Below are 144179 nucleotides of genomic sequence, written 5' to 3' on the forward strand. Positions count from 1 at the left end.
GGGAATAGGGAGAAAGGTAGGGAATGGGATGATAATGAAAATGAAACTACATAATCACAAGGCAAAGAAGAAGAAAGTTCAGGACTTTTTTAATTAGAAATTTTATATCTTGGAAATTAGACTTGTTTACTTATAGTAATGCACACGCTTGACCATTGAATGACCACATGAGCTCCAAAATGTTTATTTCAGAGATGAGCCTACCATGTTTTTAGGGTGAGATTTTTCTTTGTTCAGGGATGGAATATATAGTAGATCCTCATATAAGGATTTCTGAGTATAGGATGCTTGGGAATCACAGGACTTATCTTGACAATGTGTTTGAGAAGTGATGACTTCTTAATGTATCATGGATATTTATTGTTTTATTGTTTTGTTGTTTTATTGTTGGTAAGTCCTGGTGATGAAACTTAGTAATGAAAAATGTTTTCTATCTTAGTCAACTTGGATCACAATTACAAAATGCTGTAGATGCTGATTTAAAAGAAATGTTTTCAAGGAAAAAAGAGAGAGAAAGATAAAGGAAGAGAATGAGAGAGAGAAGAAAACATTTCTCATGGTACAGTAAACTGGGTTTCTAAGAGTAGTGTGCCACCCTCGGTGTATTTTTTTTGGTGAAGAACCTTTTCCTGAATTATTTACATATTAGGAACTTTTTGAGTATCTAATGGTGGAGAGAAAAACACCAATATCTCTCAAGAAAGGTTCTAGTTTTAAAGAATCATTGTTTCATCCCTTATTTAACCTAAATCACCTCCTAAAAGGTCTTGCATTCAGTCTACACACATTAAGTAGGGTTAGGGTTTCAGCATTTGAATATGGAGGGGACACAGTTCAATCCATAACATTCCTAAGTCACTTTTTTGGTCAAACTGGTTATTCATATTATTGTCAGGAAAAAACTAAGGTTACTAGCCTAGCAAGCATGATAGTTATAGGTTTTTAATTCTAGTAGTAATGTGTTATCGGGTAAATAAAAATGTTCAATTTTATATTTTGTTCATTTCTTTAAATCATTGAGTTTCTATTATATATAAAGAGCTATTCTAGAAAATGAATATACATCCATGAAAATTACAGGTGAACTCTATGCTCTCAGTGGGATACTTATGAAAAATATTAGAAGTTAGTGGACACTATAAGTAGATCTTTGCAATTTTCCTTTGAGCTGAGGTTCAGTCAGATGAAACTACTGCCTTCATGAAATTAGTTTAAGTGTATCACTGGAAATCTCGTGACTAGCTCAACTACTCATAATAAGTGCACTCACCTTTCCAAAGATGATGGTGAGAAGATTTAATCTTGTCATGTCAAGGTGTCATGTCAATCCGTCTGGTTTACCTCAGCATCCATTTTGGGAAGAACAATAAACCCCCAAACTATACTACCTGTCTTTCTTTCAAAGCCTGATCACAGTGGGTGCTGGGTTTATATTTTTTTCTGATTGGGAGAGAATATATATGTCTGACTGGCTCCCTAAGATCACCATATGTCTATTCTTGGACCATCCTCAGCTTGTTCTCATGATCTTCCCTGAAGAGTTTGTGCTCATCCTTGGAGAACCTTGCTCTTTTCTCAGTTCCCATGATTGCCTTTGGAGCTGCTTGGCTACTGAGACCTACTGAGACTCAGTTACATTCTCCAGCTCACCATGCTGCTGTTTTTTAGAATCCCCTTTTATTCTGGGAGTTAAGCCCAGACAGGGAGTAGTGGTGTGTGTGTGTGTGTGTGTGTGTGTGTGTGTGTGTGTGTGTGTGTGTATGTGTGTGTGGTGTGTGGTGTGTATGTGGTGTGTGTGTGGTGTGTGTGTGTATGTGTGTGTGGTGTGTGGTGTGTATGTGGTGTGTGTGTGGTGTGTGTGTGGTGGTGTGTGTGTGTGTGTGTGTGTGTGTGTTACTGCCCATTAAGCATTTTCTGCCCAGATTTGGGGCCATTTTCTTTTTTGTTGGGTGAAGGGCCCTGAAGTCCTAGAATAATACTTTCTTACTATGTGACTTCTGGGGAATAAATCCTAAATTCTTTGGTTAGTGGTTTGAGGCTTGTTGTTATTTCAAATAATTATCATTATTTTGGATTATTATAATTTTTTTGTTTGTTTTGGGATCACCTTGGTTGTACTTAGGCATTATTTAAGCCTCTGTGGCCAGGGATAACTCCTGGCAGTACTCAGGTGACCATAGTGTTGATTTGGATGGAACCCAGCCTACTTCACGCAAGGCAAGTACTTGAACCCTTGCATTATCTCTGTCATCTATGATTTTGGATTTTGAAAATATTTTTTCTTTTCTAAAAATCCTAGATTCCTACAATTTCTAATACTTACAAATATTGTAAGCACTCTTTGGAAGTCACATTTGCACTTCATCCCTGCTGCTTGAGATTGGCCTCTGCCCTGTTCTCAGAGGCAAGGATGCCTCCTGCAGTGGGAAAAGGACTTAAGGACAGCACAAATTACTAGTAACAATCACCAGATAGCATTTGAAAACATTGTACCCTTCATAATAGCTTCAAAAGACACAAAAGTGTAATCCTCACCAACACAGTGATTAGGAAAAATAATTCAGTTGTTAGAGGCAATAACCAACCACATTTTTTTTTTATAGAATTAAGTAACTAAACTCCTGAGATAAAGTTAGACCATTTTTGTGTATGTGTTATCTCAAATAAGTAACATACTTTTGGCCAGCAATCAAATTTTGAATATCCTGTTTTCAAAGATATTAGAGCCAATTTCAGGTTGGCCAGAATGGGTAGGCTTTGAAAAATAAAAGCATCAATTTTTGGAAAAGATGCCAGTGATTGATGTAAGCATTACCAATAAGCAGAACAGTCTAGTGATAATATCTTTAAGAATAGGTGGTAACAGATTAATCAACAAATCATAATGGGAATGATTTTTAAAATCATTTTAAAATACCACATATATGGTGATATATATTCACTATTCATCAAGAAGTAAGAAAATCACCCAAGTCATGTTGGCAGTGTAAATTTCAGAGATGGTCAATTTCCAAGAAAATCCCCCTTGTACCTCTGCCTCAATATTTCCTGCCTGCCATTTCTTTTCAGAATTGTCCTAGACTGTATGATTAGCTTTTACCTCTCCAATTTTCCCATTAAACTGGCTGATCAGCAGAGTGGTGGCCCTCTGTCTGTCTGGCTATTCTCCCACTGGAAATCAGAGTCTTGTTAGGTACTTGAACTTCCTGGACAAATGGATTATGAGCAGTTTGGACTGTTCACATGCAAAACTGATCTCATTCACCTCCTCTCTTCTTCTCTAAGGAATAGTCACGTTGCAAGTTTGGAGTAGTTTAGTTTGTGGTGACACAGATATCAGTAAGGCAACTCTTACTTTAGAGAAAAATCAAACTACGAATAAATCTATTTGAGGGCCTTTTAAAAAGACACTTCCCTCTTTTCCCAAGGGCTTTTGATAGGCTTCTCCTTACAAATATGGGATATTTTCTGGGAAATACCCAGTGCAAATGCAGACCCAGTAGCTCCTGGTTTAATTTGACTAATACGATGATAGCTCACTAACTTTCTTACACAGTAACATGAAGGATCTCCACCACCCCCCAACTCTCAAAGTGCCAGCAATAATAGAAATCATTCTCTACTTAGGAATGATCAGATTTTACTTAATCACTGCTCTGGCAGATAATCCTTAGTCTGAATCTAAAATTTATTGTCCCTTTTTTTCTTTTCTCTTTGGCTGGTGCATTGAGAATCAATGGTCTCATATTGCAATATTTTTTCAGATTTGTGATTAAATTTGATGATTCATCAGACTTATAAACATATAACCTTAACATAATTTTATTTAACAAATATGGGGAGTTAAAGCCTTTGAAATAAAATCTATAAACCTGTCAGAATTTTACCTAGTCATTGGCCATTATGACAGACAGTAAAGATGATAAAGGTGAGAAATTCACCTTATGTGTTTTCTTTGTTTTGTCTAGTTTGCACATTGTCTTCTACATAGTTTTCTCCTTTCCCCCTCATCTTCTTGTCACTTTAACTTAGTGTCTCCCTAATTTCAGAGGCAGTATATCATCAAAGGAAAGGATTGAACGGATAGCAAGCATGAAAAAAGTGATAGCTTGATGTAAAATAAAATTTCTCACCACAAATGACAGTTTTAGAAATTTTATGTCTGCAAAGCAGTGGAGACCAAAGTTACAGTGGAATATCAGTTAGGCTTTAGTTTGATGCCAAATGTTGAATTATATTTTGACTCTTAGACATATTTATTTAACTCAAAATTCAGCCATTTTGTAAATTAGTAGATACAGCAAGTAGTATGTTATTTGGATTCAAATACATTTTCCCCCTCTCTATTTTTAGGGTATAAAAAGATATGGTGAAAAGGAAAGACTTTTTTTTTGCCTGAAAATAGAAGAATGGAATTATTGGAATGGAATAAGGGGAAAGAATACCAGCCAATTCCTTTTATATGTATTTAAAGGGACACATTAGAACCCAGCAGTACTGAACAACAGAGTACAAAATTCATTGACATGTAATTATACCTCATTAAACACTGGAAGATATTAGAGATATATTCAAAGTTGGTTTTCACTTGTTGTTTTGTTTTATTTTGTTTTATTTTATGTTTTAGGTTTCCCAGTTTAAAAAAAAAACAATTCTAGCTGACAACTAAGTATAGCTGTGAGGGGCTGAAAAGATAGTAAACGGATAAAGTGTTTGTCTTGTTTGCAGCAGGTAAAGATTTGATTCTCAGCAAACCATATGGTCCTTGATGACTCACCAGGAACATTCCTGAATGCAATGCCAGCCAGGAGTAACCATTGAGCACCCTAAAACCAAACAAAAATGTCATAGATAATCAGACAAAATTAGAGTAAGTCCCCATTGCACTGCAAAAAAAGAGACCACATTTGCTATATCTGAATAACAAATACCAAAGAACAAAAAATCAGTGACATAAAACTCAATGCATTTATCTCTCACTAAAAAGTGCACAGAGTGTCTGGATACTGGTCATTCTAGACCTGGCTTTCTGGGTTTTATTTGGTTTGTTTTTAGTTTGCTGCAGTTTCTTATGTATTTGTGATACATATACACAAAGGGATTTTGGTACAGGAAAAGACAAAATTATGCAAGTTGCTGCTACTTGGCTGGACTAAAGAGTATTATGCTAAGTGAAATTAGTCAGAAGGAAAGGGACAGGTACAGAATGATCATATTTGGGATATAAAAAGGCATTATAAAGAAAACAAAAAATACCCAAAGGCAACAGAAACTAATAATTTGTCTTTAGTAGAAAGCATATCACTGTAAGGGGATGGAAGGATAAGATGGCAGAGAATTGTAATAAACGGAAGTTGGGGGGAAAGGTAATAGAGAAAGAGGGGAGATATTGGGATGATGGTAGAGGGTATGGAAAGGTTTTATACTTGAAATTCTGCTATCAATATTGTAAATAATATGCCAAAAATAAAATAAAAATATACTTAATATGAAATACAAAATAGAAGGCAAAAAGTATAATAGGGCAAGACTGAGTTTTCCCTTTTTTACTTAATTTCAATTCTTTATCTAATATAGATCACATTGTTTGAAAAAATATAATCCACTTGTAGGCAAGTATATGGTCATATAAACCCAGTCGAAAAAAATGAAAAATTTAGACTAATATTCAAATGCCCTTTATAATACATAAATTAACTTTAATCTAGAATAAATGAGGTTTTTAATATAAAATATAATGGGTTCTTAAAAGGAGCATGTACGGAACCTGTAGTTATTCCCATGACAGTATGCTTCAGGGGCGGAGAAATCCTGTATCTTTTAGGCCAAGGGATTTCCCTTTCTAGTTGCCCCAATATTTACAGTGCCTATGCAAAAACAAAAACAAAAACAAAAAAACCTTGCCACACCAGCCCTCTTTCCTTTTTTACTTTTTTATTTTTTTCTTTCCTTTGGTTTCCTGGTTATTGTTTTGTTGTTGTATTTGTTTCTGTGGTGGATTTTTGTAGTCACTGGTTTTGGTCTTTTGTTTAATTTTTGTTTATTTTTGTGTTTTGTCTATTTGGTTGTTGTTGTTGTTGATTTTTGTTTTTTTTTGTGGGGGGGTTTTGGTATGACTTCCTTCATTTTTTCCCTTTCTTCTTTTTAAATTGATATTTATATTCTGTAGACTGACTCCTCCCAGTTTTTTGTTGTTGTTGGATTTGTTATTTATAATTTGTTTTTTTTTCTATTTTCATTTTCTTCTTTTAATTTTTTTTAAACAGAACCACATAAATTGAATCATCTTGTTCTATCTCATAAATTGAGGAGAAAAATAATATATGGTACCAGAATCAAACAGTCATATGAACATTGAGTAGAAAAATATCAGACTTAAACACCAAATCCAAAGTTGACAACAACAAAATCGATACCCAATCTTTAATAAGCTATACACAGAGGGGACCAGTTATATTAGCAGCCTGGAGTGCAAAGGAGGGGGGATGCTGGGAACAGGGTTGGAGGGAGGACAACACTGGTGGTGGGAATACCCCTGAATCAATGTCACAATATACGTTAAATATTACTGTGAAAGACTTGTAATTCACGTTAATCACAATAAAAATTATTTAAAAAAAACACTGGGAAAAAAGTATAATGGGTTCTTTTTTAGGATAGCAGTTAATTTTAGTATTAGGAAAATGAGAGCTGTAAATATGATTATTTTATATCAAATCCAAGAATCTTAAGCCATGATTTTTAGGTTAATTTAGTGAAAAGAAATAAGATGTAAAGTCCAAAAATCTATATTTTAGAATTGCTTAATCCTTTACTAGATATTGATCAAAGGCAAAGTGTTTTATATCTGAACAAGTCTTAGCTATTTTAAATCTAAAAATAGGACGATGGCATACCTATCTCAAAGGGTAATTTTGAGGATCAGAAAACTTTATGTACAGAAAATTCTTGTGGGCCGGAGAGATAGCACAGGGGAAGGGTGTTTGCCTTGCTAGTGGCATGCCCAGGATGGACACTGGTTCGAATCCTGAATCCTGGCATCCCATATGATCCCCCAATCCTGCCAGGAATGATTTCTGAACTCAGAGCCAGAGGTAACCCCTGAGGGCTACCAGGTGTAACCCACACCCTCCATCCCAAAATAAAAGTTCTTGGTATGATATAAAGTATAAATATAAATTACTCTATATTATTATTTTTAGACAATTTTCAAATTTCTCTAAAAGGTCTCAGTGAGTTTTAGCAAACTCTAGGACAATTAGGAATTACTGGCTAACTTGGACAGGAATTATATTTATTTAGAGATTTCAAATTTTAGAAAGAATTTATCTAATTCTTTAACCTCACTATTTAGCAAATGTTTACTGAATGCCTACCTTGCACAAAGCAAAATATAAAATTGACATGTATCACCATTTTACCAACTGCCAAGAGGTACTAAGTAACCAAGTGACCTTTTTCTTTAGTGATTAGTTTTGTTTGGGGAAAGAGTAATCAAATATCATTCCACAAGATAATAATATAGCTTTTGACAGGTAGAGAGGTCCTGTATTTAATAATATCTGTGGAAAGGATTATGAAAGAAGAATATATAATACAAGGTGGCCTAAATTATACATTTATATGAAAAAGGAAAAAAAATCAACATTTTGGTACATAATACATTATAATTTCTGATGCTTTCTATGTAATATTGCTTCAAGTTGAACCTGGTGTGCTGTCTGATGATAGAGCTCAGTTGCAGATGATTCTTTTTTATATTTATATTATATTTATATTCTTTTATATATTGCTTTTATATGATAAAATATACAAACTAATTAAAACTAACTGAAATAGTAGCTTTGGTGAACAAGGTATATTGCTAAATTCAGTCTGTCTCCTATTCAAATCAATTTCAATTCTGCTTAGCTTTGGAAACCAAGCACATTTAGGGTAACATGGCCTTAGACTGAAGCCCTCAATTTGTTACAAGGGATGAGTGTTCTGGGAATAGAGTCCTGTTGATTCAGACAATTCAGTTATGGAGAAGGCCTTATCAAGGATGAAACACCATTGGTCAAGCAAGTGGAACCAAAGATAAACAAATGGGACTACCTAACTGAGAATCTTCGGAACTTCAAAGGAAATAGTGACTAGGATACAAAGACTATCCATGAAATGGGAGAAACTTTTCACCCAATACCCAACAAATAAGGGATTAATTCTAAGATGTACAAAGCACTCATTATACTTTAAAGAAAAAAACTTCTAACCCCATCAAAAAATAAAGAGAAGAAATAAACAGACATTTCCTAAAAGAAGAAATACAGATGGCCAAAAGACACACGAACAATGCTCCACGTAATAATCATCAGGGAGATGAAAATCAAAACAACAATGAGATTTCTTCTCACACCACAGAAACTAGCACACATCATAAAACAAACAAACAAAAAAATACCCCCCCCCCAAGAACAAACAGTGCTGGTGTGGATGGGATTTGTCCAGCCTTTTTGGAAAACAATATAGACATTCCTCAAAAAGCTTGAAATTGAGCTTCCATATGTCCCAGCAATAGCATTTGTACGGATATACCCCAGGAACACAAAAACACAATACAAAACGCCCTCTGGATTCCTATGTTCAGTGCAGCATTATTTACAATAGCCAGAATCAAGAAACATCCCAGGTGCCCAACCGATGAGTGGCTAAAGAAACTGCGGTACATCTACACAATGGAACACATTGCAGCTATTAGGAAATAATGAAGTAATGAAATTTGCTTAAACACAGATGGACATGGAGACTATTATGCTGAATGAAATGAGCCAGAAGGAAAGGGATAGACATAAAATAACCTCACTCATTTGTGGATGATAAGAAAAACAAGAGGTAGTATGATTAAAATACCAAGGAACAATAAAGATAAAGGTCAGGAGGTCCAGCCCATGGTAGACAGCTCTCTATAGTGATGCAGTGAGTGTAGCTAGAGTAGAGAATATTCTACTCTGATAATTATAGTTGGAATTGATGCGGGGAGGGAGAGAGAGAGAGAGAGAGAGAGAGAGAGAGAGAGAGAGAGAGAGAGAGAGAGAGAGAGAGAGAGAGAGAGAGAGAGAGAGAGAGAGAGAGAAATTGCCATAGAGCAAGGCAAGTGTGGATGGTGGAAAAGAAAAGAGACATTGGTGATAGGAAGAGTGCACTGGTGAAGTATAGCATACATTGAATGTCTGAAAGCTAACAATGAACAATTTTGTAACCACAGTGCTGAGATAAAGCAATTAAAAAAAGATATAGCCTCTAAAAGAACTCCTCTCATTTTTTGCTTGTTTTATTTTTGCCCCATTTTATTTTATTCTTTTTTTTTCTCTTTCTTTCAATCAGAACCACAAAGCTTGAACAATCTTGCTCCACTTCACAAATGGAGTGTTAATAATGGAGGTTACCAAGACCAAACAGTCATATGAACATTAAGTAGAAATAAAAAAAAAAAGGTTCAAACTTAAGTACCAAATCCAAAGCCAAAGACAACAGAATCGATACCCAATTCACAACATACTAAACACAGAGAGGACCACCTATATTAGCAACCTGGGGGTTAAAAGAGAGAGATATGGGATGCATGCTGGGAACAGGGGTGGAGGGAGTACAACATTGGTGGTTGGAGCGGCCTGTTTCACTATTACTATGTACCTAAAATAATCCTGTGAAAGATTTATAATCCACTTTGATTAAAATAAAAAAATTCTAAATACAAAAATAAAAAAAAAGGTGTTGACTAACCATCAACCTGAGTGCAATTTTTAAAGAAAGGTAGGATTTGTGTTGTTTCTGAATTCTCAGGAGTTTGTGTGTGAGTGTGTGAGTGTGTGTGTGTGTGTGTGTGTGTGTGTGTGTGTTCCATGCTTGTCTGTGTATTAAACCACACCTGAAAGTCCTCATGTATTATTACTGATTCTGTGCTCAAAGACCAGTCCTGGCATGAATCACAGAACTATCATATGATATTAAAACAGGTATTATGAACTAGAGAAAGAGTACAGCAAATGGGGTACTTGCCTTGCGTGCAGCCGCATCTTGGCGCCACATATGGCTCTCTAATCCTCAACATGAGTGATCCCTGAATGCACAGCCAGGAGTATGCTTTGAGCACTATTGGGTATGGCCTCCTACAATAAAGCAAAAAACAAAAACAAAACCAAACCCATGTTTCTTGTACCTTTGGCTAGTACAGCAAATGGTTAGAAGTGGAGAGGCCAGTAGTATCATTTTGAGTTTACTTCAGTACACAACTGTGGTAGTTTGGGGTTTTCTAGAAGGATATAAGAATGTTTTTAAAGCTTGGGCAATTTTTCTCTGGAATGTTTGAGTGAACACACTAATTAATTGTAAGTGACCGATCTTTTCCGTCCAGTATTCCTGGCTTCTAATGGGCTTAATGATGTCTAGTGCATATATATGACTTTTTTTTCTATTTAAAACAGAAACATATTTTAAAACTTTATTGAGTGATTTCACATTCTTGTCTAATTGTGTTTTCATTTTTAAAAAAAGAGAAAAAATAACCAAAGGCTGTTTAAAAGCAAACAAATAAAATTAATTTCTCTTTCTCAACTTAACTTTTACCTTATAAAGATTAAACACAAATTAAGCAAATGTCTTCTTTACCCATCCTCCAACTGTCTTTATTTGTAACCCTAGGTTCTCATAATCAGAAAAATGAAACAGTCCAACATATAGCAGTTTTAACATTTTTTGCAATTCTTTTTATTTATTTAGTATATAATAAGGGAAAAGTGTAGCATACAAACAGTGAGCCATTGGTGAGAGGGTCCGTGAATATATCTCTCATTCCTAGAGAGGAAGACACCTGTAAAAAAGTGTTGCTTTAATGTTAAATACTCTAAATTAAAAAACAAAACCCAAAACCTTAAGATTGTTAATCTGTTCCATTTCAGAGTCCAGTCAACACATTCCAACTTGCATTAGTTGATTGAAAATTGCAAGGAGGCTGAAGCTAATGAATGTATAAAACCTCTAATTTCTCTTTTCTTTTGCAGGAAAAGAGACAAAGTTCCTATAAAATCTCAAATTATTATGTTTCTGTTATTATTAACACAGGGTAAGCTCACCAGCTTCTCATTTTATTACTTCTGCTTTCTTTAATTTTGCCTTTCTCTTACCTTCTTTCAAATGAGCTATTCATATTGAGATTTCTCTAACTACAGGAAAGAGTGACCTCTAATGAAAGTCAGGACAAATAAGGACCCACTGTTTTCTTAACCTTTCTAAATAACATTCTGCTAAAATTTCATGTTTCTCATTTAAGTTGTTTCTTTGGTAGTTAAAGGTGTTAAATGATTTAAAGAAAAGATGTATATAATAAAAATGTATTAAATTTTAATTTATTATTATTTTCCTTTATGGTTTGGTTTCCATACTCAGTTTTGTGTTTATTATCTTGCTTTTGGTGCCATGTATTGGCATATATTTATATGTAATTTTGTCACCTCTAAAAGATGCCACTGGGGCCCAAAGCGATAGCACAGTGATAGGGCATTTGCCTTGCACAAGGCTAACCCCTGGACAAATCCCGCTTCAATTCCTGGTATCCCTTATGGCTCCCCAAGTTTGCCAGGAGTTATTTCTGAGCATAAAGCCAGGAGTAACCCCTGAGAGCTGCCAGGAGTGAGCCCCCAGAAAAAAAAAAGATGCCACTATGCACCAAGCACTTTCAAAATGTTCTGCATTAAACCTGGTACTTGAGCACCAGAAGCCCTAGTAGTACTTGTGAGTGTAAAGAGGGTATTAGGATGGAGAGATAGATTTGAGGACACTGAATTTAAATTTTCATTATATTTTGACTTTTAGAATCTCATTTTATTTAGTCATTTTTAAGTTTATAAAGTTTAATACCAATACAAAAATATAAAATACAGTCTTTCTTCATCAAAGATTAAGCGACTGAATGCTTCATCCTTTGATTTCCGGTTCATACAATGCACTCATATGACATTATATATTTAGCATTAAGGCAGAAATGCTGTACATCTGTGAGAGGGGGAGAATCAAGAGGGGTCATGGGAATCTAAAAGCATGACAACTTGATGTCATTTTTAGTCATACTTTAAAATTTTGTCTTGTATCTAGAAGTTAATTATTTGAATAATCTTATTAACTTCTTGGTGATGTAAAGAATGTGACTATTTTGATTCTTATTTGCCAAAATGTCCCAAATTTTAATTCCTACTAAGCCTACTCTAAGGTTCCAGATAACAGTGTAAGTATATTCTCATTATTTTATTTTCTCCCTATGCCACAGTTTGAAACCATAATACAATTTCATTTGAGCTAAATTTTTTAAAAGTTGGCTTTAGTAAAAAAGCAAGTCTGTATTCAGAAGGTTCAGAGGAAAAAAATAATTCCAATCCAGATGTGAGCCAAACCACATTTATTTTCCTTTAGCCCAATGAAATTAATTATTTTTCTTCGTTTACATTTAAAAGTGCAAAGATCACTTGGGTTTTGAAGAAACATTTTCCATAAGGCCATCTTATAAAAAACCATTTGGAAACATTTATATTTTTAAAGACATTGATCAAGCAGCAATGGTCTGACCAGGCAGAAAATATGGCTCTGGAAAAAAATTTCAAGTTTACTCATAGAAATTAGAGTTGTGGTTTAATTCATGGGTGGCTTGTTTTGCTTCTGTCACCAAGTGTTTGGAGTACGTTCATTGGAGGCCAGTAGCAATTCTCCTGGGACTATTAAGAGCACGTGATCTTCAAAATTCCCAGGCTGAGTTTTAAAGAGTCACATGACTTGCTGTTTGCTCAGCCAGACTTATTCACCACTTTATCCTATGCCCGGCTAACCAAGATGGTCAGATTAGGAACTGCTGTTAAAGAGAATAGTGCTTAATGGACCATTGAATTTACTTTTGGGTAACTTAAGGGGAAACTGAGAATTTTGTCTCAGAACATGCTTTATATTTGAATCAGAATATATCAAGATAAAAAAAAGTTGCTTTTTAAGTCCTTAATTATTCATGCAAAACCAGTATCATTCTTGTCTGTGTAGCTGAGAAAAAGGATCAGAAAAGAATAAATAGGTTGTTCAAGTTCACGCAACCAGTAAATATTCCAGCTCAGGCTTGCTTTGAAATACGGCACTAACTATAAAGCCCTTTAAAGACATTTAGAAAAAAAAATTTTTAAATCGCCTTTGGAGACACACTGGTGGATTGAAAAACTTCACACTTCTGCTTGATGGGGTGTGGAATTATCCAGGAATCTACTCTCTGGTTTATCAAAAATCAGGACATTTTTATCGTGTTCAGTTTCCAACTTGGGAAGAAACTTTATGAATTTAATTTTACATGTGATTGAATACAGCGGAGAGTGTTTAAAATTATAGCATCTTTTACAATATTATAATTAATCCAGGATAATTTTCCTATAAACAACTCCATAAAAATACAAATAGCTTTTTTACATTCTTCTTTATTTTTATTTTTCTTTAAAATGCTCACAATTTTACTTTCAACCAGTGGATGTTTTGAGAGCAACCATTTAGAGTAATAATGGAACTGAAAATGAGTGGTGTCAAACACTGTTAAACCAGTATTCTGTTATAAATATGCTAACGTACAATTGCTGGCAGGAGTTCAAATTTTCAGCTGAGGCATAGAGTATGTGATATAGTTATTCCATAGTTTCCTGTAGATTTGGGCACACTTGTGTTGGATTTGCAATGATTTGAAAGCCTTTGTACTTTTCTCTTTTATATAGTGGCACCCTATTTGGATTTGAATTGTTTATTGGTGGCCATGGATCAGACGCCTGGGTGTTTATAAAGAGTAAATGAAGGGTCAGAGGTCAGCCACCTGTGGGAAGTGCTAATTGCCTGTGTGTGTCTGGCCTGTGCAATATCTGATTGCTCTGCTGGCCACATTCGGCAAAGCTTCTGAGAACCTGATGGAGTTTGCTTTCTATCCCTAATGCTAAAAATGTCCAGCAAAGACCTCTCTGCTCATCTCAGGATAGATTTTATCTTGGTCTCTTTGATCAGGAAGAAAAGAAGTTTTATTGTGTGGTTCTCAAATACTCCTTCTCATGTTGGTAAACAAACTGATAAACTGAAAATTAATAGGGTGTATCCTTGAAATAAATCTAGGGTCAGGACTTGGTCACTCATTTTGAAAGAAACTTGGAGGTGATATGTAATATATAAAGTATTACTAATTCTTTTCTAAAATTTTCAGGAAAAAAATTGAATTATTTGGTTGAATTTTGAAATGGTCTAACTAAAGATTTCCACAAAATCTCTTGAAAGGCACTTAAAATTGCTGGCCTGGTGAAATAGAGAGACAAAGAATCACTGTGGACTCTAGGAGAGAAGAGACCTTGGCCCTTTGCATAGGTCCTTTGTGGAGTTAAGTTCTTATCAAGTGCTCCTTATCTTGAGTCATAGAGAAGTCAACATAGAACAGAATAACAGAGTCTTCCATGGAAGCAAGGATTCACATTTCAGAGCCTTGAAGTGTTTTTGCCGGAACCATCTTAAAGAATCTAGGTTCCCTTCTTAAAGATGTGAAATGTGAGGACTAGAGTGATAGCATAGTGGAAAGGAATTTGCCTTGTACATGCTAACCTCAGTTTGATCCCTGGCATCTAGTAAAGTCCTTAGAGCCTGCCAGTAGGATCATTGAGTATAAAGCACCAAGCATTGCTGGTGTGGCTAATTTCAACTCTTCATAACATAGGTGTGGAATAAACAATGGCTGGTGATAATAGCCTCTGAAAGTTGGTCTATGAAGCACAGAGAAGGGACAGGAGAAAGAGGCTGTGATGGAGGGATGCTGAAACTTGGCTGATGTGCAGTGATGACACTGTATTCCTGAAGCATCATTATGGATAGTGCTGTAAATCACAGCACCATAAATTAAAATACTGTAAATTACGGTGCCAAAGAAGTAAAGAGACATGAAATGTATCACCCTAATTCATAGTCCTGCGCTTAAAACTCGTATTTAGTTCTTTGTTCTCATTTGGTTCAATAATATTCACTTAATATTAAATTACATACTATAGATTATATTTATATTTGATACTTAGGTCTACTTATGTTTGTGTCAACTTATGAAATATACTTATGTTTGTTGAAAATATCCTGTGGAAAAGTCATTTCAAACTAGGTCCATTCCAGCTACCTACCTTCTCATAACACCCACCTCTCAATGCTAACCTTCCTGCCTGCACCACAGACTTCCCCCAAAATGGTCTACAATTATTTCTTCATAATATTGTTGTCATTCAAGTTTTGGGAGTATTAATGGATTTAAAAAGTCAAGATAAAATTCTCAATATTAACATGTTGATTGAATATAAAATATAATGTCTAATGTCCAAATGTCTGGGTGAGGCCTTTCTCGGCACAGTACTGCCCTGTACCTTTAGCCCCTTTGGCAGATAGGTCTGAAGACTCAGGATAACTGTTGAGTAATTAACTTACAGCTAAAGTTTTATCGAAGTCATTTTGTTTCATTCCAAGGCCCTATCCACCATATGCTTTTCCTCACATGGCTTCTATGCTAAGCTTATTCTAAGCAGCCTCCTCTCTGCTGCTTCTCCTCTGGCTCTCTGCCTCTTTTTCTTTCTCCCCTCCTAGCAAGATCCATTTCTTTATTTTCTAGATCCCCCCACCAGGGTGGGGGGCAATCCAATAATCCAGGTGTGATTAGCAATTTAACAGAAACCTTAGGGTATTGGAGGAGGACACCTTACATTAACATACCTTACTTTTGCTCAAAATTTAAATGTTGTACTGGTGAAGGGGGGTGTATTTTTAATGACTAAAACCCAACTACAATCATATTTCTAATCACAGTGCTTAAATAAAGAGATTATTAAAAAAAAAAAGAACAAAATTTAAACTTCCCAGTAAGTGTGTTCATTATACATAAGCAAAGTCACTAATACACTTTATGTGTGAAAAGTGATAATGGTTAAGGGACTGAGTGTTGAATACACAAATAAACGAACATTGAATCAAGATTTTTCTTAATAACAATTTTGCTCATAAATATAAGGGATAAATATTCCAATGGAAGGTATGTTTCCCCACTTTTATTCTTATTTTTATAATGATGAATTCTTTTGTGTATTTCTATGATCTCAATGAGATTAGTTTTGGGCATATTCATGCATCATTGTCTTTAACTTGTTTTCAGCAAGCTAAATTATACTCATGCCTTTTTTCAAGCACAGATTTTAATAGTATTTACTTGAAATTCATAGAGAAAAATTCTATGCTATCAACACATATTAAAATATAGAAATTATCTTGCATACCAGTCATCATCCTATAATCTTATATTTTTTCTTTTTTTTTGTTTGTTTTTTTTTTGGGACACACCCAGTGACACTCAGACACCCTAGCTCTGCACTCAGAAGTCGCTTGTGGCTTGGGTGACTATATGGGATGCTGGAACTTGAACCCAGGCCCATCCTGGGTCAGTCACATGCAAGGTAAGCACCCTACTGCTTTGCTATTGCTCTGCTCCCATCATCCTATTTTCAATGGATCTACCAAAAACGGAATTGTTCTCCACTTCTGCCAAGCAAAAACAATGATTGACATTTTAAAAGTGGCAAACTTAGAGTTTTTTTTAAACATTGCTTTTATACTTTATATTAAATGGAATGTCACAAAATTATATTCAAATCAAATGTTTTAAAAAGCAATTGTATTCACTGAGATGCTCTGAAAGTTTCACTTGCTTTCCACTTACTATTGTAATATCTACTTGTGCTTTCTAGTCTTTACAAATATGATCTAACCAATTGGGCAATCTTAGTGCTTGCATTCAATAAAGTAAAATAGATTGTTAAACTATTTTCTATTTTGTTTTGTTTTGTGGCCACACACAATAGTGTTCAAGCTTATTCCTGCTTCTAAGCTCAGAGATCACTGCTGGTGAGCTGAGACCATCAGGATGTCCAGGGATCAAATCTAATTACTACATACTAGGCAAGCACCCTACACACTGTACTATCAGTCTAACCCCAGGTCTCTTGATGAACAAAAGAGAAAAATCAGGATTACATCTTTGTTTAGTTGATTTCTTCTATTAACATTGACTTTTTTTTGCTTCTAATAGCTGTTTGATTATGAATATAGTATCATAAAAGTAAATTCAAGAATTTAGTTTAACCTAAACTATCAGTTTATATCCGATTAACTAGAAAATTTTGAGGCTAAAGACAATCCATGTGTTTAATCATTTTCTAAAAATATTTTCAAAGACTCAGACACAAATTTATTTAACTTGTATCTCTGTTCCTAGGTGAACAAGTGTGATTTTTAGAATCACTGCAATCTTTATGGGAAAAAAAAAACACACCTAATAGAAATTTTGATCTTTAAAATGTCATGAATACTAACTATTGAGCAAATAAGATTGTTTATTCTTGGTATAAACACTCTCCTGTATAATAGGCATGTTTGAAAAAGTTGAAAAAGTTACTCCACACAAATTCTCACCCCCACAAGGACATTTGAGAGACTTGGTGTGGTAAGACAGGCAATGTGGGGCAGGACACAATTAAGGTCCTTTTGAGGTCCTAATCTTGTTTGTTATTCTTATTGCTGTTTATTTGTTTGGGGGTTATGCCTGGAGTTTACTTCCAACTTGATGCTCAGGAGTTGTCAGCAGTGCTTGGGGGGGAACCCTGTCCTTCCAAGGATCAAATCTGAGTTGAAGCAAATAGAGCTTAGATTCTGTCCTTTGAACTCTCCCTTGGTTCCTCACACTTATTTTCAGGCTACATTCAATTCCTTTATTGGAAACAGGAGATGACTTTAGTTAAGTTCAAAAAAAAAAAAAAAAGAAAAAGAAAAAGGACAGGATCAAAGCATTGAAGGAGAAAAGGTAAATTTCATAGGATTTCTAATTTTGCAAGCAGCTTTGAAAACTATTTCTTAGCATTTACTTTAGAAATATTAATATGTGTCAAGCCATATCTCTAAAATAGAAGCTCAAAAACTCTTGGATATTCCTTTCAGTGTGATGAACAAATGAAGTTTAATATTTCTTGAGCTAATGACACTGTAGTTTTGAAAGAAGCAGCATCTATTGACTCTGTGTATTGATGGTTTCAATTTAGACTATTTGGGAATTGGCTGCCCCAAGTTTATTTATCCATTTTATTTCCTCAAAGACTCTCCTACTGGAAATCATTTACGGGCTACTCTTCTTGAAAGAGTTCTGTGGGTTATGCATGTCCTCTTCTTGTTTCAATTAAGGGTCCTCAGTTGTTTTTCCCACAATGAAGTGAAAAATAAAGAATTAATTTGTTCTTTTCTGTTAAAGGTCTGTTTTGCAAAGGCCAGGCATTTTGTATATTAACTTGGAAAGATGGGAAGTTTATGTGAAAATACCATATTCTTGCCTAAGGAAATGTGCAGAATGTATTTAATTCTGGTGTTTATAAGAAATTCTTTTGACACTTAAATAAAAAAGAGAGCCTGGTTTATGGTATATATTATGTATGGATCTGTTAATATTTAAGGAAAGGCCCATAGTAGTTAATCTATGCACTGACCATTTGTTTTAGCCATCTGAGAAAGAAGAATCAATCATTTTTGAGGGCACTTTTATGCTACTAAATAATAAACAGACAGTAAGAAGTATATCAACATAGAGTGAACATATAAGAAAATGCAAAGGGCATTTTCCCCACTAATTCATATTTTCCAAAAAATACAGCACAGAAAAATAAAATACATTTTTCATAGCTGACCTATACTATGTTGTTTCTCTACTTGGAGGCTTTACAACATAAAAGGAAACATGGCCTCTTGTCATTGATAGGAAACTTTACCTTTTTTAGTACCTTATATTAGATTAAATGTAAAGTTGAAAATATAGCTAAAATAAAGGATAGACAATCAATGCATAATGATGAAGTAGACATTATTTGATAGGCCTTTACTCTGTGTTAGGAAAAGGATGTTTTACATATATTTTATCAACTCCTGATGATAATCCTCTAAGAATTATTTTTATTCTTTTTGTTTGTGAGGAAACAGGTATTGGGAGATATTAAATGAGTTCTCAAAGGTCACACAACTGAAGCATTGTTTTATTAGTCCACATGGCACTGTCAGTCATTTTTTCTAGCATATCAGCTTATTTCCTTTAAGGAGACAAGTTCCAGTACTAAACACAGCTTGTAAGATCCTTGAGACAAGTTTTGTAAAATCTTTAATAAAACCAAGGTTCAAGGTCTTACCAAAAGTTCACATAAGAAAAGAAAGATACACTCAAAAAGTTTATTTGTTTGACTTGGTTTAATTTTTAAATTTTTTTGCTATAGTTTAGGTCACAAGGATGTAATAATGTTAAAGACCATTTATAGTTTTGGTGCAAACAGTTGCCATACCTCACCAATCCCAAGTGCTTAAAGCCCTCCTTTGTTTTTTTACCTCAGTCCCACCTTACACACACACACACACACACACACACACACACACACACACACACACACACACACACACACACACACATTTTCTTTCACTGCTTAATAACCTCAAATTTGTAATCCAAGGTCAAGGATTTGTCATGGTTTAATCCTGACTATTTCCTGGTTTTGTTTCTCTCTATTCCATAAGTGATGCTCAAAGTTTTTAAGCAATAGCAAAACAGTCAGACATTCTTAGCCATGCTTGTAGGTCTCTATAAGAATGCAGAGCATGCTTCTGAATTCTTAGTGCTCCAAAGAAAACTTCCTCATACATCATATTTTTCCTCCAGTGCCACTAACTCCCAACCAGCTTCTCCACTTCACCCTACTGTGACAGAATATAAAAAGGCCTCCCATGCTGCCTATTTGGAAGTCACCACAAAATTCCTACTGATCCAATTCCTCCTATTTTGGAGCCAGAACATCCAGTTCAAGGTCTCAGCACTAGATTTTAGTGGTCTTTCTTATTCTTGGTGGTGCCATATCTCAAAGCCTAGAGGTTCACGTATATGCTCTCAGTACATTCAAAAGAGCACAGACTCACATCCTGATATGGATCTTGTATTTCACTAGAATTTAGGAATTTGATTTGTACTTTGCTTCCTATATAATTACCAGGAGCATGAAACATTGGTTAAGTTTCTAAACTTGCATGAGATAGCGTGGCCTGGATGATTCAATGGGTGCTTTATACTTAGTGGTTGGTAACATATTTTGAGTTTGTTTGCTTTTAAATGAGTGTTTTAAAAGCATTGAAGAAGGCCTTGAAGGATATTTTTTTTCATGGGGAAGAAAATGGAGATTATATACTTTATTCCAGGGTCTCTAACAGCCATGTCCTACCTAAAGGAAATGCAGGTGACAGTAGGAAAGATTTAATTTACCTGGAAAAGGGCAAATATGACCACACTGGTGAGATTCTTCCCAATAGTTTTTTTGTTTGCTTGTTTTTGGACCACATCTGGTGACACTTAGGAGTTACTCCTGGCTATGCACTCAGAAATCTCTCCTGGCTTGGAGGACCACATGGGACACTGGGAATCAAACCACAGCCCTTCCTTGGTTAGCACATGAAAGGCAAATACCCTATCATTTGTGCCACCACTCCGGCCCCCCAATAATTATTTTTGTTTTCACTCATTATACAGACAAATGTAACTATCTGTGTCTTTAATTGGATGGACTAAAAAAGCAATTTATGATCAGATAAAGCAAAATTACTTGTTGGAACCTTAGGGATGTTCTTGCATAATATAGAAAAAACTTAAAATATTAGTTACCTTTAGCCATTCCTATAGAATTAGAAACATTTGAAGTTCTTAACCCTGTGTTTCTTTTTGACATCCTTTGAATTCTGAAGGAATCAAAGCACTGATATTACTAAAACTCGAAGAGTCAACAGCTACCCTCCCAAATTCTACATTCGAGCATTAATAGTAAGCATGTGATGCCAGTATTTTACTTCAGGGATAGGAGTATCTCTCACAAAAATGATTAGTGATGACTGGAAGATGTTTTATAAGTGATCCTTTGCATCATCAATATTACAAAATAAACCATTCAAGTTAAATCAAAATTAAACTTTAATTGTAGCTATTGTTTACCCATGTTAATACTACAAAAGATGAAGTTAGAATGGCAGGACACTTTTCAATAATGTGTTACCTATAAAATAAATACATGTTTTTCCCCGAGTCTGAGACTATAAATGAAGGCATTGTGCCTTTGTCTTTGGAATGTTTTAAAACATTATGGAAATATTCATCTTTGAACTACATCATTGTATATTAAGAAATTAATCAGATAATTCTAGATTTTATGGTATATAACTTACAGTTCAAGAAGGTTTCTTTTCAATAATCTGTCTCTCATTCAAGTACCAGTATGTCATTCTGCTGGATAGAACTTGAATATTGCACTTTACATACGGATTTTTATGTACCTACAATATGCATGGATTTTTGGAAAACAAACACTGAAATTGAAATAAAGACAAAAATCATAGAAAGTCTTAACAATTGGTCATTATCTTTAGCAATCTGCCTCTTTAGAAGCAGGTTGGAGTGATAAGACTGTAGATAGGACATTTTCCTTGTAAATGGCCAAACTTAATTTTATCCCCTATATCTCATATGGTCCCCCACATACCACCATGAACAACTCCTGAGCATCACTAAGTTTCAAACCAAAGAAAAGTAAGGAACTTGGTGTGAGATGCTACTTCATTGTTGTTTTGATTTGCATCTTCCTGATGATTAGTATTGTGGAGCATTTTTTTCGTGTGTCTTTTTTGTCATTTGTATTTATTCTTTGAGGAAGTGTCTGTTCATTTCTTCTCATTTTTGATGGGGTTTGATGTTTTTTTCTTGTTAAGTTCTGCCAGTACCTTGTATATTTTCAATATTGCCCTGTTATTAGGTGAATAGTTTCTCCCATTTTGTGGGTGGCTTTTGTATCCTATGCACTATTTCTTTTGAGGCGCAGAAGCTTCTCAGCTTAATATAGTCCCATCAGTTTATCTCTGCTTCCACTTGTTTAGAGAATGCTGTTTCCTCCTTGAAAATACCTTTAGTTTCAATGCCATGGAATGTTTTACTTACATGCTGTTCTATATACCTTATGGTTTCAGGCCTGATATCAAGGTCTTTAATCTATTTGGATTTGACCTTTGTGCATGGTGTTAATGGGGGTCTGGGTTCTCTTTTTTGCAAGTGGCTAGCCAGTTGTAAAGACCAAGAACAATCAGTGCTGGTGGGGATGTGGAGAGAAAGGAACTCTCATTCACTACTGGTGGAAGTGCTGTCTAGTACAGCCCTTATGGAAACTCCTAGGGATATACCCTAGGAACACAAAAATACAATTCAAAAGTACCTTCCTCATATCTATATTTACTGCAGTGCTATTTACAATAGCCAGACTCTGGAAACAACCAAGATGCCCTTCAACAGGTGAATGGCTAAAGAAATGTGGTACATATATGAGATGGAATATTATGCAGCCGTCAGGAGGGATGAAGTCATGGATATTTCCTATATGTGATGTACATGGAATCTATTATGCTGAGTGAAATAAGTCAGAGGGAGAGAGATAGACATAGAGTAGTCTTACTTATCTATGGGTTTTAAGAAAAATTCAACTCGAATTATGCTTTCTTTGAGCTCTGTGAACATCCTCCATATTTCTTCTTAAACTCCATATCTGAGAGACTAAATAGGTGGTTGACTGTTTTCAGGTCATCAGAGTTGTCATCTTCATTCTTTATGCCTGGTGCTGGCCTGCGTTGATTCCCCATTGTCATGCTTGTATTGTGAGTTTTTCTATGTGTTGTGGTGGTATTCATTGGCTAAATGATGTGCGGAGCCATGTAGCAAAGCGGAGCCACACAGGATCAAGCCTTAGGCCTGAGAGGGCAGAGAAGACAGACAGTCGAGAGAGGTCTGCTGAACTTCAGAGACCCAGCATAGTTCAGCTGGCTTCACCCTTTGTAGGCAGTTCGACTCACCTCCAAGGAAGGGGAGCCCTCCGGGGATGAAACCACACAGGATCAAGTCTTAGGGCCAAGCAGGCAGAGAAGACAGTCAAGAGAGGTCTGCTGAGCTTCAGAGACCCAGCACGGGTTTTAAGAAAAATTAAGGACATTATTGTAATAATCCCCAGAGACAATAGAGATGAGGGCCGGAAGGACTGGCTCACAATATGAAGCTCACCACAAAAGTAGTGGTGAAGTTAGGGAAATAACTACATTAACAACTATCATGACAAAATTAATTAGTGAGATAAATAGAATGCCTGTCTTTAATAAAGCCAAGGGTTGGGAAGGGGGGCATTGGTGGTGGGAATGCTGCACTGGTGAAGGGGTGTGTTATGTTTATGACTGAAATCCAACTACAATCATACTTGTAATTATGGTGCTTAAAGATTTTCTATAGGAAAAAAGAAATTTATTAAGTAAAAATAAATATATAAAGTAATGTGGTGATTGTTCTGAGTTATCAAATTAAAGCACTGTGCAACAAAATGAGGGAATCAATGCATTTGGATAGAACCCTGTAACTTACAAAGGGGTAATAAACACATTATATGTTCTTTCCAAGGTACAGTTGCACAAAAGACATTCTGAAATTTATTCATAAGCATGAGTCAGTAAGATAAGAATGAGTTGAATCAGGTTTCCTAGCTATATGGTAATATCTTGGATTATGTCTTATGAGGATGGTACACAAACTTTTATACAGATAATCATATGCCTGGCTCTACAAATAATGTATGTTTGTTCTTTCAGCTTAGCAAATTACAACATGGCATTTGGGAGCAGGATATGGTTTGGATGCCGTTGTAACTGGCAGTCGACCTTAATCTCTTCTGGTTTTGATTACATAAAAATTATTTTGACTGCAGAGAAGCCCAGATTTAAAATTTAACTTTGGTATGGCTTTCAAAAAGACTTAATAGGGGGAGACGCCATCTCGGTGCCTTGGTTTCTACAGCTCTCAGGAGAGGGTGAGTACGGGAACCAGGCAACAGACAGAAACCAAACTTGCCCGGGAAGGCAGGGAGGAATCACACAGGAGACACCATCTTGGTTCCTTTGTCCATACAGCTCTGGGGAGAGGGTGAGTGCGGAGACCAAGCAACAGACAGGAGAAATCCGATCTTGCTAGGACATGCACAAGAAGGAGCACTCAGACTATGCCATCACTGCACCTCCACCACTGGTGGGCTGTACATACATACTCTGGTCATAACGTTGCTGTCCTACAAACTCTGCTGATACTTAAGAAAACAGCAGATAGTCCTAGACAGAGGAGGCCCAACATTTTTCTCCCTTTGAAAATATATAGCCACCAAATCTAACTAACTAGACTGTAGCACCTCTACCATACTTGGGTAAATGCGTGTGCCACGAAAAAATAAGCCCTAAAATAGAACTACCTATAACCAACTCCTACACAACCAAACAGACCACTTTAAGAAAAGCCTGAAAACCCAGTACCTTAACCTACCTGATGCAAAGAACAGTGGGTAAATTAAGGAAGACGCCAGCAGCTGGAGATAGAGAGAGAAATACTAATAGAGTCCCAATTCTTCCAAAACCTATGATCTTTATAGAGGAGCACATAAAATCAGCATTTAATGTCCTAGCAATGGAATTCAAAGAATCACTAACTAAAGAATTACATAGACAAACAGTTCATCCAAATCACAGTAGAACTCTATCATAAAATGAGAGAGTCCATACAAATGGAACTGAGGGAACTAAAAAACTTGCTATCAAGCCACAGTAGCAAAAGTATGCACATAGAGAATTGCATGGATTAACCTGATGAAAAAAATACAATCCAGCAGCAACAAAGAAGTCAATAAAAAAATAAGAGACAAAACATTGGAAGATAATGTGAGATACTTAATGAACAAAGACAAAAGAAATAATTTACAACTTTTAGGAATACAAGAACTAGAGGAAAAGGGATAGGGGAAAAACAAGTATTGAGGGGAATGACTGCAGAAAATTTCCCAACCCTCTGGAAAAAGACGCCTGTACAAATCCAGAAGGTTAAAAGAGTTCACAATAAAATAGACCCTAACAGACATATAGTGCCAAGACATATAGTAATTCGAATGGCTAAAATCAAAGAGAAAGATGAATTCTTTAAAGCAATAAAGGAGAAAAAAGGACCTAAAGAACAAAGGAAGGAACATAAGCATCAAACCAGATTTCCCATTTGAAATGATTCAAGCAAGAAGACAGTGGAATGACATATTTAACTACTGAATAAAAGAAATTTCCAACCTAGAGTCTACTATCTGGCAAAACTCATTCTTTTTTTCTCTTTTTTCTTTTTCTTCTTCCATCCTCTTCTTTCTCCTTCTTTTTAAACTATATTACTATGATATCATAAAGCCCATGCTCTCAGATATTTTTTTAGGAAAGGAACCTCAATGCACAAGACATGGCAGATAAACACTACATAGGCAGACACTTCTTATAGTGCTCACTGTCATATTTCTTAGTAAAAAAGATGAGAAAATTATGCTTATCCTAAAATAATCCAGCCACAAACTAGCACTAGGTTGATACAACATTCTGATGATGAGGAAACAGCAAGAACTAGATCTAAAAGCAGGTTGCCTTACCTCATTACCTAATGGTAAGATAAAATTAGAAGACACTAAGTTCTTGAAATGTGCAAATATCAAGATCACTAGTTACAGACTTACTTTGACAATTGCAACTGGGCAGAACTTTTCCTGGGTCCAATAAGAAAGACCTTGCCTAGGTTTTAGCCTAGAATTTGAAAAGATCTCTAATTTCAGAGGTCTGATTTTGACAACTATGACTGAGCAGAACTTCTGGAACCATAAGGAAAAACTCTATTCTAGGTTTCATCCTAGGATCTGTGCTAAAACCAAGACCACTAATTATAGATGATTGTCTACAGCAACGTGAGAGCAGAACTTCTAGAACCATATGGAAAGACTCTATCCTAGACTTTGTCCTATGACCTGTGAAAATACCAAGATTTCTAATTACAGAGGACTGATTTTTGTCAGCTACAACTGAGCAGAATATTTCCTGGCATCATAATCCTGACTGATTATTTAAAAAACTTTATTTTCTGTGTTAAATTTTTTTTCTAGGGCCTGCACAAATTTAATCATTGTTTTATCATTTCTCTAAGGTAAGACAACATTATTTTTAGAAGTTTTTATTTTTATTTTTTTGAGAAGAGAATATCCAGCCAGTGGTACTGGCTCTCTGCTTAGGGACTACTCCTGTTGGTACTTATGGCTTCATTTTTAGAGCTAGGGATGACATTTGGGTTGGCTACATGCAACGTAAGTGCCTTAACTCACTGTACTGTTTCTTTTGCCCTGACCTTAGGATTCTTTCAGTGGTATATAAAAAGATCTCCAGCAGAAGTAGGACAATCAAATCAGGATAATAAATTATACATAAAGAAACTCTAAATACACAAAAGTACAAAAATAGAATAAGATAATGAGGGCTGGAGAGGTAGACAGTACAGCAGGTAGGTTGCCTGCTTTGCATGCAGCTGACTCAAGTTAAATTCCCAGCATTCAGCCCCTTGTGCACCACCAGGAGTGATTCCTGAGTGCAAAACCACAAGAAACCCCTGCCAGGTGTGGCAATAAAAACAAACAAACAAATACATTCAACCAATGAATACATCATTACATGCCTAATATTGTGAGTATTGAGAATGTTTGGCCAAGCCATGAAGAACTTTCTATTCCAAATGAGTTGACCTTCTCTAGGTGAGCAGTTTGAGGAAAGAGTGGTGGTAAAGAAGAAAATATTAATTGCATATATTGCACTAAATATCTATATCACATGACATTTCCTTTCTAATACAGAGGGGATAAAGAACAGTTTACTGCCTAATTCATTGATAGATCATCCTCAGGGGTCAAGTCCCTAAAAGCAGAATATTCTGGTATCCCAGGTTATTTTTCAACTCAGAATATGGCCCTAAGGGAAAAACATCTAAAACATCTGTATCATCTGGACGTACTTAGCAAATCAGAGCCTTAGTCTGGGTATCCCGACACACTGAGTCCAATGTCATGTAGCAAGAAAGTACTAGTACCCTGAAAGTGGATGTAGAGTGAAATCTAGCAGGTGAAAATTGAGAATCTTATTTCAGAGCACATAATCAGGTGTTATATTTTGATAATGCTATTATATCTTTGAAATATAAGATATAATTATAAACTTATATTTTGAATAATGTGCTCCAGCTCAATTATGTTTACCGTTAGAATCATACATTTCAAAAGGCTCCTATGTTCATTTTTCTGCCAGTGACTTCACATACCCAGGGCCTGAATTCTTTTATTAGCTTCATGGCTGCATATTTCTTTTTCACACAAAGAAAACAGAATAATATGACATTTATAAGAACCATCATGAATTCACATTTTACAACTACAAAAGGATTTTTTTAAATTTTATTTTAATTATGACAACAAAGATGCAAAGAAAGAGGACAGGGTAAAGTTACAGTGGAAGCCCAATCACCCATAAACAGAATTCTCGGTAGTCCCATCGATGATATCCCAGCCTTGAACTTTCAGCCAAAGAGCATTAAGAAAAACAAAACTGAACCCATGTACAATACAATTTCTTGTCCCTCAAATCCCCAGTTGTAATACATATTATTTCTTAGCAGCACACAATATAATCTAAAGACATTATACTTATGTAGCTCCTTAAACATTGAGGACAAAGTACATTTCTCTAGTTTCATGTACATACTAACTAGTTTAAGTTAACCTCAAAAGTTTTAGTGGCTTGTTTTTCTTAAGAATTGGAGTCAAGGGAACATAGTAAAAAATGGTATTAAAGTGGCATTTGTTTGCATAGGCCCATCAAAACATAAGGGACATGGAAAGACAAATTATGGTCTAAATACAAGGAGACCTTAACCCTGAAGTTTCCTGGCACAGGACTGACTCTAGGCTCCAGGCAAATTAGTTTGTCCAATTCAAGTCATCGTCTGTAGTGGCAATACACCTCCATTCCTCACATAGTCTCTGTTGTTGGTATTATGCTTCTGTATTAAAGATCCTGGAGTCTGCATATCCCATCTTGCAGTCAGGATGGTGCAGAGCATCCTCTCGTTTCACCTCACACTTAAGGGGCACTAGAGAGAACCATGTCCTGTAGAGCAGGTCATTGATGTTGTCAAGTCTTCTCAGTGTAAACGGAAGTCTCTTTTTAGAGGGTCGATGTCAGACCCTTGGTAGTGTCTTTCCTGGTAGAGGACTGCTTCCAGCTGTTGCTATAAAAGACCTTGGATGTTTCGTAGATAGCTTGCCTGGTTCCGGTGTGAATGGAGGATGCCCATTCTTCTGAGGCCTGTGCCAGGTCATTATATCAATGTTCAGGGTGTAAGGTACATTGTACTGATATTTATTAGATAAGAACTTATCTGTATGTATGGTGTTTTCCCATTTTAATGTGTCTATGCAAACAAGGATCAATGCCATGAAGCGTTATTGGTGCATCTGGAAGCAATAGGAACAAGACCAGCAATTTCCATGACATAGTTCAATCATAGGCATCAAACTGAGGGACAGTTCCAACAACAATCCTTACTGAACAGCTTACAAAGAAAAGACAAGATGAAAAGTGGATAGAAACATCATGGTAGATGAATATATAGAGAGTACAGAGCATGAAAACCGGCAAGGCTTTGCAAAAGCCAGCTCCCTGTGTGTAACACCAGGCGGGGAAAATCCGCGAAAGTACACCGGCCCAGTGGGGCCCAACTGTGAAAAACTGTGAGTGTGACCTGTCTATGTCTGTCTACTGTCCTCTTGCGTGAAACTCTTGCGAGTGGGGCAAAAAGAGGCTCCAGAAACCTCGCTCGCCCAGACGCCATTTTCAGGGAGGGACTACAGAGCATGAAAACCGGCAAGGCTTTGCAAAAGCCGGCTCCCTGTGTGTGACACCAGGCGGGGAAAATCCGCGAAAGTACACTGGCCCAGTGGGGCCCAACTGTGAAAAACTGTGAGTGTGACCTGTCTATGCCTGTCTACTGTCCTCTTGCGTGAAACTCTTGCGAGTGGGGCAAAAAGAGGCTCCAGAAACCTCGCTCGCCCAGACGCCATTTTCAGGGAGGGACTACAGAGCATGAAAACCGGCAAGGCTTTGCAAAAGCCAGCTCCCTGTGTGTGACACCAGGCGGGGAAAATCTGCGAAAGTACACCGGCCCAGTGGGGCCCAACTGTGAAAAACTGTGAGTGTGACCTGTCTATGTCTGTGTACTGTCCTCTTGCATGAAAATCTTGCGAGTGGGGCAAAAAGAGGCTCCAGAAACCTCGCTCACCCAGACGCCATTTTCAGGGAGGGACTACAGAGCATGAAAACCGGCAAGGCTTTGCAAAAGCTGGCTCCCTGTGTGTGACACCATGGGGGGGAAAATCCGCGAAAGTACACCGGCCCAGTGGGGCCCAACTGTGAAAAACTGTGAGTGTGACCTGTCTATGTCTGTCTACTGTCCTCTTGCGTGAAACTCTTGCGAGTGGGGCAAAAAGAGGCTCCAGCGGAGCACTCTTTCTAAGGAAAGAACTCCATTGCAACAAGAAGGAAAAATCACACTAAGAACGGCGCTATATCACAGAAGCAAACATTTCTCTCCGGACTGTCTTCTCTGTTGCATGCTCGGGCCTAAGATTTGACCCAGTGTGAGGCTTCAGCCACAGAGGACTCCCCTCCCTTAGAAGCAAGTCAGCCTATCCAGAAAGGGAGGAGCCAGAGGAGTTTGCTGCCTGCATCATATATACAATAAATACCACCACAACACGTAGAAAAACCCACAATACAAGTGTGACAATGGGGAAACAATGCAGGCCAGCATCAGACATAGAGAATGAAGATGACAATTCTGAGGACCAGATAATGACCAACCAACTAATCAACCTCTCAGATGAGGAGTTTAGACTAGCAATATGGAAGATGCTCAACAATCTCCAAGAAACCATGGATCAAGTTGAACAGAACACTAATAAGAACCAAGAAAATATGAAGAGAGAAATCACAAAACTCCAAACTGAAATAACATGTCAACTAACAGGACTGAAAAAGTCAATAAACAAAGTGAATGACAAAATGGATAAGCTCTGGGACAGGGTATCAGAAGCTGAGAATAGACTTGGTGCTGTGGAAGATGAGATACATAACAATTCCATACAGCAGGAGAGATTGGACAAAAAACTTAAAGCAAATGAGCAGACAATGGAAAAATTAGTCAAAGAATGGGAACAGATGAAAATAGAAGTCTATGATAAGATCAACAGAAACAACTTAAGAATCATTGGAGTCCCAGAGACCCAGGAAGAAAATTTCCAGGAAGAATCAATGGTCAAGAACATCATTAAAGAGAAACTTCCAGAGCTAAAGAATATATGTGATCAAATCCTGAATGCCCGAAGAGTACCAACCAAAAGAGACCCCAGAAAAACCACCCCAAGACACATCCTAGTCACAATGACAAATCCCACAGATAGAGACAGAATTCTGAAAACAGCAAGATCAAAAGGGGAAATCACGTTCAAGCAAGCTTCTCTGAGATTTACAGCAGACCTGTCACCAGAAACACTCAATGCCAGAAAGCAGTGGTGGGATATTGTGACAAGACTGAATGAAATGAATGCTTCACCCAGAATACTATACCTATCAAAACTCACTTTCCGGTTTGACGGAAGAATACATGGTTTCACAGACAAAAAACAGCTCAGAAACTTCACAGACACAAAACCAGTCTTAAGAGAAAAACTGAAAGACCTAATCTAAGACAAGACTACCCAAAAGACACACCAAATTTTGAAATAAAGATGGCGTTAAATCCCAGGACAATTCTTTCTCTCAACGTCAATGGACTAAATGCACCAGTTAAGAGACACAGAGTGGCTAAATGGATCAAAAAACTCAATGCAACCTTCTGCTGCCTACAAGAAACGCACCTGAATAGTCAGAACAAACATAGACTCATAATAAAAGGCTGGAGAAAAATTATCCAAACAACACCCATAAAAAAGCTGGAGTGGCCATACTAATATCAGATAATGCAAACTTTATACTCAGGAAGGTTGTAAGGGACAAAGATGGACATTTTATATTAATCAAGGGGTACGTAGAGCAGGAAGAATTCACTCTCCTAAACATATATGCACCGAATGAGGGGCCAGCAAAATATTTAATACAACTGTTGACAAATCTGAAAAATAATATCAACAACAACACAATAATTGTGGGGGACCTTAACACGGCTTTGTCAACACTGGATAGGTCAACCATACTGAAACCCAACAAGAATATACTAGACCTGAGGAGAGAAATGGAAGAAAGAGGCCTAGTGGATATATATAGGACACTCCATCCCCAGAAACCTGGGTACACATTCTTCTCCAATGTACATGGGACATTCTCCAGGATAGACTACATGCTGGCACATAAAACATACCTCCATAAGATCAAGAGGATAGAAATTTTGCAGACTACCTTCACTGACCACAAGGCTCTGAAATTATTTGTGCATTCCAAAGGGACTCAGAAGAAACAATTTAACACCTGGAAGTTAAACAGCCTCATGCTCAATAACCAGTGGGTCCGAGATGAAATCAAGGAGGAAATCAAAAGGTTCCTGGAAACAAATGACAATAAAGACACAAACTATCAGAACTTATGGGACACAGCAAAAGCAGTACTGAGAGGAAAATTTATAGCTTTGCAAGCACACATCAGGAAGGAAGAAGGAGCTTACCTGAGTAGCTTAATGACACAGCTAAAAGAACTGGAAAATGCTCAAAAAAAGTACCCAAGAATAGGAAGACAGAAGGAAATAACAAAGCTGAGAGCAGAAATCAATGAGGTGGAAACCCAAAAAACAATCCGAAAGATCAACAAAAGCAGAAGTTGGTTCTTTGAAAAAATAAACAAGATTGATAGACCACTGGCAAACCTAACAAAGAAAGAGAGAGAAACTTGATAACTCGTATCAGGAATGAAAAAGGAGAGATCACTACTGATATGACAGAGATTCAAAGGGTAATCAGAAACTACTTTGAAAAACTCTACGCCACTAAAAATGAGAACCTGGAAGAAATGGATAAATTCTTGGACTCTTATAATCTTCCACGGTTGAAGGAAGAGGATGTAGCATATCTAAACACCCCCATCACCATTGATGAAATTAAAACAGTAATCAAATATCTGCCGAAAAACAAAAGCCCAGGTCCAGATGGATTCACTAATGAATTCTATCAAACTTTCCAAGAGGAACTACTGCCAATCTTGGCAAGACTCTTTCATGAAATTGAACAAACAGAAACACTTCCAAATAGCTTTTATGAAGCCAACATCAACTTGATACCTAAAGCAGACAGAGATGCTACCAAAAAAGAAAATTACAGACCAATATCACTGATGAATGCAGATGCAAATATCCTCAACAAAATTCTGGCAAATAGGATTCAATGCCTCGTTAAGAAGATCATCCACTACGATCAAGTAGGTTTCATCCCAGGAATGCAAGGCTGGTTTAACATCCGTAAATCTATCAACATAATACACAACATCAATTACAAGAAAAATAAAAACCACATGATTATATCAATAGATGCAGAGAAAGCATTTGATAAGGTCCAACACCCATTTTTGATCAAAACTCTCAGCAAGATGGGAATGGAGGGAACCTTTCTTAATACAGTGAAGGCCATCTACCACAAGCCAGTGGCAAATATTATCCTCAATGGAGAAAAACTGAAAGCCTTCCCTCTAAATTCTGGCACAAGACAAGGCTGTCCTCTCTCACCACTCCTATTCAACATAGCACTGGAAGTACTTGCTATAGCGATTAGGCAAGAAAAGGATATCAAGGGAATCCAGATAGAAAAGGAAGAAATCAAGCTCTCACTGTTTGCAGATGACATGGTACTCTAATTAGAAAACCCTAAAGACTCTATCAAAAAGCTTCTAGAAACAATAGACTCATATAGCAAGGTGGCAGGCTACAAAATTAACACACAAAAATCAATGGCCTTTCTATACACCAATAGTAACAAGGATGAAATGGACATTAAGAAAACAACCCCATTCACAATAGTGCCACACAAACTCAAATATCTTGGAATCAACTTGACTAAATATGTGAAGGACCTATACAAGGAAAACTATAAAACTCTGCTCCAAGAAATAAGAGAGGACACACGGAAATGGAAACACACACCCTGCTCATGGATTGGCAGGATCAACATCATCAAAATGGCAATAATCCCCAAGGCATTATACAGATTTAATGCCATCCCTCTAAAGATACCCATGACATTCTTCAAAGAAGTGGATCAGACACTTTTGAAATTCATTTGGAACAATAAACACCCTCGAATAGCTAAAGCAATCATTGGGAAAAAGAATATGGGAGGAATTACTTTCCCCAACTTTAAACTGTACTACAAAGCAACAGTTATCAAAACAGCATGGTATTGGAATAAGGATAGGTCCTCAGATCAGTGGAATAGGCTTGAATACTCAGAAAATGTTCCCCAGACATGCAACCACCTAATTTTTGATAAAGGAGCAGGAAATCCTAAATGGAGCAGGGAAAGCCTCTTCAACAAGTGGTGTTGGCACAATTGGATAGCCACTTGCAAAAAATTGAACTTAGACCCCCAGCTAACATCATGTATGAAGGTAAAATCCAAATGGATTAAAGACCTTGATATCAGCCCCCAAAGCATAAGATATATAGAACAGCACATAGGCAAAACACTCCAGGACATTACAGGCATCTTCAAGGAGGAAACTGCACTCTCCAAGCAAGTGAAAGCAGAGATAAACAGATGGGAATATATTAAGCTGAGAAGCTTCTGCACCTCAAAGGAAATAGTGCCCAGGATACAAGAGCCACCCACTGAGTGGGAGAAACTATTCACCCAATACCCATCAGATAAGGGGCTAATCTCCAAAATATACAAGGCACTGACAGAACTTTACAAGAAAAAAACATCTAACCCCATCAAAAAATGGGGAGAAGAAATGAACAGACACTTTGACAAAGAAGAAATACACATGGCCAAAAGACACATGAAAAAATGTGCCACATCACTAATCATCAGGGAGATGCAAATCAAAACAACGATGAGATACCACCTCACACCCCAGAGAATGGCACACATCACAAAGAACGAGAATAAACAGTTTTGGCGGGGATGTGGAGAGAAAGGAACTCTTATCCATTGCTGGTGGGAATGCCGTCTAGTTCAACCTTTATGGAAAGCGATATGGAGATTCCTCCAAAAACTGGAAATTGAGCTCCCATCTGATCCAGCTATACCACTCTTAGGAATATACCCTAGGAACACAAAAATACAATACAAAACCCCCTTCCTTACACCTATATTCATTGCAGCACTATTTACCATAGCAAGACTCTGGAAACAACCAAGATGCCCTTCAACAGACGAATGGCTAAAGAAACTGTGGTACATATACACAATAGAATATTATGCAGCTGTCAGGAGAGATGAAGTCGTGAAATTTTCCTATACATGGATGTACACGAAATCTATTATGCTGAGTGAAATAAGTCAGAGAGAGAGAGAAAAACGCAGAATGGTCTCACTCATCTATGCGTTTTAAGAAAAATGAAAGACACCCTTGTAATAATAATTTTCAGACACAAAAGAGAAAAGAGCTGGAAGTTCCAGCTCACCTCAGGAAGCTCACCACAAAGAGTGATGAGTTTAGTTAGGGAAATAACTACATTTTGAACTGTCCTAATAACGAGAATGTATGAGGAAATTGGAGAGCCTGTCTAGAGTACAGGCGGGGGTCGGGTGGGGCGAAGGGAGACTTGGGACATTGGTGATGGGAATGTTGCACTGGTGATGGGTGGTGTTCTTTACATGACTGAAACCCAAACACAATCATGTATGTAATTAACGTGTTTAAATAAATTAAAAAAAAAGATAATCCAAAAAAAAAGAAAAAAAATATATAGAGAGTTATATCAGTTAAAGAAAATACCCATAAAATATACAAAAGATATATGAGTTCAATATGTGTTCAATTTGTGTCCTTCTAAATAGTTCTAGGATTTGTTAGATCTACTGTATGTCTTAGGTCAGAGATTAGAACTGTGTGTTACTGAAGTTAAGAAGGGTAAATCTGGGGTACTGATGGTTGGGAGGAGGATATGTTCGCGGGGGGCGCTAGCCCCCGCGTGGTTTGCAAAATGTAGACTGGTATGAAATTGCCAGTGACAGCCTGAGTTTAGCTGAGCAGCTATCTGCCACCCACCAGATCAAAGTCCACCCCCTCAGCCCCACCCTAGGCCAGTCTCCGGACAGACCCAGCCTGGGAGTGGGGAAAACCCAGGGTGCCCCGTCAACTCCTTCCAGGAACCCACCTGGAGATCCTGAGGAATGGGGGAGAGGGGGGTCGGGTGACCCAGGTCCAGGCCCCCCTACCCTGGGCCGGGCCAACAGGCTGCTGGCACATGCAGAGGCCTGCCAGCTGCCAACCCATGCCGGCTAAAAATCCTGCTCCAGGAAGCTACAAAAGGATTTTTATAGATTCTCTTACCTTCCCACCTTCCCCCTATAACTGCAACAAAACTACCCGGACCTGAATTCTAATTATGGATGAAATGTCTTTGTATGAAGCAGACAAAAAGAACTAATGCAATCTCTTAACTCTAGGTTTTATCCTATTTACACATAAAGAGAGACTTGTAATTCTAGTTGATATGTGCACACAGACTTCAATAGTAATGAAGCAAAAGATAAGAAACATTAGAATAAAATGTTTGCATCCAAGGAAAGGATTAATTTGAACCCCACAGCTTGAGCATAAGGGCCAACCCCATCCTGAGGCAGAAAACAGACCCAGGGCATTGAAAGAGGAAATTCCCCAACAGGAAAATTAGCAAAGTTTGCTTATAGTCAGTCCTGAGAATTCTACCTGCTTAATATATATAAAATTGTCAGAAAACACATTTGAGTCCCCCGAGTGACTCTCTTCTGAGGCAAATATTGCTCAAAGTCTTCCAGCCTGAATTCTCAATGAATTAAACAAAGTATCAGCTTTCAGAAAATTCTTTAATCAAAATGGAATATCTAAAAAAACTTTTTTAAAAATTTAGATTTTGGTCCTATATAAAAAGTTTTAAAATTATTATAAATAGGGTCTGGAGCAGTGGCACAGTGGTAAGGTGTTTGCCTTGCATGAATATGACCTAGGATGGACCACAGTTCAATCCCGAGTGTCCCATATGGTCCCCCAAGTTAGGAGTGACTTCTGAGCACATAGCCTGGAGTAACTCCTGAGCATCACCGGGTGTGGCCCATAATTAAAAATAAAAAGATTACTATTTAAATAAACACACTGAAGGTACATGTCTGTGACAAATCTGACTGGACCTATTCCTTTCAAATTTTGAATTGAACCAAACTATATATTCACATTTAGACAGTCAGAGGTGTTAAAGCATCTGCATTATGATCCTGCTTGACATAAAAGATTTTTTTAGACTTTTTATTTTCTCCCCTACAAGAGATGACAATTTTATTTAAATGCTTTTCTTTTTCTGGGTTTGGAAATGAATAATACTGCCATCCCCGTGTTTGCTATGTGCCAGCTCTGGCACTAGGATGCTTCAGATGAACACTTTTGGAGGAAGAGGAACGATTTTAGAGCATTTTTCACATGAACATTATTATAAACAAAAATGTGACCAGTAATATTAGGACAAATCTCCAGCCCAACTTCTTCTCTTCCCCTCACCTCACTTGTATATACAGCATAAAAAAGAGTTGAAACCTAAAACTATGTCTGTCTTTTGCCATTCCTTCTTTTATTTTTTGGAGGTGGATGCATATCCACTGGTGCTAAGGGCTTACTCTTAGCTCTGTATTCAGGGATCACTCTTGGTGGGATTTGGGGGCCATATGGGGTGTTGGGGATACAACCTGGGTTAACTGTGTGCAAGGTAAACCCCTACTCACTGTCATATTGCTTAAGCACTATATGCCTCTATGCCTTCCTTTCTATGAAGACTGAGCAATGTTCAGACACTGATTTTTGTATTCCTAATAGCATAGCCTGAAAATAACTGTCTGATGCAGGAATCTAATAGGTATCTTGAAAAGTATAGATCTACATCAACAATTGATGAGTGGTGAAAATTGGGAAGAGTGGGTATTTTTTAACTGACATAATATTTTCATTCAAAAATTTATTCAAAACTTTAGATGAAAATGAGAATGAGATCATGAGAATTATCTTCATTATTTTGTTTTCTGCTTAACTGTATATAAGAACTCAGATATGAACTGGGATTGGTTATATATTTTTGTTCTTGTATAGTATAAATTTGTATAAATATATATGTATATATGTATATATATGCATTTGTATGAGTATATATGTATATATTTAATCTTCATAAAGATGTTGAATTGTCTCTGGATATATATGCATATATATATTAAGGATATTTTATGCTGGAAATATTATAAACACTACTCAAGAATTACTAGATATATGATTGTATATATTTTATATTTATTACTTATGAAATTTAAATTTTTTGTATGTTTCTTGGCTATTTGAAGTATTATTTTTAAAGTTACAATGATTATTTTTGGCTTGGTTGTCACACATGGTAGTGTTCAGAGACTGTTCCTGGTTCTTTAGTCAGGAGCAACCTTATTGGATACTGGGTTCTATATGTGATAGTTGTGGTAGAACTCGGATTGGCTGCATGCAAGACAAATACATTCCCTTTTGTACTATCTCTATTTCTGCCCCTTATTATTTTTTAAAGTATTTGCTAGTTTATATTCTCCATATACTTATTCTAAAAAACTGTGACATATTATACAGATGTAAGTGTATTTTCTTCTTCTTTTTTATTTTTTACTTTTTGGTTTTTGGGTCACACCTGGTGATGCTCAGGGGTTACTCCTGGCTATGCACTCAGAAATCATTCCTGGCTTGGGGGACCATATGGGACTCTGGGGGATTGAACCAGAGTTTTGCTAGCCCGAGCAAAGCAGATGCCTTACCACTTGCGCCAACACTCCGTCCCCTAAGTGTATTTTCATTACATATTAGGAGCATCACTTCAAAAATCATACTGTCTTTAACAATGTCCCCAGGCTTCAATCTATTTTAGCATTGTGGTTATTTTGTTTTGATTTGAATTTTTTAATTTTTGAAGGGTTATGCATCTAAAAGTCTTTAGTTGACCTAAACTAAGAATTATTCTTAAGCAATTTACTTTGAAGTGGTCATTCAAATTGAAATGAGTTGAAATATGATAGCAGATATCAATCAGGAGACTCTTTGGAGGTTCAAAACTCTCCCACTTGGGTTCAGAAGAGAGACATTTAAAATAAATAAATAAACAAACATAATGTTTTCTTTCCAAAGCATACAGTTCATTTGGATATCTCAAAATAAACCTCTTATCATTTTCATGCATTATTCAAACACAGAAAGAGAAGTGTCTGCATACATAATAAAAAAGTCTGCACTGGATGCAATATAAATTCATTTGATAAACTTGTAAAGAGTGATCTTGATAGCTTTTCACTCATTTTCTCTAACTGAAGAGAAACATATACAATTCGTTTTTGCATGAGCTAGGGAAATTATTTTACTTACATAATATCTTATTTTGAGAACCATCATTATGGATTTAAATTACCTGCATTTCTTTAATTGACAATTTTAGAGATTAAAACTACTCATCCTAATATATTATTCTATATGCTATTCAAACTCTGTATTACATTCTATGACATATATCCCATATACTTATCTTTTTGTTGCTACATTTTCTTGTGGAACTAAAATCTTTTCTTAATATAACTGTGACTTTGGGTTATGTTTTGAGATTATTTGTATATTAAGATTTTGAAAATCAAATAACGTGTGTTAGATAAACACTTTTAACTTAAAAGTTTAGTTTAGTTGGATTAAACTCAACAGTGACAGATTAATACTGGCTTGTTTTCTTATAATAAAAAACTTATTTGAAACTAGGGCTTTTTAAAATTTATTACAGGAAACACTTATTTCCTAAACTTTTTTGTTTTGTTTTATTTGGGTATACACCTGGCTATGCTCAGGGCTTACTCCTACCTCTGTGTACTTAATCACTCCTGGCAGAACTTGGGTTATAAGTGTTTCTAGTGATAGAACTAGTATTGACTTTATGCATAGTAACTCCTATGCTATATCTCTAGCCTTGCTTTCTTAGCTTTTATTGGATGAATCTTAGAGCATAGAAAGCACTCTCTCATAATCTTGCTTCCTGTATCACATTATTATGCTTATTTTAATACCTGACTTTCTCCAGAAATGAGGACCTGAAGTTGTGAAATTTTCAGGGTAGGCAGTGCAGGCCATGCCTTTTAGTCCCAGTTCTTTGAACAGCTACACGTGCAAATGGTTAGGAGCTCAATGCTTAATGTGTGCATGGAGCACTAGATAATGTGAATGCTATTTAAATATCCAAGAACTTGGTTCTTCCTCCTTTCCTCAAATTAGATGAAGTTATTGAAATTTGTGTACCAGAGTTTATTGTAAGTGCTGAAAAGTGAATAATAGCAGCCTCCGAAGGAAGCACATATACTCCTAACACATATACTATAAGCAAAACTTACACATCCTTCTAATCACAAGCAGCATGATTGCTCCAAGGCAGGACTTTATTTCAGTCCTAGAACATTTCACTATCTAATATTCCTAATTAATGGAATATCTACTTGAAGGAATTCTCAAATTATAGTTAAAATTCCAAGATGCACTTAGAAGCTCAGAATGAGAAACACCAGAAGAATTCCAGTGTTATTTCTTATTTAAAAAAGGTGCCCAAAATCTCTGAGCTAATATTTATAACTCTGAATGGACTTTTCTGTCATCCCAATAGAACATTATCATTTTATTCTAAACTATCATAATTATTTTAGGTTTACTACTACTATTATCTCTTAAAAGTCATCTTTAAGAGTATAGAATCATAAATAGAACATTAGTAGACCTAATTTGCAGAAAGATTTATAATAAGAGGAAATAAATTTAAAAATTCTTCTGTGTAATGAATATAGTAACTATTCCTGCTTAAATATGTTAAATCAGTTTCTATAAATGACAGCTAAAAGGATGTAATTTTTGCAATCTGGGGAAAGTGGTACATAAATAAAGAGGGTGTGTTAAATGACATGTTGGCAGAAAAAATCAAGTTTAGTTTTTCAAAGATGTTTAATTTTTTTCAGTCTTCAGAGTGTATATTTTGAAGTGATTTGTAATGTATATATTATAACACATTTCCTCTTCTCTTTGCATATTTAATATTTCTTCTTTATTTTTCTCAAGTTTCTTGGTTCTTCACAAACCTCATTTACTCCTTCAAATAAAGAAAAACACTTGTGTCCTCTGTGAAAATCTGTCCAAAGTTTTGGTAATCAGAGCAAAGATTGGCTTATATTTAGTGAGCTGGGGAAAAGTCAGAAATGTTTCATCATTTTACCATTTAAAAACATTTTTTTATTTAAAGCCCTAGTAGACAGACAAGCTATATATTTTCTTATTTTCATCTGAGTAAATGAAGTGGAAAGGCATTATATCAAAATTTACTACTTTTCATTTGTTTTATTTTTGTGCCAAACCCAATGGTGCTTAGGGCCTGTTCCTCCTGGCTATATACTCTGGGGTCACTTCTGGCAGAGTTCAGATGACCTTCTGCAGTACTGAGGTTTGAACCAGGGTCAGGGTCAGCCTTAAGCAAGATAAATGCCTTAACCAATGGACTTTTAAAAGTTTTAAATAAATATCTTTATTTAAGAACTATGATTACAAACATGTTTGTAGTTAGATATTAGTCATAAAATAGTACACCCTTCTTCACCAGTGCAACCTTCCCACCACCAATGACCCCCATCTTTATCCTCCCCACCCCTTGCCTATATTTGAGACAGGCATTTTATTTCTCTTACTCACTACCATGGTCATGATAGTTGCTAGTGAGGTTATCTTTCTAACTAAGCTTACCACTCTCTGTGGTAAGCTTCATATCATCCTTCCAGCCCTCATTTCTATTGTCTCTGGGCATTATTAAAATAATAGATTTTTATTATTTATTATTTATTACAGACATGATATATTTTATGGATATGTATAGGAAAATTTCATGACTTAATTTTTCTTGATGGCTATATAGTATTTCATGTGTATCTATACCTCAATTTCTTTAGCCACCCATTTGTTGTCAGGCATCTGGGTTGTTTCCAGAATCTGGCTAATGTAAATAGCACTGTAATGAATATGGGTGTGCAGAAGACATTTTTGTATTGTGTTTTTGTGTTCCTAGGGTATATACCTAGGGATGGTATAACTGGGTCATATGGGAGCTCAATTTCCAGTTTTTTGAGGAATCTCCATATTGCTTTCCATAAAGGCTGAACTTGACGGCATTTCCACGAGCAGTATTTCTTTAAATCCAAAATTTGCCTTTTGATAAGCAAAGTAGATTTGCTCATCTCTCTTACAGTAGATTACAAAGTCAATCTTCTTTGTAAGTGACTTAGGGTATTGAAAATGGCATGCTGATGTTTGTTTTCAGGTCAATTTTTTAATACATAATATGTAACTTTAATTTAGACATAGAAGCAGCAGGTTTACTATAAAGATGTTCTTCATGTAGACAGCAATATAGGAGTAACTCATTAGAATACTAATGTTTGAGAATCCTCAGAGTGTTAGCAAAGTTAATGGCTGCCCTCAAAACAGAGCCTGCTGGGATGATGGCTTGTTGACAGATGGTTTCACATTGTTAAACTGATAAAGTCAATGATATCATATACATACACACATTTACATACACACATAAACCACGGAGATCCAGCAAGCACCTAAGTTTATTTCATTGCTCAGGAATTGCACATACTCAGGGATGTTAAAGTCTAAGAACATTTGTGTTAACTTTGCCTGTATTTTGTTTTCTAATGCAAATTCACATAAAATCTATCTTTTAATTAATGTACATGTACATAGGGTGCAAAGAAAGTAACTTTTGAAAATTATTTCTAATCTCATACATATTATAAAGAACCTAATAGTTTAGAAAAAAGGAAAACTGACTTAATTTCCTAGGGTCAGGTTTCTCAGTATTGAGACTTAGCATTGAATAGCCAAATCCTTCCCAGGCCTGGCCTCTTGGCTTTAGTTAAAGCAACAACAGTTTCTTTCTCTGTGTTTTGTCAGACTATCAAGTGGTAGCACTTTTTTTTTTCTGGTATTGAATAGTATCGTTTTTAAGCTTTTGTAAAACAAAATCTCGTTTTTTTATGAAGCTGAATTGGCAAAATGCAACTTCAAATAGAATGTCAATGCCCTAAAGCTTTTTCTTATTGATCATTTTCTATCTATAAGTCTGTCTATAGGTATGAATTTAATATCGACATGTACACCTAACTACAAATTGAACATCTTGAATATGAGTGGTAGAAGTGTCACATTTGATTATGAATAAAAACTAACAGCAGAATAGTAGAAAGTGACAAGTTTACTTTCATACCTCTATCCTTCAGGAAGGATCTAATAAAGACAATGAGATTTAGGGAACGTACTCTACAGAAACTCAAGTCCAGGTTTTGTTTCGGGAGAAGTCTGGAGAAACTGAGGCAAAAACTGTGCTGCCGATGTAGCTACGCCCACCTAGTGGTTCCCAACTGTGAGAAACTGTGAGTGTTGCCTGTGCATGTTTTTCCACTGTCCTGTCTCCTGAACTTTTTGGGAGTGGGCCGAAAAGGGCCCAGAAATATAGCTCTCTCAGAGGCTCATTCAAGGGCTGGAACACCAAGGAACTGTGTCCAACCATGAAAACCTGCTCTCTGCAGTATTCTGCAGAAAGGCAAGTCCCCTGTTTGTGACATCAGGCAGGGAATATCTACGCCCGCCCAGTGGTTCCTGACTGTGAGAAACTCAGTGTTACCTGTGCATGTTTTTCCACTGTCCTGTCTCCTGAACCTCTTGGGATTGGGCCAAAAAGGGCCCAAAAAAATAGCTTTCCCGCTCATCCATGGGCCAGAACGCAAAGGAACTGTGTCCAACCATAAAAACTGGCTATCCGCAGTATTCTGCAGAAAGGAAAGCTCCCTGTTTGTGACGTCTGGCTGGGAATATCTACGCCCACCCAGTGGTTCTCAACTGTGAGAAACTGCAAGTATTGCCTGTGCATGTTTTTGAACTGTCCTGTGTCCTGAACCTCGTGGGAGTGGGTCAAAAAGGGCCCAGAAAAATAGCTCTCCCAGAGGCTCCAGATGAGCATGGCTGCTCTGCTTCACTTCGCTGCTGTGCACTCTTTCTAACCAATGAACCTCACCAGAACAAGCAGAAAAAATCACACTACAAGCATGACAATGGGGAAACCTCACAGGCATGCACAGAGAATGAAGATGATAGCGCAGATGGCCTAAAAAATTACAACCATCTGATTAACCTCTCGGATAAGCAGTTTAGAATAGAAACATGGAAGATGTTTGTAGAACTCAAAGAAAGCATAGATCTATCTGGACAGAACACAAAGACAGAAATCAGAAAACTCCAAACTGAAATAACAGATCTGAAAAACTCAGTAGCTCAATTGAAAACCTCAGTGGATGGCCTCGCCAGTAGGGTAACAGCAGCTGAGGACAGAATCGGCGTGCTGGAAGATGAGATGCAGAAAAACTCAACACAGCAGAAGAAATTAGTAAAGAACCTTAAGACAAATGATCAGGCAATGGAAAAAGTACTCAAGGAACATGAACAGATAAAAATAGAAATCTTTGATAAATTCAACAGAAACAACATAAGAATCATTGGAGTCCCAGAAGGCCAGGAAGGAGATTTCCAGGAAGAATCAACTGTCAAAGACATCATCAAAGAGATACTTCCAGAGTTAAGGACTACATGCAATCAAATCCTGCATGCCCAAAGAGTACCAGCTAAAAGAGTCCCAAAGAAAAACACCCCAAGACACATCCTCGTTACAATGATAAATCCCACAGATAGAGATAGAATACTGAAAACAGCAAGATCAAAAAGGAAAATGACATTTAAAGGAGCATCCCTAAGACTTACAGCACACATGTCACAAGAAACTCTCAAGGCCAGAAGACAGTGGTGGGATATTGTGACAAGACTGAATGAAATGGATGCCTCACCAAGAATATTGCACCCAGCCCGACTCATGTTCAGGTTTGAAGGAAGGATACATAGCTTCATGGATAAACAACAGCTCAGAAACTTCACAGATGATAAACCAGCCTTAAAGGAAAAACAAAAAGGTCTACTTTAAGACAGGAGAGACCAACAAACACAGCAAACTTATCTACAAAGATGACATTAAATCCTATGACAATCATCTCCCTCAATGTCAATGGACTAAATTCACCAAATAAAAGACAGAGTGGCAAAATGGGTCAAAATTATGAATCCAACCTTCTGCTGCCTACAAGAAACACATCTGAATAGTCAGAACCAAAATATACTCAAAATCAAAGGCTGGAGAAAAATTATCCAAGCAAACAACACCCTCAAAAATGCTGGGTGGCCATATTAATATCTGATGACACCAACTTTATACTCAGAAAAGTTGTAAAGGACAAAGATGAACATTATGTAATAATCAAGGGATATGTGCAACAGGAAGAAATCAGACTATTAAATATATATGCACCCAATGAGAGTCCAGCAAATTATCTAATACAATTACTGACAAATCTGAAAGAAGACATCAATAATAATACAATAATTGTGGGAGACCTCAACATGGCTCTGTCAACACTTGATAGGTCAACCATACTGAAACCCAACAAAAACATACTAGCCCTGAAAAGAGTGATGGAAGAAAGAGAACTAGAAGATATATTAGGACACTCCACCGCAAAAAACCTGGATACACATTCTTCTCCAATGTACATGGGTCATTCTTCAGGATAGACCACATGCTGACACATAAAACATACCTTCATAAAATCAAGAGAATATAAATCTTGCAGGCTTGTGGTCTTTGCTGACCACAAGGCTCTGAAATTAGATGTGAACTACAAAGCCACACAGAAGAAAAACTTTAACATTTGGAAATTAAACAGCCTGCGACTGAACAACCAGTGGGTCCAAGATGAAATCAAAGAGAAAATCAAAACTTTCCTGAAAACAAATAATAATGAAGACACAAACTGCCAGAATCTATGGGACACTGCAAAAGCAGTCCTGAAAGGAAAATTTATAGCTTTGCAAGCACACATCAGGAAGGAAGAAGGGGCCTACTTGAATAGCTTAATGACGCAGCTCATAGAATTAGTAAGTGCTCAACAAAGGACCCAAAAATAGGGAGACAGAAGGAAATAACAAAGCTGAGAGCAGAAATCAACGAAGTACAACACAAAAAACAATCCGAAAGATGAACAAAAGCAAAAGTTGGTACTTTGAAAAAATAAACAAGATCGATAGACCATTGGCAAAACAAAGAGAGAGAGCGAAACCTGATAACTCGTATTAGAAATGAAAATGAGGAGATCACGACAGTTATTACAGAGATCCAAAGGGTAATCAGAGACTACTTTGAGAAACTTTATGCTACTAAACATGAGAACCTAGAAGAAATGGACAAATTCTTGGACACTTATAACCTTCTACAGTTAAGTAAGAAGGATGTAGCCTATCTAAACACCCCCACCACTATTGAGAAAATTGAAACTGTAATCAAACATCTGCCCAAAAAGAAAAGCCCAGACCCAGATGGATTTACTAATGCATTCTTTCAAACCTTTCAAGAGGAGCTACTACCAATCCTAGCCAGGCTCTTCCATGAAATTGAAAAAATGGGAACACTCCCAAACAGCTTTTATGAAGCCAACATCACCTTGATACCAAAACCAGACAGAGAAGCTGCCAAAAAGTAAATTACAGACCAAAATCCCTGAAATGCAGATGCAAAGATCTTCAACAAAATCCTGGCAAATAGGATCCAATGCATCATCAAGAAGATCATACACTATGACTAAGTCGATTTCATCTCAGGAATGCAAGGATTATTTAACATCCATATATCTATCAACATCATACACAACATCAACAACAAGAAAAACAAAAATCACATAATCATATCAATAGATGCAAAGAAAGCATTTGATAAGGTCCAAAACCATTTTTGATAAAAACTCTCAGCAAGATGGGAAAGAAAGGAACCTTTCTCAGTCTAGTTAAAACCATCTACCACTATGCAGCCGTCAGGAGAGATGAAGTCATGAAATTTTCCTATACATGGATGTACATGGAGTCTATCATGCTGAGTGAAATAAGTCAGAGGGAGAGAGAGAGAAACTCAGAATAGTCTCACTCATCTGTGGGTTTAAAGAAAAATAAAAGTCATTTTTGCAACATCCTTAGAGACTATGAGAGGAGGGCTGGAACTTCCAGCTCACTTCATGAAACTCAGCACAAAGAGTGGTGAGTGCAGTTATAGAAATAACTACACTGAGAACAACCATAATTATGTGAATGAACGAGGTTACTGGAAAGCCTGTCTAGAGTACAGGTGGGGGTAGGATGGGATGGAGGGAGATTTGGGACATTGGTGGTGGGAATTTTGCACTGGTGAAGGGGTTGTTCTTTACATGACTGAAATCTAATCACAATCATATTTGTAATCAAGATGTTTAAATAAAGAAAAAATATATTTAAAAAACTGTGCTGTCTTTGAAATGAAGTGTTCTGTCACTTATTTAAATGCACTTTATGTGCATTTCTTTATGTTGGGTAATGAGAATTAAAAGTCAGGATAGATTTAAGTCAGTTATCCTGACAGGAAATTTTTCAGACTTGGGATGAAGACAAAAAAGTCTATCCTCACCAAAATCTCAATTAGTACATAGCAAAAGTGAACAGTCTGCACACACACAATTAATCCACCATGCTGGGAGTGGCTTAAGGAGCAGCAAGGGCTACAGAGAGAACAGAGCATAAAGCACCAAAAGCTTTGTATGCCATGTTAAGACTTCAAACTTCTCTGACAGTGGGAACTTTGATGGTCATTTTCAACATTTCAAAAGATTACTTTGAAATAAGAGATAGATGTAATAACAAAGGCAGGATGACATGCTAGGAGACAATTGCAATCCTATATACAAATCCTATATACAAATCTGAAATGAACCAGACATGGAATATGTAGATCAAGAGAAAGGGGCATGGCTGGTAAAGAGGCAAGAGATTATTCTGCACAGATTTAGGATTGGAGAATTTTTGGTCTCTGAGATGGAGAGAGAGGAGTAGATTTATAGCTCAGAGACTGTTAATGGATTCAAGAGGAAAAACAAATTTCCAAATGTCATTAGGAAAAATCTATTGAACTTGTGGGGAGATCTAAGAAGCTGGGGTCAAATTTTTTAAAAATTGTAAACTGGATATGAAACATATGATGTGTTGGAGATAAAGTCCTACTACAGCTGCAGTAGTATTTGATGATAGAAGAATATATAATTTAACCTTGTGCAATTTATAGAGATGAAAGTAAAGACATTGTAATCAGACTGTAAGCACTGATATCTATGGCAGTTCCAAAGAAAGACTATTTTTTGCTTGTTCCTTCCTCCTATTTTTTAATAAAATAAATAAGCACACAGAAAACTAAGTAAAATTTAGTTATTAATAGGAATCTAAGCTTTCAAGCACTGATAATAAAATGAATATTTGAAATATAAGATTATCTTTGAAGACACAGGCTCTGTGCTAAGAACTTCTGTACATCACTAATCTGATACTGTGGGTTCATAAAATAAATATGATCTTGTTTCTCTGTTGACTAAACTGGCTTAGAGAAATTAAAATACCTGCTCAGGTAAATGGAGTTACTACCTGTTGAAGTTATTACCTGTTGAAATGCCAAGTTTTATAGTGTCTCTTTCAGTATTGTGACATATATAAAGTAACATCACAGTCCATTTCTTTTGATTTCTTTGTCAGTAATCAACCCAATCTTTCTTAAATATACATGACTTTTCTTGATAAATATCTTTTATTTTTGATAAATATATTTTAAAGATATTTTAAGTTGCTGAACCTTTAAGTTTACATTTTTTAAGATAATACTCTTATCATATATACCTTATAGAGATGATGTGCGTGTGTGTATGTACAAATGTGTGTGCTGTAGAACATAAGAACCTTCTCTTCACGGAGCATATCTAACTATAGAGGCAAATTCATACTGCATAGAGGATTATAGGATTATTTAAATCCTTCAAAGAAAAATAAAAGAATAATGTTCAGATAAAAAATGTTATCATGGAAAGTGATATCTTGCTACATAAAGTCCATGTACTTAAAGAATGTTTTTGGGACTTACCCAAATCAGAAACATACTTGAACATTTTTTCTTTTGTTTTTGGACTGCACTTGGCAGTCCTAGGACTTACTTTTGGCTCCCTACTCAGGTTCACTCCTGCCTGGGCTCAGAACTATATATAATGCCAGGGATTGAACCCTGATTAGCTGTGCACAGACATGCATCCTGACCATTGTAGTATCTTTCTGGCCCAGAAACATACTTAAAATATATTTCTTTGTCTTTGATTACACCCAGAATGCACTGCATTAGCCTTAGGGGTTACTCCTGGCTCTGCATTTAGTAATTACTCCTGGTAGACTCGGGAGATCATATGCAAAACCAGGGATTGAATCCAGTTTTACCGCATGTAAAGTAAGAACCCTACCCACTGTATTATTCCTCCAGTCCAGAAAAGTGCTTTTCAAAGGTAATTTTTTATTGGGGGGGGGGAAGGTGTGTATATTTGTGGGTAACTTGGAGGAAGGAATAGAAGATTCATCAGCTAAAGTATGTACGCTCAACAAATACTCTGCTTTAAAGGGACACTTCTAATTAATTGGAAGGAAATAAGAATCTCAGTTTGTGGGAACCCCATCAATGCAGCATCTTGTCTAGACTAGAGAATGTCCAATTCAGGGTTTATGGGAAGAAGACCTAAGTGCTATCCATTATTAGACAGTTATTTTCTCACTGAGCTTAAAGTAGGCTAATTTGGGGAGGGGGAGGCATACCCAGCTGTGCTCATGGGTTATTCCTGGCTCTGAGCTCAGAAATCACTCCTGGCAGGCTTGGGAGATCACCTGGGGTGCCGGGGATCAAACCTGGGTACATCCTGGGTCAGCCTCTTGCAAGGCAAAGACCCTACTGCTGTGCTATCACTCCAGCCCCTAAAGTAGTCTATATTTAAATTATGAACTATCTGATACAATTTTTGTGATCCACCTAAAAATTCTCTTGGGCCCAGAGGGTTAGATGGAAAACAACATCTCTAGAACAAGAACCATGCTTAAGATTTCATACAAGACTGGTTTTCCAAAATCCAGGAAGAATTACATTTTCTTCATCTTGATATATATCAAGAAATATATTTCTTATTTTTATCTTACTTTCTGTTTTCAAAGCAACATAGGAAAATAATATGGATATCACTGACATGTGAGAAATGTGAGTTTGTAGATGAACTAGATTCCTCAAACTTTATTATATTCTGAAAGGTGAATCTGTGTTTCTTTAATGCAGTGAGACAGAAATTTTATCTTGAATATCAGAATCATTATTTTAAAAGTATGACAGATTGTATTTAAGGTTACAAAATGGAAAAAATAATTCCTTTATTCTACCTAGTTCTTTTTACTCCCATATTAATGGGACATAAAATCTTTGAAAAGTTTCTACCAAAAATCATATAAAATATTAATCTGTTTTTCTCTGTATTACAAAGAACAGCAATTATGAAGTCCTTATTTTATATGCTTTTTTCAAAGTCATCAAGTACATACTACAGATTTCACAATGATAGGAACTTTTTCCAATGATTTTCTCTTGAATTCAGAGATTGTATTAAATTCCTGACCTTTTTTTTTTACTATTTAATGAGTGAAAAATGATGTATAGTTGTATTAAAAATAATTTAAATTCTTGGTGTTTCATATTCATTTAGTTTCTGCAGAAAATTGTATGTGCTCTTTCATTGACATACCTAGGCATGTCACCAAAGTAAACATTTGTTAGAAGAAACTCTATACAGCAATCTTTTACTGTAGTAGAACAGTATTTCTTGAAGTCAACATTTTGTGAAGAATGATGTGGTCACTGCGCTGATGTAGCTTATTCAGCCAAATCAAAATGTACCTGCAAAACTGTGAGGCAATTTTGTTTGCTTGTTTTTTTTTTGTTTTGGGGCTATACCCAGTGACATTCAGGGGTTACTCCTGGCTATGCACTCAGAAATCACTTCTGGATTGGGAGATCATATGAGACTCCACTGATAGAACCCAGGACCATCCTGGATCAGCTGAATGCAAAGCAAATGCTCTCCTGCTGTGTTATGGCTCCAGCCCCACAGTGGGGCAATTTTGACTTCATTTATCAGTGAGTGCTGACTCCTCTTATCCCCATGTACTGTATTTTCAAATGTACTGTATTACATTTTCTTGTAAATGTATTTCTAATACATCTCTTAAGAGATGAAGATTCTTTTTCTAGTCTTTGAACTACATGTATTTAGCCATTTTACCTTATATGGTGTGGTATAAATAATATTTTATTTTAAAATTTGAAGAAAATTGTGATAGTGAGAGATAGATCTGGAATCCCTTATTTAAGAAACTTAAAAAAATGAATTGAAAGCAAGAGTAAGAAGGAGGGTCAGAATGATAGTACAGTGGATAAGGAACTTGCTGGGCAGACATCCAACTGGATTCGATCTTTAGTATCTATCCCACATAATCCACTGAAACCAGTACAAAGGCAGGAAGAAGAGAGTAAATGCTTTCTTTAAAAAAAAATTAACTTCTGTGATAAAAATAATTCACTATTTAAAACTAGTAAACTAGTATATACTTTCACAAAGCTCTTGTTTCTCAGATAAAATACTGCAGGCTGAAAAATAAAGTCCCATACTTGATCTGTATAAGAAAAAGAAATTTGTTGCCACAATATTTTCATGAAAATTAAATTGTTATTTAGAAGTTATTTCATTTTAGTCATGATGGGCTACATCTCAACTCCTAACCAAAGCTTTGATTATCATACTATTCAATTAGTTACTCTAGAAATGAAAGAGATTTTAGAAAACTAGATAAATTACTGCCTAAAATATGTGCTAATAATATCTGTTATGAGATAATGATGTTGCTAAAATAATAGGGCATGCAACAATATGTTAAAGTAAAATAAATTATATTAAAATTAACCCCAAATTTTATCATTTAAATATCCTTTATGTCTCCCTATGAATATTAAATCAGATACTTCTCTAAATACAATAATAAATGGAGATTAGGAGTCACATTTTTATTTGTTTGTTCTTGGGCCACATCTGGCATGTTCAGAGGTTGCTCCTAACTCTGCATTCAGAAATTATTCCCAGGCTGCTCAGGGATCATATGGGATGCCAAGGATCAAACCCAGGTGGGCTGCAAGCAAGGCAAATGCCCACCTATACTACCACTTCGACCCTGAACTCATCTGTTTTAAGAGCAATTTGATAACACGGATTTGGCATGAAAACAGAAGAAGCTAATACTCTGACATTTTTGGGGTAAGTTTATAAATGTGTCTCTTCTGTTTCTACAGATGCTAAGACAAGAGGCAGGAACATCCTATTTGTTCTAGGGCAGTGGTCAGCAACCTGTGGCTCGCGAGCCACATGTGGCTCTTTAAACTTTTAATGTGTCTCTTCTGTGAGCTGGGCAGCCACTCCAGGAGTCAGGACTCTGCTTCTAGCCTCTGTCAGTGTGCTCCCAGTGTGCAGCCCCGGGGCCAGCTCCAAGTAAGATGATATCCAGTATTAACTCTAAACAAAGGTGTTCCCCCAACCAACGTCACCCTTTCTTAAAACACTTCCTTTGATATGTAAAAGTCCACTGAATATGTACTTTTGTCTCTCTCTCTTGACCTGAAGCCTCCTGGTATTGGGAATTGGTTTTAATAAAGAAAGAGGTGTTGTAGCTTTTTGGGCTTGAGGCAGAGAGTACAAGGTAAAAGGCCATGGCTACTTAGTTTATTATTTCTTTCCTGCTACCCTGCTTCTTCAGACCAGGTTGGGTGGGTGTAGAAATACAGTGCCCAGGGCCCGGAGAGATAGCACAGCGGCTTTTGCCTTGCAAGCAGCCAATCCAGGACCAAAGGTGGTTGGTTCAAATCCCGGTGTCCCATATGGTCCCCCGTGCCTGCCAGGAGCTATTTCTGAGCAGACAGCCAGGAGTAACCCCTGAGCACCGCCAGGTGTGGCCCAAAAACAAACAAAAAAAAAAAACAAAAAAAAAAGAAATACAGTGCCTGGAGTGATCTTAAAACACATATTTTATTTTGCACAAGAGTGGGTAGCTTCCATGAAGGGATTCTCAACCCAGAGTTTTCTTTTCCATGGATTCTCATGTTTAAAGTACTCATGATTAAAGTTGTGAGCTAAATGTTGTTTTTCATATTGATTATGACTTTCTGCATAATATAAGTGCCAATCAGAAATTTTTTGCAAGAGTGGAAACGTTTCAATATCTCTTTCTCAGACACAGCTATCCCAGAATCAGATTCTTTTCTGAACCCATCCATCTTATGTCTCACTGTAAGCACTACTTGTGAAACTCCCCTGCAGAGTAATATTAAATTCATAGAGAAAATGAACAATGTCTGCCAATACACAAGCTTAGCTACCCTTTCCTTGTCCAACTGGGTCTTTACAAAGTCAGAGTTCTGCTCTCACAGGAACTACACTATTTCTTCCCTCTTGCCAACAAGGCGAGAGAGCACCCTTCCCCCTAACAGCCACTTCACTTATTCATGGAGAAGATGCTAGTAGTGGGCTTCCATACTCTCACCCAGGGTGGTGAATAGCCTGGATTTGATCACAATTGTGAATTTAACAAATTATCTTTACTGTGTCATCTGTCACAGAGTTTAGTTCAGCAGGGAGTATTTTTTTTTAATCCAGTCTATCATACAATGACTGGATACAATGTACAGGGGTGCAACTTCTGTTTCTTGTGACTACACAAAAACATCTGTACATACATCAACACATTAGATTATTATTATGAGTGAAATGAGTCAGAAGAAGAGGTGTAGACACAGAATAAACATTTGTGGCTTATAAGAATAATAAATGGCAATATGGTAATAATATCTAGAGAAAATAGGGATGAGGGACAGGAGGACTAATCCATGATAGGAAGCTTGCCATAAAAAGTGGTGAGTTCAGTTAGAATAGAGAAAGGTACATTATGACATTGATAGTTGAAACATATCACTCTGACAAGAACTGGATGCTGAACATGGATAAGTGACATGCATGGTACCCTTTAATTAACGATATTGCAAACCATGGTGTCATAAAGGAAAATTTTCAAACCTCAGTGTCATAAAGAAAAAGAGAGATAGAGAGAAAAAAGCAAAATGCCTGCCTCTGACATAGGCTGAGGAGGGTAAAGAGGAAGGAAACAAGGGACATTGGTGGTGGGGAAAGTTCACTGGTGAAAGAAGGGTGCTGTATATTCTATGATTGAAACTCAAGTATGAATAATTTTGTACCAAATATGCTTAAATAAAAATTATTTTTAAAATGTTTCAGGCACTCTATCATAATTCCTTTATGATATATCATATGCCTTTAACAAAGTGCCGTTTTTGTTTTTGTGTGTATTTTAATTTGGTTTCTTGCAGCACATGCAAAAGTGTCAATAGATTGTTTTTCCTTTCAGTGAAATCACTACTTTTCTCTGGAACACTGTCCTTGCTTTTAAAGATTGTTAAAAGGTTTTTCTCTTTTACCTGTTTCATCTCCATATTGTAGGATTTCAAATTTTCAGCACATTTTGGTTATCAAAAGAAACATTTTGAAAGTTTGAAAGTTTGAAAAGTTTTGCTTACTTATTATCAGAAATCAAAGCATTTTTCCTTGAAAATGAATTAAAAAACGATCAGTGGATCCAAAAACTATTTCATGGTGGATGTTACTTCACATCTAAATCAGCTTAGTCATAAAATACAGGGGAAATGAAACACAATTTTTTCTATGTTAGAAGTTATTTCGTTTCAAAACAAAATATCTGTTTTTGCTCAAGATTTTGACAGAGAAACTTTGATTCACCTTCCAAGCCTGTTGAAACATCACCAAGAAAATAATTCCGATATTGACATTACTTATTTTAAAACAGCACTTTTAAACATGAGGGAAGCTTTTCTCAAGAGGTTTCAGGATTTCAGAAATAGCAAAGATACATTGGCCTTTGTTAAAAAAAAAACAAAAACCTCCGGATGCCACTGTAACGGAATTAAATTTTTCTCCCTTTAATATCGACATTGGCAACTTTGAAATGCAATTACTGGATTTAAGAAACAAAGAATTGTGGAGCTTGAAATTTGAACATCTTTGTGCTAATTTAGAAAGATTGGAGAAACACAAATGTGAACTTAGTTTACAGCACAAGTGGTCTGCTTTGAAAGACCTGGAGAAGGAAGATATATTGATTTTTTATCACCTGGAATAGTATTCCTGACTCATATAGTCAAGTAAAAAAGCTAGCGTTTGTTGTTCTTTCCTTGTTCGGGCCTACATATTTATGCAAACAATCATTTTCAAGCATGAGTCTTATCAAGAGTAAATTGAGAAATAGTCTCATCGATGAGAACCTGGAATTGTGCCTAAAATTAAAAACAACAACATACAAACCTGACTTAAACTATCCAAGGAAATGCAAGGCCAATGTTCACATTAGTGTTTGTGACTTTATTGTCAGGATGTAATTTTCTCTATATTGTAAGCAAATTTTATGGAATTTAACGTTACTGATAAATAATATAGTTCTAAACTTTTGTTTTATTAGTTGTGTTATTTGTATCCTCCTGACCTATGTGGATACTTGCATGCAGAATATTCTCAATAAAAACTTATTGAAACTAAAAACAGTGTACCATCCTGTGTATTTTTTGTTTTAAAAATGTGACTCTCGGGGCCGGAGAGATAGCATGGAGTAAGGTGTTTGCCTCTCATAAAGAAGGCCAGTGGTTCGAATCCTGGCATCCTGAGCCTGCCGGAGCAATTTCTGAGCATAGAGCCAGGAGTAACCCCTGAGCACTACCAAAAAACAAAAAACAAACAAACAAACAAACAAACAAAAAACAAAAAAATGCGGCTCTCAAATTAAATTTCAATTGTGGTTTTGGCGAGATTTGGCTCTGTTAAAAAAAAAAAAAGGTTGCCGACCACTGTTCTAGGGTATCTGGTAAAGCACATTTGTATAGCAAGCAGCCTGATAAGATAAAGGTAGAATTTCCTCTAGCTGAAGTAAAGAGGAGGTTTGTATGTTGAACAGTATAATCAAGAAAATACACATACCCTGCCTGAGACTTAAGTATGAACAGATTTTTGCAACAATGCTGAGAACTTGAGCCTCTCTCTTCAGGTTGTTGTGCCAGTTGTGACATAAGCCTAGCTCACTTGCAGTAAGAAAGCAAACCCAAAGGAAGTTGAGGGAATTCCAAAGGCAAGAGAGACCAAGGTGCGTATCAGAATCAAACTTCCTTTTACATCAGACTCTGGAGACTCATGTCTTTTGCCAGAATCTGATAAATGGTGGTAGGCTAACTTGTTTGCTTACAAGTAGGATAAAATTATAGCTTCTTTGCCATTCTGGTTTTTGTTTGTTTGATTTTTGTTTTGGGGTCACATCCAGCAGCACTCTGGAGTTACTCCTGGCTCTGTGCTCAGAAATCACTCCTGGCAGGTTCAGGGGACCATATGGGATGCCAGGGATCGAACCCAGATTGACCACATGCAAGGCAAAGTTCTACCTGCTATGCTATCACCCTGGCCCCTTCTTTGCCATTTTTTAAAGTTACTTTTATTTATTTAATTTATAAATAAATAATTTATAAATTATATAATTATAATTTATATTTATAAATTAAATAAATTTATAATTTATTTAAGCATGTGGTTACAAACATGTTCTTAGTTGGGTTTCAATCATCAAATGTAGACCACCCTTCAATAGTGTAATTTTCCCACCACCAATGCTGCCCATTTCCTTCCTCCCTCACTCACTGCCTGTTTTAGAGACAGGCATTCTATTTCTCTCTCCATTTCTCTCACTATTATAGTCATGGTAGTTGTTAGTGTAATTATTTCTATAACTGCTCACCACTCACCACTCCTTGTGTAAGCTTCATCTGATAGGCTGGTCCTTCCAGCCCTCATCTCTACTGCCTAACATTAATACCATACTGTTTTTATTTTTCTTAAATCCTACAGAAGAGTGAACTAATCTGTATCCATATCGCTTTCTCTGACTTATTTCATTCAGTATAATAGTCATCATGTCTATCCACATATAGGCAAATTTTATGACTTCATTTTTCCAAACAGCTGTGTATTGTGTTGGTGTACCATAGTTTCTTTGCCATTATTGACAAAAATGAGATTTCAAATAGAAAGGTGAATATTTATATTAGATTAATAATAAGATTTTGTTTTTGTTTTTGTGCCACACCCAGGTTACTCCTGACTATGCGCTTGGAAATTGCACTTCACTTGGGGAACCATATGAGATGCCAGGGAACGAACCCAGGTCTGTCCCGGGTCAGCCACATGCAAAGCAAAGACCCTACCACTGTGCATTAATCGCTCAGGTCCCAATAATAAAAATTTTAATTTATTCAACAAATCGATATATGGTCATTAAAATCGTGCTGTGAAATTTCTTTTGATAATAACACTTTCTTAAAATTTTAATAAATATACAGTTTAAGGTATGTTATATGTTGTGTGTTTAATTATTTTGAAAAAACAATGGTGTATGTGTCTATTAAATATTTTATATAAGCATTAATAAAATGTGACTGGATAGACGCCATAATCTTCCTGGATTGGTTATTTTTTGAGAATAGGATGCGAATAGCAGATAACTGCACAGAATAAGAAATTTCATCTAATACATGTTTATAATGTTCATTTTAAAGATTATATAAAATCTTTTTTACTTTTACTAGCATTTCAAAATCAACCAATACTAATGAACAAGAAAGACCTGACTTTCAAATCAGGTACTAATGGCCATGTGTCATGACTTTAATAGCTGTCTCCTAAGTGACTTTGAGTTTTTTTATCTTAGTAATTTTCTTTTTTTTTTCTTTTTTGAAGGAAAGAGGGAGATATAGAGGGAAATAGAGGGAGGAGAAGAGAAGAGGAGAAGAGAGAGGGAGGAGAGAAGAAGAGAGAAGGGAGGGCAGGGTAGGGGGGAGAGAAGGGGAGAAAAAGGGAGAAGAAAGGATATGAGAGGGAGAAGAGTGCAGGAGAGCGGAGAGAGGAAAGAGGAAGAGAAGAGAGGAGAGAGGAGAGCTTCATTTCTTCTTTTATTAATATAATTTTAATTTTAATCATAGTGGCCTACATATCATTGACAATAATATTTTAGGTACATATTAACATAAAATCAGGGGAATTCCCATCACCCAATTGTCCTCCCTCCACCTCCGTTCCCATCCTCCCTCACCCCCGGGGCTGCCAGAATAAGTGGTCCTCTCTGTACCTGGCTAACTACTTAGTAGTCCTACACCTGTTTGGTCTTGGTATCTCCCTTATTTCCTGCTCTAGTTGGGAGGTGGGACTAGATAGTTCAAGTTATGTGGTTTTCTTTGAAGAAGAGAAAGGTAATAAACTGGGGAAAAAATCAAATGCCCAAAATGGGTAGAGTCCTTCTGGAAGCTCTCATCCTAGTTTTGAGAGATGAAGGGGAAAAAGAAGGTGGAACACCACAACAGTACAAAAAGAAGTGTCAAATAAAACATCCAGTGAACACTCCAACAATAAAGATAAGCACCATATAAAGGCCATGGTCTTGAGATTAAAAAAAAAAAAACATGGCAGAGCACATAAAAGAAGAAAAGAAAAGAAGAAAAATAATAAATATGAACGGAGACAACTTCTTCAATAACCACACCAAAACAAATGAATTGGCAAAAACTAAATAATAAATTTAAAAAAATTGTGTTTTTTGCCTTTTTTTTTCCTTATTTCTTCCCTCCTGCACAGGCACAGTAAATATTGGGGTCGTTCGAAAAGGAATTTCCTTGGCCTAAGAGAAAAAGGGTTTCTCCACCCTTGAAGTATATTGTCATTGGATTAACTATAGACTCCTTTCTGGTTCATTTACTCTCCCCTTGGTGCTTTGGTGGTGTATGGAATACTTCTGCACTATCCTGGGTGATAAAATCAGACCTCTGTTTCTAGAGATCTCAGTATCTGCACAGGTCAGGAAGTGGAACTTATGATGAAGTCTTTCTTTGTGGTTCTAGAAGTTCTGTTCCCTCCGTGTCATTTTAATTCGTTTTCTGTGGTTGATGTCCTTGGTCTTTGCACTGATCCTAGGATGGGGCCTGGGATAGCGTCTTTCGTTATGTTTCCAGAAGACCCATTCCGTTGCAAATGTCTCAGACAGACCTCTAGAACTAGAGATCATGGTTGTTGTGCAGGTCGTAGCTCAAACTCTAGACCAGGGCTTTTTTTATTGGTCCCAGGATACATACAGTCTGGTCATGGTTCTATCAGCCAGTCATTTGTAAATTACTATCTTGGCATTTAGACAGACCAAAGGGTGACAAGTCTTTTGATTTTGTCTTATTGTTAGCTGGTGAAGTAGGTTAACTGTTCTTAGGTCAAGTTATTCCCAGTTTCCTCATTGTTAGGATATCATAGTAGAGCTGGCACTTGTTGGTGCCCGAGCAGTATTAAGGATATCCCAGATGGAATTTTTTCCTGTGGCTATTGTGAAGAACTGTGTCATTTCTATGTCTTGGATCCAGTGTTCAAGGCTGAACAGTTGGTGTCTAGTCACCTGGGGTCTAAGTTGGATCCATGTGACATATTTTCAAGGTGGGAGATGCCCCTGTATTGTAAAGAATTATGAGTTCTTATCTCTAGTAGATAAGAGCTTGTTTTTATACGTAATATTTCCCCCTTTTTTTAGTGTGACTTTGCAGGGAGAAATGGTGTTACATTATATTGCCGGTGCACTTGAGGGTGGAAAGAAGAAAACAGAAATAGGTCACACACCAAAAAAGATAAAAATAGAAATAAAAATATATGTGCTCACATATATATAAAGAAAAAAGATTAAAAAATGAAATAAAAAAGTGATTAAAGGAACAGAGTGATGCAAGAGACTACCTTACTTTTGGGAAAAAGCAGATAAAGAGGTGGTGTAATACAGGTCTTATACTTATGTTGGAAGTATAGGTTTATCCACTGTCTTTTGAGATTTTCTTGTGGTATGTGGGTTCCCGGGTGCCTTTTCATCACACAACCTGACCCTCTTGAGAATGGCAAAAAATTTGCAGCAGGGAGGTCTTGGAAGAGTTGGAAGAGTTCTTGCATTGGGGATACTTTTAGAGCTAAGTCCAGTTTCAAGTAACAGTCCACATTAGGAAGGGTTGGTAAGGAGGACGGCGCATCATGAGTCAGCAGGGGAGTTGGCTGCCTTTTCTTGCAGGGGACGAGGTGTGGATTTGACTGGTTGTCTCTTTGCTTGGGTGCTGGGTACTGGTTTGTTGGGGTTCCTACTGGGGGTCAGTGTTTATGCCTAATGGATTAAGAACTGAGGGTGAAGAGTTTTAATGAGGTGGGAAATCTGGGTGGGATTGAGGGGTGAAGGGATAGTCGGATTTCCAAAGGGGGGAAAGGGGAAAGTATATGGAAGTGGCAGGAGAGAAGAAAAGATAAAATCAATTAAAAAGAAAAAGAGAAATAAAAAAAGAAAATAGTGAGAAGAGAGGAGACAAGAGCATGGGAATGCTAGTTTGCTTGACTGTGTTCGATGAGTAGGGCCTGTAGTATAAGTCTGTAGGTCACAGTTGCTGCTTCGGTGGTCTGGCTGGTCATGTGTTTCAGATCCTAAAAGAAGATATAACCTAGAGATAAAGGGTATGTTAAAGAGTTTTATCAGGACATTCTCATAGTGCAAGCTGGGTATGGTATCTCGTGTGAGTGAGCCCCAAGATGCCATCTTAGTTTGTCCACCCTTTGTATCCAAGAAGACCTGTGGACAAAAATCTGAGAGGTTATTTTAAATATAGTAAGATTAAGGCATTAAAACAAATTGTTATAAAATGCTTCCATTGGAATCAGTGATTTCCCATGGTATTCTTTACCTGTAATCCTGTATAAGATCCCTAAGGGATTATTATAGGCCTTTGTAGTAGAAGGCTGTTTCTGCTGTTGCTGGTCTATTTGTGGTATAATGTGTAGGCAAGAGTTTGTGTTGTTCCTCTTTCATGTGTTTTGGGTACTGCTCTGTTATAACTGACTGTTACAATGTTTGGAGTTTCTACCCTGTTAAACCCTGTTATTTGATTGTTGAGTATTAGTTGTATATAAGGTGTATGTTCTAGGTGCTTCAAAATAGTGCTATCATTCTGTGTTTGTCTTTCATCTTCTGGCTTACTTCGTTTAATATAATATGTTCTAGGTCCATCCATGTTGCCACAAAGTCTGTGATTGTATCATTTCTGACTGCCATGTAGTATTTCATTGTGTTTAGATACCTCATCTTAATGATTCATTCATCTGTTGTTGGACATCGAGTTTGGTTCCAAGATTTGGCTATTATACTGAGTGCTGTGATAAATAGTGGGGTGCACACACACTTTTGAATGAATATCCTTCCAACTTGGGGGTAGAAACCTAGGAGAGCAATTGCTGGGTCAAATGGCAGCTCAATTCTGAGTTCTTTGAGCACTCTCCAGACTGTTCTCCATAGGTGTTGAACTAGGGGGCATTCCCACCAGCAGTGGAAGAGAGTGCCTTTCATACCACATACCCACCAACACAGATTATTCCCATTATTTTTGATGTGAACCATCCTCACTGGTGTAAGGTGGTACCTCATTGTTGTCTTGACTTAGATTTCCCTAATGATGAGTGAAGGTGAGCATGTTTTCATGTGTTTGTTGGCCATCTTTCTGTCTTCTTCAGAGAAGTGTCTATTCATTTCATCTCCCCATTTTTATAGCTTTATTTGGTTTTGGGGGGATCAGCTTTCTGAGTGTTTTGTATATTCTGGATATTAGCCCTTTATCTGACATGTTGAGTGCAAAATTTTTTCCCATTCAGTTAACTGTCTTCTTGTGTTAAGTAGGGCTTCTTTTGCCATACAGAAGCTTTTTAATTTTGTGTAGTCCCATTTGTTTATGTTTGATGCTAAATTTCTTGCCATTGGCATTCTATCATCAAAGACTTTTTTAATATATAGGTCTTTGAGTGTTCTGCCTATTTTATTCTCAATAAACTTTGTAGATTCGGGTCTGATTTCAAGGTCTTTAATCCATTTTGAGTTGGCTTTTGTACATGGGGTGAGGTATGGGTCAATTTTCAATTTCTTACAAATGGTTTTCCATTTTTCAACACCATTTGTTGAAAAGACTTTCATTGTCCCATTTCAAGTTCTTGGCTCTTTTGTCAAATATTAGTTGATTGTATATCTGTGGGCTTATGTCTGGAAACTCTGTTCTAACCCACTGGTATGAGGCTCTGTCCTTGTACCAGTACCATGCTGTTTTGAACACTATAGCTTTATAGTGTAGCATCAGGTCAGATAAAGAGATGCCACCCAGCTTCCTGGTTTTTTTTTTTTTTGTATGTGTTTGGCTATCCTGGGTCTTTTCTGGTTCCAGATTAATTTTATGATTGATTGCTCTAAGTCTTTAAAGAATGATTTTTGAATTTGGATGGGGATTGTGTTAAATCTACATAGGAGTTTGGGTAGGATAGTAATTTTGACTATGTTGATTCTACCTACCCATGAGGATGGGATGTTCTTCCATTTCCCAAGATCCTCTTCAATTTCTTTCTGAAGTGTTTTGAAGTTTGCCTGGTATAAGTCCTTCACTTCCCTTGTATGGTTGATTCATAGGTACTTTATGTTTTTTGATACTATTTTAAATGGAGTTGTATTCTTAATCTCTCTCCTCTACTTTGTTATTTGTATAGAGAAATGCTACTGTCTTTTGTGTATTGACTTTGTAACCAGCCACTTTGCTGTATTGGTTTATTGTTTCTAGGAGTTTTATTATGGACTTTTTAGGGGTTTCCATGTATATCATCATGTCATCTGCAAAAAGAGATAGTTTTAATTCCTCTTTTCCTATTTGAATTCCTTTGATTTCCTTCTCTTGTCTGATTGCTATTGCTAGGACTTCTAAAACTATGTTGAATAAGAGTTGAGTGAGTGGACATCCTTGCCTTGTTTTTGACCTTAGTGGGAATGCTTTCAGTTTTTCACCATTAAAGATAATGTGGGCTTTTCATAGATAGCTGTAACTATCTTGAGAAAGGTTCCTTCCAGACCTATTTTGCTTAGTGTTTTCAACATGAATGGGTGTTGTATTTTGTCAAATGCCTTTTCTGCATTGATTGATATGATCATGTGGTTTTTGTCTTTTTTATTATTGATGTGGTGTATGATGTTGATTGATTTGCATATGTTGAATCAGCCTTGCATCCCTGGGATGAAAACCACTTTGTCATGATGTATAATCTTTTTGATGTAGTGCTGGATTCAGTTCGCTAAGATTTTGTTGAGTATTTTTGCGTCTATGTTCATTAGTGAGATTGGTCTGTAGTTTTCTTTCTTGATGATATCTTTGCCCTCTTTGGGAATCAGAGTGATATTAACTTCATAAAAGGAATTGGGGAGGATTCCTGTCTTTTAAATGGTTTGGAAGAGCCTGTGGATCAGTGGAAGTAATTCTTCTTGGAATGTTTATAGAATTCACCTGTAAAACCATCTGGGCCTGGAATTTTGTTCTTGGGGAGTTTCTTAATTACTATTTCAATTTTCTCCAACATGATTGGCCTGTTTAGGCTTTCTAAATACTCCTTTTCTAGTCTTGGAAGCTGGTATTTTTCCAAGAACCTATAATTTTCTTCTGGGTTCTCTAGCCTAACTGAGTATAGTTGTTCAGAATATGTCCTCATGATGTGTTGGATTTCTTAGGTTTCTGTTGTAATCTCTCCCTTTTCATTTGTGATCCTGCTTATTTGGGTGTTTTCCCTCTTTTTTTTTTTTTTTTTTTTTTGGTGAGTCTCGCCAGTGGTTTGTCTATTCTTTCAAAAAATCAACTCCTGGTTTCTTTAATTTTCTATATTATTTTTTTAGTTTCTATGTTGTTCATTTCTGCTCTGTTTTTTATTATTTAGTGTCTTATGGTTGTGTTTGGGTTTCTTTGTTGCTGTCGTTTTAGCTTTTCAAGATGGTCCTTTAAGTTACTAATTTTGTCGTTTTGCTCTTTCCTGACATAGGATTGTATTGTTATGAGTTTCCCCCTGATTACTGCTTTTGCTATGTCACACAAGTTTTGACAAGTTGTTTCTTCATTGTCGTTTGTCTCAAGGAATCTTTATTTCTTCCTTGAGTACCTCTTTGATCCAGCTGTTTTTGAGCAGCATGTTGTTTAATCTCCAGGTGTTGGATTTTCTCCATTGTTTTTTTTTTTTTTACAGTCAATTTTGACCTCTGTTGCATAGTGATCAGACAGGATGCTTCTAATGATCCTTACCTTTGTGATTTTATGCAGGTTATATTTGTATCCTAAGGCATGGTCTATTCTGGAGAAGGTTCCATGTGGACTTGAGAAGAATGTGTATTCTACTTTCTTGGGGTGGAGGGCCCTATATAAGTCCATTAGCCCTAGTTCTTCTAATTTTTCATTTAGGGCTCTTATTTCTTTGTTAGTTTTCTGTCTGGTGGATCTGTCCAGTGGTGATAGTGGAGTATTAAGATCTCCTACTACTATCACATTTTCTTTCATGTGTTTCTCCAGTTTTGCAAGCAGTAGCCATACATATTTTGCTGGCTCTGCATTAGGTGCATAGATCTTAACCAGTGTTAGCACTTCTTGTTCTAGTGTTACCCTGATCAGTAAGTAGTAACCTCTTTGTCTCTGATCACTTTCTTGAGGTTGAATGCAATTTGGTCTGATATAAGAATGGCCGTCCCTGATTTTTTAATTTTCATTGGCCTGGATAATTGATTTCTATCCTTTTATTCTAAGCCTGTGCCTATCTTGTACTTGTAGGTGTGTTTCTTGTAGGCAGCAAAAATCTGGTTTATGTTTTCTAATTCAGTTCTCTTTTATGTGTCTTTTAATGGGAGAGTTTAGTCCATTAACATTTAAGGAGATTATTGACAGAGAGGGCTGTTGTGCAGTTGTGTTGTTTAGGGTGGTTGTTACAATTGGGGGTTTGGATTGTGTAATTCATCTCTGAGTAGGTCATTTAGGATCGGTTTTGTTTGCGCAAATAGTGCAAGTTCATTTTTGTTTGAGAATGATTTTAGTCTTCCATCTCATATGAATGAGAGTTTTGCTGAATAGTAGACTCTAGGTTGAAAATTTCTTTTATTCAGTTGTTTAAATATGTCATTCCACTGTCTTCTTGCTTGAAGTATTTCATATGGAAGATGAAGTTTAATTCTAATGTTTCTTCCTTTGTATGTGAGGTTTTTTTTTTTCTCCCTTATTGCTTTAAGTAGGTTGCCTTTCTTTCTTTTTTTTTCTTACCATTTGAATTACTATGTGTCTTGGAGTTGGTTTGTTAGGGTCTATTTTGTTGGGGACTCTTTTCACCTCCTGGTTTTGCTCAGATGCGTCTTTCCAGAGGGTGGGAAAATTTTCGCTATTATCTCCCTGACTAATTGTTCTTCCCTTTTCTCTGTTTCCTCCCCTTTTGGTATACATACAATTCTTAGATTCTTTTGTATTTGTTCATTGAATACTGGACTTTTACTTCTAGTGCTTTACCTTCTATTTCTTTGTTGGCTTCTTCATTGTCTTTTGTTTGCAGTTTATCTTTGAGTTGTTCAATGTGATTCTCGAGCTGTGCGATTCTGCTCTTCTGGCTTTCTACAGTTTTACAAATTTCTTTTAATTCTGTTTGTATGGAGTCTTTCATATTTTGTAGGAATTCTTGTTTAAATTGGTTCATTTGTTCATCTATTGATTTATTGTAATCTCTGGCCAGTGTGTCTTTCATTTCTTATAGCATGGCTTGAAATTCTATTCTCATGGTTGCTTTTAGGTCTTCCTCTCTTGGGTCTGTGCATTTTGGTGGACTTGGAAACTTGTTCTGATTTCTCTCTATCTCCCCTGTTGTTTATGTTTTCCTTGGTTTACCAATCATTCTTTGTATTTATTGGTTTGGTTTGGAGTCCAGTGCCTTCAGGTTTCAGTCTGCTTTTGCCACCTGTGGCATGAGGCTGAGTCCCTTCTCAGGGGTGGCTCTATGTGAGTATGTTGAGTGATGTTGCTGAGTTTTGGACCTTCCCTTGTCCTCCAGTCAAGTCTGGTCAATTGCCACCCCCTTCCTGCCAGACAGTGTAGGTTCACTCTCTGGCCTGTCCCGGGAGCTCAAGGTTCCCTTGAATGGGGGTCTTCCACCCGCTCCAGTTGGCGACCTCCTCTGACTCACTCTGGCTTATTCCAGGAGCTCTTCTTTTCTTCTTATACACAAAATGGACAACAAATAATAGCTCCTCATCTGTTGGTAGTATGAATTTTAAAACTTGCATGAGTAAAAGACAATATGATTCTGAGCATAGTTTGTATAATCAACAAATCTATGCCCTACCTAGTTCAGTAACTATTATTTTATAACTATAAAATATATTTATAAGTATAAGGAAATAATACTATTATTAAAATTTTTGATCATTGATACTTAATATTAGTTTTTCTTATTAAAATGTTAGCTAAATCTTTAAAAAAAACTATAAATATATCTCTATTATAAATTTAGGTAGATTCATTTGTGGAGATAAATACTATTTTTTCCTGAAACAAATCCTAGGAATCACAGATTTTACAAGAAAAGAGGAAATGTATGGAAATGTAGGATGTATAAAGATTCTGAGCTGATCCTGAAGTGTTAACAGTACTTCTAAGTTATATTTTCTTTGACACACACATACACATATCCTAATCACTATTATATTTTACTTAAGAGATAGAACTTTCTGTGCTGAAATTTGTTAAAACCTTTGTCCTCCTCTGTGTGTATCTGTGTCTGTGTGTCTGTTTGTGTCTCAGTTCTTTTAAGATGGCACTTTTCCTTTATAAAGTTATAATAGTGATTTGAGGACCATATGGCCATCCTGTGTTTGGATAACCTTGAGGAGTGTAATGTAATGTAACAAAATGGCATACATCCTGGTACAGTTAAACTAATTCATTTTTAATGACTAAGAATGCTATGTCCAAATTTTAAATCATTTTTCAAAAATTATCAATAATAAGTACAAATGATTAAATATTATTTTATAAAAGAAAGTTTAAAAGTGCATTTTTTAATATTTTATCTCACAGATTTAACCAGGTTGTTCTTAATAACAATAAAGTGTTTTGTGAAGATAACAAGTGAGAGTGTGGCAAAATGAATCATAAGTGTTCTGTAAAATTAAATTTCTAAACTTAGGAGGCCATGGTAAGGCTTCCAGAATATAGAAGCTTAAAAGAACAGGGCAAGAAAAGTTATATAAATTATCTAAAAATGTAAGATGTAAAAAATGTAAAAAAAGATGGAAATATTTTGCTTTGTAGACTTGTACACTTTTCTTTAAGCATTTATTTTTGTAATTCAAAAATTTAGCCAGAATGTCTAATTTTGAATCTTCCCAATTTTTGCCTAAGAAAAATCATTTCTGCCTTCATTCTGCTTTTGCAATTTCTTTCCAGTTTAGGAACATGGTTTTCTTTTTTGTCTCTTGTTTCTCTTGTCTCACCTCCTTAGAGAAAAGGTGGTCAACCTAAATAAGTAATTTATGAAGAATATATATATATATACATATATATTATATATACATATTTAATACATATATATTATATATATGTATATATATACACACATATATATATATAATTTTGGGGCCACACCTAACAATGCTTGGGAGTTACTCCTGCTCTGCACTTGGGAATCACTCCTGGCAGTGCTTGGGGATCATATGGGATAATAGGAGTCAAAAATAAAAGGGAATCACCCTACCCATTGTATTATTGCTCTGACCCCCCAAAGAATACAATTTTATTTTAGAGTTGTTTTTTTTTTTAACAATGATTGATAAATGCTTTGAGGCCTCATATCATGCCAGGTTGTTGAAAGTAATATTTATTTGTATTCCCAAAGACCACCTGACCCAGATCTTATGAATATTTTTTACATACTAGAAAGTGGAGGCATCCAGAAGTTTGAAAACTTGCTCCAAGTATCCCAGCTTGGAGGATCCTGAGCTGGTTTTGAGTTTGCATTGTATACTGCCTCTGGGATTTGATTTGAGAACTGCTTTATAGCTGCTGCATATGATTTTTGCATATGATTTTTTTCAGGAAAATTGCACCTATAGCCACTCTTTCATCTCTTCTCTTATTTAACTTTTATTAAAGAAGTGTAGATGATTTCTTTTCTTCTTCAAGTTCATAAGGGTAAATCAGTATATCCTTCATATCGCTGATTCAGATTTTCGAAGTATTGATTCTTATTATTGCCTAGAGAGTGTATTTAAAACTTGTTATTTTTATTCCAACTGAAATCTCGCTTGTCTTGTCTCTCACATTTGACTTAATTTTGTTGACTTTTATTCTATGATTAAGCATTGCTACAAGACAGCATGTTTAGTTATACATGGTTTATCTGGGAGTGACCTAAATATATTTCTTCTAGAAAAAAAATTGAAATTTCTTTCTGTCTGTTTTGTCTGTTTGACTTTTAGGGTTTTTTTTTCCCCCACTTCATCCAAGTGGGCTGATTCAAATTCTGCTTTCTGGTCACTCCCTGTGGTGCTGAGGAAAACTTTTTGTGCCAGGTACTGAATTTTAAATGAGCAAAGCATTCACTCAGCCTACTTTGTAATCTCTCTGGTCCTGGAATCTCTTTCTGAGTGTCAGAAGGTAACATGGTCTTAAAACACAACAGGAAAACATCGATTGTGGGTTTTTGGCACTTTAGTGGTGGTGAAAGTAACTTTCTACACCAAAGACATAAATGTTAACACTATTTTAGATGTGTTTTACCTCAACCACAGTAACATTTTAAAAATAGTGAAAGATGAACCTCAGAGTTAGTCCAGGGGTTTAGGCACTCATCTTACATGTGACCAACTGAGATTCTATCCACAGCATTGTATCTGCTCCCCTGAGCACAGACAGGCAAGAGTGAAAATTGAGCAGAAAGCCAGGAGTAAACCCTGAACACAGCTGGGTTGTTCCCTTTCCCCCATGGTGTAAGAAAACAAAGTATAAGACCACGAAACACATCCATACAATGTTACTAATTATTACCTATTACCATGTTTAAATGTTATAACCTTTCTCCTTATTAGATACTTTTAGTTTCTAGATAAATTAATACTTTTAGTTTTTTAGCTATAGTTTTCAAGCTAAGATCAATTAATTGTGCTATGATCAATTAATTTATTACATAATATAAGTTATACCTTAAATTTTTGTCAGCATCTTTTAAATGTAGTCAACTAAATGTATGAGCAACAATCTGGCTGTTATGTTCTATAATTATTGCTGTCAGGATACTTTCAGCTAGAGATAGAATTGTTTCTGTATTTATCATTCTCTGTTCCTGCATATGTATTTGTCATTTGCAGCTGCGATTCATTTATTTTATAATACTGCAGCTAATCGTGTATGCGCTATTTGATTAAAAAAAAAACAACAACACTTTAACAAAACCAAAATAGCCAATGCAAAGGAAAAATGTAGTTAGATAACAACGTTAGAACTTTTTTTGGGAAGCATCATTGTAAAAGATTATGCATTGTATAGCTCTAAAAGCCAAATAGTAATTATGGTGGCATTATACTGTTGTCCATATTGTCCAAAACTACATTGGTAGACCAGAAAGAGAAAAGTGTATTATTTTTTGTTATCTTGTTTGATTTGGCCCTTTAGTGGTCAATATTACTAAATTGCCCTTTGGGTGGGAAGAAATTAGATTCTATCACACACCACTAAAGGTCTTTTTTCATAGTTGGGAGCTTTAGCATTCATGAGACTGATAATGCCATCCTAAAGTAAAGATAATTATGAATGCAATTACTAGTAATTTATGTCATCAATATAACATATAAATGGCTCATTCAATTAGAAATTTGCAAGACACTTATAAATGCTAAAAAAAACTCTAGGAGCTAAAGTAAACTTGATTTAAGATAGTGAAAATTAAGCTCTAGATCTTCATATTAAGTTTAATGCCAGATGTATTTCAATTAATTGAAATGTCTCATGAGCAGATGTCTCATGCTTTGGTGAAGGACCATCAAATCTAGATATAAGGACTCTTTGAATAGTAATTATATAGGTTAAGCCCAGTGTTATATGAATAAAAAATAATGTGAACTCAGCTTTGATGGGCACTTGAATAGATTTTTGTGATGTAAGAAAAAAGCCCTATCTTTTCTTCTGTACTCTAACAGAGGTGATTGGATTTGAAGAAATAAATATGGTTGTAATTGATGTTATCCTGAAGATTTTTCCTTGATTTTTCCTAGATCATCTCCTCTAACATTTATTTTGGGAAAGTGTTTTTGCCTTGTCCCTGAGGTCCTTATGGGACTCCCAATTTCACTCTACCTTTATGGCTGATCATAGGATGGATCATGTCCTGGGGTCTCTGTGTTGGTAAATTAGTGTGGAAAGGGTGATAGAAGTGAGACAAGTTATGTGTCTCACACAGTAAAATATGGTCACTAGGTTTCTCGCTGCTGTGCCACTAAATTGTGGATGAGGGAATTCTATCCTTGTTAACCCCCAAAGTGGTCAAAGTTAGTAGAGTCTTACTGCCTTTAACTTGGATAGAAAAGAAATTGAAAAGAGAGGATATAGTTTTGTCTGATTGAATCATGGAGTCCCCTGGAATCCCTGAGGCCAACCACATCCTTAGACAACCTAACTTCAATACTAATAATTCTTTTATTATTAAACTCTTTTGAATTGTTTTAATGCTGCAACAAACCAAACAATGTCATAAATTACTGAAAGCAGTTTGACTAATAAAACATTGCTTTGCTTAAGAAGTGGAAGTAGACCATTTATTCTGGCATCTGACAGCACTTCCTCAGTTACTGTAGTAAATTGGTAGGGTTCTGTGTACAATTCCCTTGTTAATTTGGAGATATCCCACAGAGAAATTCATGCTTACAGAAAAAGCAATGCTAAGAAATGATAGCAGCTATTCAAAGCACTAATGGTATGTTTAAGTATGTGTTCAGATTATTTCAAAGAGTAGGTTGCATTAGCTAATGATAAAAAGTAAATGAATTTTTATTGAATGCCATAAATTGCTGGTAGGACAAGCAGCATTGTCTAAGGTCATATTTCTTTTTCTTCTTCTTCTTCTTCTTCTTCTTCTTTTTGTTTTGGGGCAACACCTGGTGGTACTCAGAGATTACTCCTGTCTCTGCACTCAGAAATCATTCTGGCAGGCTCGAGAGATCATCTGGGTTGCCGGGAATCGAAATTAGGTCTATGCCAGGTCAGCCACATGCAAGGCAAATGCCCTACTGCTGTGTTATCTCTCTGGCCCCTAAGGTCATATTTCTAATAGTTCCTATATCAATAACATAGTTCTAATAGAAGAGCACCTAGTGGCTGAGTGTATAAATATATTAAAATGTGATGCTGGACAGTGTATGAAAATTGGGAAAACAGGGAATCTTTCTTGAAAACCAGGGTACAATGTGAATAGACTTGGGGGGGGGGGGTGCAAGAAAGGAATAATGTGTGTATTTAAAAAAAAATAAATACTGATTTTCAAGTACACAAAAATAAAAATTTGAGGTGATAAAGTGATAACAAATTCAAGATGATCAGGAATACTAGGCAAAAAATATATTTTAAAACATAGAAAGCTTACTTTAATTTATATCTAATAAGCTCATATAAGTAAGTCAAAAGCAAAATAATTTGACAGCAAGATAAGATGAAGAGTTGAATAGATATCTAAAAAAGAAGAAAATCAGAGGATTGGAAAAAAAATGGGGATATTGGAGATGTGAAATGCAACAAATAAACAGTATTGTACATTTTATGACTAAAACTCAATCATGAACAACCTTGCTATTGTGAAAAATAAAAGGAAAAGTCCAACAGTATTATGAACAACTATAACCACAGTGTTACTTGAAAAAATAAAGAATAAAAATAAAAAATAAAGTTCTTGAAAAAATGAAGAATAAAACCATGTGCATGTAAAACCAAATAATAAAGTATTTTGAAGTAATGAAATGAAAGTTTTTGACACAATACAGTAGAAAATGTGTTTGCTTTTCCCCATTTCAATCCTGTGATTGATTAGATTCAACCCCAATCAACCTCAAGGAAAGGTTGAAGGGCTGGAGATTTGAGTGCATCCATCATTGGGCAATGAGCTATTCATTCATGAACATATAACCAGTGAAAACTCAAAAGAATGGATTTAGGTGGAAGGCCTTCTCCCTAACTTGGCCTTGATAGGCCCCCAGCCTTCCCCTCTTCTGTCCCCATCCTCCAGGCCTTCTGGGGTGGCAGCTCAGGCGGCCAGAGAAGGACACCACAACGATGAACGGATGAACCTTGCCATTGCTCTTACTGCTGCTAGGTACGGGGCTATTTAGAAGTTATTTAGAATTATTTAAAAGTCGTGAGCTTGCTCAAGAAGAAAGACTCCCAAACGGGGGAGGAGCATGTGAGTGGGGCACGGTGCAAGGATATACTCACAGGGAAGGAATTTGATGTGAGAGCCAAATGTGTTATCAAAGCTACTGGTCCTTTCACGAATACTGTCCGCAAAATGGATGATCAGAATGTATCAGCTATCTGCCAGCCGAGTGCTGGGGTCCATATCGTCATGCCTGGCTACTATAGCCCTGAGAGTATGGGACTTCTTGATCCAGTGACCAGTGATGGACGGATTGTCTTCTTCTTACCCTGGGAAAAGATGACCATAACTGGAACTTCTGACACGCCAACAGATGTTACACACCATCCTATTCCTTCAGAGGATGATATCAACTTCATTTTGAATGAAGTACGAAATTACCTGAGTTGTGTGATGTAGAAGTGAGAAGAGGGAATGTCCTGGCTGCATGGAGTGGTATTCGTCCCCTTGTCACAGACCCCAAGTCAGCGGACACTCAGTCTATCTCCCTGAATCATATTGTGGACATCAGTGAGAGCGGTCTCATCACTATAGCAGGTGGAAAGTGGACAACATATCGGTCTATGGCAGAAGATACGATCAATGCTGCTATCAAGGCTCACAATTTGAAGGCAGGACCAAGTAAAACAGTTGGGCTCTTTCTTCAAGGGGGTAAAGATTGGAGCCCCACACTCTATATTAGGCTTGTGCAGGATTATGGACTTGAAAGTGAGGTGGCACAACATCTTGCTACCACTTATAGTGACAGAGCTTTTGAGGTGGCTAAAATGTCAAGTGTGACTGGGAAAAGATGGCCTGTTGTTGGAGTACGTCTTGTGTCAGAATTTCCCTACATTGAAGCGGAGGTAAAATACGGGATTAAGGAGTATGCCTGCACTGTAGTGGATATGATTTCACGGCGCACTCGCCTGGCCTTTCTGAATGTCCAAGCTGCAGAGGAAGCCCTCCTAGGATTGTTGAGCTCATGGGCAGAGAGCTGAATTGGGATGATGTTAAGAAACAGAAAGAACTTGAAACGGCCAGGGAAATTTCTATATTACGAAATGGGCTATCAAATCTTGCTCAGAACAGTTAACAGATCGCTCTGAAATCAGCCTCCAGGCTTCAGACATTGACAGGGTATAAGAAAAGATTTCATAAGGTTTGATGCAGACCAAAAGGGCTTTATTTACCATTGTTGATGTTCAGCGAGTTTTAGAGAGTATTGATCTCCAGATGGATGAAAATACACTACATGAAATTCTGAATGAGGTAGATTTGAACAAAAATGGACAGGTTGAACTTAATGAATTTTTGCAGTTGAGTGCTATTCAGAAAGGAAGAGTATCTGGAAGCCGGCTTGCTATTCTAATGAAAACAGCAGAAGAAAATCTCGATAAAGGAGTTCCTATTCCAGTGAATCAAAGTTGTGGAGGCTTGTGAGTCTGAGTAGTAAATCCACAGCCAGCAAACATAGGAACAACAAATCATGTAACCACTGGAGATGACTTACACCACTCCATGCTTGTGGATCTGTAGAGCTAGCTACCTTTTTCCTTCCTTCCTTCCTTCCTTCCTTCCTTCCTTCCTTCCTTCCTTCCTTCCTTCCTTCCTTCCTTCCTTCCTTCCTTCTTCCTTCCTTCCTTTTCCTTCCTTCCTTCCTTCCTTCCTTCCTTCCTTCCTTCCTTCTCTCTCTCTCTCTCTTTCTTTCTTTCTTTCTTTCTTTCTTTGGGCCACATCCGTTTGATGCTCCTGGCTAAGTGCTCAGGGACTTGGGGGGACCATATGGGACGCCGGGGGTTCGAACCTTGGTCCTTCCTTAGCTAGCGCTCGCAAGGCAGACACCTTACCTCTAGCGCCACCTCGCCGGCCCCTTTCTTTCTTTCTTTCTTTCTTTCTTTCTTTCTTTCTTTCTTTCTTTCTTTCTTTCTTTCTTTCTTTCTTTCTTTCTTTCTTTCTTTCTTTCTTTCTTTCTTTCTTTCTTTCTTTCTTCTTTCTTTCTTTCTTTCTTTCTTTCTTCTTTCTTTCTTTCTTTCTTTCTTTTTTCTTTCTTTCTTTCTTTCTTTCTTTCTTTCTTTCTTTCTTTCTTTCTTTCTTTCTTTCTTTCTATCTTTCTTTCTTTCTTTCTCTCTTTCTTTCTCTCTCTCTTCCTTCCTTTCTTTCTTCCTTTCTTTCTTTCTTTCTTTCTTTCTTTCTTTCTTTCTTTCTTTCTTTCTTTTTTCTTTCTTTCTTCCTTCCTTCCTTCCTTCCTTCCTTCCTTCCTTCCTTTCTTTCTTTCTTTTCTTTCTTTCTTTTTTTAAGAACACTGGGAAGCATTCCAAAATTTGAGGATGTTGGTGTACACTCTTGTTTTGGCAATTTAATCCAGTTTTAAAAAGTGGATTTTATTCTTTTTTTTTTCATTTTTAATACATTTGATTTAATAATGTTTTTACATTTACTTGGTGATTTGCTTTGACTGAAAAATCTCCATCTTTCCCCTTTTTAAAAGTATTGGGCTGGAGGAATAGCATAGTGGGTAGGACACTTGCTTGACACATGGCTGACACCAGGTTATATCTATGACAACCCACATGGTCCCCTTGAGAACCTTCAGGAGCCAATTTTCAATGCAGAGTCCTGGAGTAACTCCTGAACCATCATGGGATGTATCTAAAAAACAAAAACAAATTAATAAAAATAGATCAATAAATAAAATGCATTGTAAATCAATTCTGGGGCAGGATTTTTAAAAACAAACAATTGGGGGAAATTTTGTGACATGTAAGGGTTTGAAAAATAAAAGATTATAGATAGTGTTCTCCAAAGAAATTGAAGGGCAGTTGAGGTCACTTTAAGGAATACTTTAAGAAATACTAATAAATACTTCTGATACATCTGCCTTCTTCATATACAACAATGTTATACACAACTTTAGTTCTGGAGTGTAAAAGTGGAGATGGAATGAAGAGTTAGATCTGTTGATAGAAAAGTCTTCAGGAAACACTTGAAAGCATTGTCTAGACCCCCCACTGGTAGCACTGACATTTATAGGGAGTTTCACTTATAGTTCCATCTCAGAGATTCTTTTTGTTTCCTCCTACTCACTGCTGGTATTTGACTATTAAAGTTGCCAGGAAGATTGTTACTTTTATTATTTTAAAAACTTGCATTTATAGGACAAGTTGGATGTAATAGAATGGGACTAAATTTCTCAAATCTTTACAGAATAATCAGAATAAGGATTACAATACTGTATTGATTAAATGACAGTTCAACATTTCAGTCCCCAGTTCTTTGTTTTGGAACATTAGTATTTTCAGATAGGGCCTATTTACTTCTTCATTTGTGTAGAGTTATACAGTGTTCAGGTGATAGAAATAGACTTTAGCTTTTCTTTGGTTTTACTTATTTGTAAAAAAAGGTATAATCCTGTAACAATCAAGATCAAGTTTTTGTTCTTTTTGATTTTGTGTTTTGTTTTGGGCCACACCTAGTGACACTCATGGGTTACTCCTAGCTATGCACTCAGAAATTGTTCCTGGCTTGGGAGACCATATGGGATGCTGGGGATGAAACTGAGGTTTGTCCTGGATCAGCCACGTGAAAGGCAAATGCCCTACTGCTGCACTATCACTCTGGCCCCAAGAATATTTGTTTTTTTAAAAGCCTCTTTCCTTCTGCTAAACTCAGGGAAAGAGAAAAAGAAAACTGCACACATACTCCTCCTTGCCACACATACAGAGTATCACAAAACAAAAACAAGACTCAATCTGCATTAGATTTTAACAAATCATGTCCCAAATTTTAAGGGCCAATATACTATGCTTTTGCATTATATTGGTGGGGTTTTAATTAGCCATTTGAATATTTGTTAATTAAGTTTGATCTTATAAAGTGAAAATCCTTTATTTAAATGAAATACCTTTATTTTTGGCTTTCAAGATAACATTATAACAGTGGAGTGGTAGCACATTAGATAGGGCATTTGCCTTGCATTTGGCTGTCCTGGGTTCAATCCCTGGCATCCTATATGGTCACCCAGTTTCCTACAAGTGAATTCTGAACACATAGTCAACTCCTGAACACCACGAGGTGTGGACCAAAAGAAAAATAAGATGTGATTTTAAGTGTGATAAAAAAAATGTATCCCTTCATTTAATGGCAGGTATCAGTTGAGCAGATGAAAGGTTAAGCCTTTTGGTTTGTTTGTTTTTTGAACTGGTACATGAAGAACTTTTGCACATATTTACATTTCTATATACTGGGATTCATTTGACCCCTCATTCAAATATGATACGAGCCTGTATGTCTTATAAACAGTGGAAGTAAACTAACCTAAGCCTGAGCCAGGCCCTCCCTCCCACAGCTTAACAAACAGAAAACCTGGAGAAAGGCAGTAAACTAGATGTGAATTTTTGTTTTGTGGAACCAGGTAGTGAACCAAGGCCCTCACGCATAGAAAGCAAGTGCTCTAACATGGAACTACATCCTGGCCCTTTTTGTTTTGTTTTGTTGTTGTTTTGGGGCTATACCTGACAGTGATCAGGGGTTACTCCTGGCTCAGTGTTCAGAAATCGCTCCTGACAGGCCCAAGGGACTATATGGGATGTTGGGGTTGAACTTGGGTCAGTCTCTCAGATCGGCTATCACTCTGGCTCACCCTTTGTGTTTTTAAACGAAATTTAGACTTGCTAGTTTCTAAAGGGAAACTAAACATTGGAAGTGATGCTTCCTGGTATCATGGTTAACTTTGTCATTTCAAGGTGTGAATTTTTCACACTGACTTATAGAAGCATGTGGCTTTGTAACTTAGTTTTTCTTTATATGAAAACAATATATCTCACTCTCTGGAACCCAGTAAAATTTAATAGGTAAACCATCTCAGATGATGTACTACAATATTGTATATTGTGCTCTCTCTCTTATTTTCTGGTTAGATCAAGATAAGGATGGCTTATTTCCTCCCTGAATCCATTATGGAAGGGACTGGACTTTTAATCTGACTGGCCTGGAAACAGTTCTAGTTGTAAAACAGGCCTGGTCTATGCAATCTTTACTATATTTGAAGTTCCTTTAAGGACAAAGAAGAGTACACAGTTCTTCTCTTTTGAACATATCTGCTTTTGCGAAAAAATCTGCTCATTCTAAAACACACCCTCCTTCACCAATCCCAACTCCTCTTGGAAATGAGCTAGTTCCAAGTTTTTCCTGTGAATAAAGCACCCCCGCATTTCCCCGTAAGTCTTAATTAAATCTATGCAGTTTCTTTACCTGATTTTAGATAAAGAGAAGGGAAACAGGGGGCTTGAGCCTCTTCACAACAGATTTCAAATCCAAGAAATATATTTTTCTTTCCGTATAATGTGATAGTAGGTGGGTTTTTTGGGTTTTGAATAGGTGTGTACACAGATTGTCTTCTCCCTAAGCGATTTATTTCAAGAGTCTTTATTAAGGGGATTCAGGTGAAGGAACCCCTGTCTGTGGTAGTTAGTTGAATGCTAATTTTAATTAGCCCCTACAATAGTTCTAACAATAGTGATAATGCTGGGTTATTTGTTAAATCAAGGTTGGCTGCCTTATATCCATCATGCTGTTGCCAATATTCTTACTTTCCTTTTCTATTGAGTGTAACTTTGGGATTTCTACTGTGAAATGCATGTTCTCAATCCTGTCTTTGTTTTCAGTTTTGTTTTGTTTTCAAAATGTGTAGCTTACATTTTTGTACTACAAACATGTCATTCTGACTACTTTTAATAAACATACTGTAAGAATAAAAAAAAATGAATGGATTTAGAGCATTTCCAGGTTAAAGAAGAAATTAGCATGCCTGAGGGCCAGAGGGTGGGGTGCTAAGCCTCAATTCTAACAAAACAGAAGCTCCTGCATAGGATACATTTTTTTTAACTCAAAATGGAATTATTTTTTTTTAATTTTATTTTGTTGAAACAATTGTGATTAACAAAGACTTTTATAGTTGGGTTTCAAACATATAATTAATCAGAGCCAATTCCACCACCAGTATCAAACTTTTTTCACCAATGTACATCCTATACCAACCCCCTTGTTCCCAACCTGCCTGTATTTGAGTTTAGTTTGTTAAAGTTTGAGTCTCTTAATTCCATTGTTGTTGCCTTTGGCTTGGATATTTAGTTCTGTCTTTTTTTTTAACACTACCAGTGCACCTGAGAGCATTTGATTCCTTGCGCCCATCTTTTCATATTTGTGTTTCTCCTCTTCTACTTAATTTCATTCTTTCTCCTAGCTATATTCTGGAGCCAATGGTGTTCAAGACAACTACAATTTAGACCATTGTGTTTCGTCATGCTGTTATTCTAAATATTACATATAAGAAATATTATTCTATATTTATCCTTCTGGATTACTTCATTTAGCATAATATTTTCCAGTTCCATCCATGTTGCTGCAAATTGCATGATTGCATAATTTCTAATAGTTATGTTGTATTCCATTGTATATATGTGCCATATCTTCATGGTCCACTCATATGTTTTTGAACATCTAGGTTGATTCCAAGTCTTAACTATTGTATTGAACGCTGCAATAAATAGCAGTGTGCATACCTTGTTTTGGATGAATGTTTTTCTGTTCTGGGGATAGATATCCAAGAAAGAGATTGCTAGGTCATATGGCAGCTCAATTTTGAGTTTACTGTACTGAGAATCCTCTATGCTATTTTCCATAAAGGTCGTACTAGGCAGCATTCCAACCAACAGTATAGGATAGTTCCTTTCTCACTACATTCCCACCAAAAGAGATTGTTTCCATTCTTTTTGATGTGTGCCATCCTCAGTAGTGTAAGATGATTTCTCATTGTTGTCTTGATTTGGATTTCCCTAATGATAAGTGATGATGAGCATTTTTTCATGTGTCTGTTGGCAATCTATTGATCTTTCTCAGAGAAGAGGTTGTTCATTTTTTCACCCCATTTTCATGGGTATTTAGGTTTTGTGAAGTTAATCTGTGAATATTTTATATATCTTAGATATCAAACCTTTATCTGATATGCTGAGTGCAAAAATTATCTCCTATTCAGTTAGCTGTCTTCTAATTTTAGCCTGTGTTTCTTTTGCCATACATCAAACCTGAATAAACTAAGAAGTCTCTGTATGATTGTTGCCACTGGCATCCTATCATCAAAGATTTCTTTGAGGTATAATTCTTAGAATGTTCTGTCTATGTTTTCCCAACAAACTTCATGGATTTGGGTCTAATCTCAAAGTCTTTAATTTACTTTGAATTTAATTTTGTGTAAAGAGTGAAATATGAATCAATCATTATTTTTTACACATGGTTATTCCATTGTTACAACATCATTTGCTGAAAGACTGTCATTACATTTTAATTTTTTGGCTCCTTGTCAAAGATTAGTTGGCCATATACTTGTCACTTGTCACTGCATATTCTATTCTGACTCATTGGTCTAAAAGGCTCTTTGTTAAAATACCATGCTGTTTTGATCACTATGGCTTTGTAGTAGTGTCAAATTAGATAATGACATGCTTTCCAGTTTCTTATTTTTCAATATGGATTTGACTATCTTAGATCTTTTTCCACATAAACTTTATAATTGATTATTATAAGTCCTTATAGAATATTTTCTGAATTTGAATAGAAATTACTTTGAATCTTTTCAGCAGTTTAGGTAAGATGGTCATTTTGATGATGCTGATTCTATCGATCCATGAGCAAGAAATGTTCTTTCAGTTTCTTAGGTCTTCTTGAATTTATTTCTGAAGTGGTTTGAAGTTTTCTTAATATAGGTCTCTCACCTCTAGTTTTTAACAATATTTTAGATGGGGTATACTTGGATTTCTTTCTCCTCTGAGTCATTGTTTTTATAAAAACATTAACTTTGTATTGACTTTGTAGCCGGCCACTTTGCTATATTTGATTATTGTTTCTAGGAGCTATTTTGTGGACTCTTCAGTGTCTTTGATGTATATCATCATGTCATCTGCAAATAGAGATTATTTGAATTTCTCTTTTCTGATTTGGATTTATTTGATTTACTTATCTTGTCTGATTGCTATTGCTAAGAGTTCTAATTCTATGCTTAATAAGAGTGGAAACAGTGGACATCCTTGTCTTATGCCTAATCTTAGTGGAAATGTTTTTTGGTGTCATTAAGAATAATATTGCGGTTAAGAAGTTCATGTTCCATAATATTGGAAACTTATCTGGCTTTCTGGGCTATGCATGTGGAGTGGAAGACCATGATTTGGAGTTGGTAGAGAAAATGTGCCTGTGGTTAGATTATCCACCAGTGTCCTCCTGATTCATTGTCCAGAGCTGGCCAGTCATTCTTCAGCTTATTCACCATTACTGCTTTGGACATCTTTGTTCAAGTGCGAGGCTTTGTTCTGAACCTTGGTAAACTTGATAGTAATTGGCATTTTGAAGCTCAGCTAAGTTTAAAGTTGAGCACATTTGTGGCTAAAGCAAGAAACAAAGAAATAGGGGTCAGGAGTTGATTAAATCAAGTTCTTAGTAAAATTCCTAGTTTGTTTTTAAGGTTTTTTTGAATATTGATTTGAGCTAAAACTAAAAAACAACTTTCTTGAAAAAAGAACTGACAACTATTAGTTTACTATATGTATACATTTTTATGTATATGTATACTTACATATATATTTTATGTGTAATCATGCTTTATTTTTAAAGTTGACCATAAAACCAGCCTTTTAATTTCTATATTTCTTTTCCACATAGAATTCATGTTCTTAAATTAGATCAAGAACTTTGAAATTCTTTTTTATTTTTGTTTTTTGGGCCACACCCGATGCTCAGGGGTTACTCCTGGCTAAGTGCTCAGAAATTGCCCCTGGCTTGGGGAGACCAAATGGGATGCCAGGGGATTGAACCGCAGTCCTTCCTTGGCTGGCGCTTGCAGGGCAGACACCTCTAGCACCACCTCACAGGCCCCAAGAACTTTGAAATTCTAAAACATATATATGTATGTATATGAGGAGTCTACTGTTTCTTCTTGAAATTAATGTTATGTTGAATTTAAAAATAAATGAAATTTTAAAAAGTCAAAAAAAAAGAGTATATTGCTGTGAAAATTTTACAGACAACTGTTACTATCTTGAGGAAAGTTCTTTGACACCTATTTTGCTGAGGGTTTTCATCGTGATTAGGTGTTCAATTTTCAATTAGGTGTTCAATTTTGTCAAGTGCATTCTCTGCATCAATTGATATGATCATGTACCGTATTTGCCAGCATATAAGACGACTGGGCGTATAAGACGACCCCCTAATTTTGTAGTTAAAACATAGGTTTAGGCCTATATTCGCTGTATCAGACAGAATGTTCCTGTGCTGCAACTGTATGTACCACAGTGAGCCAATCACAACAAGCAAAGGTTCAAAGGTTATACTGTCATAGACTTTCTCTCTGACTCTGGCCTATCTGAGCAGTCTTTTTACAGTGTAGATTCAGGTTCAGAACATTGTCTAATTTGCATGCATCAAAAGCCTGCTTGGATTGGCTGAGTTAGAGAGGCGGTCTGAGCAGCCTTGCAGTGATTGGTCCCTTATCATAGACACCTTTTCTGGCAATTCCCTGGTGGCATCAGTTAATCTCCCCCACTACATGAACCAAACAACATCCCATCCTCAGACCCTAGCACTGAACCAGCAACACGGTTATCTCGGTTTTGCCAGAAGTGACCCCCAGATCTCCTGAGTACTGCTTGGGAGCACCCAAGAAAGAGATTTGGAAACTCTGCGGCCTGATTTTTATTTTGTTTCATTTAGAGGCATATTGAAACATTTTTCAGGATATACTCGGCATATAAGATGGCCCTGATTTTCGGTTGACTTTTTTTTTTTGTTTCAAAAGTGTCCTTAGACGCAGGAAAATAAGGTAGTTTTTATCCTTTCTTTTACTGATGATGTGTGTGATGTTGTTTGATTTGAACATTTGAACGATCCTTGCATTTTTGGGATGGAACCCACTTGGCCATGTTGTATAATTATTTTAATTTTGGGGGGGGGGCACACCTGTTTGATGCTCAGGGATTACTTCTGGCTAAGCGCTCAAAAATTGCCCCTGGCTTGGAAAGACCATATGGGATGCCAAGGGATCTAACCGTGGTCCTTCCTTGGCTAGTGCTTGCAAGGCAGACACTTTACCTCACGCCACCTCAAGGGCCCCTCTTCCCCGCTGAGTTTTATAATTGTTATGGCACTCAAGCTGATGAAGAGTTGCCAACCATTATCTTCCCCCTCACTCCCTCTGCCTTCTCTCACTGGCTTAGCTACTTCTCTGGGATTTATAAATGAAATTGCAGCCAGGTTTTGGAAGGCATTTTATGTCTTCTTCTCTTTAAAATTTCCTAGCATTCAAATTTATTTTTGCTATTTTTCCATGCTGTTTTAAAAAAAAATAAAACTCAGTCTAACTTTTAAAAGTTTAATGTTGTTTAGCAAAGTTTCTTTATGTCTCACAAAGTAACTTTGTTATAGAACAAAGTGAAGCTCAACTATTTAAATGTTTTGTTTTATATATATGTATGTCTGTACACACAGATATTTTAAATAAAATATGTCAGGATAAAAAATGGGAAATCAAGTGAAGCATTCATATGATTTATCTAAATGACAGTACTCCATATGTCTAGAAACATCCATCTCTTTGACTTCTAGCAAAATTAGAAAAGCTGTAATTTGGACAAGAGCTCTATTATTGATGTGTTACTTCCATTTTTATGGTCCATTCTCATTGTCCATATCTGACAATAATGGCTTTCAAAAACCAAAAGCATAGTCTCAGTTAAACTTCAATAAAATATCTTCCTTGTCCATCAGTATTAATAAGAAGGATTCAAAAGAGGCTTGAAAGTGACAATAATTTCAGTGGATATGTAGCTGTAGAGGAAAACAGGTAATTAGAAAAACCAGCAATGACAGGGGTGATAAAGTAATACAATATGGGTGGGGGTAAGGCTCAAAGTCAGGGTGTAGAAGAAATAAACTTGGTTTAAAGGAACAAACCAAGATTTATGTGGCCTCTGATCAAATGTCAAAGTACAGGATACAGACAATAAGTAAGTGAACCCACAAGAAACTGAAATATTTTCGTTTATTCCCAGTTGACAGGCCCAATGACATTTCCTCACTTATCATTGGAAAGAAAGACCATTGAAAAATGGAAGTGACTTTATAAATCATTTTGCCCCTTTCCAATCAGCTTCTAACCTTGCTATGCTTGTGTGGTTATAAGAAAACAGTTTAAGGCACCAAGTGTGTGAAACCATGGAAAAAATGTTTTAGAAAACCTTTCATCCCACATGAGTTTGAAATATTGTGCTACCCATCTAATACTAAAATCTTTATTTTACCCAGAAAAGTGTTTGGATTCTACATCTATGCTTTTACATGAAAATTGCACTAGAAAGTTCTATAAATGAGTAATCAGAAATAATAATATGAATAAGAATGGCTTCTGCCTTTTTGGGAGAATTTTTATGTACCTTGTATTTTAAATGAAATTATAGTACAAACTCAATACTATGTAACTTTACAAATGAAGACATTAAGGGCTGCATAAATCAGCTACTTTTCCATAGTCTCAGATCTGGAAGTGGTTAGGATGGAATCTGAACTCATTTTTAAAAACTTTTTCTTCTTTTCTTTATTTTATTGGGTCCACATTGGGATAGGATTATGCCTGCCCAGGTTCACCTTATGGTTTGATGCTAGGTCTATGTCAGTGATTGAACACCAGGTTTTGCGTTGATGGGCATGTGCACTTCCACTTGGGCTCTCTCCCACTTGAGGAGCTCTTGAGTCCCAGTGAGTTGGAGTGAAAGCCCCAGCTGTCTCATCTCAGTATCATGACCTTTCTCTTTTGGTCCTTAATTGTCTGCTGGCAGGGCCTTCTTTGTGTTTCCTGAAAATAATGACCTATTTCCATTTCAAAACCTTTGCCTATATTTTTTACTCTGACCAGAAATTTCCTAATCCAGATATTTTTGCTTGTTTATTTTTGGGTCACACTCAGATGTGCTCAAGTCTTACCCCAGGTTCTGTGCTCAGGGATCACTCTTGATGGGATGCATGAAACATGTGCAGGGCTGAAGATCTAGCCAGAGTCAGTTCAGCACAAGCAAGTGCTTTAACAACCCTGACCTATATCCCTGGCCCTGTAAGTTTTTTGTTGGAGAGCTTCCAAGAGATGCTTCTGTAGTGCAAGGGCTCCACTGGTGATTCAGCCCACCTGATTTCAGTTCACCAAGACTGAGGTTTGGTGCTGCTGATATATATGGTGCTTGGAATTATGAAATCATGCTGGTGGGGCCATACATGGCGATTTCTGGGGAACCAAGTGGTGCCAGGAATCAAGCCCAGCAGGGCCTAGCATCTCCTCCATCAGAATTTTATTTAATTTGAAAGGGACCACATTCTTCCTTGCTTTGAAGGGAAAGTGAAGTCACTTCCCTTTTATTTTCTGAAGTTGTCCTGATGGGAATAGGGGAGACATTAAATCAGGGCCTGGAACATGTTCAATACTATTTCTTTACTTTACTGTACTTTACTTCTTGAATCTTGCCTAACTTGCCTTTTGGGTGATTATTGTGCCATTAGGTGCAGCGATTGTGTCATAAGCAGGGACCATTCTAACCCTGAGTAATCTCAGGGCTTACTCTTGAATCTATGCTCAGGGATTAATCCTTGTATTGCTCGACCACTGAAACCAGGTCAACAGTATGCAAGGCAAGTGCCTTAACCACTATACTATTTCTTAGGCATATGCCCTCACTCCTCAGAATATTCTTAGTACTCCTTTTCTGGATTTCCTGATCACTCCTTTTACAATACTTCAATCACTATGTCACTAAGTAGTTGCATTTTCTTGATAACATCTATCACTTCCTTGATGACATCTATCACTGCCTGATATTTTATTATTTTTATTTGTGCATATGATTATCTTGCCCCATTCCACTCAACCATGGATATAACCAATGACCTGGAATTGAGGTCTTTGAAGAGTGACTCTCATTGGAGCCATATTAGAGGGAATTAGATAAAACCTCACTGTCTATTATTTTCTCAACATTTCCACCCTCACAAAGCTCCATAAAGGTAAAATAATCAGTGACTTTTGGGTGCCTGATAGAACTGAATATCACAACAAATTAAGATTTTTTTCCCTAAACCCATGCTCTCATCAAGTAGTTGTATTTCTTGAATAGAAGAAACAGTTCCAGAAGCCAGTAAACTGTCACTCAGATATGTCCTTAGTCTAGAAAGACTTTGGAAATGACATTAGAAGTACATTAAACCTAGTAAAAAAAAGTAGTGCCTCTCTGGTTAATTGGACTCTCTGTTGGCTAGGAGACACAATGATAAGGAAAACCATTAGATGGATAATTTTCACCTATATAGGTAAACATAAGTAAAATTTAAGGGGAAAATTTGATGCTTCATTCTACAAAAGTTAAAGAAACTGTACATAAAATTCCAGAAATTAGCGTCTAGACCAAATTATTAATTGGTTCTTTTTGTTTGCATTAAAATAATAATAATAATTATTATTATTATAATAAGGCACAGCCAGTTTGAAACTGTGAAAGGGACATTTTCAAGAATTGGAAGATAGAACAAAATAGTTAAAGTCAAAAGAGCACATTTGTTCACCCAGCTGTCTATATTTATATCGTGAGCTCTAAGAACCAGCAGGAAAGAATGCTCCAAAGTCCCACTAAGCAGTTACGTAAAAAAGCAATCCTGCTCAGAGGCAGAAAACTCAAGTTATTGAAATTCCCCGAACTGGAAAAGAATTTCAGATTATTTGCAGATTGTGGTATTACTTCGAGCAAGAAAGATGTATGATGTTAAAAATTACTGTGGGTTTCATTTTTCTGAAATCCTGTTCAGCCCCCAGATGAGAGAACATTCATTCTCATTCACCTGCATTATTTGTGCTTTCCATCTCTCTCCAAGTTCGTCCACAATAGGATTATTTTACATACTTAGAGGACAGCTTAAATTTATGTTGTAAAGCTTTATATTTATGTCCAGAAATTACCTCAGTGACATGGTAAATGTGCAAAAAATTTTTTAATGTCTTTATTCATTTGGTTCTCCAAGGGGAAACATTCTAATTTTGAAGGAAAACTTGAGATACTTTTCAGTTACCATATCTTACTCAGAATATCCAGGGTTAGTTTCCTTACACTTAAATAAAAATTATTCTATGGAAACATATGGAAGGTAAGTTACACCTTAAAAATTAGGAAAGAGTAGTGATTTCTGGAAAGTTTGATTAAATTTATGAGGGTGATTCCTCTCTTGAAGGTTTATGATCACCTACTGACAGATAGAATTAAGCATTGAGGGGTGCATGCTAGTAGTGAGTGCAATGGATATGTTGGCTTGCTGTGTCCCAGGCACTATTTTAAACAATTTTTATGAATCTCCACATAATAGTACCTTTATTATTCCTGGTGATGAGGAAACCAGAGCAGAAACTTAGGGGACCTTGTCCAGGGCCATTCAATCAGTGAGCATCAGACTGAGGGATTCTTATCCAACTGTCTGACTCCAGAGGCCAAGCTCAGAGATTCTATTTTATACTGAATCATTGTCAGATATATTCAGTCCATACCATTTTCACCTAAAGGAGAAATTCTAGTTCTTGAATTTCTGGGGAAATGAAGAACTTCTTTGGCATCTAACTGCTTTCTCTATATCAAGTTCCCATTACTTGGCAATATTCCTAGATAGCCAACAAACACATTGGATGAATATTTATTCTAAATAGAATTGCACACTTCTTTAATTACTTTGTCAAAGTTAATGAACTAATAGAGATTTCAGAACAAGACCAGATTTGCCTTTAGTTTTTTAACTTTTTTTTTTCAGGGGAATATATGAAGTGTTTATATGCCCTTATCAAAGACTGCAATATATTTTTAGGCACTTTTATTTCATCTTTAGGTAATTTTTTTTGTTTTTTTTTTTTTTTTTTTTTAATCAGAGACATGATTTCACATCTTAGTTATTCCCATGTTTTATTTTAACTCTAAAATATTTCCTACTCCTCCTGCTTTTACAACACTAAATCATCTGTGGCTTATTAGGAAAATCTATAACTAAGCTTGTAGGAATTGGAGATACAGTAAGAGTAAAGAAACTCCTTCTTAGTGAGAAAATGATTTGCTTTCCTGTGGGCTTATGACTTTAATCTAATGCTTGTCCTTCTGACACTAGGCCTGGGGAATGGTTGTAACTCACTCTTAATTGACTCTGTAACTCGGTATGGGAGGCACATTATTCTTTGAATCTCCTGGCTATAGCATCATCCCTGTCTTCTCTCCCTGTTTTGCTACTTTGCTGTTTTCTATAGTTGCCAGTCATGCCTTTTTCACTGACCTCTTCTTGCTTCTCTTTTTTCTTGCTTCTCTCTCTCTCTCTCTCTCTCTCTCTCTCTCTCTCTCTCTCTCTCTCTCTCTCTCTCTCTCTCTCTCTCTCTCTTTTTCTTTTTTAAGGATGGGATTGATTGTGTAGGTAGGGCATTTGCCTTACCGTATTTTCTGGCGTATATGATGACTTTTGAAACAAAAAAATAGGCAACCGAAAATTGGGGGTCGTCTTATACACTGAGTATATCCCGAAAAACGTTTCACTATGCCGCTAAACGAAAATTGTCTGAATATTGCCACAAAACAAACGGTGGCGCTAAAGGTAAGGTGCCTGCCTTACCTGCGCTACCCTAGGACGGACCACGGTTCGATCCCCCGGCGTCCCATATGGTCCCCCAAGCCAGGAGCGACTTCTGAGCGCATAGCCAGGAGTAACCCCTGAGCGTCACCGGGTGTGGCCCAAAAAAAAAAAAAAAAAAAAAAAAAATTTTTCCAACTCGATCCTGCACCAATCACTGCAAGGCTGCTTAGACCGCCTCTCTAACTCAGCCAATCCAAGCAGGCTTTTGATGCATGCAAATTAGACAATATTCTGGACCCGAATCTGCACTGTAAAAAGCCTACTCAGATTGGCCAGTCAGAGAGGAAGTCTATTACAGTTTAACTTTTGAACCTTTGCTTGTTGTGATTAGCTCACTGTGGTAAATGAGCACAGGAACACATGCAGCACAGGAACGTTCTATCTGATACAGTGAATATAGGTCTAAACCTATATTTTAACTGCAAAATTAGGGGGTCATCTTATATACCCAGTCATCTTATACGCTGGCAAATGCGGTATATATGACCAACTTGGTCTTGATCCATAGCATCCTACATGGTTCTCCAAGCACCAACAGGAGTGCAAAACTATAAGTAACTTATTGTTGCTATTGTTGTTGTTGTTTTGGGCCATTGGGGCTCAGAGGTTAGAGTTACTCCTGGCTCTGCACTCAGAAATCATTCCTGGCAGAGTCAAGGGACCATATGGGATGGCGGAGTTCAAACCCGGGTTGTCTGTGTATCTGTGTACAAGGAAAATGCCCCCTACGCTATGCTATCACTTTGGCCCTAGAAGATAACTTCTAGTATCACTGCATGTAACCCCAAAAAGCCTTCCTCCGAAATAAAATGAAATACAAAAGAGAGGGTACACTTTACCACCCTTTCCTACTCCTGATACTCTACCATAGTGACTCCATAAAAACCTTCATCTCTGATCAAGTCTTCTGTTTGTAACTGCAAAGTTTCTGGAGGCTATTTCTAAGGAAACAAAAAAAAATCAACTTTATTACACCGTTTTCTCACTAAACCAGCTGTGTCTGTTGTGGAAAAGTGGAAATAGCCTCAGGGCTGGATTCCTGAGACTTGGGTTTGAGTTCTACTTTAGCCATTTAATAGCTTGGAGGAACTCTCCAGATGCCTGCATTGTTCTGCTCTCTTCTGCAAACTGGAAAAAATAGTGCAACATACCAAATATGAGAAAAGGAAAAGAGATTCTCTCTGTGTTCTAGTTGGGCCTTTTATCCATGTGGTATGGTTGAATTCAGTTTGGATGCAGACAGGTGCTTCCTTCTCAGCCTCATTTAGACTGCTCCATCAGGGCTCTGGGAAATGCCCCTAAACAAGCATTCTAAATTTATAACACCTGGAACATACATGCCACTATATCCTTTGATGTTGTGACCCTGCATGAAGTGTGGTATGGGCAAGTATAAAAAACTTCTCCTGGAGAAATAAAACTCTTAGAACTTTTCCAGCTTACATGCTCACCACAATAAGATGTTCTATGGACTTGGGTGAGAAGCACACTGAGTCCAGTACTGAAGCCCCTTACCATCTGATTTTCCCTCCACCAGAGTCCACTCAGAATCCAAGAAAGGCACATAGATTTTAGGTGGTTGTAAGATTTCTGTCTGTGTGTATACATATACATATACATGTGTGTATAAATACATACAAAACCAGAAAATCGAATATTTCAATGTCTTCATCCCCCAATCTGTCCCCCGAAGTTTTGGCATAAAGTTGAAGGTGCTTTTTCACTCCCTATCAGGGGAGGTTCAAAGAGTGCAAAACAAAGACAGATCAATAAGTTTGAGTAGTTAGTAGATCAGCATATCATCTCCCCACCAAAAGTAACTACAACATTGGCCACTCACCAGGCAGATGTTTAGCTCAACCATAAGTGTCCTAATTCTAGCAAGGAAATAGATCTGGTTTTCTAGAAAATGAACTTTTTTGGTCTTCTCATTAATTCCGTTCTTTAGTCATAGTCTCCCATTGCCCCACATCTTTTTTTTTTATTTTAATTATGACAACAAAGATGCAAAGAAAGAGGACAGGGTAAAGTTACAGTGGAAGCCCAATCACCCATAAACAGAATTCTCGTTAGTCCCATCGATGATATCCCAGCCTTGAACTTTTAGCCAACGAACATTAAGAAAAACAAAACTGAACCCATGTACAATACAATTACTTTGTCCCTCAAATCCCCAGTTGTAGTACATACTATTTCTTAGCAGCACACAATATAATCTAAAGACATTAGACTTATGTAACTCCTTAAACATTGAGGGCAAAGAACATTTCTCTAGTTCCATGCACATGCTAACTAGTTTAAGTTAACCTCAAAAGTTTTAGTGGCTTGTTTTTCTTAAGGATTGGAGTCAAGGGAACATAGTAAAAAATGGTATTAAAGTGGCATTTGTTTGCATAGGCCCACCAAAATATAAGGGACATGGAAAGACAAACTATGGTCTAAATACAAGGAGACCCTACCCCTGAAGTTTCCTGGCACAGGACTGACTCTAGGCTCCAGGCAAATTAGTTTGTCCAATTCAAGTCATCGTCTGTAGTGGCAATACACCTCCATTCTTCACATAGTCTCTGTTGTTGGTATCATGCTTCTGTATTAAAGATCCTGGAGTCTGCATATCCCATATTGCAGTCAGGATGGTGCAGAACATCCTCTCGTTTCACCTCACACTTAAGGGGCACTAGAGAGAACCATGTCCTGTAGAGCAGGTCATTGTTGCTGTCAGGTCTTCTCAGTGTAAACGGAAGTCTCTTTTTAAGAGGTCGATGTCAGACCCTTGGTAGTGTCTTTCCTGGTAGAGGACTGCTTTCTGTGCTATAAAAGACCTTGGATGTTTCGTAGATAGCTTGCCTGGTTCCGGCATGAATGTAGGATGCCCATTCTTCTGAGGCCTGTGCCAGGTCATTATATCAATGTTCAGGGTGTAAGGTACATTGTACTGAGATTTATTAGATAAGAACTTATCTGTATGTATGGTGTTTTCCCATTTTAATGTGTCTATGCAAACAAGGATCAATGCCATGGGGCGTTATTGGTGCATCTGGAGGCAATAGGAACAAGACCAGAAATTTCCATGACATAGTTCAATCATAGGCATCAAACTGAGGGACAGTTCCACCAACAATCCTTACTGAACAGCTTACAAAGAAAACACAAGATGAAAAGTGAATAGAAACATCATGGTAGAAGAATATATAGAGAGTTACATCAGTTAAAGAAAAATATTCAAAAGATATATGTGTTCAATTTGTGTCCTTCTAAATATTTCTGGGATTTGTTAGATATACTGTATGTCTTAGGTCAGAGATTAGAACTATGTGTTACTGAAGTTAAGAAGGGTAAATCTGGAGTACTGATGGTTGGAAGGAGCAAATGTTCGCGCGGGGGCTAGCGCCCCCCACGGTTTGCAAAATGTAGACTGGTATGAAATTACCATTGACAGACTGAGTATAGCTGAGCAGCTATCTGCCACCCACCAGATAAAACTCCACCCCCTAAGCCCCACCCTAGGCCAGTGTCCCCGCAGGGCTTGGGAGTGGGGAAAACCCAGGGTGCCCCGTCAGCTCCTCCCAAGAACCCACCTGGAGATCCGGAGGAATGGGGGAGAGGGGGGTCAGGTGACCCAGATCCAGACCCCCCTACCCTAGGCCGGACCACGAGGCCGCTGGCACATGGGGGGGCCTGCCAGCTGCCCGTCCATGCCAGCTAAAAATCCTGCTCCAAGAAGGGAGTGAGACCCTCCCAAGCCCGAAGTTCAGGGATTTAAGCCCCACCCTAGGCCAGTGTCCGGGCCCGGCCTGGGAGTGGGGAAAACTCAGGGTGCCCCGTCAGCTCCTCAAAGAACCCACCTGGAGATCCGGAGAAATGGGGGAGAGGGGGGTCGGGTGACCCAGATCCGGACCCCCCTACCCTAGGCCGGACCACGAGGCCGCTGGCACATGGGGGGGCCTGCCAGCTGCCCATCCATGCCAGCTAAAAATCCTGCTCCAGGAAGGAAGTGAGACCCTCCCAAGCCCGAAGTTCTGCCCCACATCTTTTTAAACCACACCTTTGCTTCATGCAAATATAACCCATCCTGTCTTGAGAGAGATGTGATTTTAGTATCTATGACGCAACTTCTAAAATACAAACATCTTGGTGCTTTTCACTCAGTTTCTAGGCACTTGACCAAGAGAATGAGAACATTTGCCACAAGCCTTTCTGAGTTGGATCACTTGTTTTACTAATGCATTGTGAGAAAATGCATCTGTAGTCACTCTAGGGGGAAAATCATTTCTTTTCCTGAGCATAGGCTTTTGGAGTAAAAAGTCAAATAAAGATTTTTACCATGGATCTAGTTATCTATAAATATCAAGTCAGTGACTAGAAGTAAAAGAGAAAACAAGAATTCTTCATGCGAATAAGGGTGGGCATCTGAGAAGAACAGATTGTCCCAAGTGGTTCTAGGTTGCTGGCTCTTATTCCCTCCTGCATATTTGAGTCCAGGTGTACATGGTAGATAATCTCTTTCTCTCTCTTCTTTTCTCTATGATTCCCTTGCCTAGAATTTAGCTCCAGCTTCTTTCCATGCTTGTATAGTCAACTTAGCACTGTCCTGATAAACTTTTTTGGGGTGGTATAGGTAAAGCTGTGTAGATGTCAGAAGAATATGGAGTTCTTCAGGAAGAAATTCTGGTGTAACTAGGAGATTTGAAGCTTCTTCATGCTGATGTGCACTGATCTTTTAGAAGATCAAGGGGCTTCTTTGCTCAGGCTTCTTTGTCCTTGTCACTTTGGAGAGAGTCTGAAATTGTCCAAGAGAAGTCATACTTCCTTCCATTTTCTTAAAATGAGATGCTTTTATGTTAAAAGTTATTTGGGGGCCTCTGGCACTCCATCTCCTGATGCTTCCAGGCCAACTGTGTGGCCAGTATTTTAAAACTCAAGATCTTAAATTTAAAGATCTTATCTTTATCAGTGTGAGGATTAGAAAGTAATTCATTTTTTCTTATCTCAATGGAAAATATATGAATATTTTTGATAATGCACAGGGAGTCAAGTTACTAAAAAAAAACACTTCCATAAAACTCAACCCTTAAATAATGAATAAACTTCAAAGTCTGTTTGAATTTTATTCAATTCTTTGGTCTTAAGGGATTTGCAGTTTAGCTAATGTTTCTCTTTCTCTCAGTTCATATCACATCAATCTACACTCTGACAACTGACTCGACATTCCATCTTTCCACAGTCAACACATGATATTTGTCCTTGAAGAATTAGGGGACATACATTTTGAGAAAAATCAAAGTGAGGTAAGTTCTTTACTTCCTTAAGAACTTGATTCCCTTCCTACCAGGTGTTTTAAGTATCTGTGGATCTGAGACATTAGAAGACAACTTAAAGGGAAAAAAAGATCACTGTTGATATTAGGAATTTAGTGGTCTTAATTTTAAGGATATGTTTGTAAGTGTGTGTGTGTTAACTTAAGAATCACCTATGTTCATCTGGAAGCCTGTGTGAACCTCAGAGCAAAGTCTGTATAGTCTCTATTCCTAAAAGCCAGCAGATGAAAATGTAAATAGATAATGGGGCAAAGGTTTGTGGTCTCTGAGGTTAAAAAATAGCTCTCTGAAGTTTAAAATAATTTTAGTTTGAAAGTCCAAATTGAGTGTGAAGTTTCTCATAAATGTGTTTCCAAGATTTTAGAATTGCTGAAATCCAGCTCTGGGTACATCCAAGATGCTCTTAAAACTAACAGTCTGGAAATTGACATGAAATAAAAGTGGGAAGATCAAGCCAGGAAGATAATTCAGCTGGGCAGGAAACACTGCATTGTTTGATATGACTTGAGTGAGGTCTTTATACAAGGACTGCTGGCAGTTATTGGGTGGGAAGAGGCAGAGCTACCATGGTGGGGAAGGAAATGCTGCACTGCAGGTGTTGGTTTAGATCTTTCCCTCCTTCTGCTCATGCACCCCTGTAAGACATCTGGTTGAAGATTCCCCAGGATTGGGAAGGCTAAACTAGAGGGCAGTAGACATTTCCACTAGGTCTACTGATACACAATTAGCTTCTAACATTGTATAAAAAAGTAACATTTGATAGATTCATACATTGTGAAATGATGACTGCATTAAGATAGCATCTATCACCTCACATTTTAAATTTTTATGAGGAGATTTATCCTGGTGGCATACTAGGAAATAGCCTGGGGATCATGATACATATTTTTATGCCTCTCAGTTTAGTCTCTGGCATTATTTGAACACCTCTCTCCCCAATCTCAGTATCAGTGAAATAGCCCTGGGAGTCCCTGAGCATTACTTAGGAGAACCCCACACACAAACACTTCGTAATTTCCACGTATTTACAGTAATATTTAGTTGTTAACTCAGTGCTGTACGTTATATCCACAAAATGAGACCATCTTTAATCAAGAGGTTCATGCATACTTAATAGCATCACCCCATCTCCTTGGGAATTTGCTACGTAAGTTCTGCTCATATCAGTCTTAGAAAAATAGATGAAACCCTGAAATCATATATGCTTCAGCCTTGTTAGAATCTTCTTTTCTGACTGGTAAATTTTCAAGTTTCTTTATATCAACAACATTATTCTGTATATAGACTTTATCTTTATATCAACTATATATATATATAGCCAATCTATATCTGGTTCTTGATAAAAATAGGGGAGCTTTCTAGCATGGCTTTTATGGTATACTTTTTTTGAATAATCAGTGAGCTTTTAATTTTTTATAAAGGAGCATGAAATCCTAAATGAAGCAAGAAAAGCCTCTTCAACAACTGGTGTTGGCGCAATTGGTTAGCTACTTGCAAAAAAAAGAGAACTCAGACTCCCAGCTAACAACATGTATGAAGGTAAAATCCAAATGGATTAAAGACCTTGATATCAAACCTGAAACCATAAGGTATATAGAACAACACGTAGGTAAAACACTCCATGACATTGAGACTAAAGACATCTTTAAGGAAGAAACAGCATTCTCCAAACAAGTGAAAGCAGTGATAAACATATGGGATTATATTAAGCTGAGAAGCTTCTTCACCTCAAAGGAAATAGTGCCCAGGATACAAGAGCCACCCACTGAGTGGGAGAAACTATTCACCCAATACCCATCAGATAAGGGGCTAATATCCAAAATATACAAGGCACTGACAGAACTTTACAAGAAAAAAAACATCTAATCCCATCAAAAATTGGGAGAAGAAATGGACAGACACGTTGACAAAAAAGAAATACAAATGGCCAAAAGGTACATGAAAAAATGCTCACACATCATTCATCAGGGAGATGCAAGTCAAAACAACAATGAAGTACCATCTCACACCACAGAGATTGGCACACATCACAAAGAATGAAAACAATCAGTGCTGGCAGGGATGTGGAGAGAAAGGAACTCTTATTCATTGCTGGTGGGAATGCCTTTATGGAAAGTAATATGAAAAGTAATATGTCTTTATGGAAAGTGATATGAATATTCCTCCAAAAACTGGAAATTGAGCTCTAATATGATCCAGCTATACCACTCCTAGGGATTTACCCTAGGAACACAAAAATACAACTCAAAAATCCCTTATTCACACCTATATTCATTGCAGCACTATTTACAATAGCCAGACTCTGGAAACAACCAAGATATCCTTCAACAGATGAATGGCTAAAGAAACTGTGGTACATATACACAATGAAATATTATGCAGCCATCAGAAGTCATGAAATTTTCTATACAAGGATGTACATGGAATCTATTATGCTGAGTGAAATAAGTCAGCCGGAGAGATAGACGAAGAATAGTCTCACTCATCTATGGGTTCTAATAAAAACCATTTTTGCAATAATTCTCAGAGACGAAGAGAGGAGGGCTGGAAGTTCCAGCTCGCAAAATGAAGCTCACCACAAAGAGTGATGAGTGCAAATAGAGAAATAACTACATTGAGAACTATCATAACAATGTGAATGAATGGGTGAAGGAAGCCTGTCTAGAGTACAGGGGATGGGGTGGGAATGTTACACTGGTGAAGGAGGATGTTCTTTACATGACTGAAATCCAACTACAATCATATTTGTAATCAAGGTTTTTAAATAAAGATATTAATAAAAAATCAGTGAGCTTTTTTGTTTGTTTGTTTGTTTTGGGTCACACCCAGCAGTGCTCAAGGGTTACTCCTGGGTCTAGGCTCAGAAATCGCCCCTGGCAGGCACAGGAGAACATATGGGATGCTGGGATTCAAACCACTGTCCTTCTGCATGGAAGGCAAACGCCTTACCTCCATGCTATCTTTCCGGCCCCAATCAGTGAGCTTTTAAACCTCATAATGGTGACTTTATATCGAGAAAGAACAGCCCAAAGGTTTGTACAGAGCAGTGTGATTACCAACTGCCATAGTGAAATTTAGGGAATCACTACTCTACTTCTTTTTTATCTAACCAAATCTTTGGGTGTCTCATATTATCTACACACTGTGCACGTTTGGTTGGATTCTGCAGGCGAACTGCCATTAATGTCAGAGTAAAAAATCTCCATTGCCTTCCCAACCAAATTGGATTTGCACTTCATTTGTCTTGGTGTGTTTGGGGCTTTCAAACATGCCTTGCTGTTTCATTTCCAGATTTTAGAGACACACACACACACACCACGTGCACACACACACACACACACACCATATTTCACCACTAATTATGATTGTCTTTCAATTATGTTGTTTCAGCCAATTTACCTTTATGGATGACCTCAAATGTCCACTTCCTGCTGTTACTCTTTATCATTTGTATTTCTGGTATACTCCCCGTGGAAGATTGTATCAAAAGTACTCTTTTAGAGTGAAATATTTTTAAGTATACATATTACACATAAATTATCCTTGTCACACTTTCCATTGTTCTCTTCCTTTCTGAGTTGTTTGATAACTTTTATAATCAGCACATACATCCTGATTTATTCATATATTCCAAAATGTTTCAGGAAAACTTTCAGTATTATTGGCATTAGTTCCTATTTGCATCGCTCCATTGAATATATCAATCTTATTGATCTTATATTCCAAGAATATACTATAATTATTCAGGATTCACTATGATTATTTCAGGATATACTGTGATTATTTCCTTTTAGGTTCACACAAGTCTTTAACTATTTTAGTTTCTGAAGGCAAAAAGAGGATACCTAATTTAAAAGACTTAATTGCTATAGTTGATAGTATATATATATATATATATATATAGATAGATAGATAGATAGATAGACAGCAAGTCATATATATGTCTGTCTATGTATATATCAGTATTCTGTACAATGGGATAAATAATCAGAGAAGTATCATAGATATCCAAAGGCATTTGACAGGCTATAACAAGCCTTCAAATTGTTTTTTACTGGGTTTTATTTCAAAAAATAATGCTTTGGATAAAATGTACATACATATATATGGGTTTGACAGGCTACTCCATCATGTTTAAAATAATGTTTAATTTGGAGGTTATTATCCTTATATTTCTCATTGTAGATGGACTCCATGAAACCTATTTAATTTTTTCTTTTTTCTTCTATACATTGCTGCTCTGAGTAATGAACAGAAAAGGACATAGAACATAGCCAAAAAACTTTTTGTATGCAGTAGGTACTTTGCAATTTAGTGGGATTTTTTTTTTTTTTTTTACCTAGGGAGAACTAGTGGAGCTACTTTCTGCTGTGTTCACAGGCTATTTCTGATTCTGTGCTCTGTGCTCAGGAGTGACTCTTGGCAATACTTCTATGCCAAAAATGTGGTGCTGAAGATAAAACTGGGTTCATTCACATTCAAGGCAATACTTTAACCCTATAATATTTCTCAGGACCAGCACCATGGCATTTATACAGATCCATTTGTCAAAATTTCTATTAGAAAATAAGGCAGTAGATTTGTACTAACTCCTCAGTAGTTACTGTAATCTTGTGGCAAAGCTTAGTGCTAGGTATGTGTAGTAAAGCACAAAATAGCAGCCGCAACAACAACAACAACAATAACAACAACAAAAACAACCCAATGCATTGAGTGCCAGTGAATGCATCAATTAGTGCTGCATTTTTCTCACATTTGAGTTTAAGCATTTGGGAATCTTCCAGTTTAGATTTAAAATAGATACTGAATGCAGAAATAAAAACACTTATCCCCAAAGCTCTCTGTATTTTAGCAATATTAATTTTTGTTTTGTTTTTGTTTTGGGGCCACACCCATTGATGCTCAGTGGTTACTCGTGGCTATGCACTCAAAAATTGCTCCTGGTTTGGGGGTACCAGATGGGACGCCGGGGGATCGAACCACGGTCCTTCCTAGGCCAGCGCTTGCAAGGCAGATGCCTTAGCTCTAGCACCACCACTCCGGCCTCAGCAATAATAATTTTGCTATCATTTCTCGCCTTAATTAGCAAGCAAAAATTTCCCATCATTCATTAAATGAGAGTAAAGGAAGTGAAACTTTAATGAAGGTCCAAGATAAACAAAGTTCACATTATTTCCTATTTAACTTTTCTTAAAATTTTGAAATGAAATTATTGCACATTGCAAACATAGCATAATGTCCTATGTTTTTCATTGAATCATAAGTTGGTAAGAGTATTTTCTCTGAATATTGTACGATTAATTGTTGTGAGGGTGGAGAATGATGAACTCATTGCTTTCAAAATACAAAATCTAGTGAAGTGAATAAATATATTAATAAAATATAGGATTCCCAGAATTTTTGTCAAATTTTACCCCTTGAAGTTTGAACTGGGCCTTGTAATGCTATCATAGTTAGAAACACAAAGGGGAGAGAAGATATTACAAGCCAGGTAATCCAGAAAGAATTCCTCTGGGTTCAAACATCTACTTAGAGAGAACTTCTTTGCTTGATTGATCTCATAATACTCCCAAAGGCTCTCTTCCTATCTTTCTCAAGACTCCCTTCTTTGAATACACTGACATGACCAAAACTGGGAAGACATCTTTGCACCTCAGACTGCTACTAGAATTCAGAGTAAAGTATTGTTAAGGGCAGGAGAGACATGGAAAAGTCACAGAAGGGTGAAGAATAAAGTGGGCCCAAGATTCAGTTAAATCAAGGAAGAAGTTCTTGCTGAGATGTGAGCCAAGGATTGGGGTTTAGATTAAAGCTGGTGTCTCAAGGAACCATAGATACATTGTGGGTTGCTTTATTAGCACTTTCATGTCTGAAAGAATAGGCTAGAAATTATAGAGAGGTTTTCAGTGGTCCATGAAAAAAGAACTTTGAATATTGATTCCTAGTCAGTAGCATATTTTCTAATATTTTTTTTTGACCTCAACAGATACCAAGTAGTATTTAGGGACAAATTAATTTGAAGTCATCATTTATTTATTAAAAGGAGAAGTATCTATAAGAAAGGCAATAAAAATAAGTAAAAATCTATACCAAACACAGTAAGTTCATGGCAATAATGAAAACATTTGCATTCTCCAATTTGGAGCCACTGGCCACTTGTGACTACTATAACTTATATAAATTCTATTATGATTGTGGAAGAGTATTTATAATCTAATTTTTTTTAATGAATTTAGAATTAATTATTTACTGTTAATTTAAATTATAATTAATTTAAAATTAAGTAAATGCATGTGGTTAGTGACTGTCTACTATACTACTACTACTACAAAATTACAGATCTGAATGAATTAAGACAAGGTTTTTCAAGCTGTTTATAAACATATTTCAGGAAAAAGACCCCACAGTTCTTAATATTTTATCATCATATTTTTAAAAAGTATTTATTTCTATAAAACAATGTCATTTATTTTAATAATAGTTTTTAAACCTTAAGATTTTATTCCCCTAAATTATGCTGTCCGGGACAATAGCTACTCACTATAAATGGCTATTAAAGCTAAAATAATTAAAAATAAATAAAATTGTATTTAATTATTGCTTTCCTAACATCATTTCAAGTTACCAACATTTACATATGGTTAATGGCTAAAATTTTGACAATTGGCTCTATACACCAGTTAAAGAGTCTGGAATACATCTGAATCTTGAACACTTGAAATCAACTAAGGAAAGGTCCATATTCTAGACTTATAAGGGGCTATAAATTAGTGGTAGAGCATTTGACTACAAAGGCCAGAAGCATGTAAATTTGAAAGGATGAAGATAAAAACATAATGTCGAGGGCAATGTCAAGAAGTGAAGCTATGTATACTAGAGGAATGATGATATAGTAATAACCACGACAGAAATAGAAGTATTTCCTTATGGTAGAAAAATAAAAGGCTTCATATTTTGAAACATTCAAAAAGAGGGGCTCTATGTAAGTGGAACAATTCTGCTCTATGCTTTTGAGATATCATAAGTGTCCTCTAGTTAGTTCAGTGTTTTGGAGCATGATAGGAATGGTGGTTTTATCTAGAGCGATTTGGAAAGCTAGTTGCAAATGTGGGAAAAGAAGGACAATTTTGGGTGCAAAAGAAAAATATCTTTGTTTTCAGTATAAAAAATCATGATAATTGAAAAGAGAATAGAAACAGTGATTATTGGAGGAAAAGATAGCAATAATGGGTTGGAGGAAGGAAAGCTGTTGATAGGCTGTCATTCTACTGGCATTAATGAACATTGTTTCAAGTAAACATTATTTTAGATTCCCAAAGTTCCATGCACCTTAAGAAACAAAATCACCTGGGGACCAGGAGATCTGATATGAGAATCAGCTAATGAAATCCCCGTGTGACAACTAGGAGATGAAAGTCTCTTGTATTTAAGTTAAAGATTTCTTTATAAACCATGTTCTCTTAGTTGAACTATATGCCATTTAATCTAGAAAAGTATGAATGATTTGCAAACATAGTAGATATTTAGAAATAAAGTATCAGAATGGAGGGAGGAACAAAAAGAAAGAAAAGAAATAAATAGGAAGAAAAGGGAAGTGGCAGAAATATTTAGGCGCAAACCCAGAAAATTTTCCTAAGTTTAAACTTTTTTCTAGCACATCAATATTTTAAAATATTTTGAAACATTAAACAATTTAATTGAATAAAAAAGATGTATTTCTCCTTCAAAAAAAATTTTGGGCCACACTCGTTTGATGCTCAGGGGTTACTCCTGGCTAAGCACTCAGAAATTGTCCCTGGCTTTGGGGGAACATATGGGACGCCGGGGGATCTAACCGCTGTCGCGATCTTTCCTTGGCTAGCGCTTGCAAGGCAGACACTTTACCTCTAGCTCCGCCTCGCCGGCCCCACAAATTTTTAATCTACATACTATTTTTCACCCATTTTATCTGAGTCCTGTACAGTGAAGCATACTTTACACAATCCATTACATTTAAAGTATGTGTAAAACTTTTTGGTAGTCTTCACAAGATGGGATATGTGTGTTTGTGTGTGTGTGTGTGTGTGTGTGTGTGTGTGTGTGTGTGTGTGAGCAAAGAGCACATTAATTGGGCATAATAGCATGACAATGATAAAAAAAAAAGTTCCCATCACTAATATGAAGTAGATGCGATCTAACCAAGACACATTTATAAATTTCTTCTTAAAGATATAGTCAGAGATTATTTATTGTAGATGAAAATGGGGTGAAAGGATTAGTATAAATATTAGCTTCATGCAACCTAAATAGTGAGAATAGAACAGGCTAAAATATTTCTGAATTAAGAGCATTCAAGAAACTCTATGATCTCTCCTATTTAAGTTGTCCTGTCCATTTCCTTAGTTGATTTGAACCTGTCTCATGAGACTGAACATTCAAGCATAAAATTCTATTTTTATTCTGAAATAGTCCTGGAATATCGTTGCAATTGACATTCAAATGAGGCCAAATTCTTTTGATCTGAAGGTATAAGGCAAATTCAAAAATAAAATAATGTTGGGAAAAAATAGCTCTTTTTTTTGACCTAGCCCTGGACAATGCTAATTAAATAATGCTTGTTTTTTTTTTTTTTTCTATTTCAGAGGACCTAGGACAATAGATCAAAATTTTAAATATTGGCACTGAAGGGAGAGGTCAGGGGTTGAGAGGAATGCCTTATATATGGCCAAACCTGATTCTCTCCCTCACCCAAGGGAGGCTGAGAGACCCTCAAGCAATCCTGTGGTGACCAGTGTGATCCATGGCATCTTATGGTCAGAGTACAGCATAGTTAGGCTCTTTCAGTGAACTGTTAGCTATGTTGACTGAGAATCACAGTGAAGTGCCCCAGTGCTTTTTTTAAATTAATTTTTATTGAGACCAATGGAAATTACAAGTCTTTCCAGTTATATTTAAGGTACATAGTGACAGTGAATCAGGGCAATTCCCACACCAGTGTTGACCTCCCTCTGTCCCTGTTCCCAGCATGCTTCCCTGTCTCTACCCTTAGCCTTCTGGACTGCTAATGTAACAAGTCCCTTTTGTGTATAGCTTGTTGTAATTTGGGTCTCAATTCTATTGTCATTGACTTTGGTTTGGGTATTTAGGGCTGATTTTTTTAATTTAATTTTTATTTTGATCATAGTGGCTTATATATTGTTGACAATAATATTTTAGGTACATATTTACATAAAATCAGGGGGGATTCCCATCACCGATTTGTTCTCCCTACACCCCCGTTTTCGTCCTACCTCCCATATCCTCCTTCCTCACCCCCGGGGCTGCTAGAATATGTGGTCCCCTCTGTACCTAGCTTACTACTTAGTAGTCTTGCACCTGTTTGGTCTTGGTGCCTCCCTTATTTCCCTTTCTAACTGGGAGGCAGTTGAAGAAGAGAAAAGTAATAAACTGGGGTAAAAGTCTAATGCACCAAAAATGGGTGGAATCCTTCTAGAGGCTCTCATCATTGGTTTGAGAGATGAAGGAGAAAAAGAAGGTGAAACACCCCAGCAGTACAAAAAGAAGTGTCAAATATCCAGTGAGGATTTTTTTTTTTTAATTTCCACTCAATGTTCATGAGACTGCTTGCTGCTAGTACCATCCACATTTTTTTTTTCTCAATTTATGAGGCAGAACTTGAGTACCACTTGGGAACCCTTCCTCAACACTCCTGAAAAACAAAGCAAAACACCTCTAAATTTGAAGAATGTGGTGTCATGATAGCTAATTTGCTATATTATTGACCAGGGTTATGTATTATTTTGAATCTTTGGTAACATCATACAAATTGCTTTGCTAGTACAATGAAGTTTTATATATAGTAATCTTCAGCAATAATTTTATAAATTATGATATAATGCTGAGCATTATTAGGATTAATAGTCTTATAATTTTATAAAACCTCAGAAATAGAAATGGATCACTTTTAAACTCAAATTAAAATGTATTAAGATTTATCTCCTAATATAAAATAAAAAGTAAGATATAATTGATTATTTTTATATAGACAAAGAATTTAATAAAGACAGGGCTAAGAGAGAGAAATACCAGTTCAATGCTCATAATGTTGGGAGTTGCAGAATTATGTTCAGAATAAACTCAATGTTAGTTTTTATTTTTCTCCCTTCTTCAACTAAAGCCTGTGATATATTGTGTATTAATAATTCAACCTAAAATCAGAAATGCAAACATTAAATCTACTAAACTCCTCTTAAAACACAATAATGACTTTTTTTGTTTTAAGGAAATCCCATCTAAATAAGCAAAGACTGTTTAATGAATGATGAAAATACCAAGCTAATAAAATACCAACGCACATTCATTTTGCATTATCTGTATCATTCTTCACAATATGCTGCACTCTTCATCAGCATTAGTCATTTTTCTCCTTTAGAGAACTGGAGAAGTTGTGGAAATTGTTGGGAAAGTAACAGAAATTTTAACCAGAATCTCCAAACAGAGAAAAGAAACCAAACATACAATTGTGAATTCTGGCTTTGTCAAAAAATTGCATAAAAGGGATTAATAAAACAAACAAAAAAAGAGTTTAGGAATGTTTAAATCCCAAAGGAATATGTTTATAAAAGCAATTTGCATGACCAGCCAGACCACCGAAGCAATAACCGTGACCTACAGATTTTTACTACAGGGCCTAAGCATTGAACACGTTCAAGAAAACTAACATGCCCTTGCTCTTTTACCCTCTCTTCTCATTACTTCATATTTTTGTTGGTGTTGTTGTTTAATTGTTGGTTTGTTTTGTTCTGTTTTGTTTTCCCTTTCTCTCTTCTTGTCTCCCTCTTCTTCCACCTTCTTCTCCTCGTTACCATCAATTCAATCCATGTCAAATAAAAACCACATGGTTACCTCCTCTACAGGAAAGGAAAGAAAGCTGATATATAGAGTGCTGCAGACAATACTGCAAAGGGTAAGCACCTATATAGATAGACCTCACTAACACAATGGTTAGTACTCGAGACACGAAACCTATACATATCCAAAAGTTGATCTATTAGTTTCCTTTCCTTACAAGTACTATACCTACCTATCTTTCTGTACTCAGCATAACTCTTGCCCTCCCCACCTCTCTACATTAATATATACCAAAGCTATCTTCTATATATTTATATGGGGGCAGGAGCACACAGAGATAGAAATTCTCCTTAAGAGATAAACCTAAACCACAAACAATCCATACCTATACCCTATATAACCCCTCCCATGTACTATCCTTTCTCCCCCCACCCCAGAAACCTGACTATCCCTTCACGCCTTAATCCAATCCCCAATATCCCCACCATGTTATAACTCTTCACCCTCAGTTCTTAACCCATTTGGCATCAAGACCAACCTCCTACACCAACGAACCAGTACCCAGATTCCAAGTGAAAAGACACCCACTCAAACTCACACCTCGTTCCCGGCAAGAAAATACAACCAACACCCCGACTGACTCATGCAGTGTGGCCCTCCTAATCACCTCTCCCTATTGTGGACTGTGGCTTAATACCGAATTAGCTCCAAAAGGACTCCCACTGCAAGAACTCTACCCAAGACCTCCCTGCATGGAGCCCACACCTCACGAGGAAATCTCAAAAGACAATGGGGAAGCCTATACTATCATCATAAATATAGACCTATATAACGCTACCTCTTATACTGTTTCTCCCCAAATGTAATCTCCTGTATCACTTTCTCTCTTTTTCTTTGTTTTTTTTCTTTTTTTCCACTTGTTCATTTATTATTATTATTATTATTATTATTAATTTGGTTCTACTTTTTGTTTTTTTTTTAATTTAATTTGTTTTGTGCTTCTTTAGGGTCACAGCTGGCAGTGCTCGGAGGGTGCTCCTGGCTATGTGCTCGGAAGTTGCCCCTGGTGGGCATGGGGGACCATGTGAAATGCCGGAATGTGAGCCATCGTCCTTCTGCAGGAAGGACAGATGCCTTGCCTCCTTGATATCCCTCCCGGCCCCACTTTATTCCTTTAATTATGTACTTTATTTAATCCTTTTATTTTTTTAATAAACTCTTTTTTCTTTAGATATTTCTGAACATATATATTTTTAGTTTCTGTCATGGGTCTGTTTTCTTCTCTCTCCACCCCCAAAAATCCACCACTTCTTCCTGCAAAGGCATATTAAAAATAGGGGAAATTTTACGTGTAAAAACAAGCTCTTATCTACTAGGGATAAGAACTTATACTTTTTTACAACACAGGGGCATCTCCTACCCTGAATGTATGTCATGGGGAACCAACCTAGACGCCAGGGAAATAGGCACTGACTGTCCAGCCTTGACTCCTAGATCCCAGACATAGAAACGACCGAGTTCTCCACAACAGCTCCAGGAACCAAGTCCCCTCCAGGGCATTCATAATACTGCTCTGACGCCAATGTATGCCAGTTCTAAATTGATAACCTGACAACGAGGAAATGGGAACAACTAGATCTAAGAGCAAGATTTCCTTCCTCACCAGCCAACGATAAGACAAAATCAGAAGACATGTCACCCTTTGATCTGTGCAAAAACCAAGATTGCTATATACAGATGACTGGTTGTTACAACCAGGACTAGACAGTATGCATCCCGGAAACAACAACAACAACAAAAAGCTCTAACCTAACTTTTGGTCTGCAATCTGTTCAAGAAACAAGATCTCCAATTCCAGAGGTCTGACTGAGACAACCGCAAGTGAATGGGTCTTCCAGAAACATAACGAAAGACTCTGTCCCAGGCTCCATCCTAGGAGCAACATAATGACCAAGAACACCAACTACAGAAGATGAATTAAAAAGACACTGAAGAAGCAGAACTGCTAGAACCACAAAGAAAGCCTTCATCATTAGCTCCGTTCCTTGAGCTGCACAGTCACCAAGATCTCTAGATACAGAGGACTGATTTTACCATCCATGACGAAGTAGAAGACTTCCGCACCGAGGGGAGAGTAAATGATCATGCAAGGAGTCTATAGTTAATCCCATGACAGTATACTTCAGGGATGGAGAAACTCTGTATCTCCTAGGCCAAGGAAATTCCCTCTATAATATCCCCAATAGTTACTGTACCTATGCAGGGGGGAAAAGAAAAAAATGCACAAAATAATCATTTTTACACACACACACACACACACACACACACACACACACACACACACACACACATATATATATATATATATCTTGATTGCTTTTTTTTGACGTCCTTATTTTGGTGTATATATTGAAGTTGATGTCTCCCTTTTTATTTTATATTGTTTTATCTTATCTTTCTCTTTCTTTTTGCACTCTGGCATGATTAGAATTCAGAATCGAGACTATTGTGTGGTGCTTCTCTTTATTGCTGTAGGTCTCACTGGATATTTAATTTGACATTTATTTTTTTATTGTTATGGTGTTTCAATTACCTTTTTCAAGTCCTCTCTCAAACTGAGGCTGATAGCCACTAGAAGAACTCCGCCCATTTTCAGCAAATTTTTATTATTTTTTAATTTTTTTTGCTTAATCTTTACCCCATTCTATTGCTTTTCTTTCCCTCAAATAAAACCACATAACTCATTTATCTAGCTTAGCCTCTCAAATAGAGGGAGAAACAAGGGAGGGCACCAGGACCAAACAGATGTATGATCACTGATAGTAAACTAGACAAAGAGGGGATCACCTACTCTAGCAGCCTGGGGGGGGGGGTGATGGTGGGGGATATGGGTTGCAGAAAGGGAATGGAGAAGGGGGGAGAACAAATTTGGTGGTGGGTATTCCCCTGATTCAATGTTACTATGTACCTACAATACTAACGTGAAAGATATGTAAGCCACTATGATCAAAATAAAAATTAAAAAATAAAAGCAATTTGCAAGGATAATTCCATCACTGTGAACAAAGGATAACAAATGAGTTTATAAGTAAGTTTGCTACTTACTGAATTTGAAGCAGTTTCCAGTGTCAGAAAATTGAAGTCATTATCACTATGGTCTTTTTAGTAGATAAAAGGGCAAACCTGGCACTCATTTAAATTGTTTTCCCAATTTTTTAAAGGCATGTAATATTATAAAAAATAAAATGCATGCCAGATCTTTTAGTAAAAACAAAAAAAAATATGGCTTTTATTTCCTTTTTTGAATTCCACTATATTTCTTGGATATCAGGGCTGGAAATAAAAATGTGTTTTATTAGCATAACATTTGGTTAAATAGATACACCTAACTTTTGAAATGATATTAAATAAATATTATATATGATATTAAATAAATATTAGAAATCATATTAAAATTGTTTAATAATGTTTCACTCACTTTTTATGTTGAAATCTCACTAAAAATTCTGTGACTAAGACTGGAATATATGTGAGTATTTTATAGACTTGAATGCTTCAGTCATTTGTTTCAGCAAGATTAAATAATATCTCAATTGTTGGGGGTTTGAGGACGATCAATCTTCCTCAAGAAAAATGTGGGTAATTTTCAACCAGTGATTTTTAAGGGCCATTTGGATTGTGAAGAAAAGAATTTTAATATTTGGAGAGGAATATAAGGTTATTAATAATTGGAATAGAAAGACTAGTGGAACATGACTTAAACAATGTGCAAAATTCTATTTCTCTTCAAAAGATCTAGATATAGAACATAGGAGTAATTGTAATCATTCAGTATATTCCAACATGTTTAACTTCCTGTTTTCCTATTTTAATTGTAAAGCAGCATATCTTCTCTAGATCCTATCATCACTGCTGCAGTTTATCAACAGAGATGGAAGGTGCTGAAAAGAGAATATGTCTCCCTTTATTAATGACAGGATCCAGAAATAAGATATTTTATCTCCATTGAAAAACATAGACAGAACTTTAGGTTCTAACATAAGAAACAATTTAGCATCATAACAGTTTTAGAGCTAGAGCGACAGAGTAGAGGTTTCAAGTACTTTCTTTATATTTGGCTACCTCCATTTCAACCATCTGGCACTGCATGGTTACCAAGGACTACCCCAGTAATTCCTGCACACACATCAAATTAAATAAAACATAGCCTTTTTTTTATTCAGAGAGATGCATCTACTAAAATTGAGTTCTAAGTCTAGAGAAATAAGAGGTAAATTCTTAGAGATGGATGTCTTCTAGTACCAACGGATTCTACTTTTCAAAATGTATAACAATGAAATTTGCATTTGCATTCTGCAAACTTTTTATAACAGAATGGAAGATGTTTATAAAGTTTTGTTTTGTTTTTGTTTTTTGTAGAGGGTTTTGTAGTATTCTCTGGACTTCTGTGACAAAATACTATACCAAGATCTCTAATTCCAAAGGTCTAGCTTCAGCAACTGCGACTGAGCAGAACTCTGGAAACATAATGAAAGACTCTATCCTAGGCGTCATCCCAGGGTCTATGCAAAAACCGAGACCACTATTTACAGAAGACTGATTACAACAACAGTGATGGAATAAGAACTTCTAGAACTGTAAAGAAAGACTCTTTCCTAGACTTTATCTTATGACCTGTGCAAATATCAAGATCTCTAGCTACAGAGGCCTGATTTTCTCATCCACAACTGAGCAGAACATTTCATGGCAACATAAAAGGACCTTGGGGTGTGAAAATGAGCATGTATGGAACCTATGGTTGTTCCCATGACAGTATACTTCAAGGGCAGAGAAACCCTGTATCTCTTAGGTCAAGGGAATTCCATTTCTAATTTCCCCAATACTTACATGTTTATGCAAAAGGAAAAAGAAAAAAAAAGGAAACACAAAACCTTGCCACACCAACCCTCCTCTTTTTTTCTTTCCCTTTTTTTCTTCATCTCCTTTTTTTGTTGTTCTTGTGGTTGTTGTTATTTTGTTGCTATTGTAGTTTTTTTTTGTAGTGCTGGTTTGGGTTTTTTGTTTTTATTTTTTTGTTTTGTTTTTCTTCTTTTTTCTCTTCTTTTAAATTGATATTTATAACCTCTAGAAGCACTCCTCCCAAGTTCTTTTTCTTTTTCTTCCCCAACAGAACCACATAATTTGAATCATCTTGTTCTGTCTCATAAACTGGGGGGGTGGGAATGGATGATGTGAAGATCAAACAGTTGTATGAACATTGAGTGGAAATAAAAAATTATCAGACTTAAACACAAAACCCAAAGTCAATGACAACAGAATCTATACCCAATCTACAACAAGCTATACACAGAGAAGACCAGTTTCATTAGCAATCAGGAAAACAAATGAGGGAGATATGGGATGCATGAAGGGAACAGGGGTGGAGAGAGAACAACATTGGTGGTGGGAATGGCCATGAGTCATTGGCACTGTGAACCTTAAATATTACTGTGAAAGATTTGTAATTCACTTTGGTCACAATAAAAATTATTGAAAAATAGGGGCTGGTGAGATGGCACTAGAGGTAAGGTGCCTGCCTTGCAAGTGCTAGCCAAGGAAGGACTGCAGTTCGATCCCCCGGTGTCCCATATGGTCCCCCCAAGCCAGGGGCAATATCTGAGCATTTAGCCAGGAGTAACCCCTGATCATCAAATGGGTGTGGCTGAAAAAAATACTATAGGTCAGTGGCATAAAAATAGATTTATTTTCATACTTCTGGAGACTTGTAAATGTCAGTTTGGGCACCAATAGGCTTCACCAATAGTGAAGATTTTGTATTTGGTAAACTCACAGGGCATTTTTGTTCTTATAGGATGTCTTCTTGATATATGGTATATATAAGTGCTGGTGTCTTATAAGGACACCAATCTATGCAATGAGGGCCCCACCCTCAGGTTTCCATTTATCCTTCCTTCTATAAAAGCTCTCTCTAAATACAATCACATTGGGGCTTAGTTCCTCAACAAAGGAGTTCATAGAGAGGCAATAACATTCAATCATAACAGAGCTTATCTAATAAAATCCAAGTCAAAATGAAAGATGTAACTCATAGAACTGTCATTTTATTTGCAGAAAAGAACATCTGATAAGCTTTAATCTGAAGGAGGGAATAAGGATAAACAAACAAAAAGCAAATTAAAATTTGCCAGGTTCAGAAAGCACTGTCAACTATTGGATGTTTGTTCACATCCAATCTGATCCATGTGACTAATTAAAGAAAATTTTCAAAAACTGATAAGCTTTTTAATGTTCTTTTTGCATCTTTATTACAGTGAAATAAATTCTAAGATAGTCTTAGGCATGTGTGATATAGCATAGAAAATAAGTTGAAATTATTCTGGAGTTGAGTTTTCCATTGAAAGGACTATGGGGGAAATTTTCTGTATCTTAATGATACAGTGGAGGTCAATTGCTGTTTGGCAGGAAGTTTTTTAGAAAAGAGTTTGTGGCTCCGGAAAGCATAATTTGCTTTTAAAGTCTGGCTCCTGCACTTTGCTCAGTCTCTTATCTCCAGAATGTTTCTTAAAATTTTGGAACCTTTACTGTGTTCTTAATAAAAGTTGGAATAAAGAGAACCTCTGGATTCTCTGAGGACTATCATGGCAAAGAAGTACATAACATCAAAGCCAGAGGCCCATCCTTCTGTTTTTCTTTCTTTCTGTTTGCAGAGTTGTTTGTTTTTTCTCCTTAATGGCAAATAAGCTACTCTAATAGACTCTTTAATATTTTTTCTATTCACAAAGTTCATAGGAGTTTTTGTTATGCTGTGGAATAGAGAATTAGATTAAATGACTGAAGAACGTAAGACCATGTTAACATACTGTGTGTTGGTTGGTTTATGTTTGAAAGTGTTTTAATAATGCAGAACTTTTAAGCAAAAACAAGAGTTCAAGGGCAGCAAATGAAATGTGAGGTGGCATTAGCAACATTCCAAAAGGACATCTGGGTTGTAATTGTTTCAGCTTCCTCTGGCCTGGGTGATTTTTCAAAACTGTTTAGCATTTCTGTGTTTGTTTATGGAGATCAAAGCCTTTCACCAGCCCTAATTCTCACAACACTCAGGACCAATACCGTCCCATTAAAAGCCCAGAAATTCATTGGATATCTACAAAAACCTAATGTAAAAGTGACATTAGAAAATGTAGAAAAGCCAAGAAAATATTTCTTTTGAAATATTGAAAACTTGAAATATCAAGTATTTTTTTGGGATATACTCAGGAGTTATTCCTGGCTCTGCATTTAGGAATTACTCATACTGGTGTTTTGGGGACATTTTTGGGATGCCGGGAAACAAACCTGGGTCAGCTACATGGAAAGCAAGCACCCTATCTGCCCTACTACTGCCCCTACCCCTTTTCAAGTTTTAGATTAAAATATTTTAAATGGGGAACCGGAGAGATAGCATGGAGGTAAGGCATTTGCCTTTCATGAAGAAGGACTGTGGTTCAAATCCCGACATCCCATATGGTCCCTTGTGCCTGCCAGGGGCGATTTCTGAGCATGGAGCCAGGAGTAACCCCTGAGCACTGCCAACTGTGACCCAAAAAACCAAAAAACAAAAAAATTTTAATGGGGGCTGGAGCAGTGGCACAAGTCGTAAGGCATCCGGTTTGATCCCCCAGAGTCCCATATGGTCTCCCAAGCCAGGAGCAATTTCAGAATGCATAGCCAGGAATAACCCCTGAGTGTCACCGGGTGTGCCCAAAAACCAAATATATATATTTTAAATATATATATATATTTTAAATATAAAGTATTTCCTGACAGTTTATGAAGTCAATTATATAATTAATATTTATTCCTGCATTATTTAAATAAGTATTGGCTCACAAATGTATGTTATTGCTCCAACTGGTAATTAATGTGTGGGGTAAAGTCTCAAAGTAGTAGGTAGAAGGCAGGGCTGGACACATATCTTTCAGATGGCTGATTGGCCTGAGTTTGATTCCTGCCCCTCGTGCACTGCCAGGTGTGATTCCTGACCACAGGGCCAGGAGTGACTCACGAGCATCCTCGAGTGTGAGCCTCTCAAATTCTCGAAAAATTAAAAGAAAAGAAAAAAGTAGTAGATGGAAGAAGACAATGAATGTTAACAAATAGTCAGTTAGCATTGTGGCTTGTTGGTTTTCATTTCTACAAAAGAATCCAAAAAGGGATGACTATGAGTTGCAAAGAGAAAATTAGCTAAGAAAGCTTTTCTGTATAGGAAAGGATAGAAATACAAAGAATGGGATAGAGACTTGAAGATGAGTTTTGTTTCTTAAAAAAAAAAAACATAAGACACTAGAAATGATTAATTTTATACCCTCTAGCAACTCAAAACATACTGGCGAGAAAATGCTATAATTAAAATTTGCAAAAAAAAAAGCAGAACGTGGAAAGATTATAATTACACTTTAAGGGCAATGACATTTAAAACACAGTATGATGCTCTGCCATACCAAAAATTTAACACTGACAACATCAAGTATTGTAAGAAGGTCGGAAAACTGAGACACTCTTGCATAGTTAAGACTAAAATGGCTCTACCTGAGTGTTCCAGGAATTTCTTTCAGGTGGTGTTTGGAACTAAGAGAACTGGTTTCATTAGTTTAACACTTATTAGGACAAGGGTATGGCAACTACGAATTTTTATCTTCCTAATCCAGAGCATAGATATCTTATATTTGACCTGATTTTAGTAATGGACTAAATTTTTTACTAAAAAGACTTGATCACATTCACTTTTGATTTATGGAATTGAGATGATATTTAAGTCTATCATTTAGCAGGAAAATTTTCATGGTTCCAAACTGAAAACAATGAGTGAACAATATTGTATAAAGGTTTGTAATTTTTCGAGGTATGGAACATTTTTAAAATTACTTTCTGAAAATGGAGAAAATTGCTTTTATCTCAGTAATTACTTAGACATAAGCATTTTCAAAACCAAGTGTTCACCCCATGGACACAGAGATTGGCTATATTTTTAAAGTGACAGAGAAGGTACTCTGGCTAGAGAAACAGTAACTTAACAAAAACCTAAGGGCACCTATTAAGGTCTAAAATTAATTGCACTATCATTTGCCTGGTTAGATATTCACTGAGTCTAGCTATAACTTTCTTTTTACTCAGCTAATGTCTTCAAGTTCATGCAATAATTTATTGCACTGAAAATGAAATTTATCAGTTTACTTGACTTGAAAAATTGAACTTCCAATTTCCATTCTAATTCTATTAGAGTCATCAGAGAAGAACAACATTGTTATGTAGATTTTCCCATCTACGTATTAAAATTGTTTCTGTATTGCCTTGGAAACCACAAACACCCATCATACTTTCAAATCCTTTAAACTGGGATTTCAGATTTGAGAGGTCAAAGACTTCATGGTAGATGGTTCATGGTTGTGTGCTGGGCATTGGATGTTATTGGAGGGTCCATTTTTAGAGGCCAACTATCAGCACATTTCTCAAAGATTTTCTATTAAACCATGAAATTGAATATGCACATTTTCTAAACTTCTGATGTTCTACTTAGTAAGTTTTATTTTTTAAACAGTAACCATTTCATTTATGTTCAGTAATCTAAAAGAAACAAAAGAGGGCCACAGAGATAGTACAGTGGTAGCTTGTTTCTATTGGACAGGATCACCAATCAAGGTTCAATCCCTGGCACCACAAGAGTCTCTAGGAGTGATCCCTCAGCACAGAACCAGTGATGCCCGAGCACTGCCAAGTGCTGCCTCCAACAAACAAACAAACAAACAAACAAAAGAACAAAAGTAGTTAACATGAGTGACTATTATAGGGACAATCTTGCTTATAAAGAAATTAAGGAATCACAGAGGTCTATCAGACCTGGTCTTTTTTTTTTTTTCATTTGCAGTAGAATTATGGTAGTGATGCTTCAGTTTCTTTCCATCTGTATGGATCCAACAAGGATCAAACTCCTTAATGCTTATGTTCCTTACTTCTTTTCCTTATCTATGCATGCCAAAGATGTGGTTGTGGTGGAAATGGCACTTACATAATCCATTTTACTCTGGTAAACTTGTTAATTCTTCCTTGTCAAGTAAACATTTCTGTTCAGATATAAGCGAAAATGGGCATAATTATGATGCTAATGTAACCCATTAATAGAAGCCTAGTATGGACTCCAAAATAGAAGAGGCTAATGTAAAATATTGGCCAAAATACAATCACCCCAAAAACTACAATGTTCTAGGATATTTCTATCTTCGGATGCAGTTGTGAATCATTGTGTTAACATCAGTGGGAATGGAAAGAGCTAGAATGTCAGTCTTGGTAAAGAGTTCAGTCACTAACAGAGAGAAGGTTGTTGAAATGACAGACAAGATGCTTCAGACTGCACTCATTTATTTTGCTATATTTTGCTCTGGGAAATTTTGCTCAGACTCAAGATTTTCATGATTTATCTTTCTTGTGAGATGTAAGTTCCTGGCAGGATAACCTGCTCTTGACTCTACAGGGAACAGCAGTCCTCTTTTCCCTGAAAGAGAAAATATTAAAAAACCAAAACAAAACGGGAAACTCTCTTCAATCTGATGTGTTCATTCATATTGTAGTTCATTTGCTCACAGTCACCCAGAATTTCTTCTCAGCCTTTTCCCACTACAAGCTCATGATCAATTTGTTCAGCTGCCTACTGTAGGCAATCAGTCAGAATCATTATGAAAGCACAGTGAATTTTAAGGAAACTTTTATTCCTGGCAGAACAGCTACATCACTTTCCCTCATAACAGTAATTAACTAAATATAATTAGATTTTTTTATTTTTTCTATCCTGACACATCTTTGAGGCATACCTCATTCTCTTTGCTATTTTAATATAATTCTCAAATATAGTTACATAAACATGTATAAAAATCCTAATATTTTAAATACAAAATATGAATTTTAATTAAAATTATTACTCATGAAGATTATTAAAACATATCTTCCATACCATCCAACCATTCTACTCCTAAGTGTTTATGTAAAGAACAGAAAAATGCAAGTGTGAAAAAACATTTGCATGACTATGTTCACTACAATGCTATATATACGGCAGGATTTGGGATTGCTGTAAAACCAAGAGCAGAAGAGACTCCATTTTGTCAACCTAAAATTAAGTTTCCATTTAATGCTAATAAGGCTAAGTTTCTATCCCAACAATAATGACACAAACCACAAGGCCCTACAAACCACAATATAACACCGTAGATATCTAGCCTTGAAAGGACATGATAAAAGACTCTAAAAACACCTTAGACAGCAGCCAATCAACTTAATGGTCAATATTTCCTGCTTCTAGCCCTATATAACCTGGCTTGTGACCCTTGGAAGGGGTTGCTTCCTCTGAGAGGTGTCCCTGATCAGTCAGCTTGTAGCTGACTGACAGAATAACACTTTGTTTTGTTTTATTTTAATTGTGTGGTCTCATCCTTTGACTCAGACCCTAACACTACTTGGAACTACATAAGTGTTTAACAACAGGTGTGTAGATAAAGAAGGTGTATATATAGACAATTAGGAAAGTTGAAATCTTGCTTTTTTGCTCCAAGACAATGAGAATGCAAAAGCTTATGTTAGATGATATGTCAGTAAGGATAAAGACAGAAGTGGCTGAATTCACTCACAAGTGGCATATAATCTCTTAAACTCTGGTGACAGAACCATGATTACACAAAGCATTAGACTTGGGAGGGGGATGAGAAAAAGGGAAAAGGGTGAATAAATAAAATAAAATTGTTAAAATAAAATAAAATCTTTAAAATGAGAAACAAATCCCGCTGTTTAACACTGCATGTATTTGCCTCTTAGATCACCCACCAATTCTGAACATAACACTAAGACCCTAAGTTTTCTGAGAGAATGAAACCATCCAAAAACAAGGTGTGAGCTAGGTTGCTACAGGAAATATTGATAAAATGCAGTGTGTTTTCAGAATTTTTTACAATAAACCCTATACTTTCCCATAAAAGGATTTAGTTGACTTAGAAAGGGATTTTATTTAATAGAAATGTTTGATGAAAGTTAGTTAAGATTATTAAGGGACCAAAAAGCTTCAAAAGACTGCTATGAACAATTTTCCACCTATGATCCACAGGATAATGTGGGATTTTTCTTATGTCAGGAAAAAAAAATTAAAAGGCTCTCTTCTAAGAGGCCTCACATCAGAGAATAAACTCCTCCATATACCCATTTTTAGCTATCACTATAGTTTGTGTAGCATTGCTAAAACACACATCAGTTTTCAGGAGATGTGAAACAATCTACAGGTTTCTGATTCTCCTGAGATTCATTTCTCCATGTGATTTGGCCAGGACTATTACCATTTTTTTTGTACTTTAAAGAGTAAAACTTAGTTTAGCCTCTTTTTCTCCCAAAAATCCCCAAGATTTTTATTTGTTTGGAGGCCACAAATGATTGTGGTCTGGATTTACTCCTTGATCTTGCTGCTGGAATGCTCAGGGTACCACATGGCATTCCAGGGATAGAACCCAGGTTGGCCACATGCAAGGCAAGTGCCTTACACACTGTTCTATCTTTATGCCTTTTAACATTCTTCTTGTATGTTTCACAGATTGTTCACTGAATCATTGTTTTATGTGTCACTATTTCTACCGTCTTCGGTGTTGCCTTCTCTACAACCCACAGTGCGTCATTTACTCTGGCTCTGACAAGATGCAGGCAGCAGAATTTGTTGGTCAACATTTCAGGAAAACAGATGGGGCTGCCAAGAAGTACAACACAAAACACGAAGAAATTTGACTCTCTCCAATTAATCATGGTTCACAGCTGACAGAAAAAGTGACAATAATGGATGTGACCCTTTGAGAAACAATCTGGAACTTCAGCACCCTGGGAAATCTTATTTCTTTCTGCTTAGCAACTAGTGAATTACTGTGTATTATAAATGGCTGTTGAGAAAGGCACTGATAAAGTCAGTTTTGCTAACTAATTCCACATGAGAGACAGTCCCAAAATTATCCTTTATTTCTGACTTTTCAGTATGCAATATTGTGTCATCTTCTGCAACGTGCACAGTCACCAGATAAAAGAGGAGAATGACAGTTTATTTGTAGTGCATTTTGCAAGCGTAGGCACCCTTCATAATTCATTTGGATCCCTCAGAGGTTTAATGTGTTTGAAGTACCTTGATGTCCTTTGGTGGAAGTGCAATAATGTGTGCATGATCCTCTGGACTCCATGCAGGAGGGCACAGATTCTCCTCCTCTTTAGCTACAGTCAGTGTCAGAGTTTCCCCTGAAATAAGAATTCACTATTGATCAGATATCTTATTTTATATAAGAAGTTGAGCCAACATATAAACAACACACTTCCAAGGCTCACACTGAATAGTACAGATTTTTGTATAGTGCAGAACAGCAGGGTTCTTCAGAGTGAGCAGAGGCATGAAACAGGATCTACTTAGAGTCCAAAAAAATATGACATTGGCAGTTTCTCATGGGTATTTCTTATGAGTAGTTTCTCATTGGTAGTTTTTTTTTTTTAATGAATGTATCTCATTATTTTGTCTGTGTTTGTTTGCCTATTTGACTTTTCAATGAGAGTATTCTGGAACAAAAGCAAGGAATTCCCTACCAGTGAGGGCCAATGGAGCAAGTGGTTCAATGCAAGGGCAAGAGGATATGGTGCTGCTTGGGGTTGGGGTGGGCTCTCTAGGTCTCCATGCAGTGATGCTTGGAGGCCATTCAGTACCAGGAATACAGACAGTCATTTGCTAGCTAGATCTTAAGTCTTGTACTCTCTCTCCATTATGAAGTACTCCCCATACTCTTTCTCGAGCCCCTCATTAGTTTTCAGTACAGAGATATACTTTGGTCTCCTTAGTCCTTGTATTTGAAGGTTATGTGTCTCATAAAATAAGTGAGATTAAATTTTCACAACTTGGAGAGACATTGATTATGATATTCTTGTTCACAGATGTGCCTGAAGCATATTGCCTTGTGGTGAAGCAGACTGGTATTTCTGTGTAATTTTTATTAATATAACTCATAAAACAAACCTATACCTCAAATAATTTCTATAGCAAATCATGAATTATCAAGTCCAATAAAATAGGTAATAGCAACCAAAATGGAAAGAGTAGTGCTAAATCCTAGTCCTGGTCTCAACCACATGATAAGAATGATGATTTAATACGGTCTTAAGAGATAATAGACATAGTGATTGGAAATTATTGTGACAATAATTTGAAATTAGGATTTGTATCCAAGTATTAATTATAGCCAACAAATTTAATATTAATTTTTTATTATTCCTCTATAGTTTTATTATCTTACTAACATTAATATAGCAGGCTAGACTGGTATTCTGTTAATAATATTATTGAGTAAACATATTAAAATTCAGAGAATGAGAAAGCATTTAAATAAAAACAGCCAGAGAGATAGCATGGAGGTAGGGCATTTGCCTTGCATGCTGAAGAGCAGTGGTTCAAATCCCGGCTTCCCATATGGTCTCCCAAGCCTGCCAGGAGTGATTTCTGAGTGTAGAGCCAGGAGTAACCCCTGAGCGCTGCCGGTATGACCCAAAAACAAAAAGTACAAAAAATTATTCTTATATTCCAAATAAAGTTTAATCAAATATGGACTATTGTGATTCTAGATACTTCAGATTCATAGTTCTCAGTAAACCTAACTTCACATGGGTTATTTTTTTCAGTCTTGGAAATCTAAATGCCATGTAAAAAGCTATTCAAAAAATACAATCAAATTGAACAAAGGTGTTCACATTAACTTAACTTGTCCACCATTATAGGTGAAACCCAAATATTATATAGAAATTTCATATTGCTGTTGAACTAAAAGCAAAATCCAAAGTAATCAAAATCCAAACTGCAGGCAATAAAATGTTAATCCTAAAATAGTTCTTATGAATTTGTTGGATAAAATTTAACTATTCCTTCATAAGCATCTCATGCTGGAGAGGTGGTGCTAGAAGTAAGGCATCTGCCTTGCAAGTGCTAGCCTAGTACAGACAGCAGTTCGATCCCCGAGCGTCCCATCTGGTACCCCCAAGCTAGGGGTGATTCCCCAAGCTAGGGGTGATTTCTGAGTGCATATCCAGGAGTAACCCCTGAGTGTCAAACAGGTGTGGCAAAAAAAAAAAAAGAAAAGAAAATACATTGTCATTACAAATTTAAAAAAGATATCTTGTATACAGTGTATACAAGTGATGTGGTTGCATTAATTGGATAAATTATATGCATACATATATGCGTATACATATGCAAATATGTAACATTTGTGCCTCTTGAAAATGGTAAGAACTAAAAAGAATTTGTAAGGAACTTTGAAGTATCTGAATTTATATTCCACTTATTAAGGTAACAAGTTAGTCCTCCAACTTTATATCGCAGTTAGTAATTGCACCTGCCCTTTCTCTGGGTGGGATTGCAATTTCAGTCCCCCAGGGTTGTTGGCTAAACTAAGTATAACCTTGAGAAGATGCTTAGCATCTTAGCATTTCAGTCCCCCAGGGTTGTTGGCTAAACTAAGTATAACCTTGAGAAGATGCAGAGCAAAACATTTTTTTGCAAACATTCAAAATGCAGGAGCCTCATGAACTGTCGCTTGCCCCAACCCACGTGAAATATTGACTGTCAACATTTGCTTTGAAAAAAGGGTACATATCCCTATGCCTGTGAAAATCATCTGCCCTCTTGGTCCCAGGGGTGGCTAAACAGAACATTAAGATATGTTAAACATATGGGGTTCTCCACATCACACTTCCTGGAAAGCACATGTTTCTCATTCGGGGGTCACTTGGACGCATTGGGCGCTGAAGAACATTGGACTGAACTTACGCATCGCCAGCACTTTCTTCCTGGGAACTGCTCTGCCAACCTGCTACTTTATCCCCCCACTCCTTTCACAGAAGGGTGAGTAATGGAGCATTAAATACCCACAATCTGACTATCACCAGGGCTTAATCTTCAAACCCCAGAGGAAGGTGACTGAGCCACAAAATAAGCACGACTAATGTGACTTCTGTCGACTCCTTTTAGGCAGACAAGCCTAAAGCAGGGCTAGTTTTCCTTCTCAATAGGGTATTGAGATGTCGTCCTTGAATGCTGCCACAGGGAAGATGCAACACGAGACACCAAAGGAGGTTCTAGAAATCAAAGGAGTGGAGAGAAAATAGAGTTTGAAGAGCCCACATTCCTGGATCTGATCTGGGATTCACAGAGGTGGAGAGTAGAGATGGTCTTGTGGCAGTATTAAGAACACTATTTTACAGTGAATAATAGAATTCAGTAGCACACAATTTATTTTTCATTTAGTATTACTCCCAACGATTCCCCCAGTCTGGTGGTGCAAATGGTCTGTTTGAATTCTCATTTTAGGAAAGTTAATTGCCATTTGGGAGTTTTCTTCTACACAAGTATAGAGCACATTTTTGTTGTGAGAATTTAAAAACAAAGCACATTTAAAAACATTCAGCTACAGAATTGTAACATATGGCAAAAGCTGAAGATCATGGAGGTCCCAGGTCTCAAACTTAGCATTTGTTGTGTTTGTTTGTTTGTTTGACATCAATCTGGTGGTGTTCAGGGATTAATCTTAAATCTACACTCAGGGATCACTTCTGGTGGGTCTCCAGGGATCATATGGGATTCTGGGGATCAAACCCAGGTAGGTTGCATGCAAGGCCCTACCCATTGTACTATAACTCTGGCCTGTTTGTTTTTTATTGATGCCAAACTTGGTAGCTTTGCAGTGCGTGGTGCCACTCCATTGCCTCGGAGTCATACAGTACAGTGCAGACCATTAGGAGAAAGTTTTTGGTATAGCTGGTTGAATTCAAGACCTTGTACATGCAAAGCATATGCTCTTTCAGTTGAGTCACCTCTCTGACCAAGACCTGCCTCTGTCTAAATTTTATCAGGCAATTTTGTGCAGATATAGGATTTTACAAGTCTTGGGCCTTGTCAGCTAAAACACAGATTTTTTTGCTTCAGACTAATTGAGGGGAAACAATAGCTGATAAAACCCGCTGGTCTAACTTCTCTTGAAACACTACTTCTGTTGTAGAGCTGCTTTTATGATGGCTGTAATCTGTGCTGTGTGTGGTGAGATATGTGGGGGTTCATAGAAAGCAGGGAAAAGTCATTTGAAAAGAGCAGTAACAGGGCCCTAGGTAGGAGATACACACAGAGAGAAATGTGCTGATGAACCCAAATCAGTGGGACCCCCTTGGTTTCAGATGTACTGCATCAGCAGCAATGATGTGTGTATGTGTGTGATTAGTTCAATTGCTTTAATGTGGATATAATTACCATCTGCCCTACGGATGAAATAATGTTTCTAACCACATTATCTGCCCACATTTACAGTATAAACTAAATAGTGTTAAGTCATGCGATTTACTTCATCAGCCCCAGCCTTTCTTTTCTTCTCAAACCTAGTCCCTTTGGACTCTCTCCTGGATGAGTGGAGTTTGTAAACTCTTCTTGGGTTCCAGACAGCCTTCAGCTTCAAGGATTTGGCTTTGTTTGCACAATTACTATCCATTGCATTTGATTCAAAATCGCCATGTGGAAAAAATATGTTTAGATACAGCTTATAGGACATGTTTTTGAAGAATGAATTAATAAGACAAATGTGATTCAAATGTGTCAGTTCAGGCTTGTTTGCAATATGGTTCTGCATAACGTTAGTCCATTAACCTATAGATGTATGTGGCATGATGAAAGAATCCTGTTATTTTAGGCTATATGTTATGACATTTGATTCACTTTTGCCCAATTAAGAGGGAACAAGCAAAGTAAAAGGTTTAAAAGAAATGAAAACTAAACATTCGTTTTACAGTGTTGACATTTCATCGAAAATCATCTCTGAAGATTATTTAAGTTTCTGTTGTCAAAGTTATGGACACGTTCTTTACCTAAAAGTAAATCAAAATAGAAATGCTTTCTATATATTCTATTGTCTAGGCACACATATTACAGTATTGTACTTCTACATTCTAAAGATGAATAATAAAGCTAGAATAATAGTTAATATTCAAATGTTCTCTGCTCATCCATCTGCCAGTCTGTGCTCTACACCAGTGTTTATAAACCTTTTGTAACTGTGATCCCTCTCTGACCTTGTTTCTGATTAGTGTCCCCTGGTCCCACTAGTCTTACCCCTTACCCCCCCCAACACCCCCCCATTTATGTCATTTTTTTGTTCACCCATGGCCTTTTGGGATGTCTTAGGATATCCACATGGGGGCCTCATGAGGCCAGAATGTGAAAAACTGATAGAGACCACATAAAAATTTAGTACATGGTTAGACAATGATATTGTGTAATTTTATTTTTGTTGAGTGAGAAAATAGGCATTGTCTAATCTTTTGTCCTAAAATGCATCCAACAGAATATGTAGCAATGTTAATCCTACATTAAAATGTAAACTCCTTTCCTCATTTGTTTTATTTTTGGGCCATACCCAGGGATGCTCAGGACGTACTCCTGGCTCTTTTCTCAGGGTGGTGTTCATGTGGCATGCCAGGGTTTGAACCCAGGTCAGCGACACACAAAGCAAAAGCCATACCCACTGTACTACCACTCCGTTCCCACACAGAAATCCTTTATAAATAATGGCAGCTTAAATTTACATAGAAAACAGAAAGTATATTTTCCCAAGAAACTAAGACTAGAGCTACCGTGTGATCACTTTTATTAATACAGAAACATTTTTCTATCTTTAGAGAGATTCTAAAAGTGATTCTAGAAACAAGATAAAAGATTAGAAAGCTTCAGATATTTTTACTACCAAAGAAAAAGTGAGATACCAACCATCAATGAATCCAGCCACATCTGTGAAAATTCTAGACATGGAAGAAGCCAGAGACTCAGATCTGAGAAAGCTTATAGTTGGATCCCATCATAAAAAGCATTGTCTTGGTCTCTTGGGTCCTTAGATTTAAGTCATCTATGATAAAATCAGAAGAATCAACATGCCACATCAAGCCCTGTTGTTAAGTGTTTGTTCTCCTTGACTTGTGCCAATCATTCTCTTGCTCTACCCTCATCTTCACAGGCTATTCTCCTTCATGTGTACTTGTGTCTCCACATTTCTTACTTGTACAAGGACAGTGTTCATGTTGGATCAAGGACACCATATGACCTTTTTTGTTAATTTTTGGGATATATACTTTATTATATCCATTGGAATTAGTATATTTTGTTTGTTTTGGAGTTTCATCCAGTGGTGCTCAAGGGTTACTTGTGGTTCTACACACAGGAATCACTTGGGTGGAGGGAACCATATGGAATGCCAGTGAGCAAACTCAAGTCAACTGTGTATAAGCCAAGGCAAGCATCTTACCTGCTGTACTATCACTCTGGCCCCTATTATATCCATTATACAAGTGAGAAAGTGGAAAAGTAGATTCTGCACCTCAAAGGAAATAGTGCCCAGGATACAAGGGCCACCCACTGAGTGGGAGAAACTATTCACCCAATACCCATCAGATAAGGGGCTAATTTCCAAAATATACAAGGCACTGACAGAAATTTACAAGAATAAAACATCTAATCCCATCAAAAAATGGGGAGAAGAAATGAACAGACACTTTGACAAAGAAGAAATACAAATGGCCAAAACACACATGAAAAAATGCTCCACATCACTAATCATCAGGGAGATGCAAATCAAAACAACGATGAGATACCACCTCACACCCCAGAGAATGGCACACATCACAAAGAATGAGAATAAACAGTGTTGGCGGGGATGTGGAGAGAAAGGAACTCTTATCCACTGCTGGTGGGAATGCCATCTAGTTCAACCTTTATGGAAAGCAATTTGGAGATTCCTCCAAAAACTGGAAATCGAGCTCCCATACGATCCAGCTATACCACTCCTAGGAATATACCCTAGGAACATAAAAATACAATACAAAAAAACACCTATATTCATTTGCAACTATTTTACCATAGCAAGACTATGGAAACAACCAAGATGCCCTTCAACAGACGAATGGCTAAAGAAACTGTGGTACATATACACAATGGAATATTATGCAGCTGTCAGGAGAGATGAAGTCATGAAATTTTCCTATACATAGATGTACACGGAATCTATTATGCTGAGTGAAATAAGTCAGAGAGAGAGAGAGAGACAGAGAGAGAGAGACGCAGAATGGTCTCACTCATCTATGGGTTTTAAGAAAAATGAAAGACATTCTTGCAATAATAATTTTCAGACACAAAAGATAAAAGAGCTGGAAGTTCCAGCTCACCTCAGGAAGTTCACCACAAATAGTGATGAGTTTAGTTAGAGAAATAACTACATTTTGAGCTGTCCTAATAATGAGAATGTATGAGGGAAATGGAGAGCCTGTTTAGAGTACAGGCGGGGGTCGGGTGGGGAGGAGGGAAACTTGGGACATTGGTGATGGGAATGTTGCACTGGTGATGGGGGGTGTTCTTTACATGACTGAAACCCAAACACAATCATGTACGTAATCAAGGTGTTTAATAAAAAAAAAGATTCTTAATAAAATAATTTAATTTAGTAGTAAATATTTAAAATAATAGTTTATAAATAGATTAGAAGTAAACATTAAAATTAAAATAGAAGAAAGTAGAACTCCCCAGTTTGTTTCTCTTAATACTTATTCCTATTGAAACATTAATAATATCACAAGGAGATGAAGAAATTTTATACAGTCATAAAACATAAAAATAAGAATTTAAAATTAGACAGTATCCTAAAATAAGGCAAATTATGGATTAAAAACTATATGTATATATACACACATGTATACACATATATGCAATGACCTTGTTTGAATTCAACTACTTCTTTAACACCTAGTCTGAGAAGAGCCAAATTTTGAGGTGTTTAGCTTCAAAATTCAACAAATAGGTCTGAAGATGTGGCACACTCAACTCCTAATAGGTATTTAATGTTGTGTAATACATTGCTCCAAAACATCACAATGGCTTAAATAAATTGTCTACATATTGTCACCCTGGTTCTGTGAATCAAGAACTTCAGGCCACCTTGCTTTGAATACCTGGGTTGAGCTAAATTTTAACACAATTTTGGTCAATCTTCTGTGGACATAGACTTAATATTCATTGCTATAGTTTGCTCTGATTTGGGGGGCAGGGGTTGGGCTACACACGATGACACTCAGGGTTTACTCCTGCTATTGCTCAGAAATAGCTCCTGGCTTGGGGAACCATATGGAATGCCAGGGATCCAAACTGAGGTCCATCCTGGATCAGCCATGTGCAAGACAAATGCCCTAACACTGTGCTACCACTCTGGCCCTAGTTTGCTCTGATTTTACAAATCACTTTTGTGATCTGTTTTAGTCTGTAAGAACTAGCAACAAATAAATTCTTTATGACGGCCTAAGGTTTGTGTAGGGTATCTGGACATAATATAGAATTTATGCCATGATTACAATAAGAGCATTGAAATATAAATTTATATATTATATGGATATTATATAATATATATCATTTAGCTTATAATTAATAAGCATACTACTTTAGGAGCCCATTTTGTTATCTGCTGTTCTGTTGATTCAGAGTATCTCTTGTTTCTCTCACCCTTACTTCTTGGAAACATTCAGAATTCTAAATATTTTGGGTAAGCATGTTTGTATCTATGTGAGTGTATATCAGTTGTACTTAAAACATATTGAATTGTTGTATATGTATATTGGCGTATACAAGTATTGACACAGGTACTTTTTAGCCCATTCAATTCTTTTCAATTAACTATTTTGTTCCTACTCCTACAATACATACATATCGTGAATTTTTCTTCACCATAAAAGCTATCTAAAGACACTTGCCCTGTAATATTTTAAAATTTTTAAATTATTTTTTAGTTTTTGGTTTATTAGTATAATGGCTTCTCATGAACATAATTACAACACCTAAGATTTAATATATTGTTTTTTGGAGAAGGTTGTGATCTAGTATTCTGAGTCTTAAGAATTACAAAAAATTCAGACAGCTTTGTTAGAGAAGGCTATGGCAATTTTAAGGATATTGTATACCCTATATAATTTCTCAAGAAACAGACTTTCAGGTATTAACTACACTTGGCTCTGTTCTATGTCACACTAAGACTCAATAATTGAAGGCAATGGAAGCTGACCATGAAAAATTAGCAGAGACAAAATAGATATAATATATTGATTTCTGATGTAACAGATGGTTTACTGATTAAACTATTTTGTTTGTAAGAAGAGAAGCCATAATACTTTATTTTTACAGAGATATTTTAAACAACACAATTATTACATTAACAGTGGGCTATAAGTATTTTCAGCAAATTGAGATTTTTTTCTTTCTCTTTTATGGTTTTTTGTGTCACACTGGTGATATTCAGGGATTGCTCCTAACTCTGAACTACAGATCACTTCTAATGTTGTTCAGAAGTGCCTTACTTACTCACTGTACTGTCACTCTAGCCCTTTTTGCGGATTTTGCTTTTGTGTTGGGCAGTGCTTAGGGTTCCTCCTGGCTCTACACTCAGAATAACTCTGATGATGGTCAGCAGGCTGGAAAGATAGTACAGTGGATAAGGCTCTTGCCTTGTATAAAGCCAACTCAGGTGTGATCCTTAATAGTCTGTATTTTAAATAAATAAATAAATAAATAAATAAATAAATAAATAAATAAATAAATAAATATAAAAGTAGTATTATAAGCCATTAGGATTCTGGATATTTTAGTTTATCATGAATTCCAGAGCCATTGGCTAGCATTTAGAAAATGATGGCTTAAGGGCCAGAGCGATAGCACAGCAGTAGGGCATTTGCCTATTACGTGGCCAATACAGGATGGACCTTGGTTTGATCCACCAAGCCAGGAGCAATTTCTGAGCTCTTAGCCAGGAGTAACTCCTGGGTGTCACAGGAGGTGGCTCAAAAAGAAAATAGGAAAGAAATAAAGGGAAGGGAAGGAAGAGAAAGAAAAAAGAAAGAAAGAAAGAAAGAAAGAAGAAAGAAAAGAAAGAAGAAAGAAAAGAAAGAAAGAAAAGGAAAGAAAGAAAAGAAAAGAAAGAAAGAAAGGAAAAGGAAAGAAAGAAAGAAAGAAAAAAGAGAAAGAAAGAAAGAAAGAAAGAAAGAAAGAAAGAAAGAAAAGAAAGAAAGAAAGAAAGAAAGAAGAAGAAAGAAGAGAAGAAGAAGAAAGAAAGAAAGAGAAAGAAAGAGAAAGAAAGAAAGAAAGAAGAAAGAAAGAAAGAAAGAAAGAAAGAAAGAAAAAAGAAGAAAGAAAGAAAGAAAGAAAAGAAAAGAAAGAAAGAATCAAACAAAGAAAGAAAGAAAGAAAGAAAAAGAAAGAAAGAGGAAAGAAAGAAGAAAGAGAAAGAAAGAATGAAAGAAAGAATGAAGAAAGGAAGGGAGGAAGGGAGAAAGAAGAAAGAGAGAAAGAAAGAAAAAGAAAGAAAGAAGAAAGAAAGAAAGAAAGAAAGAAAGAAAAGAAAGAAAAAAAGAAAAGAAAAGAAAAGAAAAGAAAAAATAAATGATGTATTGAACTTCCTTAGAGAGAGGATCACTCCAATTTGATCTGTTTAAAAATCAAGCAATGAAACCAAGATAAAGTCAAGCCTGAGTGACCATGTTTAACTCCGTTTCAGAAGCAAAAATAAAAAATCACATAAAGTGAAAAATTTGTACAGGAAAACCGAACAAAGATAATACTGTGTGATAGAATGAGCATTAATCACCAATATTTGAAAAACCACCTTGATACTATTTTCTGTTTTCTTCCAACTTACTTGGCTAAAAATTTGAGTTAAGGAGCCGAAGCGGTGGTACTTGGGTAGGGCTTTTGCCTTGCACACAACTGACCTAGAACAGATCGTGGTTTGATCCATTGACATTTCATATGGTCCCCCAAGCCAGGAGTGATTTCTGAGTGCATGGCGAGGAGTAACCCCTGAGCGTCACCAGGTGTGGCCCAAAAAGCAAAAAAAAAGTGTTTTTTTTTTTAGTTAAATGTTCTGTTTCACAATATCCTGTACTTACCATGAAGACCCGAGTGAGCCCTGGGATGTAAAACCCACAAAAATGCAGGTTCCCTAATGAAAATGTTTTAGCTTACATTTAGCCACTCTAGATGCTTGCTGGTTGCATTTTAAGTCTCCTACACCTACACCAGTTCTCTTTGCAATTTCTGCTCAGTGAATTAAAATCGCCTCTCTCTTTCTGTGACCTCTGTTCTCTTCTGGATCTAAGAAAATGTGTTAGTTTTTCAATTTGTCCCACTTTTTATTTATTGTAGCATTGAGTCAACTTTGAAAAATATTTCTTTTCTATGTAGTCTAGCAAGGCCTCGGGCTGGTCCTTATCTTTTCAGTGCATTCTGCTGAATAAGCCAAGTCTTGAATTCTGCCAAATGAATGAGGTTACAAACTATTCCTTGAGAAAAAAAGTCTACAACATCCTATTACAAATGTTGAGGATGTGTCTAGAAAACTATAATAGCTACCAAAATGTGTGGTAGAGAAAATTCTCCCATTTTATTCTTTATTTAATTAAGGTTTTTGAAATAACTGAATGAACATAGGAGTTTGTGCCGAAAGGGGAAGAAAATCTTTTCAGTAGAGGTAAAAACATGTCCAAGGCACCCAACTTAAAATGATTTCTTGACAACGAGGAAAGACAGGAAGTTCTGTGAGTTGGGTCAAGAGTTCATGGACCTCAGGGACCATGATGGTAATTTAGATTTTTTTTAACTTTATTTTTTATCACAACCAGCTGTGCTTTGGGCTTACTTTTTGCTTTATGCTCAGGGATCACTTCTAGTGGGCTCCAGGGACCATTTCAGTCAATACTGATTGAACCTGGGTCAACTGTGTGCAATGCAAGTGCCTTAGCCACTTTGCTATATCTCTGTCTCTCTGGACCTCTTTTTAAAAAATAGTTAAATAAGGGCTGCCTCCAGCAGTCTGGGCACCTGAGGTCACTCCCACAAAACTATGCCAGAATTGTGTGCTGACAATGTAGTGCTGACCTGCCAGAACTTGGCAGGGCATGATGCATTGGAAACCATCTGCTGATGGAATATTTGGATTTGGGACATCAGAACTGATACAACTTTGAAGAAGAACCTGGAGAAGTTTAACACAGATAACTTGTAAATAATAACCACATTGTGAAGTCTGGAACAAAAGGGACTCCATTTTGTCAACCTAAAATTAAGTTTCCATTTAATGCTAACAAGGCAAATATCTATGTAAGGGCTAAGTCTTTCCCAATAATAATGATGCAGATCTTAAGGTTCTATAAACCACAATATACCACCCTAGATATCTAGCCATTAAAGGACATAGTAAAACACCCTAGAAACATCCTAGACAATAGCCAATCAAATTAAAGATCAAGACTTCCTGTATCTAGTCTAGCCCTATATAACTTGGCTTGTATCCTCTGGGCTGGGTACCTCCTCCAGGAGGTAGCCCTAATTGTTCATTTTGTAGCTTGTTGGTATAATAAAGCTTTGCTTTGCTTTATTTCAATTGTGTGGTCTCATCCTTTGACTCTGGACCCTTAGCAACATCATAATGCCATACAGTGTATTTCAATCTACCTTTCCACAACTACAACCTTCTGCCAGAATACAAATTTGGTGTAAAGTGTCAATGTGATATCATAAGCCAAATATAAATATGCCTGCGTGTGGTCTGGATATTTTGTAAAGCAAAAGAAATGTATATTTAAATTTAGTTTGGGCTGGGATTGAAATCCTGCACTTTTATGGCTGGAGCAATAAGTAGTACAGCAGGTAAAGTGCTTACCTTGCACACTGCTGACCTGCAGTTTGTTTGCTCCCAGCATCCTATGTAATAACCAGAATAAGTCATGAGTAATTCCTGAGCATAGAGCCAAGAGTAACCCTTAAACACTTCCAATGTATGACTCCAAAACAAAAACAATAGCACAATTAGAAAGAAGCCTTACATTTTTAATAAATTCCCACATGGTGCTGGATGCTGATATGTTGGACTATGGACCACATTTGAATAGCAAGTTTATATACAACATTCTTAGTCCACACTGTTTTTAATTAAGTGACATTTAGTACTGTCCATAACAGACAGTAGCTAAGGCCAAAGAAACCACACACATTAAAAAAATAAAAGCCTCTTTAAATATCAACCTTATCTTAATAACATCCAGGTTAGGAATCCTAGAACAAGGATGAGCAAAGACATAAATCCTGAGCAGTTCTTGATCCTTACTCTCTGTCTAAAAGATTATTAATTGTCCAAGACAGGCTTAGGTATCTTGTGTCCACATGAGTTAGGTGCCTTCCATCCAAAAGCTGTCATGAAACACATCTCATGCTCAGGAGACAGCAGCCTAAGTGGTTCAACAGTCAGCAAGGCTAAAAGTCAAGCACTGATACAGAAATTGATGCGGAGTGATTTCTGCCACTGGAACTGGTCTCCCTTCTCTCTAATCAGAAGCAGCTCCCTGCCAGCTGTCCCAGATAGTCTGTTTATTTGCTTTGTACTTTTAGTAGCAAATGTTCTTCAGCAAAAACTTTATTTCCCCAAATATCTTCCGGGATCTCCATTAGACTGGTAACAGATTATCACCATCTGTTGGTGATTATTTTCAGCACGGAGAGCATGATCTCAAAGATGTGTCCGCTCTCTGACTGAGCAATACCTTGAGAGAAGTAGGTCAGTCCCATGAGTCACAAAAAATTGCAGCTGGGTGTCGATAATCAACACTGAAACAGCCACAGGGCTTGTACATCTATGTCATACTTTCTTTTCTGTCTCTTTTTAGAAAAATGGGAGTTATAAAGTTGCTTTTTTTTCGTGTTTTTATTTCTTGGAATTGAAAAAAATTTGAGAACAACAGCAAGAAATGACCAATGTCATTAGGTGCCACCTTTTTGCTTGCATCTCTATTTTAACTGATTCAGGTTTGTGAAAAGTGTATTCACCATTTCAGTCGATCTTCAGAGTGAAAATCCACAAGTTAAATATAAAAATTGTTTATATATGAGTGTTTACACCACCAAATAAAATCACTTTGTGGCATTTAAAATTAAATGTAGGATATGATTTTGGATTAAGAAATGCTTTATTTAATCTCTTAATAGCTGTATTAAGAAAACATTCATTAAGACTGTAATCATTGATTTTCTAATGATAGGCCTGTGACATACTGTTCTACTCAGGGAGCTTTTCTAGGTATAATGAAATAATGAGAAAAATACTCTCCTCCTATAGTTTCTGTTTTCATTGTAAGAGGTGTATGCCTTCTCAAATAAAATATGCCATTTGTTGGTACTATATAATGTGGAAAAGAATTGGTGGTAAATTAGAAGTATTGATAGAGAGAGGGAGGTATGACTTGATACTTTAATCGGTGTGGTGTTATTAGACAGTCATCAAAAGTTTACCCAAATTTAGAGCTATTTAAGAAACATTTCCAATGTGAAAGTTAGGTTATAAGGATCCTTTGGGATGATGATGTTGAGAGCTTCAGATGATGATGTTGGAGTAGGAACAGAAAGAAGGCAATGGGGTTTTTCATTCTCTTGATAGAACATGGTCAGAGTACATGAGCTTTAGAGAGTGTGTCGAGGAAGTGTCCAAGGTACTGAGCTCATGGCAGTTTCCACACAAGACAGCCTCCACACAAAGACTCTTTGTTGTGAGTCTCACACATGAAACAATCTATGCCACAATTTGGGCTCAAAACTTCTATAAACATCGACTGTTTTTTGTTAAGCTCTTTAAACTTTTGTAAGTTTTAAAAATCCTACTCCACAAACTATATCTAAAAAAAAAGTATGTTATTCCTTAATGAGTAACCCTTTCTTTTTCTTTATACTTTAATTATAACTTCATTAAAATATATTAATGTATTTTTATTGAAAAGATTGTTTTTCTGTAAGTACATTCCATCTTAAATAGATATCTCATTCATCTGAAATAAATCTGGTTCACATCCTGAAGACATCAAGTAGTTGGAAAGTGATTTTGTTTTTTGGTGGGCCACAAATGGTGGTGCTCAGGAGTTACTTCTGGCTCTTCTCTCAGGAATTTCTCCTTGAGAACTCAGGGGAACATATGGGATGCTGGGGATCAAACCTGGGTAGGACATATCAAGGCAAACTCTGCCCCAGTAGAGAGGAGATTTGGGAAGATGACATAATTGAGTCTGTAATATGAACATTACAATATATATTTCATCGGATTTAAAAATTTAATTAAGAAGTGTATGAAAATATCTCTTTATGTATCTGAACTACAAAATATTTTTCAAGTTGTATTTTTCCTTGTTTTCTTTTTTTTTTCTTTTTTAATTTTTTAATTGACATTCTTTGCTTTACAATGCTATTAGTGATGATTTTTCTTTTTTTATTTGTTTGTTTTTTTATTGGTCTATATCTACTTAAGGCTTTTTTTTAATTTTATTTAAACACCTTGATTACATACATGATTGTGTTTGGGTTTCAGTCATGTAAAGAACGCCACCCATCACCAGTGCAACATTCCCACCACCAATTTCCCAAGTCTCCCTCCTCCCCACCTAACCCCTGCCTGTACTTTAAACAGGCTCTCCATTTCCCTCATACATTCTCATTATTAGGAAAGTTCAGAATGTAGTTATTTCTCTAGTTAAACTCATCACTCTTTGTGGTGAGCTTCCTGTGGTGAGTTGGAACTTCCAGCTCTTTTCTCTTTTGTGTCTAAAAATTATTATTGCAAGAATGTCTTTCATTTTTCTTAAAACCCATAGATGAGTGAGACCATTCTGTGTTTCTCTCTCTCTCTCTGGCTTATTTCACTCAGCATAATAGATTCCATGTACATCCATGTATAGGAAAATTTCATGACTTCATCTCTCCTGACAGCTGCATAATATTCCATTGTGTATATGTACCACAGTTTCTTTAGCCATTCATCTGTTGAAGGGCATCTTGGTTGTTTCCAGAGTCTTGCTATGGTAAATAGTGCTGCAATGAATATGGGTGTAAGGAAGGGGTTTTTGTACTGTATTTTTGTGTTCTTAGGGTATATTCCTAGGAGTGGTATAGCTGGATCGTATGGGAGCTCGATTTCCAGTTTTTGGAGGAATCTCCATATTGCTTTCCATAAAGGTTGAACTAGACGGCATTCCCACCAGCAGTAGATAAGAGTTCCTTTCTCTCCACATCCCCGCCAACACTGTTTATTCTCATTCTTTGTGATGTGTGCCATTCTCTGTGGTGTGAGGTGGTATCTCATCGTTGTTTTGATTTGCATCTCCCTGATGATTAGTGATGTGGAGCACTTTTTCATGTGTCTTTTGGTCATTTGTATTTCTTCTTTGTCAAAGTGTCTGTTCATTTCTTCTCCCCATTTTTTGATGGGATTAGATGTTTTTTTCTTGTAAAGTTCTGTCAGTGCCTTGTATATTTTGGAGATTAGCCCCTTATCTGATGGGTATTGGGTGAATAGTTTCTCCCACTCAGTGGGTGGCTCTTGTATCCTGGGCACTATTTGAGGTGCAGAAGCTTCTCAGCTTAATATATTCCCATCTGTTAATCTCTGCTTTCACTTGCTTGGAGAGTGCAGTTTCCTCCTTGAAGATGCCTGTAATGTTCTGGAATGTCTTGCCTATGTGCTGTTCTATATATCTTATGGTTTTGGGGCTGATATCGAGGTCTTTAATCCATTTGGATTTTACCTTCGTACATGATGATAGCTGGGGGTCTAAGTTCAATTTTTTGCAAGCAGCTATCCAATTGTGCCAACACCACTTGTTGAAGAGGCTTTCCCTGCTCCATTTAGGATTTCCTGCTCCTTTATCAAAAATTAGTTGATTGTATGTCTGGGGAAAATTTTCTGAGTATTCAAGCCAATTCCACTGATCTGAGGGCCTGTCCTTATTCCAATACCATGCTGTTTTGATAACTATTGCTTTGTAGTACAGTTTAAAGTTGGGGAAAGTAATTCCTCCCATATTCTTTTTCCCAATGATTGCTTTGGCTATTCGAGGGTGTTTATTGTTCCAAATGAATTTCAAAAGTGTCTGATCCACTACTATGAAGAATGTCATGGGTATCTTTAGAGGGATAGCATTAAATCTGTATAATGCCTTGGGGAGTATTGCCATTTTGATGATGTTAATCCTGCCAATCCACGAGCAGGGTATGCATTTCCATTTCCACGTGTCCTCTCTTATTTCTTGGAGCAGAGTTTTATAGTTTTCTCTGTATAGGTCCTTCACATTTTTAGTCAAGTTGATTCCAAGATATTTGAGTTTGTGTGGCACTATTGTGAATGGGGTTGTTTTCTTAATGTCCATTTCTTCCTTATTACTGTTGGTGCATAGACAGGCCATTGATTTTTGTGTGTTAATTTTGTAGCCTGCCACCTTGCTATATGAGTCTATTGTTTCTAGAAGCTTCTTGGTAGAGTCTTTAGGGTTTTCTAAGTAGAGTATCATGTCATCTGCAAACAGTGAGAGCTTGACTTCTTCCTTTCCTATCTGGATTCCCTTGATATCTTTTTCTTGCCTAATCGCTATAGCAAGTACTTCCAGTGCTATGTTGAATAGGAGTGGTGAGAGAGGACAGCCTTGTCTTGTACCAGAATTTAGAGGGAAGGCTTTTAGTTTTTCTCCGTTGAGGATAATATTTGCCGTTGGCTTGTGGTAGATGGCTTCAACTAGATTGAGAAAGGTTCCTTCCATTCCCATCTTGCTGAGAGTTTTGATCAAGAATGGGTGTTGGACCATACCAAATGCTTTCTTTGCATCTATTGATATGATCATGTGGTTTTTATTTTTCTTGTTATTGATGTTGTGTATGATGTTGATAGATTTACGGATGTTAAACCAGCCTTGCATTCCTGGGATGAAACCTACTTGATCATAGTGGATGATCTTCTTAATGAGGCATTGAATCCTATTTGCCAGGATTTTGTTGAGGATCTTTGCATCTGCATTCATCAGCGATATTGGTCTGTAATTTTCTTTTTTTGTAGCATCTCTGTCTGGTTTAGGTATCAAGGTGATGTTGGCTTCATAAAAGCTATTTGGAAGTGTTTCCGTTTGTTCAATTTCATGAAAGAGTCTTGCCAGGATTGGTAGTAGTTCCTCTTGGAAAGTTTGAAAGAATCCATTAGTGAATCCATCTGGGCCTGGGCTTTTGTTTTTCGGCAGACCTTTGATTACCATTCTAATTTCATCAATGGTGATGGGGTTGTTTAGATATGCTACATCCTCTTCCTTCAACAGTGGAAGATTATAAGAGTCCAAGAATTTATCCATTTCTTCCAGGTTCTCATTTTTAGTGGCATAGAATTTCTCAAAGTAGTTTCTGATTACCCTCTGAATCTCTCTCATATCAGTAGTGATCTCTCCTTTTTCATTCCTAATACGAGTTATCAAGTTTCTCTCTCTCTCTTTCTTTGTTAGGTTTGCCAGTGGTCTATCAATCTTGTTTATTTTTTCAAAGAACCAACTTCTACTTTCGTTGATCTTTCGGATTGTTTTTTTGGGTTTCCACTTCATTGATTTCTGCTCTCAGCTTTGTTATTTCCTTCTGTCTTCCTATTTTTGGGTCCTTTTGTTGAGCATTTTCTAGTTCTATTAGCTGTGTCATTAGGCTACTCAGGTAAGCTCCTTCTTCCTTCCTGATGTGTGCTTGCAAAGCTATAAATTTTCCTCTCAGTACTGCTTTTGCTGTGTCCCATAAGTTCTGATAGTTTGTGTCTTGATTGTCATTTGTTTCCAGGAACCTTTTGATTTCCTCCTTGATTTCATCTCGGACCCACTTGTTATTGAGTATGAGGCTGTTTAACTTCCAGGTGTTAAGGTTTTTCTTCTGAGTCCCTTTGGAATTCACAAATAATTTCAGAGCCTTGTGGTCAGCAAAGGCGGTCTGCAAAATTTCTATCCTCTTGATATTATGGAGGTATGTTTTATGTGCCAGCATGTAGTCTATCCTGGAGAATGTCCCATGTACATTGGAGAAGAATGTGTATCCAGGTTTCTGGGGGTGGAGTGTCCTATATATATCCACTAAGCCTCTTTCTTCCAATTCTCTCCTCAGGTCTAGTATATTCTTGTTGGGTTTCAGTCTGGTTGACCTATCCAGTGTTGACAAAGCCGTGTTGAGGTCCCCCACAATTATTGTGTTGTTATTGATATTATTTTTCAAATTTGTCATCAGTTGTATTAAATATTTTGCTGGCCCCTCATTCGGTGCATATATGTTTAGGAGAGTTATTTCTTCCTGCTCTACATACCCCTTGATTAATATAAAATGTCCATCTTTGTCCCTTACAACCTTCCTGAGTATAAAGTTTGTATTATCTGATATTAGTATGGCCACTCCAGCTTTTTTATAGGTGTTGTTTGCTTGGATAATTTTTCTCCAGCCTTTTATTTTGAGTCTATGTTTGTTCTGACTATTCAGGTGCGTTTCTTGTAGGCAGCAGAAGGTTGGATTGAGTTTTTTGATCCATTTAGCCACTCTGTGTCTCTTGACTGGTGCATTTAGTCCATTGACATTGAGAGAAAGAATTGTCCTGGGATTTAATTCCATCTTTATATCGAAATTTGGTGTGTCTCTTGGTTAGTCTTGTCTTAAATTAGGTCTTTCAGTTTTTCTCTTAAGACTGGTTTGGAGTTTGTAATGTTTCTGAGCTGCTTTTTGTCTGTGAAACCATGTATTCTTCCGTCAAATCGGAAAGTGAGTTTTGCTGGGTATAGTATTCTGGGTGAAGCATTCATTTCATTCAGTCTTGTCACAATATTCCACCACTGCTTTCTGGCATTGAGTGTTTCTGGTGACAGGTCTGCTGTAAATCTCAAGGACGCTTGCTTGAACGTAATTTCCCCTTTTGATCTTGCTGTTTTCAGAATTCTGTCTCTATCTGTGGGATTTGTCATTGTGACTAGGATGTGTCTTGGGGTGTTTTTTCTGGGGTCTCTTTTGGTTGGTACTCTTCGAGCATGTAGGATTTGATCACCTATATTCTTTAGCTCTGGAAGTTTCTCTTTAATGATGTTCTTGACCATTGATTCTTCCTGGGAATTTTCTTCCTGGGTCTCTGGGACTCCAATGATTCTTAAGTTGTTTCTGTTGATCTTATCATAGACTTCTATTTTCATCTGTTCCCATTCTTTGACTAATTTTTCCGTTGTCTGCTCATTTGCTTTAAGTTTTTTGTCCAATCTCTCCTGCTGTATGGAATTGTTATGTATCTCATCTTCCACAGCACCAAGTCTATTCTCAGCTTCTGATACCCTGTCCCAGAGCTTATCCATTTTGTCATTCACTTCGTTTACTGACTTTTTCAGGCCTTTTAATTGATATGTTATTTCAGTTTGGAGTTTTGTGATTTCTGTCTTCATATTTTCTTGGTTCTTATTAGTGTTCTGTTCAACTCGATTCATGGTTTCTTTGAGTTCTTTGAACATATTCCATATTGCTAGTCTAAAGTCCTTATCTGAGAGGTTGATTAGTTGGTTGGCCATTATCTGGTCATCAGAATTGTCCTCTTCATTCTCTATGTCTAATGCTGGCCTGCGTTGTTTCCCCATTGTCACACTTGTATTTTGGGTTTTTCTACGTGTTGTGGTGGTATTCATTGGCTATATGATGTAGGCAGCACACTTCTCTGGCTCCGCCCTTTCTGGATGGGCTGACTTGTCTCTAAGGGAGGGGAGTCCTCCGTGGGTGAAGCCTCACACTGGATCAAATCTTAGGCCCAAGCATTCAACGGAGAAGACAGTCCGAAGAGGAATGCTTGCTTCTGTGTTATAGCTCAGTTCTTAGTGTGATTTTTTCTTCTTGTTACGATGGTGTTCTTTTCTTAGAAAGAGCGCATGGCCACGTAGCGAAGCGGAGCGGCCGTGCTCTGCTGGAGCGTCTTTTGCCCCACTCCCAAGAGTTTCACGCAAGAGGACAGTAGAGAAACATTTACAAGGAGCACTCACAGTTGGGCTCCACTGGGCAGGTGCAGATTCGTGGCTTTTTCCTGCCTGATGTCCCAAACAGCCAGCTGGCTTCTGCGAAAGCCCGCCGGTTTTCACGTTCTGGAGACCCGCCCTGGAAATGGCGTCTGAGAGAGCAGATTTCTGGAGCATCTTTTGCCCCACTCCCAAGAGTTTCACACAAGAGGACAGTAGAGAAACATTTACAAGGAGCACTCACAGTTGGGCTCCACTGGGCAGGTGCAGATTCGTGGCTTTTCCCTGCCTGATGTCCCAAACAACCAGCTGGCTTCTGCGAAAGCCCACCGGTTTTCACGTTCTGGAGACCCACCCTGGAAATGGCGTCTGGGAGAGCAGATTTCTGGAGCGTCTTTTGCCCCACTCCCAAGAGTTTCACGCAAGAGGACAGTAGAGAAACATTTACAAGGAGCACTCACAGTTGGGCTCCACTGGGCAGGTGCAGATTCGTGGCTTTTTCCTGCCTGATGTCCCAAACAGGGCAGCTGGCTTCTGCGAAAGCCCGCCGGTTTTCACGTTCTGGAGACCCGCCCTGGAAATGGCGTCTGGGAGAGCAGATTTCTGGAGCATCTTTTGCCCCTCTCCCAAGAGTTTCACGCAAGAGGACAGTAGAGAAACATTTACAAGGAGCACTCACAGTTGGACTCCACTGGGCGGGTGCTGATTCATGGCTTTTCCCTGCCTGATGTCCCAAACAGGGCAGCTGGCTTCTGCGAAAGCCCGCCGGTTTTCACGTTCTCATTTTTCCTTGTTTTCTACTGCGACAATTCTCCATGTCTCTAATACTTTTGCACACCTTGTAGGCACAGGAAGTGACGGTCATTTTGTTTGCTCCTGAGTAAAGGGAAATCATTATATGTTCCATACCTAATGTTTAAAGTATCATATTATAGAAAAGAGAATTCTCTTGAGTAAAACCTAGCAAATTCCTTTAAGCCATTATAAAATATCTGGGTTTCTTCAGCTTGTGGCTCCTTTTCTCTACCATGGCTTCCTACATGAACCTGGCTGTGTACCTCTGCCCACTTGTAGATACAAAGGCTCAGAAATATTAAAATAATTTTATACTTTAAACTATAAAAATGATTAAATAAAAACGTACTCTGGCTACTACAAGCGATGTATGTATGCAATCCAGTTTTCACATGCCTCTTGCCACCATGCATATAAAACAGGTAAGATAATTGGTTAGTTTTCAAATTCAAGACAGTCTCTTTAGGCATTTTACAGATTTTTGTCTTCTCCTCTTTTTCACTCCTAGGTTTCTGAATTTCATACACAGCAAACTTGTAGTTTATAACTGAGGCCACTACTATATTTGCTTTTCCATGTTAATTGTCATAGTGGGTGTCTGAGAACTGGAATGTTGCATCTTAAAAAATTTAAACTTAGGGGGCTGGAGAGAATAGCATGGAGGTAGGGCATTTGCCTTGCATGCAGAAGGACTGTGGTTTGAATCCCTGCATTCCATGTGGTCCCCCGCACCTGCCAGGAGCAATTTCTGAGCACAGAGCCAGGAGTAACCCCCAAGTGCTGCCAGGTATGACCCAAAAACAAAAAAAAAGTTTTCTTTAACTGAACCATACATGTTTAAGGTCATATTTTCTGCTGGTTCTAATCCTGTCTCTAAATTTTTATTTAAATAGTTCAAAAGTGTAGATAATGATTAAAATATTGATTAAAATAAAAATACTTTGTTGCTAGAATCTGAAAATGTCCCTTAACACCAAACTTAATGGGAGAAAGTTGCCAAGGTTCTATGTATCCCACATGAAGCTCAGAAAACTGAACATTTTACCTAAAGTATTTGCAATGTTATAATTCTTTCCAGGTATGCCTGCTAGCTTATTAATAGGATAGGCCCACCAACCAGGAAGTAGAATACTCATCCATTAATTTATTCATTTTTTGAAGCTGCCTAGCTGCCTCAGTGTTTTCTGTCACTATCTGACCATTACACATTGCATGTCTTTTCTATGTCCAAGGAACAGGTTTGTGGAGGGGCCAGAGAGGTGAGTGAGCAATAGGAAGAAGAAGATCTGGCAAGTAATGTTTATGTACTTGAAACTCAGAACCTATCTAGAAAGTATCCTTGGAGTTTGGGGTTTTATTTGGGGACTAACTCTCATCAGTGCTCAGGACTTATTCCTATCTCTGTGCATAAGTATCACTCCTGGTGGTACTCAGGAGACCATTGCAGTGCTGGGGAGAAAATTGGAGTTGCTGCATGAAGGGCTAATGCCTTGACTCCTGTATTATTTCTTCAGACTTAAGTGTCTTTAGGGTTTAAAGTATGTTTTTATGCTTTATACTCATCTCCATGTTGTGTTCTTTTCTTGGAGTATGAGTTTTGACCAGGAGCTGTAGTTTAAAAGAGGCATTAACCAATGAGGATCCTGCAGAAAGGAAACAATATCTGAATGCATAGAACATATTCATGTCTCAGCAGACATTTTGGTCTAAGAACCAAAAGAAATGACCCAAAACTCTTTAGCATTCTAGTAAAATGGAAGAATATATGGAGAAGACAGGCATGCAAAAAACCCCACAGAATTGGGCTGAGGAGATAGTACAGAGATTAAGGTGCTTTCCTAACTCGTGGCCAACCTGGATTTGGCCCTTAGCAGAGCATATGGTGCCCCAAGTTGCTATATTATATAAGCACTGCTTTGGGTGGTTCAAAAACCACTTCTGCCAAAGAAATCATAGAATATAAACTTAAGAGGGTAAGAACCATTGACAACTTCCACAATCTTGCTTAACAAATACTGTTAAATGACAATTAGGGCAGGTGGATATACCAAAGAAACATTTCTGGTGAACCAAAAGCAGAATAAAAATCTGCAGATGAGAAACACTTGGAATAGTTATGAAAAGTTATTTTTTAATATCTTTATTTAAGTGCCATGGTTTCAAACATGTTTGTAGTTGGGTTTCAGTTATAAAAAAGAACATCCCCCTTCACAGTGCAACCTTCTCACTACCAATGTCCCCCAACTTTCTCATCCCTCACCCCTTGCCTGTATTTGAGAGACATTCTATTTATCTCTGTCATGATAGTTGTCAGTGTAGTTATTTCTCTAACTGGACTCATAATGATTTAAATCAAGACATAGAGATAGGCAAATAAACAGAGTTTTCTATAATATATAGAAGACGATTGCTGTTCAATCTAAAATTCAAGGCTTTAACTGGTTTTCTGTTGCATTATAACACCCATGTAATCACATGTATTTCTTTTATTCTTTGATAAAGTTAGGTTATAAAAATCTTTCAGTATATTTAATATTTTCAGAGTTTATATTTGGGATCCCAATATTCATTTCTTTCTTGACAAGATAAATGATAGAACCTAGATTGAATCTGATAATAGTTTATGGTAAAATAAAATACTACTTTTATTTTTGTTTATTTTTATAGTATCCATTGAACTCATTGCTTTTTCTATTTTTCCTATGATTGTGTTCAGCTGAACAAATAATGCTTCTTAATTTCCTCTCATAGTTATAATTTCCAGGTGTAAACTTTTGTAACTTATTACAGATTAGACCAGTGTTGTTTTGTCCATGGTCTTATATTTTCCATACACTTTTCAGCCAATATTTATACTTACTTGCTATGACAGTTTTTTTTTAATCTTATAATCTATAATTGTATAGTGCTTTGATTTAATCAACCTGAAATGCTTAATTTTATTTCTTTTATTGCTTTATTTACTGATTGTTTGGTTTGGGGGTCACATCCAGCAATTCTGAGAGGTTACTCCTAAATCTGCATACAGAAATTACCCCTGGAAGTCTGGAAAACTACATGTGATGCCAGGAATCAAACCAGGTCCCTCCCTGGTCAGCCCCATACAAGGCAAATGTCCTACCACTGTGCTATCTCTCCAGCCCTGATTTTATTTCTTTATTTGCAGTGCTGATAACTGAATCTAAAGTTCTTGGGTGCAGGGCTGGAAAATGGCTTAAAGGACTAAATGCATGCTGTGCATGCAGGAGGCCCTGGCTTGATTTCCAGTACTGTATGACTTCTCAGATTGCCAGAAGGGAACTTTAAGCACCAACTTAGGAGCACTACATGGTTCTTCTCATCCTAAAACATGTTCTTGGGACTCTGACAATGGCTCAGTAGCATATATCACTTGTTTTGGCAATAATCTCACTAAATGTTAATGGACTAAACTCTCCCATTAAAAGACACATAGTAGAGAAATGGATTAGGAAAAATAAACCGGACTTTTGCTGTCTGCAAGAAACACACCTACAACTGGGGGAAACTCATAGCAATAAAGGCCTATGTCAAGAAACAGGAAAATGACAAAATCAAGAGTTTAAAGGATCACCTCAAGGAATTGGAACAGCAGCAGCAGAGAAATCCAACCACAACCAGAAGGCAAGAAATAATAAAAATAAGACCAGAAATAAACATAAAAACTAAGAAAACAATACAAAAAAATCAATGACATCAGGAGTTGATTTTTTGAAAAGTAAACAAGATAGACAAACTACTGGAAAAACTCACCAAAAAAAGTGGGAAAACACCCAAATCAGTAGCATCACAAATGAAAGGGGAGAGATTACAACAGAACCCCAAGAAATACAACATATCATGAGATCATATTATGAACAACTATACTCAGTTAGCCTAGAGAACCCAGTAGAAATCGACAAATTCCTGGGAAAAATACCATCTTCCGCAACTGGAAAAGGAAGATCTAAAAAGCTTAAACAGACCAATCACCTTAGAGGCAATTGAAGATGTAATTACAAAACTCCCTAAGAACAAAAGTCCAGGCCCAGATGAATTTACAGATGAATTCTATCAAACATTCCGAGAAGACTTACTACCACTTTTCCATAGGCTCTTCCAAATCATCGAAAAAACAGGAATCCTCCCCAACTCCTTTTATGAGGCTAATATCACACTCATTTCCAAAGATGGCAAAGACACCACCAAGAAAGAAAACTACAGACCAATCTCACTAATGAACATAGATGCAAAGATACTCAATGAAATCTTAGGAAACCGAATTTAGCACTTCATCAAAAAGATCATACATCAGGACCAAGTGGGTTTTATACCAGGAATGCAAGGTTGTTTCAACATATGCAAATCAATCAACATTATACATCACATCAACAACAAGAAAGACAAAAACCATATTAACACATCAATTAATGCAGAGAAGGCATTTGACAAAATCCAACACCCTTTCATGTTGAAGAAACTCAGCAAAATAGGGTTAGAAGGAACCTTCCTCAAGATAGTTACAGCTATCTATGAAAAGCCCACAGCCAACATTATACTTAATGGTAAAAAACTAGAAGCATTTCCACTAAGGTCAGAAACTAGGCAAGGCTGTCCACTCTCTCCACTCTTATTCAATATAACCTTAGAATTCCTAGCAATAGCAATCCAACAAGAGAAGGGAATCAAAGGAATCCAAATTGGGAAAGAGGAACTCAAACTATGTCTATTCGCAGATGATATGATGATATACATCGAAAACCCTAAAGAGTCCACAGTAAAACACCTAGAAACAATGAACCAATACAGCAAAGTGGCTGGATACAAAGTCAATACACAAAAGACAGTAGCATTTCTAAATACAAATAATGAAGTCGAGGAGAGAGAGATTAAAAATACAATTCCATTTAAAATAGTATCAAAAAATATCAGGTACCTAGGAATCAACCTTACAAGGGAAGTGAAGGACCTATACCAGGGAAACTTCAAAACACTTCAGAAAGAAATTGAAGAGGGTCTAACAAAATGGAAGAACATCCCATGCTCATGGGTAGGTAGATTTAACATAGTCAAAATGACTATCCTACCCAAACTACAATATAGATTTAATGTAATCCCTATCCAAATTTAGACATTCTTTAAAGAATTAGAACAATCAATCACAAAATTCATCTGGAACCACAAAAGACCTAGGATAGCCAAACACATACTGGAAAACAAGAAGCTGGGTGGCATCTCCTTACCAAACCTGAAACTATACTATAAAGCCTAGTGATCAAAACAGCATGGTACTGGAACAGAGACAGGACCTCAGACCAGTGGGTCAGAACAGAATTATCAGACATACACCCCCAGATATACAGCCAACTAATATTTGACAAAAGATGCAAGAACTTGAAATGGATCAAAGAAAGTCTATTCAACAAATGGTGTTGGTACAACTGGAAAACCACATGTACGAAAGTGAAAATTGACCCATACCTCACTCCTTATACAAAAGTCAGCTAAAAATGGAACAAAACCTTGAAATCAGAGCCGAATTTAAAAAGTTTATTGAGAATAAAATAGGCAGAACACTCGAAGACCTCAAAAAGGTCTTTGAGGATGGAGCACCAATGGCAAGAACTTTAGCATCAAATATAAACAAATGGGATTACATTAAACTAAAAAGCTTCTGCATGGCGAAAGAAACCCGACTTAACACAAGAAGACCATTAACAAAATGGGAAAAAATCTTTACACTCAACACATCAGC

At 36.7% G+C, this 144179-nt stretch overlaps 1 pseudogene; it reads left to right on the forward strand.

Moving 5' to 3' along the window:
* Positions 1-3903: 3903 nt before the first annotated feature.
* LOC126028302 (glycerol-3-phosphate dehydrogenase, mitochondrial-like) lies at positions 3904-73337 on the forward strand (annotated as a pseudogene).
* Positions 73338-144179: the final 70842 nt, after the last annotated feature.

Source organism: Suncus etruscus, chromosome 14, assembly GCF_024139225.1.
Source record: "Suncus etruscus isolate mSunEtr1 chromosome 14, mSunEtr1.pri.cur, whole genome shotgun sequence".
NCBI lineage: Eukaryota > Metazoa > Chordata > Mammalia > Eulipotyphla > Soricidae > Suncus > Suncus etruscus.